Raw genomic sequence first — 142794 nt, 5'->3', positions numbered from 1 at the left:
ACCTTAATTCCGATTAGCTGATAGAATACTATCAGCCAATCGGAATTCGAGGGACGCCATCTTGGATGACGTCCCTTAAAGGAACCTTCATTCGTCGGGAGTCGCCGGAAGAAGAGGATGGATCCGCGTCGGCTGCTTCAAGATGGTCCCGCTCCGTGCCGGATGGAAGAAGATAGAAGATGCCGCTTGGATGAAGATGTTTGCCGGTCCGGATGTCCTCTTCTTACCGGATAGGAGGAAGACTTTGGACCCTCTTCTGGACCTCTTCTTGCCAGATAGGAGGAAGACTTCGGAGCCTCTTCTGGATCCATCCTCTTCTTCCGGCGACTCCCGACGAATGAAGGTTCCTTTAAGGGACGTCATCCAAGATGGCGTCCCTCGAATTCCGATTGGCTGATAGTATTCTATCAGCTAATCGGAATTAAGGTAGGAAAAATCTGATTGGCTGATTGAATCAGCCAATCAGATTCAAGTTCAATCGGATTGTCTGATCCAATCAGCCAATCAGATTGAGCTTGCATTCTATTGGCTGATCGGAACAGCCAATAGAATGTGAGCTCAATCTGATTGGCTGATTGGATCAGCCAATCGGATTGAACTTGAATCTGATTGGCTGATTCAATCAGCCAATCAGATTTTTCCTACCTTAATTCCGATCCTATCAGCCAATCGGAATTCGAGGGACGCCATCTTGGATGACGTCCCTTAAAGGAACCTTCATTCGTCGGGAGTCGCCGGAAGAAGAGGATGGATCCGCGTCGGCTGCTTCAAGATGGTCCCGCTCCGTGCCGGATGGAAGAAGATAGAAGATGCCGCTTGGATGAAGATGTTTGCCGGTCCGGATGTCCTCTTCTTACCTGATAGGAGGAAGACTTTGGACCCTCTTCTGGACCTCTTCTTGCCAGATAGGAGGAAGACTTCGGAGCCTCTTCTGGATCCATCCTCTTCTTCCGGCGACTCCCGACGAATGAAGGTTCCTTTAAGGGACGTCATCCAAGATGGCGTCCCTCGAATTCCGATTGGCTGATAGTATTCTATCAGCTAATCGGAATTAAGGTAGGAAAAATCTGATTGGCTGATTGAATCAGCCAATCAGATTCAAGTTCAATCGGATTGTCTGATCCAATCAGCCAATCAGATTGAGCTTGCATTCTATTGGCTGATCGGAACAGCCAATAGAATGTGAGCTCAATCTGATTGGCTGATTGGATCAGCCAATCGGATTGAACTTGAATCTGATTGGCTGATTGAATCAGCCAATCAGATTTTTCCTACCTTAATTCCGATCCTATCAGCCAATCGGAATTCGAGGGATGCCATCTTGGATGACGTCCCTTAAAGGAACCTTCATTCGTCGGGAGTCGCCGGAAGAAGAGGATGGATCCGCGTCGGCTGCTTCAAGATGGTCCCGCTCCGCGCCGGATGGAAGAAGATAGAAGATGCCACTTGGATGAAGATGTTTGCCGGTCCGCATGTCCTCTTCTTGCCAGATAGGAGGAAGACTTTGGACCCTTTTCTGGACCTCTTCTTGTCAGATAGGAGGAAGACTTCGGAGCCTCTTCTGGACGGATCGGTGATACCCGGCGTGGTAAAGATAAGGTAGGAAGATCTTCAGGGGCTTAGTGTTAGGTTTTTTAAGGGGTGTTTGGGTTAGATTAGGGGTATGTGGGTGGTGGGTTGTAATGTTGGGGGGGGGTATTGTATGTTTATTTAAATGCAAAAGAGCTGTTTTCTTTGGGGCATGCCCCGCAAAAGGCCCTGTTAAGGGCTGGTAAGGTAAAAGAGCTTTACAATTTTTATTTTAGAATAGGGTAGGGCATTTTTTTTATTTTGGGGGGCTTTGTAATTTTTTTAGGGGGCTTAGAGTAGGTTTAATTAGTTTAAAATTCTTGTAATATTTTTTTTATTTTTTGTAATTTAGTGGGGTTTTTTTTGTAATTTAGTGTTTTGTTTTTTTTGTAATTTAGTGTTTTGTTTTGTTTTGTAATTTAGTTTAGTTGATTTAATTGTAGATAATTGTAGATAGTTTATTTAATTAATTTATTGATAGTGTAGTGTTAGGTTTAATTGTAACTTAGGTTAGGATTTATTTTACAGGTAATTTTGAAATTATTTTAACTAGGTAACTATTAAATAGTTATTAACTATTTAATAGCTATTGTACCTGGTTAAAATAAATACAAAGTTGCCTGTAAAATAAATATTAATACTAAAATAGCTACAATATAATTATTATTTATATTGTAGCTATATTAGGGTTTATTTTACAGGTAAGTCTTTAGATTTAAATAGGCATAATTTATTTAATAAGATTTATTTTATTTCGTTAGATTTAAATTATATTTAACTTAGGGGGGTGTTAGGGTTAGACTTAGCTTTAGGGGTTAATACATTTATTAGAGTAGCGGCGAGGTCCGGTCGGCAGATTAGGGGTTAATACTTGAAGTTAGGTGTCGGCTATGTTAGGGAGGGCAGATTAGGGGTTAATACTATTTATTATAGGTTTTGCGAGGTGGGAGTGAGGCGGATTAGGGGTTAATACATTTATTATAGTAGCGGTGAGGTCCGGTCGGCAGATTAGGGGTTAATAATTGTAGGTAGGTGGCGGCGACGTTGGGGGGGCAGATTAGGGGGTAATAAATATTATGTAGGGGTCGGCGATGTTAGGGGCAGCAGATTAGGGGTACATAGGGATAATGTAGGTAGCGGCGGTGTGCGGTCGGCAGATTAGGGGTTAAAAAAAATTGAGTGGCGGCAATGTGGGGGGGCATCGGTTTAGGGGTACATAGGTAGTTTATGGGTGTTAGTGTACTTTAGAGGACAGTAGTCAAGAGCTTTATGAACCGGCGTTAGCCCAGAAAGCTCTTAACTCCTGACTTTTTCCTGCGGCTGGAGTCTTGTCGTTAGATTTCTAACGCTCACTTCAGCCAAGACTCTAAATACCGGCGTTAGAAAGATCCCATTGAAAAGATAGGATACGCAATTGGCGTAGGGGGATCTGCGGTATTGAAAAGTCGCGGCTGGAAAGTGAGCGTTAGACCCTTTCCTGACTGACTCTAAATACCAGCGGGCGGTAAAAACCAGCGTTAGGACCCCCTAACGCTGGTTTGGACGGCTAACGCAGAACTCTAAATCTAGGCGTTAGTTTGAAGAAATATCTAATATGGCAAAAAAAATCATACAGGCAATGTTTTTTCCCTGCTTGTATTGTGTGTATGGCAAACAACAGTGTGAGAGTTTTTATTTCTTAAATCATTATAACACATAATGGTTCCACAATATATATAATCATAAAATAATAGATACATTTTTAAGACTACACAAAATAATGATTTTAGAAAAATAAAAAATGAATACTTACAATAACAACAACAACAATAATTATAATAAATAAATAAATCATAAATAAAATAAAAAATAAAACAAAATTGTTACACCAAAAGACATCATATATAGCTTTTCACAAACTATTACTTTTTTTTTTTACAATCACCCAGTTCTTTCATTTATTTATACACCTGAAAATGTATATTTCCTCAGGGAAACAGAGATATATGAGCGCTGGAACCAACAAGGAAACATAATGAGAAGATCTGTTGTGACCAGATGGCCACTATTCCTATGTGCATCAGATGACATTAAACTCCTAAGCTGAATTGTGGGACAGACATTAGCAGTTTTATGATATATCTCTATTGTGAAGTGGTGATAAGGGCTCCATTGGAGATGGTAGACTCCCACAATAGGGACAATTTTGTCAGGTAAGCTTTGTGGTTTTAAGCATCACACAGAATCTGGAGACACCAAGAACCACATTTTGAAAGAGAAATGCTTAATTCAATTCATAAGTCTTGGATCCCATATATGTATTGCGGGGGCAAGAGACGGAGCACCCATACGTACAAAGTCTGAAAGAATCTGCTGCCATACCTATCACAAATAGCCATCTAAATGTAGTACTGCTCATTTGCAAAAGAGCTATTTCTCTTTTAAAAGAGGGTCACTTGACCCATATTAGTGCTTATATGTGGGTGTTAAAATAAATACACAGCCCAGACCACTTTAAAAGACCCCTAGTAAACAGGTCATTGCAATTCCTATGATAATCACCAGTTACCTAGAGGGGCATGACCCCACATTTTAAAAAGGCTTTTGCAGGGGGGCGGAGCCAACTACAGAAGAGACAAGACGCACTCTTCATCAGCTCCTGAAAAATCTTTCTATTTAAGGGCTTAACTAACGGACTTTTAACCAAAGTTTATGATATCTACTTCTGAAGAGGGAAAGCAACTTGTCTAAAGATTTGGTGTTGCAGTCTTAAACGCTTCCAATAACGATCATTTGGATTTAGCCCGACTAAAATAACCCAGAGGCTGAAGTTACCGCTCATTTCATAGCCGTAAGCTAATGCAATCGGGATCCTCTACTACACCCTGATCCCATACTGTACTCTGATACCCATTATGGAGGACCTGCAATCTACTATATTTACATTTTACTTCCCTGGAGTCCAAAATGGATGACAGATTTGCAGATCTCTCTGCACTTTGTCGAGCGATGGGCCGTTGCAGCGTGCTGTCATCCAGAGAGAGGGATCACTCGGAAGCAGCAAGAAACCCGCCAGCCGTACTCGACATGGATGCTGAGACATCAGAGACTTATAGCCAGGTTCCAATACTGTCTCGGTGTGCCGTGGCTGAGAGTCATGTCGGACTCCTACAACCAACTCAGAGTGAGGCTGAAGGCCTGCAGATTACAGCTTCTGTTCTGAGCGATGTAGTGGAACACCTAGGAAATGCCCCGAGAGCAGTAATCCCAACTATGGCGCCCGAGACATTGACAGAGCCCTTGGCTCACTTCAGTAAGGTGGCAGACTACATGAGAGACACAATTTTTGGCTATGTCTGCACCCTTGACTCGGACGCAACAGACAGACCCATGTTTTCATGGGAGGCAGCCTACTGGTCCCTACATATTACCTTAACCGCTTCTCTTGCTACTTTTACAGATGGCCCAGACAAAAACACTGGACAATCCTTTACACAGCAGGCTACCCTGACTTGTCTATACTGCTCACCCAGGCTTGATCAGCTACACAGTAGAGATTCACAGTTGCTGACGGTCCCATTACCGAAGCGGTCTCTTATTAGCTCTATTCGGTTACCTAAGTCACGCAATCCAGATCGGCAGAATGCTTCTCTAGTGACTTGTACAGAGCTGGCTGGGCAGTCAGGGAGCCCTTTTGACCCAGGTGGTCGATTCTGCCTCTGCTTTTCCTGCTTGCCTGCGTGGAGTATATGAGAGACATTAGCGCGGTGGAACTTTGATGATATCTTATATGCTGGCGTAGCCTGCAATAATTTGTACCAACAAGAATAGATCTAAATAAGTCTAGGTTACTGTTGATCTAAGAATCCTGGACTACTGCAATTACTAAGTTTCACCTAACGATTTGTTAAAACATTGGACATATGGTCATACAGCTTCCTATGGGTCACTTAGATATATTTTCTATTGTCAACCTCTGACTTTATTTACTTTATAACCCAATTGTATCTGACTTTTGTAGAAGTTCTAGCACTGTTTAATTATTTGCTACCAGGTATTCTGTTATGTGTCACATTTCCTAATAACTCTATAGCCATATAGGTTCCCACCTTCAACTCTATTGTTAAATAAGGCCATATTAGTCTGATGCCAACCCTAAATGTTTATCTTATTGAGCAAACCTTTTCTGAGTTTATAGCCAAATTGCATAATCAACAAGAAACCTGTCATAATTGGCTTTAAAAGATTTATATATATTCATATATAGCTTGACCATCCCATCCTGTTAAGTAGATTCCCTATTGCTTTAAGAGTTTTAGTATAGTAACAAGTCTACTACAGTGTCTCTAGTATTAGGCACAGCTTATGTATAGTAACAAGTATAATACTGTCCCTCTAGTATATAGGTGCAGCGTGTGTATAGTAACAAATCAAATACAGTGCCATCTAGTATATAGATACAGTTTGCGTATAGTAACAAGTATAATACAGTGCCTTTAGTATGTAGGGGCAGCTTGTGTATGGTAAGGAATCTAGTACGGTGCCCTCTAGTATATAAGTACAGCTTACATATTGTAACAAGCCTAATATGGGGCCTCTAGTATATAGGTACCGCTTATGTATAATAACAAGTCTAATACAGTGCCTCTAGTATATAGGTATAGCTTGTGTATAGTACCAAGTATAATACTATGCCCTCCAGTATATGGGTACAGCTTGGGTATAGTAACTAGTCTCATACAGTGCCTCTAGTATATATATGTACAGCTTGGGTTTAATAAATCTCCTAAGCCACGTAACTATACCCCATAGATCTCTATCACGTCGGAATCAGTTAGCTAAGCTACCAATGGGGAATACATTGCAAACCGTATTATATTTGTATTCCTAGATAATTGTTCCCCCTATTCGGCAGTTATTACTGGGACAAGTAAAAACCTGTACCACAATAGCTTAGACTAACACTTCTAGTTTATATTATAGTTAGAGGAACTTTACCTATCAAAGACACCACTTAACACAGGGTCTTAAAGGCTTGGATAGGCATTACTATATAACTAGGAATAAGTATGGTTTTGATGTCTCCTAGAGCTATACATAAGATTTGGAAATATAGTCATACAACTATGGATAACTGAGAAAAGATGGCTCACATTTTGAATTATAAATCTGGTAGCACACCATATATTAAGTATATTAGAAGTCTTTTTAAATATGAAAGATTTAGAACACTCTGTTGCTATTACACTGCTGTGCCTTGGCGTATTTCTCTCTCTTATCATACTTTGTTAAAGTCCCTTCTAGTTACAGATCCCTATGTGCCCTCAGCTACTCAGTGATTCATCAACAGCCACGTCTTAGATTTGGAGTAGGCTAAATTTGGCCTTTTTTTATCAAATTCAGTTACAGAGGACTACGATAAGAGCCCTAGTCTGAAGCTAACTGGTCACCCTGCATAGAGGTCTGAGATTGATACACAGGTCAGCTATTTGGGGACCTGACTTAGTGGGTTGACTCTAGTGGAATGACTGCACTCACAAGATATAGCACACCAACTGCTAAGGTTCATAATATTAGAGCCCTGATTGACCCTAACAGCAGCTAGGAGTTAGTCGTTCATGAAGACGTTACAGTTTGACGATAGTCTGAGTATGAATATCTAGGTACTTATGGAGATTGTATGTAAGTTATGGCAACAAGTTTAATTCTGTGTCTCTAGTATATTTGTCCAGCTTGGGTATAGTAACAAGTCTGCTACAGTGTCTCTAGTATGTAGGCACAGCTTATGTATAGTAATAAGTATAATACGGTCCCGCTAGTATATAGGTATGGCGGGTGTATAGTAACAAGTTGCATACAGTATCATCTAGTATATAGATACAGCTTGCGTATAGTAACAAGCATAATACAGCGCCTTTAGTATGAAGAGACAGCTTGTACATAGTAGCAAATCTAGTACAGTGCCCTCTAGTATATAAGTGTAGCTTGCAGGTAGTAACAAGTCTAATATAGGATCTCTAATATATAGGTGCAGCTTAAGTATAGTAACAAGTCTAATACAGTGCCTCTAGTATATAGGTATAGCTTGTGTATAGTAATTGTGTCCTCTAGTGTGTACATAATGCTTCTAGAATATAGATAAAGCTTATGTATAGTAACAAGTCTAATACGATACCTCTAGTATAGAGATGCAGCTTGAGTATGCCTAATTCAAACCATTATCATTAGCCCAATTTATTCTATATATACTGCATTTACCAGAATTGACCATGCATTGGTCCATACCCGAGACTCTTTTGCTAGAAATATGGGTTCACATTTATGTTTTACCAGTGCGATCCTGGTCCCCACGGGGCTAGTGCAATGTTGTGAAAATGGTATCTCTTCTTGGTAGCTAGCCTAGAGGTTCATTTCCCAGCTTTCACATAGTTACTGACCGCAGCACTGTTGATATTCAATCTCCATATTAGAGCTCTTTACACTATTAAGTTTAATGGCCCTGTAGTATTTACCTCCCAGCATCCTAACTGGCTCTGCCCTCCCTTTCCCTTCCCCCCCCCATATCGAGCGGCTCTTGCCCGCTGCATTTCCCCCCCCATGCACTCAGGCCTATGTGAGGCCAGACAAATTCCAACTCCCTATCTCTCACCATTTTTAGTCTATAGATTACCTTTTATCTCGGGGTAGCGATCATTAGTTATTGGTAAAATGATATAAAAATCGAGGTTTCATTGTTATAAGTTCCAGTCACCCGTGTTTCCTACATATTGCTTTACATTTTAGGTTTGTGGTATCAGAGGTAGTGCTATAACTCATGTCAACTGTTATTCTCCTGCTATTGAACTTGCTATATTCCATGACACTGGCTCTTATTTATATATGTAAATAGCACTCAGTGGCGGCTGGTGAATTTTTAGGATGGGGGTGCACAAGACCCTCCCCCTATTAGAAAGACACACCCCTTTGAAAAACCACGCCTGTTTTAAAAACACGCCCATTTAACAAGCCACACCCATTTAAAACACCACACCCCTTTGTGAAAGTCACGCCCCTCAAATGGCCCCGCCCATTTGAACCAGCAGTGTTTTTGGTCATCGTCTTCTTGAAATATCCAGCCCTCGGCCTGGGGGTAACTTCAGCTGAAGTTTGTGACTGATTCCTCAACATTATTCTCAAGTATCTGCTGATATTGAGTGGAATCCATGAGACCCTCAACAATATTCCCAGTAGTACAGGTCTTTGGAGGTGGTCTGTGGGCTGTTTTTGACCGTTCTCACCATCCTTTGCCTTTGCCTCTGGCCCTCTCTGATATTTTACTTGCCCTGACACTTCTGGCCTTAACAAGAACTGTGCCTGTGGTCTTCCATATCCTCACCATGCATTGCTCACTGTGTTCCTCATAGTGGACACAGACATCTTAAATCTATGAATGCATACTCTTCAGTACAGCCATGTTCACGTGCGACAGTGCACAAATGGAGGAGCCTACACTACCTGCTCAGTTAAATTATATAATAACATATATATATTAACCAAATGATTAATTAAAGCTGCAAAATAATAAGAATGTTGAATGTACATTTATGAAAACATATATATTCCTGGATTTAAAGAACAACGGGTAAGGTGAACTACAGTCTAAAACTAGTAGGCAAGTAGATTTTTGGTTGTTCGAAAATATATAACTTGTAGGACTGTAGGTAAGTAGCTGTGAAGCTGTTATAAAATATATAATTGTTTTATAAACTCTGAGACTCTCAGCAATCTGCTAATAATTCTAAACTAAAATAGTGTTTTAACTTTAAGTAGTATAATTACAGCAGGCAGCAGCCGTGACAGCCGTCAACGGGCAAGGTGAACTACAGTCTAAAACTAGTAGGCAAGTAGATTTTTGGTTGTTCTAAAATATATAACTTTTAGGACTGTAGGTAAGTAGCTGTGAAGCTGTTATAAAATATATAATTGTTTTAAAAACTCTGAGACTCTCTGCAAACTGCTAATAATTCTAAACTAAAATAGTGTTTTAACTAGTATAATTACAGCAGGCAGCAGCCGTGACAGCCGTCAACGGGCAAGGTGAACTACAGTCTAAAACTAGTAGGCAAGTAGTTTTGCGGTTGTTCTAAAATATATAACTTGTAGGACTGTAGGTAAGTATCTGTGAAGCTGTTATAAAATATATAATTGTTTTATAAACTCTGAGACTCTCTGCAAACTGCTAATAATTCTAAACTAAAATAGTGTTTTAAGTTTTAACTAGTATAATTACAGCAGATAGCAGCCGTGACTACTTTTATAACTTGTAGGTAAGTAGCTGTGAAGCTGTTATAAAATATATTATTGTTTTAAAAACTCTGAGACTTTCTGCAAACTGCTAATAATTTTAAACTAAAATAGTGTTTTAAGTTTTAACTAGTATAATTACAGCAGATAGCAGCCGTGACTACTTTTATAACTTGTAGGTAAGTAGCTGTGAAGCTGTTATAAAATATATAATTGTTTATTTGTTTTAAAAACTCTGAGACTCTCTGCAAACTGCTAATAATTCTCAAATAAAATAGTGTTTTAACTAGTATAATTATAATAATTTATATTTTATAATAAATTATACAGTTAATATAGCAGCAGCAATCAATTAACTGCTTTTGTTGAAAAAAAAGAAAAAAAAAACTTTTAAATTTTTTCTCAAAACTTGCAATCTACTAATGCAAAACTTGCAATATAATTAATTATCTGCTAAATACTTAAAAGATAAGAATAAAGGCAAGTTGTTTTTAAGTAGCACTCCCCTAGTCCTATAATCAAATGATTGATCTAATCTATTTAAGTATCTGGCTGCTGCCTGCTGCTAATTAAAAAAATAAAGGTCTTTTTCTACTACACTGACACAGACTAACTGACTATCTAACTGTTCAGGGGACAGGGCCCCAAAAATTATGAGAATTATAAAGGTCCACAGACTCCACACCGTCTAGCTGGAGGGGAGGCTGGAGCTATTTTTTTAAAAAAAAAATTCTGCCCAAGTGAAGTCAGTGAAAGCTGCTCCACTAACTAAAAACTCTCCCTATCTAGGCTCTCTAGAGCCTCAAAATATATTAGTATATTACACAATAGTGCTGCTGTGTAACTAAGTTCAACTGAGTCTGTAATTCAAGACAGTTGACTGTTCAACAGGTCAGACAGACAAGTAATTTTTTGGTAGTATCGATCGAATCGATATAGATATAAAGACTTTAAAGTCAAGAAAGATATTAATCGTTCAGTTAAGTACAGTTCTGCTGCAGACTACTACTTCACTCCTCTCCGCTCAACAGCAAACTCAACACTGAATTTTTCGCGCCGTTGATGCGGGGAGGAGCCGGTGATGACGTATCTGTCATCTTCATTGCAGACCGTGCAGCCTATCAGAGAGGCTGAGAGCGAGAGGGGCGGGCACAGCCAGGCTGAACTTGTCTGTTGAATCGTTCTAGAACGCCTGGCCCTGTTGTTGTTGATTGATCGGGGGAGGAGCCGGTCACCGACCGGTGATGTCATCGGTGCAGCCTATCAGAGCACAGGCTGGAATTTGTCCCTCCCCACTCGCACAGTTCAGTGTGTGCGATCAAGCTATCAATTAGAATTGCTTGAGGCTGGCCCAAATCCTGCAGACTGACGTAGGCATCACTGACAGAGCCCTATATCATGCCTATCGCACGTGCGGTTTCGTATTAAAGAAACAGACACACACAATTTTTTTTTTTACTTTTTAAAAGAAAACAAGCAGAATGTTATTTTTGGGGGTTAAAAAAATAAAATATAATTTTTCCAATAGGGGGCCATTGAAAAAATTATATTTTATTCAGCATAATTTTATTCAGCATAATTTTTTTTTTTTTTTTTTTCTCAGCATCTGACAGTTTATTTTTTTTTCTCATCTGACATTTTTTCTTTTTGCTCAGCAATCTGACAGGGGGGCACGTGCGCTTGTGCACAAATGGAGGAGCCTCCACTGATAGCACTACTACTGGTTGGCTATTGTGATAACAACTGCTATACTAGCATACCATTGTTTTAGCCTACGTTTACTTCCTATTTGTGAAATGTATAAGTGTCTTTATTACTTCTGATCCGTGCCTGGACATATTTTCTGTTTTATTGTTATTACTCAATACCTCAATAAAAATTTATTTTTAAAAAAAAAAAAAAAGGCTTTTGCAGCTAGGTCATATAGAGGAAGAGAGAAAGATTTGTCAGAACTTCCCTCTCCTTTAGCCAAAACTCCCTGGTGACTTCTTTTGCAGGTGATCTCCATTTTAAGGTAATCACCTGAATCTTAGCAATGCTATCCCTTTTTCAAATATAGTGATCACATGCCCTTCTATGTAGTGTAGGGGCCAAGATACACGATTAGTAAAAGGGCCCTCTGCACCCATTGCACGTAACTGAGTATTACAAACTTTGCTACCTTTAATTTAATAATGAATTAGTCATGAATACAGCTATTGAATTTTGTAATATGCGTTGGTATGGAAATTACTACAAAGAATATGCACTAATTTAAATTTTAAATAAACTATTCTACATATTTAAGTCAACATTTCAATAGTTTTGTAAGCTGATTGCCTGTCCATCCACAGACTACTATATGGCCATTATGATGTGTATAACTGACCATCACACCGATATGAGCTTATTGGACATCCCATTCCAAAACCAATGGTACTCATATGGTATTCATATGGCTTTGGTTACCCCCCCCCCCCCCCCCACACACACACACACACACACTTTGTGGCTATAACAGCCACCACTCTCCTGGGTTTTCTACATGATTTTTGGAGGATTTGTGAATCATGTCTGCTCGCCTTTTAATAAATCTACTCCCATATCTTCAAAGACCTTGCTTTGTGCACAGGGGCACAGTCATTCTGGAACATGAGTGGGCCTTCCCTAAACTTTTTCTCAATGTTGGAAGCACCTAATTGTTTAAAATGTATTTTTAGCGTTAAGCACTAAGATGACCTTTCACTGGAACAAAGGAGCTAGCCCAAACCCCAAAAACAGCCCCAGACCATTATTACTTCTCCACCAAACTTTACAGTAGGCACTTTTCATTCCAGTAGGTAGCATTCTCCTGTAATCTGCCATACCCAGATTCTTCCATCAGACTGCCAGATAGTGAAGAATGATTCATCCAAAGAACACATTTACATTGCTCCAGAATCCAGTGGTGACATGCTTTACGCAACTCCAGCTGCATGTTGATGTGAGGCATGTGTACAGCTGCTTCTCCATGACGTTTACATGGTCTACCATGTTGTGGCTAGGCTATTACTGCTCCTAGATGCATACACTTCACAATAATAGGTCATATCTAGCAAGGCAGATATTTTGTTAATTGACTTGTGGCAAAGGGGACATCCTGTGACTTTAAAGTCACTGAAGTCTTCAGTTTGACCTATTTTACTGCCAACGTTTGTCTATAGAGATTTCATGGCAATGTGCTGGAATTTATGCAATGGGTGTAGTTGAAATACGCAAACTCATTAATTAGTAAGGGTGTCCACGTACTTCTAGCTATATAGTGTGTGTGTGCGTGTACGTGCATGTGTTTGTATATTTATATATGGTGTGATTAAATATACTTTATGCACAAGGACATGCAAGATGAAAGTGCGGCAAAAGTAAGATTCTGTGTTAGTCAATTTAAGAGCCTTTAGCTCAGCTCTGTGTAGCTTAGAGATGCATTTGACATCTTGTTAGAAGGAGCACAGTGTGAAAGTATCAGTTTTTGTAATATATTAGACACAAGACTTGAAGCAATAAATATGAGAAGGATCTGAAACTGACTTAAACTTATACATATACTTTATAACCACGAGACCACTTACTTTAAATAATATCACTATAATAATAATATCACTTTTGAATGAGGAGTCACTTGGTTCTCTTGTTATCACGTGGTTGATATAAAATATGCACAGCTTAATCCATAATTCATCAGGTTGTACACAAAAAGGGGGTTATTGATGCATTGGTCCTACAAAAAAAAATCAAGGTTTTGCTGGTCTAATAAAAGGTATCACCATCTACTAAAAGGAACAAGTTACAAACAAAACACATAATGGAAGGGGGAGGAAATTGTGTCTCAGTAAAATTAAAATCATATACCATGGAAACCACTAATGTGAAAAATAAGTCTTCTCTTACATGAGTCTAGGGGCCTGATGAACTAAAATTCATCAGCATGGGGATAAAAGTGATACTTACCCTATATGGGCATATATCACAATCTTAAAAGCCTATATTGGACAAAATGAAATTGTGATACCTACAGGTGTAATATGTTTAGATCATTCCAATATAAATTGTGAAGACATTTTATACACACCCATGGAACACCCTGTTCAGCTCACTCGTCCATGCTTCAAGACTTATTTCACAATAGAAATATATGGAATCCTTCTAATTTTATCTTCTTGTTAATGATATCAACGGTTTTTTCATAACTTTCTATGTACCTTAAATAGTCGTTTTATCATTTTAACATTGCTTGCGATTTTTTTTTTCAGCGTAATTTAAGGATGATTTTTTATAGAAAAGTGAAAATTTGCATCTATTCATATGTCTACTGTGTATACAAGTTTTTATGCATAATATGATTCTGATTTTTACAGCATACATTCAATACACGTTTTAAATACTTTTTTTATTGAGCACTATTCTGTATGTATATATCGTGCCATCTCATACAAAAATATAGATTGAGTCACAAAGCAAGATACACAGCCCACAGTGTAAAATGTGCCTTTAGATCCTCCCATCATCAGGCCAGATTACGAGTGGAGCACTAATGTTTGCGTTCAAGCGATAATGGGTTTATCGCGGGTGTTTGTGCGCGTCGGGTTTATGACTCGTATTACAAGTTGAAAGTAAAAGTGATTGTTTGAGTGCAATTAAAGTAAACTCTCGTGGGGTTTAGCGCATCCTCAAAGCTCTGGTTAACTCTTTCGCTAAATAAAAAAGTGTCACAAAACACATAAAAAATACAGTACTCTATAAAGTGCAATAGCATTTTTCTATTGTTTTATTGCTTATAGAAAATTATGGTTCAGATTACGAGTGAAGTGGTATTTAACGCTCCGGCTCATGCACTAACTCCGCTAGAAGTAAGATTTTTGTGCACATCAGGTACCGCTCGTTGGAAGTAGAAAGTTTACGCTTGCACGCTTATTTGATGTGTGCAAAAAGCCAAACTTTGAATATGTGTGTCTGTTAACTTTTTCCCCCATAGAAGTCAATAAAGCAAAAAAATGGGTGAAAAAATTACACCCTACTTGCGAGCAAACCTGATCACATATTCTCAAGTGCGCTAACCCGACATGTTTTTTTCTGCACCCAAGGCTTTAGTTGTGAGGCTCGGAGTGCACATTGCCCTTTATATATATATATATATATATATATATATATATATATATATATATATATATATATACACACACACATATATATATGATTGTATATAGGTACAGATATATACAAATATGTGAAGGAATGTCTATTTAACAAAACATTGAACATATTCTTCTGTGTGAACATTGGAATGTGAATTATTACAGTACATACACAGTTAAACACTTTATTAAATATAAATATTGCATAAATATGCTTTTTGTGCTCCAATGTACTCATATATATATATATATATATATATTGCTCGCGACTCCTCCTCTCCATTGCCTCTGTCGTTGGGAGTACCTCAAGGCTCTGTTCTGGGTCCTCTACTCTTCTCTATTTATACTTCCTCACTGGGTAAACTTACCAGTAGCTATGGCTTCAACTATCACCTCTATGCTGATGATATATACACATATATATATTTATGTGTTTATATGTGTATGTGTCTGTAAATATATATAAACACATATAAATACATATGAACACACATAAAAACATATATATATATATATATATATATATATATATATATACACACACACCTGAGACATCATATTTTTGAGCCCTTATAACATTTTTTGTGCAATATTTTTTTAATAATTTTTAAAAGAAAGTTTTATTATGAGTGTAGCTGTACTTTTTTTTTATATATAAACTGTTTTTACTGAGGTTTATAGTACAACAAATAAACATTTAACGCAAATTATGCATGGTACAAAAAGCATTGTTACATTATTAACAATTTTGACTTTGCCAAGCACTAAATCCTGAAGAATCTAAAAATCCAACAAATCTGAGATTCAATGATATTATTAACTAAAAGGCAATGAAACCTCTTTTTATAGGCTATATAGATTCCTCCTAAACTATCTAAAGCCACTCATGGGCCCATGGGAATGAGAATGACACAGGAGAGCTAATGATAACAATGGTCACTTTTGGACCTCTGAAATTTAAGTGCAGAATTAGTAGGAATAGCATACAATAAAACTGTGTGTACATGAGGAAATCTGTGTTACAATTTATACATATAGTTACATAGATATCTTAGATATAACCTTGGTTTTGAGCAAAGCATAATGTGTTCTTCAGAACAAGCTTATGTAGGTGAGCCTGCTGATAATATAGTTATCTCAGGGCTATGCGCTGACGAGATTGTTAATAGCAGAAATGGACAAAAGTATGGTAGGTAACAACTGCATAGGATAATCTATTTAGTGAGGGAAACACTTGTAATATGTATGTCATGGATGTTGACTTCCTAATTTGCTCACTAGGGTCAATTTGCGCATCTGCATCTTGTGAGGCTAAAATATGAGTAAAAGGGGCTCTTTTATAGGGGGGTCCCATTTGGATTTCTGATTGGGATTCTCCTTTTGACATCTAGAATAGAGGGTACATATATATTGGGAACTAATGTCTAATGAATCTATGTCTTTTTGTGTAAATTTGTTATGAAGTTAACAGCTATGATGATCAGTTTAGTATGCACAGTGAGCATAAACACTATACACCCATATATAGGTAAGCGTCTCAGCAATGTTATTGTCCCAGTGTCTTGTATATTATCAAAATTATTAAAATGAGTGAGCAGGGTTATTGTAAGAGGTAGCTGAATATCTAGAACACTACATACTGCAACAATGAATCCTAAATATGGCTTGTGAAAGACAGATACAAATCTCTGGAGTCATGACTATAATAAAGCTTGCCAGAGATTCCTTATGGGTAAGACTGCCAACTAATTTCAGTAGCAGTGAAACCCTATGAATATAAGTGATTCGCTAATGGGATTGCATTGTAAACCAGTAAAAATGGTGTATAATAGTGCTGCAAGTATAGAAATGATTCTATACTACATTCTGATAACTGATACATATATAACCTCATATATTTAAATTTTTTAGATACCTCTACAGTTATGAACTAGACATAATATATCCATCAATCCTTACTTATTTAACATATGTCAGTATATTGGGAGACCAGCAGATAACATAATTATCTCAGGACAATGCGTTGCATAAAGAGGTAATAGCAAAAATAGTAAAGAGTATAGTAGGTAACAACTGCATAGCACATAATAGTATGAGAGGTAAACACTTATAAAATATATGTCATAAACTGTGACTTTCTAAGATGCTCAATGAGCTAGATTTGTGCCACTGCTCCTTATATTGGGCATAGAAAATGCTATGTTATAAGGGAAGTCTAGTTGAGATCTCAAATTTAAAGTCACCTTGTAAGATTAATGATAGGCGAGAACGTATGGTGGGATACTCTTGTGATCGTAAATTTTATGATGAGCACTTTACAGTATATACAGTTGTAAACACTAGTCACTAATATATAGATAGACTTGACATTGAGTCCTAAAAGTGTGTTACCAAATTATGTAGAGCAGCTGGGAACCAGGCATCAAGACAAGTAGCTCTCATTAGGGTGTCCAACTGCTTAATTAAAAAAGAAGCTTAGTACCAGGGTGAAGATGCTGACTGGACCTAAGCTGCTTCTACAAACCATATGTTGTCACCGACTCAAACTTTTGTAGCAATACTGGGACCTGTGGGCTTCGTAAGCTGCGGTGTAGTCCTACATGATGTGAACATCAGTTCTGAGTTATGTTCACGTAGTGATCGAGAGTTCCACTCAATACATGCAGTTGTCATGAGTTCTCTTAAGACTTTAATTGAGGGCTTGTGCGGGACCCCATGGCTATTAGCGTAAGTCGACATGAAGTCCTTTACATGTCCTGCATTTACAGGGCAGGTAACAGTGTTGACAGTCTCAACTTTTGTGTCCTCTAGTGGGTTTACCTGTCTGGAAAGTTTTGAAGTGCGCACCACTAGAGACTTTGTCTCTTTTGTTAGAGTCACCCTTTTCTGACCGCCCACTGGCCGACCATCAGTTGGGTATGATACCCATACTCAAGTGGTTCCGCGCTGTCCCCTTTAGGTAGCTGCTGTGTAAGATAAGGGATCTTGTTGTATACCTCTTCCCGTAGCTCCAGTAAATCTGTTCCAGATTGACTCAGCAAATCTTGTATGCTGTTTCTTCCATTAGTAGACCTATTCTCTCTGGTCAGTACAGTATTATAGCTGGATATATTGCGGCAAGTTGTGATGAGATCAGCTACCTCACTGCCCATCTTAGCTGCAAGGCTCTCTAGTAGGGTCTGAAGGGTTAGAAAGGATTCCTCCATGCTTGTTGTTGATGAGCAATGTATAGGCAGATCAGGGGGGGGGGGGTTGTTGAGAACGGAAGAGTAGGTCACCACCTTAGTTCACAACTGGCTTAATCAGGCCCCAAATAGCGTGAGTAGGGACTCTTGGTATCAATGATCTGTTTAATGATCTGGGAGCTTCATAAAGTGCAGCTGATTATGGCCATCTCCTAGCCACGCCCCCTTCATAACTGTACTTTTAAATGTATTTTTCTGTGTTTTGTGACACTTTTTTGTTTTGCAAAACAGTTAACCAGAACTCTGAGAAAGCGATATCCCGACGCTCACTTAACTGCAATTGAGCTCAAGCAATTACGTTTACTTTTAACTTGTAATACGAGCGATATATCCGACTCATGCAAACAGTTGTGATAAACCCCTTTTCGCTTGTGTGTAACTGTTAGCATGCCACTCATAATATGGCCCTATATGTTTAACTCTTGCAGATAAACCCCTTTTGCTCATGCTTAAATGTTAGCGAGCCACTCGTAATATGGCCCTATATGTTTAACTCTTCCAGAGGGTTAACCATATAATAATAATAATAACTAGTATTTATATAGCGCCTTTCTCCCAGTGGGACTCAAAGTGCTTTTTCAGCGCTCGCTCTCGGAATTAACCAAATTGGCAGCTGAATAGTAATAGTTGTTATTATTACCCAATTTAATGGTACTCATTTTATCGACCTAAGAAGGATGAAGGGCTGAGTGGGCCATGCCAGGACCTGTGAACCTTTGACCTTGAATCTTTTTTAAACAGGCTTTTTTGTAATCAGGGCATTTACCAACTGAGCTACCTCAAAATCAGTTCTGGAGTGGCAATACACTGCTGATCCCGAGCTAAAAATGGCTGGTAGTTGACAGCTATGAAAATATGATGCCCCTGATCGGCTAATCTCTAGACCAGTAGTGCATTGCTGCCCTAGAGCTGACTTTAACTATGCTTTTAACATGTTTTCCGGGGCTAAAATCATATGTATATGCAAGTAATAGTGCAAAAGAAAATGTACTAGCACATTACAGCATTTTATTACAGCCTTTTATAACCCTTTATGGTAGTATGTTGAATTGGTCCTGATGATGCACCTGTATGTGAAGAGAAAACTCAACTTATAAATTAAAAACAAGGGAACAAAATCAAGCATTCTAAATCTTTAATTCTAAAGGAACATATATATTTCTTCTATATTATTCATATTCTTCAAAAATAGCATGTTTTGTAATATAATAAAAGTTTATATGGTATTTACAGTTTATAATAAATGTTTAACAGTCCATGTGATACACAGGATTACAAATGACTTAAGTAACACTCAGGTTTTCTTCCTACTGTCTTGATTGTCAAGGTCACAATAAATCTTTTGAATACTTGTAAAATTTGATCAAAGTTAATTATTACATTAGATAGTGGTATAAAGAATTTGCAAGATTATATGAGATGCTTAAAAGGTAAAGACTGTCCTGCATTTTGACTCTTTCTTGGTTTTGATAGAGGACAGCAGCTGAGTTTTCAAACAAACAGGTATGAAGTATTGTATATATGACGCAAAAAGATAGATTGATAGATGATAGATAGATAGATGATGGATAGATAGATGATCAATAGATAGAGATGTGTCACCCTGTGCATTATTGGACCCTTCATACTGCATACTTTTCCTAGTTTTTATTTCCCAGTAAAATCCTTCTACATCATTTAGTGGACATGTGATATTTTTTGTGCACTTGGTTTGTCTGCTTAATTAAAATATATGGTACCAAGAATGATCTATTTACCCTGCTATTATTATGATCAACAAATTAACTCATTTTTTTTATATTATTCAAATTGTTGCATGTTAAGAATTAATAGAACTTTTTCCAGTCCGTTAGAGCATAGGGGTTTGGAATATTTTTCACAGCTTTTCACAGGGATTTCAAATTTGAGGCAAATTCAATCCTTAAGAAAACTCAGTTATTGAGCAGTTTTAAGTGGATTTGTACTGTGTATATTCCACCAATAATGAGCATTGACAGAATTCAACATCAATTTTAACTCTATAAGAAAAGAAGAATAAAAGCATATTTTTGCTTTTGTACTTTTCTGTTTAAGTAGCCTTGACTTCATGATTTTGGCTTTATTTTAAAGTATATTTTGGCTGTTCAAAAGAAAAGAAAAGAAACGTTTTTATGTCTGTTTTGTTCAAATATTCTTTAACATGATCGTAATACAAATAGGGATCAAATCACAACATTGAAACTATGAAACTTGTACACAACTAAATTACAATAACTATGTAACCTTTTAAATTACACTAAAAATAATATTAAATTGGGAATTTCCCATTCAATACATTGATATCATTAGTAAAGTAAATAAAATGAATTCAAAGGCAGTGATCATCAATACTGAAACAGCTGTCAGGTTTTACTTTGCCAATGATCACATTTATTTTACTTCCATATAGAAGTGCTAATGTTCCCATGAAAATCCATCTTGATTTTCATATGTTTAAGTTCTTCACTTGTTCTACGTAAGATGAATAGATTTTACAATGTATATATAGACAAATCTTATGGGTTTACTAATTCATATGGCTAAAGGTCTAAACCTACAGAAAATGAAGCCAACATCAATGGATTGGAAAGAGGGACAGTATATTATGATACTGAGTAAAATAAACATATTGAAATAATTATTTTTCTTGTTCTACATAAGAAAAATAGATTTTCTATTTTCTGTTCACAATTTTTATGGATTTACAAATTCAGACATCTGCAGGTCTAAGTGATTGAAATCCTAAAGAAAAGGTCTGTCTGTCTATTTATCTACCTCTCTGTCAGTCTGTCTTTCTATCTCTCGCTCTATCTGCCTATGTTAAGTATTAACAGAACATGACCTACCCCCAAATTTCCTGTTTTTTCTCATCCATGAGCTTTTAATAGCTCATGATTTTTAGGTTTAATCAAACTGATGTAGCCAAGGAGAGAAATTGTCCTAAACAGATATCAAAATGTCAAATATGATGACTCCACTTCAAATTAAGCAAAATAGTTATAATTTAATGCTGTACACACTTTAATACAATTATAGCTTCATGCGTTTTAACAATTTTAAAACATTTATTAGGCAGCAACATGTACTATACATCAATTACAACGTATATGAAGTTAGGTTATTGCATTATTTTTAATTGTTACTGTATTATTGGTATTGTATATGCATTTTCATAACTACATTTTATTCTTCCTGTATTTATATAACTCATAGAATCTTTCATTTTTGCCATCTGATACCTTGAAATTAAATAATAAAGAAGTGAAATTCTTCACTACGACAAATATTTCGAAGCGATGAATAATCTACAAGAAAACCAGTATCTAGTGGCTAGGCCCATATATTCGGAAAACTCATTTTCTTCAAAACATGAAAAAATAAACAGGTATCACAAAACATTTTTGGATCACCTCAAGGGGTTCTTTGGGTAAGTGAAAAGTAACTTTTTTATTACATGTACTTTATATTGTTTGGGCATTTAAAATAAAGAAACAATGGTGAGATGGAAACGCAAAAGAGAAATAGAGAAGAGGGTAACGAAGAAACAAAGAGAAAGAGAGACGTTGAGGGAAATGGAGGAAATGGAGAGCGCTATGAAATTTGGCGGTGCTCTACAAATAAATGATGATAATAAAAGGAAAAAGAGTGAGAGAGAGAAGCAGATAGTGGAGAAAAATGCCTCTACAATGTTAAAATCTGATTATCTATTGATTGATTTAACCTCATGCATTTAATTGATATTTTTGCAGCAAAACTGCTGGTTAAACTTTTTTTTACAGTTTTTCTTTTCATCTAACATTTGTTTTACAGCTAAATAAAAAAATATATATATAAATGAACAGTACAGGAACACTGATATAATATTGAATTAATATTTTGTGACCTAAATAGGAGTTAAGAGAAAGTTAGCTGTTTAATCCCTTTGGTGATATTACAAATGAGCTTGCTCTACAATGAGTATGCAAAATACATATATTATTTTACATACATTTTAAAAATTGAATGTAGTATGAATAAAATCTTTCGGCAACTGCTTCTAAGTAGACACAATATAAAATTACAATACTCCATAGAAAGACAAAATATTGTAAGATCATATATATAGCATATCATCTCATGTTTAGAGGCTAAGCAAAATATTACCTCATTATTCCATTTGAACATTATGTAGTTTTTAAAACCTCTCATTTTCTTTTGTCAGAATGCATGAATAAAATCCCAGGGAAACTGAATTAAAGGGACAGTAAATCCATATTTACAAGTTTATGATTCAGATTGAGTAAGCAATGTTAAATAACTTTACTTTTCACTTTCATTATCTAATTTGTTCTCTTGGTATCCTTTGTTTAAATGCATACCTATGTAGGCTCAGTAGCAGGAAAGCACTACGGGGATATCTGCTGATTGGTGGTTGCACATATATGCCTCTAGCTATTTGCTCACCCGATGTCTTCAGCTACATCCCCATAGTACATTGCTGTTCCTTCAATAAAGGATACCAAGAAAATAGAGCAAATTTGGTAATTAAAGTAAATGTGGAAGTTGTTTAAAATTATATGCTCTATCTGAATCATGAAATCATTTTGGATCTTATGTCCCTTTAAATAGCAAAGCAGGCAAAAAAAATGATATTAGATTTTCTTTTTATCAAGACTGAAACAATAAAGCAATTGTTGGAAAAAAATCCCCATTGGGATATTGCATATATAAATTCATGCATTTGTGTTATATTAAGCAAGCATGCAATTAATTGTGTGTATTTAATTATATATTCAGGTATGTGTGTGTGTATGTATGTATATATAAAAAGTAAGTACAGGCGTACCTCAGAGATATTGCTTTTGGTTTCAGACCACCGCAATAAAGCGAATATAGCAATAAAGTGAGTCACACAAATTTCTTAGTTTCCCAATGCATATAAAAGTTATATTTAAAGTCTACTGTAGTCTATTAAGTGTGCAATAGCATTATGTCTTAAAAAAAACTATGTACATGCCTTATTTAAAAAATACTTTACTGCTAAAAAATGCCAACCATCATCTAAGTCTTCTGCAAATTATAATCTTTTTGCTGGTGGTGTGTATATAATGTAGGTGTTTATACATGTGTGTATATATATATATATATGTTTACATGGGTATTTATGTGTTTATATGTATATATATATATATATATATATATATATATATATATATATATATATATATATATATATATATATATTGGAAAAATGGCGCCTATAGATTTGCTTAACACAGTGTTGCCACAAACCTTCAATATGTAAAAAGAGCAATATCTGTGAAGAGCAATACAGAGAAGTGCAATAAAACGAGGTATGCCTGTATTAAAAAATTACTGTAGTCTAATATGAAGAGTATTATAATATAATGAGTAGGATGTAAAAATGTGTAAAATGCAAATATAATATATAATAATATAATAATGAGTAACATGTAATGAAAAGTAATATGTAAAGTGTATAGCATAAAGGTAATATGAAATTAAATTATTTTACAGGTGTTCTGCTGCAAAGGCCAAGCGAATAGCCTTTACTTTCCTACCTATAGCTTCATGGCTTCCTATGTATAATTTCAAGGAATGGTTACTCAGTGACATTATTTCTGGTATCAGCACTGGGACTGTGGCAATATTGCAAGGTATTTGGGCAATATTAATTAAAATGTATATGCTCATATATTAATCTTTATGCTAGTCATATATATACTGCATATATATATATATATATATATATATATATATATATATCCAATTTGAAGATTGCAGCACTCTCACTCCTGCAGACTCAGCTGTACTCAGACCAGGGTGCATCAAGGATACAATAAATGAAAGAAAAGAATGCACTCTCTGGATTTAAAAGTTTCAAAATAGTTTTACTGTGTGACGTTTCGAGGCTTTCACCCCTTCCTCAGACAAAGAAATAGTGAACAGTGAAACGTTATAAAGATATACATAAGACCCTCCCCCCAGTGCACCACCAATCAAATGTGAGTCTGTGCCCATAGCAACTAACTAGGCTGATTAGCCTTGAGTCATATGTACATTTCATAGTATAACAAAAAGATACAATGCAATACATAACCAAAAAGAAATATATGGCCAAATATACATTCAATCATGATAAAAAAATAGAAATAAAACCACATATGTACTGATCAAACGATGTATACTTGTGTGTACTTATTTACTTAATACCTAATCACAAATTGAGGCCCTGTCTAAGAGCTCTTAATAGGTGAACTGAGCTGCACAGACATGGGCAAGATTATGTCTTAAATGAACACCCATATGATATTGTCAAAAATTTTATTTCTGCTATCTATGTTCCCTTTTTGATAGCTGGCCATATATTTCTTTTTGGTTATGTATTGCATTGTATCTTTTTGTTATACTATGAAATGTACATATGACTCAAGGCTAATCAGCCTAGTTAGTTGCTATGGGCACAGACTCACATTTAATTGGTGGTGCACTAGGGGGAGGGTCTTATGTATATCTTTATAATGTTTCACTGTTCACTATTTCTTTGTCTGAGGAAGGGGGGAAAGCCTCGAAACGTCACACAGTAAAGCTATTTTGAAACTTTTAAATCCAGAGAGTGCATTCTTTCCTTATATATATAAATATATATATATATAATGTATATATAGATATATATTAAGAGTAAATTATGCAAATCATTTAAAATGTTAGAGGGACGTCTCAATAGGATATGTCTAAAGCATTGAAATTGAAAATGCATATATAAAGATACCACCACAATATGATTATGGGGCTGATTTATCAAGCTCCGTATGGAGCTTGATGCCCCTGTTTCTGCGCAAGCCTTCAGGCTAGCCGGAAACAGAAGTTATGAAGCAGCGGTCTAAAGACCACTGCTTCATAACTTGTCCGCCTGCTCTGAGGTTGCGGACAGAAATCAACCCGATCGAATACGATCAGGTTGATTGACACCCCCTGCTAGGGGCCGATTGGCCGCGAATCTGCAGGGGGCGGCATTGCACCAGTAGTTTACAAGAACTGCTGGTGCAATGATAAATGCTGACAGCGTGTCGATGTGCAGCGGACATGATACGCTACATTGTATCATGTCCGCTCGCACTATGATAAATCTACCCCTATGTGTTTATGCACACAACATCAAGTAATGTATATATATCTAACACCAAGGTAATGCTGAATTTATCAAATAAGTACCATTAGGGGATATTCTCTGAGTTGGAATAATTAATGATGAGAAATAAAGGCGAAAGCTCCCAAATTTAGATCACCATATTGTGTTTTTAAGGAGCACTGGCCGTTTCTTCAGGTCTTCAAAGGTTGTACTCAAACAATTATTAGCAACAATCTTAATGCTAAATACTGGTTGCGAGTCCCATAGACATCAATAGCTATTACTGTATATGTTACAGGTGAAGTCCGAAATCCGGGTAATCCTAGGATTACCCATGCAGCTCTGGGTAAAGTCTGAAGTAGTGTTATTCCCCATCTACACTATGTTTTTTTTGCTGGGGGGTTCAAGGAAGGCCCCCCAGCCGATCCTCTGGCATCCACCCCAAGTGAACCTTGGGGAATGAGGTTTCTCCCCCCTTGAGGCGGAGGCAAAATTAGATAGCGAAGATGTGGGAATTACAGTTCATTGTATATATGTTTCATAAATGTATTTGTTACTGAAATGTGCTAAAAAGCAGCATTTAAAAAAAAATAAAATATATATATATATATATATATATATAGAAGATGTGAATATGTTTGATGAAGTTGATGCACTCTGAGTAAATTTATAATGTTGCTTTACCCAGAGCTGCTTGGGTAATGCTAGGATTACCCAATTTCAGACTTTACACATATAACAGTCTTTCTGATGACAAATGTCAGGATGAACTGCTGCACTTTTCACTATTAGTGTCTGAGGTGCATTTTATAATGTAAGGACTGACACTACTTAACATATTGTAACCTATATTTAAGGTGGCAACTATAAATTTAATGATGTTTTGTTACATTATTAATTACATTCCTATTTTAATCTCTGCAATTTGTTTATGGTTTTCTAGCCTTGGCGTTTGCTCTACTTGTGAATGTGTCTCCTGCGTATGGACTTTATTCTGCATTTTATCCTGTCATCATTTATTTTTTTTTGGGAACTTCCAAGCATATATCAGTAGGTATGTATGCTAACTTAGTGCTCACAAGAATGAAAATGTTTTAAAGTTCCACAAAAAGAGGTTCATTTATCAAGCTCTGAATGGAGCTTGAGGGCCCGTGTTTCTGGCGAAATAGCAGTTATGAAGCAGCGATCTAAAGACTGGTGCTCCATAACCCTGTCCGCCTGCTCAGAGATCGCTACAATTCAATGCAATTGAGTATGATTGGGTTGATTGACACCCCCTGCTGGCGGTCAATTGGCCACGAATTTTCCTTTAAAGTTATTAAGGTTTAAGTTTGGCTAATGCTTATGACCTGCCTAAGACATAGATATAATTCTTAATAATTTGAGGCAGTCAATAATGCCTTAATTAGATCAGTAATAAGCTAATACTTAGTGTTTGTAAACCAAACGTAAAAATTGTGGAGAAACCCCAGAGCTAATATTAAAGCAGGCCTCTTATAATTTCCATCAAGTGTTATAAGATCTATCTTATAGTACGTTCTAATATCTGGAAACTGTGAAAGAGATACTTTTATTACTAGTAGACCTGTTATTGCAGCTCTCAGAGGAGAGATATCAACTAAAACCTGTATTGGCAATTCAGAGTAAAGATCAAATTTCCCCATTTCAAAGTTAAATACTTTTTTTCAAAAAGACCAGCTAATGCAGCTCAGGGATGAGCGATATCAACTCTATATTGTATAGAAAGTTAGGAGTAAAAATATAATCTCTCAGGATCAGTAATGTGGCACCAATGACATTCACACAGTCTCACTCAAACTCAGTTTAAATTTCTAAATAATAGTCGTCACTCGCGCATCCAAACAACTGCTAAAGCATTTAAAAACAGAGACCGGAGGTCTCAGCGCGCCCTGACATGTTTCGCTAGTTCGGCTTTGTCAAAGGTCATTAAAAGTTAAGTTTTAAAACCTGCCTCCATCCTGGGCCTTCCTTAACTAGTATATAGTGGCCCCACCGTCCAGTATTGGTGAGTGCTATCCCAGTACATTCTCTACAATTGCTTCGGCAATTGGTCTCCTTTTCTAGTATTCCTTTAATGTACAGCACCTCAGTCTTATCTCTAATACTTGTACAGTATCCTTCCCTGTGAGTATTACACCAGTGTAAGATTAGAGCTGGGATCTAGACCTCAGCTGCAGAATTGTTTTACAAAAGTGGTTGTTGTTTCACCTTCTTTAGGAGCGTAGCTATTGTTCAGGTACGCTCAAGTAATAAAGTGATTTTAATTAGTAGGTGGTAAATACTCAGGTCTGATATTTGTCAGATGGTATAGAGATCTGAGGTTGTGCTAAAAGTGTTGGTGACTTCACCTTTGGTCTGAGCATATTGGATGTCAGATAAGTACAGAGAAGTAATAGGTAGAAGTATAAATGCCAAGTTAGTACCAGTCCAGCACAGTAGGGGTTACTGGAGAGAGTGATGATACACAGCGCAGCTCCTACCTCTGAATACCCAGTGTGTATCTGCCTGTCAGCACTAGGTAGCGTGATGGCTGTGTGTGCAGCTCCTACCTCTGAATAGACTGTGTGAATCTGCCTGTCAGCACAGGATATGCTGATGGCTGTGTGCGCAGCTCCTACCTCTGAATAGACAGTGTGAATCTGCCTGTCAGCACAGGATATGCTGATGGCTGTGTGCGCAGCTCCTGTGTGAATCTGCCTGTCAGCACAGGATATGCTCGGTGCATGAATGTTAACCGAGGGTTCCCAGGAGTCGTCCTGACTGGTGTAGCCCTTCCAGCGAACCAGGTACTGTATGCCACCGTTATGATGTCTGGAATCTACGAGTTCTTCAACTTCGAATTCATCGGGTAAATCCTGAATTGGGTCAGAGGGAAGTACAACACTGGTGTCCCTCATAAGTCTAGCAGGTTTTATCAGTGAGACATGGAATGTGGAATGGATGTGCAAACTAGGAGGTAGACCCAGAGTGACTGCATTTTCGTTAACCAATTTAGTTATGGGAAACGGACCTATGAACTTCCTGGCAAGTTTCTTAGCAGGAATGTTCAAACGTAGATTTTTGGTTGAAAGCCAAACGAAATCACCAATAGAGTATACTGGAGATGGCCTTCTCCTCTGGTCATAATATTTCTTTTGAGAATCTTGAGCCTGTTTGATGTTATCTTGAAGAGTCCTAAAGACCTCCAGCATGGAGTTAGTCAACTGGTCTACCTGTGGAGAGTCTGAGACAACACCTGGGGCTAAAGAAAATGTAGGGTGAAACCCATGGTTGGCGAAGAAAGGTGACATCTTAGTACTGGCATTGCTTGCATCATATATATGGGCATATATATATATAGGCATATTCAGCGAGAGGTAAATATTCCTCCCAATCATGTTGATGTTGTGAACAGTAACACCGGAGGTACTGCTCAAGCCATTGGTTTGTTCTTTCCACCTGTCCGTTCGTCTGTGGATGATAGGAAGACGAGAAACGATGGTCGATCTGCAGGATTCTGCAAAGATGTCTCCAGAAGTTAGATGTGAACTGTGTCCCTCTGTCAGAATACAGTGTTGAAGGGATTCCATGTAATTTGATTATATGCTTGACAAATAGTGTTGCTGTCTCCGCTGCTGTAGGGAGTTTATGGAATGGCACAAAGTGTGCCATCTTGGTGAGATGATCAATGACTACAAGGATTGTTGTTTGTAAATTCGAGACTGGTAATTCTACAATAAAATCTAAACCAACATGTTGCCATGGTTTCTCTGGAATGGGTAGAGGTAACAGAAAACCAAATGGGCTTTTATTTTCGTTTTTGCAGGTTGTACAGATAAGGCAACTACTTATGTGTTCCTTTATTGAGTCCTTTAACCCAGGCCACCAGAATTCTCGTGTTATCCGTTCTGAAGTGCGTCTCACTCCCTGATGTCCGGATAGAGGGGTATCATGGAACAAGTGAATCAATTGTTGTCTAAGACTGACTGGGATATACAATTTTTCATTGTGGTAGTAGAGGCCATTGGAATGTAGAGTGACCTGATCCTTTGGTAAAGCGGAATCAGATTTTAGTGCCTCCACGATTTGTTTTGAGTAGGAAGATATAACACCTAAGAAGCGTTCTGGAGGTATCATAGATTTTTGTGTTGAGGTTTCTGGGGGTTTGTCCTCTTTTCGTGACAAGGCATCTGCCTTGCCATTCTTGTTTGCTGGTCGATAGATTATATTGAAGTTGAACCTGGCAAAATACAGGCTCCATCTCACCTGTCTTGCGGAAAGGGTCTTGTTGGTTTGTAAATACTCCAGGTTTATATGATCAGTGTAGATCACCAATGGATGGAGAGTGCCCTCGAGAAGATGCCTCCAATGTTCTAGTGATCTCTTTATTGCAAGGAGTTCTTTGTCACCAATGGGATAGTTTCTCTCAGCTGGTGACATGACTTTAGACAGGTAAGCTACTGGATGGAGTGGGGTGGCCGGTGTCTCTCGTTGTGACAGTACAGCTCTGATGGCATAATCAGAGGAATCCACCTCGAGAGTGTAAGGTAGCTCAGGATTGGGAAATTTCAAGATTGGAGCTGTAGTAAAGCGGGACTTCAATTCTAGGAAAGCATTATTTGCTTGAGGAGTCCAGCGGAATTGCGTAGATCCAGATAGTGTTGAGAGAGGTTTTGCGATTTTTGAGAAATTCGTAATAAATTTGCGATAATAATTCGCAAAACCTAGGAAGCGTTGGAGCTCCTTTTTTGTTGTGGGTGTTTTCCATTCAATGACTGTCTGTACTTTATTTTGTTCCATCTCAATTCCAGCTGGAGAGATATGGTACCCTAAGAATGATATTTGGTTAGTGTGGAACACACATTTCTCTGGCTTGGCGTACAGATGATGAGTACGTAAGCGGGAGAGGACCCAACGGACATGTTTAATATGTTCGGATATATTTTTTGAGTAGATTAAGATGTCGTCTAAATATATCACGATACATACGTCTAAGAGATCCCTAAAAATATCATTGATAAAAAATTGGAACGTTGCTGGGGCATTGCAAAGCCCAAATGGCATCACAAGATATTCGTAGAGGCCGTACCTGGTACGGAACGCAGTGAGCCATTCATCACCGTCTCTAATGCGGACTAAATTATAGGCTCCACGTAGGTCAAGCTTTGTAAAAACAGTAGCTTGATGCAATCTTTCTATATGTTCGGGAATTAACGGCAGGGGGTACCTATTTTTGATAGTCCTCTTATTAAGTTCCAGATAGTCTATTATGGGACGTAGAGTTGAATCTTTGTTTTTGACAAAAAAAATCCCCGCACCAGCTGGGGAGGTGGATGGTCGTATGAACCCCTTACGTATGTTTTCATCCAAATATGTTTTCAGATAATCCAATTCTGGCTTACTTAGAGGGTACAAATGTCCGTAAGGAACTACTGCTCCAGGCTGGAGATCTATCGGGCAGTCATAGACTCGATGCGGCGGTAGTGCCTCAGCCTCTTTTTTACTGAATACGTCAACGAAATCGGTGTATTCTTTGGGTAGTGTGAGTTCATTTTCCTGTAGATGTAAGAGTAAACCCTGATGCGGATAGCAGGTTGTCTTGCAAAATGTGGATGTGAAATCGACGGTCAAGTCCTTCCAATTAATTTGGGGCTGATGTAATTGCAGCCAACTTAGGCCTAAAATAATAGGGAACAATGGTGAGGGTAGGATATCGAATGTAAGATATTCGGTGTGCCCAGAAGGTGTTAGTACCTGTAAAGGTATCGGCTGCTGTGTAATGGGACCTGTGGAGATATTGGTACCATCAATAAGGCGAATAGACACAGGTTGTTGCTTGCAAACAAAAGGAATTTTATTGACAGCTACAACATCTTTATCTATATAGTTGCCGTAAGCTCCGCTGTCTACTAAGGCATTAGTCGTCAGTCTGTTTTGGTCCCACTGTAAATGGAGAGAGAGATAACAATAGGTGGAATTGCTCTGACAGGTATGTGCAGTGTGAATGTGATGGAACTTACTTTTCCTTGATTTTTGAAGTACTGGACACTCTTTTACGGTGTGGCTGGGATTTGCGCAGTACATACAGAGGTACTGTGTTCTCCTTCGGTTCCATTCTTCTGAGGTAAGGGGACCTCTAATCACACCTATGTCCATAGGTTCAACCGTATTCTTGCAGGAAGTTGCTGGTCTTGCATAATTTGAGAGTTTAGATGTGCTTTCTGGCGTACCCCTCTCACTTCTCCTCTCTCGCAGCCTACAATCTATTTGTATCGTCAGCTTCATTAATCCTTCCAAGGTATCAGGAAGCTCTACACGGGCTAGCTCATCCTTAATAGGATCTGACAGGCCTATCCTGTATTGATTTTTTAGCGCAATGGCGTTCCACTGCAAGTCGGTTGAATACAGTTTGAATTCCGTAATATAATCTTCAACCTGTCTTCGGCCTTGTTTGAGGCCTCTCATATTGGATTCTGCAGTTAACTGTAAGTTAGAATCAACATAAAGTTCATACATTGTAGCAAGAAATTGTGGGAAGGAGGTTAAGACTGGATCATTGGCCTCATACAGTGTATCCGCCCACACCCTTGGTTCGCCACGTAAGAAAGATATCATAGTTAGTACTTTGATTTTATCTGTACTTTAGGTTTTTGGCTTCAATTGAAATAACAGAGTGCAAGCATTTTTGAAATGTCTATAATTCTTGCGATTACCTGAGAAGGTATCAGGCAGCGAGACTTGAGGTTCTATGGTAGGCTCTGAAGAGGATGCTGTTGGAGTGAGGGAGTCCCTTATTATACCTCTTAAGGTCTGGTTCTCAACTTGAAGCTCCCTGAGTCCCTGTGAGAGCTGGTCCACTCTCTGAGAAAGATTATACACCACTTGTGGCAATTCTGCTGGGTCCATTTTGGGGGCTTGGTAATATGTAAGATTAGAGCTGGGATCTAGACCTCAGCTGCAGAATTGTTTTACAAAAGTGGTTGTTGTTTCACCTTCTTTAGGAGCGTAGCTATTGTTCAGGTACGCTCAAGTAATAAAGTGATTTTAATTAGTAGGTGGTAAATACTCAGGTCTGATATTTGTCAGATGGTATAGAGATCTGAGGTTGTGCTAAAAGTGTTGGTGACTTCACCTTTGGTCTGAGCATATTGGATGTCAGATAAGTACAGAGAAGTAATAGGTAGAAGTATAAATGCCAAGTTAGTACCAGTCCAGCACAGTAGGGGTTACTGGAGAGAGTGATGATACACAGCGCAGCTCCTACCTCTGAATACCCAGTGTGTATCTGCCTGTCAGCACTAGGTAGCGTGATGGCTGTGTGTGCAGCTCCTACCTCTGAATAGACAGTGTGAATCTGCCTGTCAGCACAGGATATGCTGACAGCAGAATTGTAGCAGCGTTCAGTTTATGCAAGGGAGAGGTGGAACAGCTGAATCCTTAGTTGGAAGCTGTTCAGAGGGTAATTATGAAAGTTCTCTTTGCAAAGGGAATTATAGAAGAGGATTCCTTAGAATCTGAGGCTCAGAGTAATTTGAGAAATAGGACGTCCTATACTTATAATCCAAGTTAGGAGAGAAGGCAAACAAAGTTAATCCATATGCACAGCGTGCAGTTCAGGAACAAAACAAATTACCAAGCACTTGTCTGCAGGTGTGCTGGTACTGATATAGGTAAAAAGGGTGGAGTTACTAGGTGAGCAGAAGTTTAACCCTTACAACCAGGGACAGTTAACTGGGAATATTGACACAATACCAGTAGTGCCATCGTATTTTCTCTTTTCTTTGCTACACTTAAATACATACAAACCCTTGAAAAATTCAGAAATAAGATGCAGTTAATAGTTTAGTTTAGCTTAGACTTTATATTAAAATATGTCATCAACACACTATTATAGTTACAGAATATTTGATTTGGCATTCTCCTTAAAGTGATGGTAAATCCAAGTGTATAACAAACACTAGAATTTACCATCACTAAAAATAAACTCTAGTCTCTGTCATCAATTAGTAAAAAAAGGGAGCTAAACTCACCCTTTCTGTGCTGTGTATATTGCTAAAATCAACGCCTCTGGCCGCCAATGGCACATTGCTCCTTTACCAATGAGGTGACGCTTCAACCTCTAGCCGTGCTAGGATGTCAGTTGACATGCAAGGCTGTAGGTTTAGAGGTGGAAACCTCACCTCATTGAAGAAGAGCTTATTTTTGGAATTCCGTGTAATTGTTGATTGCATAAACCCTACTTGTAAATATAGTTTAGTTACTGCAAACCTTAAAAAGTAAAAACCGAGTCAGAAAATGTTTTTCCTCCTTATTTTTGCTATTATGGATTTTAATAAACGTATAGTTAAAACTATTTTTGTTAATTGTGATCGGCATTAACAACATTAATGTGTTGGTTAGAAACTCTCGGCTGATTTGTTTTCAGTGGATTTACTACTATTTTTTTAAATTGTTATTGGCATTAACAATATTAATGTGTTGATTAGAAACTCTCGTCTAATTTTTATTTAGTGGATTTTTGGCAAATAAGGGCTCTATTGGTTTCAATGTGATCACAATATTAGGTTTTTGGCTGTGTTTCTGAGCCGATAACGCATTTTCAGCTTCCAAAAAAAGGTCTGTTTTTTAACATGAAGCCATAATGTTTTTAGCAATTACAATCCATTTTCTTTATATTTTTTAACAAGACAATGTGGAATAATTCTATAATGTTGCCCATGTGCAAAACACTCTGACATGGCTACAGACAACTTTGTATACATGGATTCATTAAAGCTCTATTCATCACTACTGTAGCATTTGCAGTGAGCAGGACACACATTTTCATATGTATATAATACTTGATATCTCATACAACAGAATCATCTGCAGGTAAAGCAAGAAAATAGAAATCCCAAAAATACTTTAAAATTTTTTAAAAGTGTCAATAAAATAATTAAGCAATAAGTCCTTAACAACTGAAAACATGTTTCTAGTTGACTTTTATTGGCTTGATCCGGGAAAAACACGCTTTCCATATTGGCCAAAACTGAAACCTTGTTATCAGGAGTCGATACCATGGATTAGAGTTAACCCTATTATTGCTGGTAGAGCTCGGTGGCTTGGTGTTCCTCATAGATTTCATACATGTTGGCATCAGACAGTGATGGTATAATTACATGATATAAGCACAAACAAATCAAGTTTAAAACAACTTGAGAATTTATCTTTTTTTTTTTTATTATTATTATTTTGCAGGTCCTTTTCCTGTTTTGAGTTTGATGGTAGGGACAGTCGTACTGCGATTAGTTCCAGATATTAGCAATGGAATGGTAAATGGAACTGACACAGTGCTCTTCAATATGACAAATGAAACAGAAGGCCTATCAATTGCTGAGAAAAGGGTTATTGTTGCAGGAACTGTGACGGTCCTTGCAGGGATTTTTCAGGTAACCAATTTGTTCACTATATTTTAGATTTAAGATGTTAAAATCTGACTACATTGTTTATTTAATTAAATGAATCCTAAAATTTAGCATGGTTAGGTATTATTTGGCAAAATATTTCAAAAACATTATTTCAAAGATACATTTACAGCAGTAGCCCTTACAAAATTCTGTTTAACCCTTGCTGTCCAGATGCCAAAATGCATTCTTTATTTTAAAATTTTGTTTTTATAAAACACAGACAAATTATGTTCATTGAAGAAACTATAATGAATATTTTTTTTTTGCATAGGAAAACTGTATAAATATTTGGTGGTTTATTTATTGAGAATAAAGAGTCAATAAGGGACAATTTGAACTTTTTTAAATTCTGTATTATAAGTACAAATTTTTACAAATTTCCACAGTTTTAATAAGATTTAACTATGCATTTTTTAATTATTTCAATATTCCATTTATTCATTTCATATGCATTTTAAATAAAAAAAAAAAATGTGAGCATGTCTGTTGTTAAATATAATTTTATTTGTTAAAGTATGATTCTTTCTGAATTAATTTATATAAATTATCACCTGGGATTATGGATACTTACTAAAAGGAAAATAGACAAACTTAATTTACGATCTTAAATTATTATAACTTCCAGAATAATTATTAAAATAAAATACAATTAATTAGCTTTCCCAGATTATTTTAACTTTCAGAATAGTCATAATTATGTATATTAATATAATATACAATGTATTACGCTCTAGCAGATTTTCAATTAATTTTTTGTGCATCTGTATACAAAATATTTACAGCTTCATTTGAAGTTTTCATATTCAAGCCCATTAAAATCCAAATTAATAGCTGCATTCAATTTTATCAGTAAACACCTTACAAACAGAATTTTGCATGAATTTTGCCTTTTTTGAGTGGAGCATGTTTGAAAATCATATGAAATTGTGATTTACACGCGTGTCATAAATTGATCTTAATGGTTAAAGAGACACTGAACCCAAATTTGTTTTCCCCGTGATTCAGATAGAGCATACAATTTTAAACAACTTTCTAATTTACTCATTTTATCAATTTTTCTTTGTTCTCTTGCTTTCTTTATTTGAAAAAGAAGGCATTTAAGCTATTTTTTGGTTCAGAACCATGGAAAGCACTTGTTTATTGGTAGGTGAATTTACCCACCAATCAGCAAGAACAACACAGTATGTTCACCAAAAATGGGCCGGCATCTAAACTTACATTCTTTCATTTCAAATAAAGATACCAAGAGAATGAAAAGAATTTGATAATAGGAGTAAATTAGAAAGTTGCTTAAAATTGCATGCTCTATCTGAATCACGATAGAAAAAATTTGGGTTCAGTGTCCCTTTAAATGAAAAAGAAAAACATTTTTTAAAACACATTTGGCAGTTGCTGTATTGTCAATACAGTCATCATTATTATTATCGGTTATTTGTAGAGCGCCAACAGATTCCGCAGCGCTGGTCATGCTTTATTTCTGCTTATTTGTGCTTCCATGACTGTCTGTTAAAATATCTGCAACCATACCCCTCCATATCTTATAGTTCTTCACATTTAACATTTTTAAAAGTTTTAATAATTAAAAAGGATGAGAAATACTTAGAAAATGAATAAAACAAAATCACCAGAGCTTCTTTATAATGTTTTTATATGGCTCTTTTGATGAACTTTTGAATTATTCCTACCTCCAAAAGGATTTCAACGTATAGGCTTTGAATAAATATATTTTGTAACTAAATAATTTTAAATAATTGTATTGGTTTTGAATATTACTAATGGATATTTATTGTCCTTTGTAGCTGGCTTTGGGGTTACTACAAATTGGTTTCATAGTAATCTATTTATCGGATCCCTTAATAAGCGGATTCACCACAGGTGCAGCTGTTCAGGTTTCTGTGTCTCAAATAAAATTCCTCCTCGGAATTAAAGTAGCGAACTTCAGTGGACCTCTGGCCTTCTTTTATGTAAGTAACATGTGTCTAGTTTTCTGACCAGTAGTAGATTAATAACAATAAAGCAGATAGAGGACTTTGATACTTTAATGATACTCTGTCTCATTATAACTACTATATTTTAAGCTTAATAATGTTATTATTCAAATTTGAAAGGTAGAAGAATGTGTATATATGCGCTGTAATTAAAGTAAGGTATCAAAATAAAAAAATATAAATTGCTCCAGACACTAGCGGTATTACTGAATTGTGTAAATGAGATGTGCAAATATACCACTTCATTAAGTTAACCACTCATTTAAAATGTTGAATAATAATTAATGTCTACTGGATTTATATATTTGGTATTTATTAAGTCAGATAAAAGCAATGTCTATATAAGAGTCCTCTGTGTCAAGGCTGTCTGTGATGCAGAATTAAATCCGTCTCAAACAGGCACTAGAAAAAAGTTGAGAGGAACTTTACTTAGGCACCATCTTAGTGTAAGCATATCCCCACCCACTCTTAAAGGGATAGTAAACACTTTGGGCAAGATTACAAGTCGCCCGTTATGAGTTTTCTGCACGAGATGTGAACATTTCGCAAACAATTTCCATTACTCAGCTATTACAAGTTTTGAAAAATTGCGATTGAGCACACGCATTAGCCTTATACGCAACAATCCTTTCATCGCTCGATTCAAGATAATGCACTCCTACCTCAGCCAATTACAGCCAATGTGCAAATTTAGCCCTCACAAGGGCATGCATTGTTCACTTAAAAAAAAAAAATCCAAAAGAACAGAGGGAAATATTAAAAAAATACATTATATTACAAAGGTCTGTGAGAAAACATCAGACACAGTTTGAGCTCACTCACCAAGGCTGCAAGACTTATTTTACAAGAAAAATAAAGTACGCTTTACATTTTGTAATTTTTAAAAAACTGTCACTTTATATTTTATAATTTCACTTTATATTTTTTACTGTGTACATTAAAAAATGATTATTTCTTTAAGAATTTTGCTGCGTAATTTAAATGAGCACTTTTTAATATAAATTGTAAAGCATACTATTAATATATTTTTTAATGTGTACTTTATGATTTTAATTTGATACTTTCATAAATTTTTTAGAGCACTGTATTGTAATGTATGTTTCCCTCCTTCACATACAGACATGTAAGGTGCTCACTTAAAGGGACAGTAAAGTCAAAATTAAACTTTTATGATTCGTATAGAGCACTTATGAGCCTACCTAGTTGTATTCTTCAATAAAAGATACCAAGAGAATGAAGCAAATTTGATAACAGTCCCTTTAAGCAAGATTCACACCTCTATTGCTAAATTTTGCCTTTCTATAAAGCTGTTCAGGACCTCACAGTACTAATAGATCTTTTTAGATAATCTCATCTGAACAGTGCTTAAAGTGTAATTATTTATTATTCATGAAATGTTTCTAGAACAAAATCTTTTGAAAAGATGAATTCTATTAAAATATACAGTAAAGCACAGCCCCTCTGCAATACTTCAGAATTCACTGTAGATGGTGATACTATGCATTTTAGTTCAGCAACAATAAATAAATCACTAGGGCAAAGTTTATGTCAGAATATCACTGAATGTGATATTAACTACAAAGTACTTGATACTGAAATTTTTGTTATCTGACTGTAAAATAACCACATATTAATGTGATAACTGATTTATTACAGACCTTAAAAGACATCATATTAAAGATTACAGGCACCAACATTGCAGATCTTGTCACATCGATTATCATTATGGTTGTGGTTTTCATTGTCAAAGAAGTGAACGAACGTTACAAATCAAAAATTCCTATACCAATCCCTATCGAGCTTATTATGGTAGGTAGAACACAAAATATATCTTATACAATATTTTTGCACATTTCTTAGATGAAGGATGACACGTTGCACTACCCTGACTGGGAAATTGTGAAAGAGCTATTGAAAGTTGGGGAAAACTGTGGTTTCTGTAGGAAAATGTACATATGAGCTGCACAATGATTTATTGGCCTCTAGTTATCATGGTCTGGCGGACCTGATCCGACACTGCGGATCAGGTCTGCCAGACCTCTCTGAATACGGCGAGCAATACGCTCGCCGTATTCAGCATTGCACCAGCAGCTCACAACACCGCCCCTGCAGACTCGCGGTCAATGGGCCGCCAGCAGGGGGGTGTCAATCAACCCGATCGTAATCGATCGGGTTGATTTCCGGCGATGTGTGTCCGCCTGCTCAGAGCAGGCGGACAGGGTTATGGAGCACCAGTCTTTGTGACCGCTGCTTCATACAGAGCTTGATACATATGCCCCATTGTTTGCTATTATACTCAAGGTGGAGAGCTTTTTCCTCATATTGAGACTGGTTTGGAATCCCTATACCAGATTTAGGGCCGATAAGGGGTTTATCACGGGTGTTTGCACCTATCGGATTTAACACTCATAGGGTTAACACAACAAAAGTAGATTACAAAGTACAGTTACACTCATAATAAAACCATCTAATAAATATTATTTAAAAAAGTTATAAGGGCTTAAAGATATGAGGTCTCATATGAGGTTAGAAGAAGAAAAAAAAGGCAGGCAAAGGGTTTTAAATTTGGGATACATACATATGCATGCATCTATATATATACATATATATATTTATATATATATATATATATGTGTATATATATATATATTTTTATATATATATATATATATATGTGTGTGGTGTACATACATATGTATTTATATGTGTATTTATGTATTTACAGACATATATACACATATAAGCACATAAACACATATGTACACACATATAGACATATACAGTATCTCACAAAAGTGAGTACACCCCTCACATTTTTGTAAATATTTTATTACATCTTTTCATCTGACAACACTGAAGAAATTACACTTTGCTACAATGTAAAGTAGTGAGTGTACAGCCTGTATAACAGGGTACATTTGCTGTCCCCTCAAAATAAGTCAGCACACAGCCATGTCACATGAAAAGATATAATAAAATATTTACAAAAATGTGTACTCACTTTTGTGAGATAATGTATATAAGTGTATTGGATCCCTTTGCAGTCAAGTAGATTAAAATGTGAAAAAGCATATTGATGCAATATTCATATTTATTAAAATGTTTAACATTGTATATAATGAAAATATTTTACATTTCACTGTTCTTCACATAGGGGAATATGTTCTAAATATTTATAAATAGATATTCCTATATATATATATATATATGTATATATATATATATATATATATATATATATTATATGTATATATCTATACCTATTTATAATCATATATATATATATATATATATAATATATATATATATATAGAGGTATAAACATATATTTGTGTAGAATACCATCAGATATATGTAGAAATGTGTATTTTTGAATAAATATAACATATTCTGCTATGTCAAGAACATTGAAATGTGAAATATTCATATTTTCATGTCGGTTTGGCCCCCTTTAGAATATGCAATCTGGTTTACGTGCGAGTAGGGTGTAAGGGTTTATTTCTACTTTTTTTGCTCCATTAACTTCTATGGGGGAATACGTTATCACCCACATGATATTGTAAGTTTGGGCTTTTTACGCTCATTGGGTTAGCGTGCAAGCAAAAACAGTTTACTTTTAACTTGTAATACAAGAACAACCCAACGCGCACAAAAAAAACATATTTTTAGCGGAGTTAATGCTTGAGTGGAAGCATTAAATAATGCTTCCCTTCTAATCTAGCCCTTAGTATATAGCAAGCAAGAATCCATCATATGCTGCTGAGCCCTTATAAGGTCAAAACAGCTGTCCACATGTGATGTTTCTTGTTGTGGCAAACCCCTCAATCGACCCACAGGGTTGGGTCACAGGTCAGGAGGTATGGCCACTTGTTGCCCAAAACCCCTCTGTGTCTTGGTTTCAAAAGACTGACTGGGCCATGCAGACAGGGCTCCTAGACATGCCCACATACTGCCTATAACCCCCACCTCTCCATACAACTCTACCTCCCAAGCACAGTCCTGCATACAAAATGCCACTGCCTACAAGCTCTTAACCTGTCATATCCCAGAAATCAGCCAGCAGATATTTGTAGGTATTATGTACTCTTCTGTCTCTTGTAATGCGTAAAAGCTCTCTTGAGCATCACTGCACTGGCAAGAGGGAATACATGTTAAAAACAACATTTAAAGCAAATTAATGAGGCATTTTGTAGCCCATTTCCATGGCCATATAGAATGCTGGTAATTCAGGTTTTATGTGGGAAAATGTATAGGTGGGCTATACAATGACCTCTTGTGTGATTTGAGTTTCAGAATAAGTTAAGACTTAGATTATGCTGATCTGTCTTTTACTTAGCATATTAGAGATTAGTGAACCTGTTAATTATAAAAGGGCAAGACTGTATGAGTTCAGTCCTGTAAATTAAACAAAGGTAGATGGAACAAGAGATACCGCAATGATGAAGCAATCTGGTAGCATAAACTAAGTCCATTAAATGGTAGACAAACTAGCTGGAAGAAAAGGGATTGCAAGATTGGAGCACACTGTGTCAGGTTGTTAAATCACAATTCAGCAAGCAAATCTGAGATTAAACTGCAGTTAATTTCCATAAACAAATTCTGGTAAAACAGGCAGGGTCATACCCAAGGATTAGAGCATAGATCTGAATTAAATGGAACTATTCTATGAACTTTAGGTAGGGTTAAACAGAACTATGGGCTAGATTTATCAAGCCCCTACGGCAGCCCTACGGCAGCAAGTTCTCGCAAGAACTTGCTCGCCGTGATTTATCAAGCAGCGGTCACCAGACCGCTGCTTCCCTAATCTATTTGCCACCTCTAAACTGGCGAAATTCAATCTCCTCGGTCGAGTACGACTGAGGAGATTGACAGCTCCTGCCCGCGCGTGATTGGCTGTGCGCGGGCAGGGGGCGGGATTGCACGCGAGCCCAAAATTGCTCTCGTGTGCAATACCAAATACCTGCGGGTAATTTCGCCCCACCACAGGTGAGCTGAGGCGTACAGGGGCACGTATACGCGACCCTGTACGCCTCAGCTATAATAAATCTAGCCCTATATGTGCAGACAGAAACACTGCATTAAAGCTTTATCATTCTGCATTATACAATACACTTTAATGTTTAAAAATGCATTATACTTCAAAGCATATTTAAAAAATAAATTGAAATATTTTGTTTTCTTATAGACAGTTCTCGCAACTGGGATCTCATATGCATTTGATTTTCGTAAAAGATTTAATGTACAGGTTATTGGAATCCTAGAAAGAGGGTTAGTAATCTCTTACTTCAATCTTGATAAAGATATATGTGTGTGTGAGTGTGTTTATTATTTAGTTCTACTTATCACTGTTAATGGGATTAAAGGGATATGAAACCCAAATTTCTTTTTACAGAAATTTGGTATATGTGATTTATTTGCAATCACTACAAAATTGAAACATTTAAATTGATGGTAAATCCTAGCATTTGTGAAACGCTAGGATTTCCCAGTGGAACAAATAAAGGGAACTTTCAGTTATGAAGTATAAAATACTTAATGCTGAAAGCTCCTTTATTTGTTTGCAGCGTTCGCCACACTGAGCTGCTAAGGCAGCTCACGGCAGAACACTATTTGGCTAAGAGGCGAAGTTTCCACCTCTTAGTCAATAGCCGTGCGGGAAATCCGGCTTGGCGCCGGTTAAGTAATTTTTGAGATATTGAAAGTCAATTTTAAGATGTGTACAAAAAACATTGTACAAGTTTTTGTAGGTTTTTTTTCCAATTCATGGTTATTTTTTATTTATCTATTTTAAGAGCACTAACAACCATGAAAAGCCTTAGAAACATTTTTCCTGCAGCGCAACAAGTTCAAATAGCCTCACTTTAAATTGATTGAGTTGCCACCAAAAAAAAAAAATTACTGATAAATGAAAGTGGATTGGAATGGCAAATAAAAATTAATTGGAATGGGGTGGAAAAATGCTTTCAAGAAACACAAAATTTTGAACTAGATAAAAGGTCAACTCCTGTAAAATAGAGTTGATAAGGGGTTTTAATATGAAGTATATTACAAGTAATAACAGTTTGCGGACTAATAAATATATAAATAAATAGAAATCAGATTAAAGCCCAGGTATCTAGAGGTTTAAGAAGTATATATATAACTAAAAATGTTACAATTATTCATAAACCTCTACTTATAACACTAATGGGTTTTATTTTTAATATATAACTCTTTAATGAAATTGGGCACAAACCATAATTAATGCCAGTTTATCTATTGTTTTTATTGAAATGTTCAAAACTTAAACACTTTACCCCCTGAGAGATTATTGTGACATCACTGATGACATAATTAATGACATGACAAATGCCATGCCAATGACATCATAACTGTAATAATGTTTGACATCACGTAATCTAACATCATCAATGACATTTCAAATGACATATGACATCATGGATGACATCAATACTGACACCTTACATTACCAGATTTATAAACCTATTATTTAAAATTTTGAAAAATGTTTAGAAACTTATAAAACAGTTTTATTGCTGACATTAATTCTCATTCTATCACTAAAATGTAGTAACTATTTTAGTCTGTATGTATGCATTAAATTATTGATAAGTTGTGATTTGATATCAATATCACTGAGCTACAGAATACTTTTGTTGTTCCTTACAAAATCTCTATTTTGTTTCTTCTTTAATATACAGATACCAGGCTCCAATAACACCAGATGTTTCAATTTTTCAAGAGTGCATTGCTGATGGATTTGCTATTGGGATTGTTGCTTTTGCTGTAGGATTTTCTGTTGCTAGAGTATATTCAATCAAACACGATTACCCTATAAATGGAAGCCAGGTAATAATGTTTATAAATATAAATAATTATAATATTACAGGTACTTCAAATTGCAGTGTTTTTTTTATATATTGGCAGCTATATAAATACTCTCTTTAGTCAGTTATACACTGAAAATATATATTAATAACGCGTTTGTTACAGTGTAGCCACACTATTAGTAGTAAAACACCTTCAGTACAGTGTGATCTTACAGTGGCTATAACAAAAGAATATTAAAAAAGCTGTCAAGTCCAAAAAACCTGCACTTTAGTAAAAGCATAATCTTCTGCCTAAAAAGAAAAGAATGCGCCAAAAATTAAAAACACATTTATTTAAATAACAAAAATGATATAAATATATTACAGTTTTTAACAGTATACTAAAGATACTGTATATATAATGAACAGTTTTAATAGAGAAACATCGCTGGGAGTTTCTAATTTTATAACAACTATCCTTCATCTTTTTACCCATACCAGCCTCAGGCAGCAAGTCCTATTGTTTCCTATTGAGGGTCATCCCACTTTTTTATAAAATATCGCCGGACGCACGGATTGCAAGACTGGCGAGACAAAAAAGACAATTTCTTGTGGGTCTAGTGATCCTTTTATGATCGGGCCCTATAGTCTTAATTAATATTTAGGATTACAAGTATTATTGCATTCCTTTACTGTATGTACATCAAATTCTATATATTATACCATGTGTTTTCAATTCACTTTAAAAGTTTATCCAAAAACTGATAGATTAATGCAGTTTTCATAACATTGTGATGCTATTTTTTTGCTATATAAAGAGCAAGGCCTGTATGAAATGTATGAGTTTTAAAACATATTTTTCTCAGAAATTATATTTATTTTGTGCATTTTATTTATACTATAAACTCAAAATAGTTCAAATCAATAAAAAAAAAAGTGATCTGACTATTTAGTACTTTTATGAGCACTGAGCTACATTGTTGTGACAAATCAAGGTTATATAAAAATGTTTAGAAAGAGGTAATATGTGTTGATTCATCATTTTCTCTTCTAGGAGTTAGTAGCATTTGGAATTGGCAATATATTCTGTGGTTGCTTTAGAGGGTTTGCAGTTAGCACATCTCTGTCAAGATCAGCAGTTCAGGAAAGCACTGGCGGCAAAAGCCAGGTAAGAAAATTCCTAAAGTTAGAGCTTTATGAGTTAAGCGTTTATTACAAGCTAAATAAAAAGTGTCTTGCATGTTTGTCCAGTAAACCTGTAAAGTAGGATTTGCCTTTACCTGCACAACACTGCTCATAAATGCTTTAGTAGTATTGTATCATTGTGATAAAATTAAATGTGAAAACTTTCCACAACATGATAGAGTGATTGCTTGACAAAACATTTTGAAAATAAAATATTAAAGGAACATGAAACCCATTTTTTTCTATTTTCTTGGTATCCTCTGTTGAAGGAACAGCAATGTACTACTGGAAGCTAGCTTAACACATCAGATGAGTCAATGAATAAAGGCATACATATGCAGCATTGAATCAGCAGCTAGCTCTCAGTAGTACATTCCATTTCAACAAAGGATACGAAGATAACAAAACAAATTACAATACAGAAGTAAATTGGAAAGTTGCTTAAATTTGTATGCTCTATCTGAATCATGAAATATTTTTGGGGGGGTTTATGTCCCTTTTTAACTCATTTTTATCCTGTATCTTAAAGAGGGTGTTTTCCAGTAGGCAATAAATATATTTACTTTTGTGTCCCTTGAAACTGTAACAAATCCTTTTTTCATTATTGCAGATTGCTGGTGTTCTTTCAGCTCTAATAGTTATGATTGTTACGTTGGCTATTGGGTTCCTCCTGGAAACCTTACCAAAGGTATTGTGTTTGTTTGTTTGTTTAATGTTACATTTCTGGCATAATCACTTTGTATAAGTAAGGCATTTAGCTAAAAAATAATGATGTTAATGCATGAATAAAACAAATATTTATATTTGCCATATTGTGACAGAGATGAATAGATAGACAGACAGACAGACAGACAGACATACAGACAGACAGATAGATGATTGATAGATAGATAGATAGATGGATAGATAGATTAGATTAGATAGGATAGATAGATAGATAGATAGATAGATCGATAGATAGATAGAAAATTGATAGATTAGATAGGATAGATTGATATATATATAGATAGATGATAGATAGATAGATAGATAGATAGATATATGATTGATTGATTGATTGATAGATAGATAGATTAGATAGATAGATAGATTGATGATAGATGATTGATAAATAGATGATTGATTGATAGATAGATAGATAGATAGAAATAGATAGATAGATAATTGATAGATAGATTAGATAGGATAGATAGATAGATGATTGATAGAAAGATAGATATATAGATAGATAGATAGATAGATAGATAGATTAGATAGGATAGATGATTGATAGATAGAAAGATAAATAGATAGATAGATAGATAGATAGATAGATAGGTAGATAGATAGATAGATAGATAGATAGATAGATAGATAGAGGCTACCTCAGCTTGTTCTAAAATTAAGAAGCTTTTTTCAACAACTAAAAATAAATAGAAAGAGCTAAATTTATAATAGTAGCAGTTTTCCTTTTTTTAACTGTATGAATCAGGAAAGTTTCATGCTTGTTCATATAAAGGCCCCCATTTAATAAACTTCAATGGATAAGGTTCACTCCTGCAAATCCTGTACACCAGCACTGTGGTCATTGTATAGCCCACCTATACATCTCTACACAGAAAATTTAAGCTACCAGTGTTTTCTATTGGAGGAAAGAATTCTGAGTAATGATATTGATTGTTCACACAATTCTTTAATCATCCAGAATTATTTTCTCTAGTGGAAAACACTTATGGTTCAAGTTTTCAGTGCACAGATGTAGAGATGGGCTATACAATGATCTACAGTGTGTCACCATACTCTATACAGGGGAGAAGGCTATTCCCCATCATGTTTACTCACCATAACTTATATTGAGACTAATTTTGACAAAAGAAACAGAATTGTTAAATAACATTATGATTATTTTTGTCTTTTTTGTTTTAGTCCGTGCTTGGAGCGCTAGTCTTAATTAATTTAAAGGGGATGCTGATGCAGTGTGAACAAATTCCCATATTGTGGAGAAAGGATAGATATGACTGTGTAAGTGTTTACCTTTATGTGTTAGTTTATTATATTGTGTGCTTCAGATCTGAGTGTTTATCCCTCAATAGCATTTTATAAAAGATCTTGTTTATCTATGCATTCCATAGGCACACACAGGGCTGTAACTGGGCGATGTCCAAGGCCACACAACTACAAAAAAAACCTTCACAGTACTAAAATCTGTGCAAATAATTTATGAAAAATAGTTTTATAACAATAAAATGTATTGTTTGGTTTATCTTCTTACCAAAAAGAATGAGCAAAAAATGTCAACACTTCCTGTTTTTTGCAAAGATTCTTTATGCTTATATTACAAGGTCAAAGTGTTATGTAAAATACATAATAAACAAACAGAACAATCTACTTTTATGGCCAGACACCTTACTATCTAATAAAGAAAGTATATAACCTGTAAGTTATGAAAGGGCAGATTTACTTATTATTGACAATGGATGTCATAATCTAATTCAACTTTAAATGGATGTGATCTACAATGCATTCAAATAAGTTCATTAAATAAGTTCCTTTTAAACATTGTAAATAACTTGTATTGAAAGAAGATGAATAATTGAAAGACTTGAAGATGTAAATGTATCTTGTAGATCAGACATAGCAAGGCATTGCAGCCAGAGCTGGGTTTACAAGGCTTGTGCTCTTAGACACACATATGGTTTCCAGATGCCTGTATAAAACCTGACTGCCCAGTATTTAACATATGTTACCAAACTGAGTCTGATCTGAGATCAGAACCTTTTTACTTGACAGGAGCTTCATATCATTGTTGTGATCTGATGGCTGTTGTGAGCATTAATAATAGTATACTTTATTTATAAAGCACTGTCCATGGGTACAATTGTTAAAAGTAAAGTAATGATACAATACTTGTAAGACAGAAGACAAAATTTGACAAACAAGTACAGGAGGAATTGAGGGCCCTACTCCTATGGGAAGTTACAGTCTAGAATGTTAGGAGGGTGATAAACCAGAGGTGAGGACTGCAAGGATGAGAATGATGTTAATGCAGAGATAGATGAGGGCAATTATTAGGTAAGTGGAATTAATTGGCTACTGAGTTGGGTGGTGGGCTTCCTTGAACAAAGATGTCTTTAGCAAGAGTTTAAAAGAAGACATGTTAGGGGAAAGTCTGACAGTGAGTGCTCCAGAGGGTAGGTCCTGCACAAGAGAAGTCCTGCAGTCTAGCATGGGAAGAGGTGATAATAGTAGATAGAAGGAGCAGGTCATTGTTGGATCTTAGGTAGCAGGCTGGATTATATTTGTTGATTAGTGAGAAAAGGCAGTGGGGCATAGCATTGGTAAGGGCTTTGTAGTTCAGGATGAGAATTTTGAATTTAATTCTGCTGTGAATGGGGAGCCAGTGAAGGAACTCACAGAGAGGTACAGCAGATGCAGAGAGGTGGAAGAGAGGAAGGCCAGTGAGTAAGTTATTGCAATAGTCAAGATGGGAAATTACAAGGGAGTGGATTAGTTGCTTAATGGTGTCAGAACTCAGAAATGGACAAATGTTCGAAATATTGCATAGGTGGTTGTGGCAGGATGAAGAGAGCGATTAGATGTGGGGGATGAAGGACAAATTAGAGTCAAGTGTCATGAGATTGATCTACTTTCAGATGTGGGCAGATACCTAACACTGAATATAAGCAAAGGGATCTGATACAAAGTCTGATGTTGACATATGACTGACAGAAGTGGTGGGGTCATGGTTATGATCTGAGGATGGATCAGAGGACCACCTGCTGCTTTCAATGGTCACCAGCCCAGTAGTTTTGTAAAGAGCAACTGCTAAATCTAGACACACATTTATTATATGGTCCCAGACCATGTAAGTGCTTCTCAGAGATTTTACCCTTAGGCAGCTGCCTTCATTGCTGAATGGTTAATCTTTTTTGATCGTTGCCATCTCTGGCAACAGAGGGATAGAGTAAAAAAAAAACATTATTTTGTGATATAGTTGTGTTATGAGTAGTGTTGAATAATTCCTTATTAATTTAACAATATGCAGTTAAAAACAAAATATGCACACAGATTTATGAAAGAAGAAATATGAATTTCTTGTCTGCACTGAATGTTGAGTAATGCCAAATAAAATACATTTCTCCAATAAAAGATAGTGTAATCTTCCATAAACAGAATTAAAAATTGCAAAATTGTTAGATGGTGCTGAACATTATGAACTAATTGCAGAAGTAAACCTTTGCTTCTTGTGGCAAAATAAGATAGCAACCTAAAAACACTGATCCTATATGGTAGTGTCACATATCTTCATTATGGATACAACTACCATACTTTTATATCCTAAACATAGCAGTTTATAAACATTGCACTGTCTCTTATGTATTTTACTCACAACTATACACTTGTATAAAATTAATACATCTGTATTTTTTATGTTAGACATAGCTGAATCTTTATTGAACATACTTGACATTCAATAACTAAAACGTTCTTTGTGTGTTCATTCAGTCTGTATGGGTGGTAACTTTTATAGCTGCTGTTGTGCTGGGACTTGACCTTGGATTGGCTGCAGGTGTTGGATACGAGCTGCTGACTGTTGTGTTCCGTACACAGTTGTAAGTATTGCTAAGCTTTTGTGATGTCACTGTTGCTTAATTACCCTTTAAACCTGCTATTTTCTTAATATCCTAAAAAGTGGAAAATAGATGGACTATATAAATAATTATGAAGTATTTAGCTTTCTTTCATGTAATTGGCAAGAGTCCATGAGCTACTGACGTATTGGATATACAATACTACCAGGAGGGGCAAAGTTTCCCAAACCTCAAAATGCCTATAAATACACCCCTCACCACACCCACAATTCAGTTTTACAAACTTTGCCTCCTATGGAGGTGGTGAAGTAAGTTTGTGCTAAGATTTCTACGTATGGCTGTTTTTATTTTATTCCCTCCTTCTCTAGTGACTCTTGAGTGGAGATCCACATCTTGGGTATTGCTATCCCATACGTCACTAGCTCATGGACTCTTGCCAATTACATGAAAGAAAACATAATTTATGTAAGAACTTACCTGATAAATTCATTTCTTTCATATTAGCAAGAGTCCATGAGGCACACCCTTTTTTATGGTGGTTATGATTTTTTGTATAAAGCACAATTATTTCCAAATTTATTTTGTTGATGCTTTTTACTCCTTTCTTTATCACCCCACTACTTGGCTATTCGTTAAACTGAATTGTGGGTGTGGTGAGGGGTGTATTTATAGGCATTTTGAGGTTTGGGAAACTTTGCCCCTCCTGGTAGGATTGTATATCCCATACGTCACTAGCTCATGGACTCTTGCCAATATGAAAGAAATGAATTTATCAGGTAAGTTCTTACATAAATTATGTTTTTTTGTGTATTGTGAAATTGCTTGGTCAACACAGAGATCTAAAAGTTGAGAATTAGACTATAGAAAAATTGCTTGTTTTCTAATATCTCAATGTACTTTGTTCCTCAATACATAATCCATTGCAGATTTTAAAAAGGCGACAAACAAATTCTCAATCAATATAAAAACGCCACTTACCATTAAAGGTTACAACAACCCTTAATGTGCCAGTATATCCTGAGCTTAGCAGTGTCAGTGCTCAGAGATGGGCGCATTTTGGAAATACCCTCAAATACCATTGCTACAAACCACTGGCCAAAAAATGTAATCTCAACCTTCAGGTCTACTCCACAATACCTAATCCCTAATTTTACTTAAATTAAAACATAAACCTTCGTGTATCATTCCTACACTCCCTTCAGACTCTACCTTTTTTTGTCCTGTTTCTTGCCATGATATGATTTTTTTAATTGTTCTGCCTCTATTTATATAAATTTAAACAAACCTGATTGGTTAATCACGTTAAACAATCAGGATCAGGAATGGGTAGGCTTTCAAACTTGAGCCATCTACTCTTTTGATAGGTTAAAATATTTTTGTTTACTTTAATCACAGTGTAGTGAAAAGTTTATAACTTCATTAAGGAGCATTATCTATGGGAGAGAGGTCAACAGCACCAATGCAGACTGATGTACATATTAAAGGGACAGCCTACACCAGAATTGTTATTGTTTTAAAAGATAGATAATACCTTTATTACCCATTTCCCAGTTTTGCATAACCAACACAGTTAAAATAATATACTTTTAACCTCTGTGATTATCTTGTATCTAAGCCTCTGCAAACTGCCCCTTTTTTCAGTTCTTTTGACAGACTTGCAGTCTAGCCAATCAGTGCCTGCTCCCAGATAACTTCTCGTGTACGAGCATAGTGTTATCTATATGAAATACGTGAACTAACACCCTCTAGTGGTGAAAAACTGTTAAAATGCAATCTGAAAGAGGTGGGCTTCAAGGTCTAAGAAATTAGCATATGAACCTCCTAGGTTAAGCTTTCAACTAAGAATACCAAGAGAACAAAGCAAAATTGGTGATAAAAGTAAATTGGAAAATTGTTTAAAATTACATGCTCTATCTGAATCATGAAAGTTTATTTTGGCCTAGACTGTCCCTTTAACAGTTGACATTGGATAATATCGACATTAAGTCACTAGAACAGCAATGACTTACAAACTCTTTCAAACCTCTGCTCTCTTCCATCACCTCCTTTCTCTGTCCTGACCAATATATCTGTCAATAAAACTCCACTTTAACATCAGTTTTTGACAATTTGGCCCCTCCTACCATAGCTCAGAAGTCACTAATTTACTTATGTTATCAAATGTGCTTCATTCTCTTGGTATCCTTTATTGAAGGAGCAGAAAGGCAGTACTGGGAGCTAGCTGAATACATCATTTCAATGACAGGAGGCATATATGTGCAGCCACCCAGTTGGTCACTGCTGATCCTGTGCCTACCTAGGTATACTTTTCAACAAAGGATACCAAAAGTACAAATAAATTGGATAATAGAATACATTGGAAAGTTGCTTAAAATCGCATACTCTATCTAAACCATTAAAGAAAAATGGGGGTTTCATGTTCCTTTAAGTATTAGATATGATAAATGTAAACGTTTTGCAGTCTGGTTGATTATGCAGCACAAAGTTTGCACAATTGTAGTTTTAATTTCATTATTGAATTTTATTGATCAATAATGTGACCTGGACCTCAAATTGTGGGAGTTGATCTAATTTTTTTTCTTCTTTTGCTACTGCAAGTAATTCCAACGTTGTATAATATTTCGTGACAACTGCTGTGTTATTGATAATTACTTTTTCACAGTAACATTTTATGGTCAGAACAAAACCTTCAGCTTTTCTCATAAATGTCATTTTCACACTTTACTTTGCATTTTGTGGGTATGGAAACACTCTATAAAATGTACACAAGGGCTGTATCTTTATAGTATGTGCTACACGCATGAAGATTGGTTCTACTTTGTAACAATGTGCATCTCATAAACATTTTACAGCCTTATTAGATTTGGAAACACTAAGTTAAAGAAGGTTATAGGAGAGGTCTGATACAAAACGGAGCAGTTATTCTTAAAGGACCACTCAATGCAGTAGAACTGAATAATTAAGAAATGCATAATAAAAAGACAATGATTTAACACATATACATTTCAAATAAGCAGTAGATTTTTTTCTGACAAATATATTTTTCTCCAATTTTTCCAGCCCCTTGTGTCATGTAACAGACATTAACCAATCACAGACTAGTATAAGTATACCCTGTGAGCTTGTGCACGTGCTCAATAGGATTTTGTTCCCCTAGAAAAACTGTGCAAAATTTGATAATGGAAGTAAATTGGAAAGCGTCTTAAAACTGCTTTCTCTTTCTGAATCATACAGATTTATTTTGACTTGAGTGTCCCTTTAAAGGATAATCCTATAATATAAAAGGCCAAGTGTGTTTGTCCGAAGCTGTCATGCACAGTAGAGACAGCGCGAGGACAAACACACCTGGCCTTAGAGTCTACCTGATCTGCTGTCCACGACGTGACAACGGTGGGCAGGAATGGGCATGGCCAGGCATGAGCAGGCGTGGTCGGGCGTAGCGGGGGCAGGACGTGGCAAGGCAGTGCCGGGTGTGGTCCCGCGCGTGCGAGAGAGACAGAGAAAGAGAGGGGGGAAGAGCAAAAGAGAGGGAAGAGAGAGCAAAAGAGAGGGGAAAGAGCAAAAGAGAGGGGAAATAGCAAAAGAGAGGGGAGAGAGAGCAAAATAGAGGGGAAAGAGAAAAATAGAAGGGAAAGAGCAAAAGATAGGGAAGAGAGAGCAAAAGAGAGGGGGAGAGCTAAAGAGAGGGGGAGAGAGAGAGCAAAAGAGACGGGGGAGAGAGAGAGCAAAAGAGGGGGGGAGAGCAAAAGAGAGGGGGGGAGAGAGAGAGAGGGGGGGATGGAGAGAGAAAGGGTGGAGAGCAAAAGAGAGGGGGGAGAGAGAGAACAAAAGAGAGGGGGGAGAGAGAGGAAAAAGAGAGGGGTAGAGAGAGAGCAAAAGAGAGGGGGAGATAGAAAAATAGAGGGGGGAAAGAAAGAGAGCAAAAGAGAGGGGGGGGAGAGAGAGAGCAAAAGAGAGGGGGAGAAAGAAAAAGAGAGGGGGAGAGAGAGCAAAAGAGAGGGGGAGAGAGCAAAAGAGAGGGGGGAGAGAGAGGGGGGGGGAGAGAGCAAAAGAGAGGGGGAGAGAGAAAGAGCAAAAGAGACGGGGGAGAGAGAGCAAAAGAGGGGGGCGAGCAAAAGAGAGGGGGAGAGAGAGAGGGGGGATGGAGAGAGAGAGGGGGGGAGCGAGCGAGGGGGGAGAGCAAAAGAGAGGGGGGAGAGAGGGGGAGAGAGAGAACAAAAGAGAGGGGGGAGAGAGAGAGAAAGAGAGGGGTAGAGAGAGAGCAAAAGACAGAGGTGAGAGAGAGCAAAAGAGAGGGGGAGAGAGAGCAAAAGAGAAGGGAGAAAGAGAGAGAGAGCAAAAGAGAGGGAGAGAGAGAGCGCGCAAAAGAGAGGGAGAGAGAGAGCGCAAAACAGAGGGGGAGAGGAGAAAACAAAAGAGAGGGGGGAGAGAGAGAGCAAAAGAGAAGGGGAGAAAAAGCAAAAGAGAGGGGGAGAGAGGGAGCAAAAGAGAGGGAAAAGAGCAAAAGAGAGGGGAGAGAGAGCAAAAGAGAGGGGGAGAGAGAGAGAGAACAAAAGAGCGGGGGGAGAGAGAGAGTAAAAGAGAGGAGGTAAAAGAGAGCAATAGAGAGGTGGGGAGAGAGGAAAAGAGAGGTGGAGTGAGAGAGCAAAAGAGAGAGGGAGAGAGAAAGCAAAAGAGAGGAGGGGAGAGAGCAAGGGGTGGGACCTCTGTACTGCAAAATATGGCCCGTGTGAATGGGCTTTAGGACTAGTCCTATACTATAAAAGGCTAGGTGTGTTTGTCCGATGCAGTAATGCGCAGTAGAGACTGCAGCGTGAGACAAACATACCTGTCCGTGAAGAAGGATCAGTCAAGGCAGTGAGGAGCAGACAGCAGAGAGGGTGGACTATAGTGGGTGTGATGGGGCGTGGCCGGATGGGAGAGGGAGGACCGGTGGGGTTTTGTTGGTGAGACCGCTGCACTGCAGAAAATGGCCCGTGCACACAGGCTTTAGGACTAGTTAAAGGGACACTAAACCCAATTTTTTTCTTTCATGATTCAGATAGAGCATGCAATTTTAAGCAACTTTCTTACTTACTCCTATTATCAATTTTTCTTTGTTCTCTTGCTATCTTTATTTAAAAAGCAGGAATGTGATGCATAGGAGCCGGCCCATTTTTTGTTGAGAACCTGAGTTATGCTTGCTTATTGGTAGGTAAATGTAAGCCTCAAATAAGCAAGTGCTATCCATGGTGCTGAACCTAAAATGGGCTGGCCGCTAAGATTTACATTCCTGCTTTTAAAATAAAGATAGCAAGAGAATGAAGAAAAATTGATAATAGGAGTAAATTAGAAAGTTGCTTAAAATTCCATACTCTATCTGAAATATAATAGAATTGCAAAATTAAGTGCATAATAACAATAAATTGCACATTTAAGTACATAGTAAAAAGGCAATGCAATAAAAGTTACTTAATTTTAAATAAGCAGTATATTTTTTCCTGACAATACCCCCCATTTGCTTGCTCCTTGTATCATGTGACAGCCATCAGCCAATCACAGACTACTATATGTATACACTGTATAATAATATATCTACGTAAGAAAATCCTATAATACCCCATTATCATTTTCAGTTGGCTTTACTGGGCATCCAAGTGTACAAAGTAAGATAACTAATTCCATACGCTAATTTATTTATTTTTTAAGTGAAAGTAATAAATAAATAATAAATGTCATTTGATATGAGCAAATCAATTTCACTTTTTACATACACATAACTTATAAGAACATTTGTCAAGTCTAAATTAAACTTTCATGAATCAAATAGAGCATGCAATTTTAAAATTGTTCCAATTGACTTCATTCTCTTGGTATCCTTGGTATCCTAGGAAGGATTAAGAGCAGCAATGCGCTACTGAGAACTAGCTCCTGATTGGTAGCTGCAGATATATGCCTCTTGTCATTGGCTCACCTGATCTGGTCAGCTAGCTCCCAATTGCAGAGTTGTTTAAAAGTATCTGTTCAATCTGTATCATGAAAGAAAAAAATGTGGGCTTCATGTCCCTTTAACTAAAGTTTCCTAGAGTGCAGATGTTATGTCACTATGGAATTGGCTAATGATCTATTCATTTACCTGTCTTTTTTTTGCAAGCATATAAACATATAAATATGTGTAAAATTAATATTTTCCCTATGGCATAATGGCCTATCAATTACATGTTTTTTTCTGTACAAATGAATAAACCATTGGTTACTTTGTCATTGAACATGTTACAATATGCTAACAATCCAGCTAGATTATAGGACTAGATTAAAAATAAACAACAAATTCACATTTACATTTAAAGAGACAGCAAACACGTTAAGATTTTAATGTAAACGACTTTGCAAAATACTTTCATTATTTATTCCCCCTCCTTGTATGTAATATAACACTGAACAATGTATGTGTAGTGATGTCGCGAATAGTTCGCCGGCAAATAGTTCCCGGCAAACATAGCATGTTCGCGTTCGCCGCAGACGGCGAACATATGCGATGTTCGATCCGCCCCCTATTCCTCATCATTGAGTAAACTTTGACCCTATACCTCACAGTCACAAGACACATTCCAGCCAATCAGCAGCAGACCCTCCCTCCCAGACCCTCCCACCTCCTCGACAGCATCCATTTTAGATTCATTCGGAAGCTGCATTCTTAGTGAGAGGAGGGACAGTGTAGCTGCTGCTGATTTAATAGGGAAATCGATAGCTAGGCTAGTGTATTCAGTGTCCACTACAGTCCTGAAGGACTCATCTGATCTCTGCTGTAAGAACAGCACCCCAAAAAGGGCTAGAACATCAGTCTGCTTTTTTTTTTTTTCCTGTGTAATCTAATTGCACTTGCCTGCCTGCCAGCGTGTGTGTCAGGCTCACAGCGTATACTGTGCCCACTTGCCCAGTGCCACCACTCATATCTGGTGTAACAGTAGTGTACATTTAAAAAAAACAACACTTTTTTGACTGTGAAATAATAGCAGACAGCTGCCAGTACCCAAGATGGCCGCCAATAAGGCAAAAAATTAAAAAAAAATTTAAAACCTTTTATTTTAGTACTGGCAGACTTTCTGCCAGTACTTAAGATGGCGGGGACAATTGTGGGGTGGGGTGGGGGAGGGAAGGGAGATGTTTGGGAGGGATCAGGGGGTCTGATGTGTCAGGTGGGAGGCTGATCTCTACACTAAAGCTAAAATTAACCCTGCAAGCTCCCTACAAACTGCCTAATTAACCCCTTCACTGCTAGCCATAATACACGTGTGATGCGCAGCAGCATTTAGCGGCCTTCTAATTACCAGAAAGCAACGCCAAAGTCATACATGTCTGCTATTTCTGAACAAAGGGGATCCCAGAGAAGCATTTACAACCATTTGTGCCATAATTTCACAAGCTGTTTGTAAATAATTTCAGTGAGAAACCTAAAATTGCGAAAAAAATAGTTTTTTTTAAATTTGATCGCATTTGGCGGTGAAATGGTGGCATGAAATATACCAAAATGGGCCTAGATCAATACTTTGGGTTGTCTACTACACTACACTTAAGCTAAAATTAATGCTACAAGCTGCCTACATGCCCCCTAATTAACCCCTTCACTGCTGGGCATAAAACACGTGTGGTGCACAGTGGCCTTTAGCAGCCTTCTAATTACCAAACAGCAACGCTAAAGCCATATAAGTCTGCTATTTCTGAACAAAGGGGATCCCAGAGAAGCATTTACAACCATTTATGCCATAATTGCATAAGTTGTTTGTAAATAATTTCTGTGAGAAACCTAAAGTTTGTGAAAAAGTGAACATTTTTTTTTTATTTGATCGCATTTGGCGGTGAAATGGTGGCATTAAATATACCAAAATGGGCCTAGATCAATACTTTGGGTTGTCTACTACACTACAATTAAGCTAAAATTAACTCTACAAGCTCCCTACATGCTCCCTAATTAACCCCTTCACTGCTGGGCATAAAACACGTGTGGTGCGCAGTGGCATTTAGCAGCCTTATAATTACCAAAAAGCAACGCCAAAGCCATATAAGTCTGCTATAATGGCATGTCTGGCACACAGTGTTGGGGCAAGGGTCCATCTGACCACTGATACCTGGTCTGCTTAGCATGGTCAGGGCAGGTATATCACCTACACTGCGCACTGTGAAGCGGGCGTAACCCTTACACTACCTGATCGATACAATAATTTAGGAATGTTAGGTGATTTATGCCCTTTATGGATTAAAACCAGACTCTGCATCAACTATGTAATTTTCCATGGGAGTTTTGCCATGGATCCCCCTCCGGCATGCCACAGTCCAGGTGTTAGTCCCCTTGAAACAACTTTTCCATCACTATTGTGGCCAAAAAGAGTCCCTGTGGGTTTTAAAATTCGCCTGCCTATTGAAGTCTATGGCGGTTTGCCCGGTTCGCCGGTTCGCAAACTTTTGCGGATTCGCCGTCCCAAATTTTTAGGTTCGCGACATCACTATGTAGGTGTTCTAATTCTCATAACTGAAAAAGCTCACTGCAAACATTGCAAAGCTAAAACTGCTACATATATTTCCCTATATGGCTTTAGCAGCTAAAAGGTGCAAAACAAAGCACTTTATACTAACATAATGACTGTGGCTAGATTTGTCAGATGCAGAATCGAGTCCAGATTGGCTCCTAAAATAAAGCTAGTGGTGGTTAGAGTCTGGTTATTCAAAAACAATTGCAGCAAACAAGATGTTTATTTTTGTTTTATTTTTTTTATTTTATTTTGCTGATATTCTATAGTAAGACAACAGAAATGTCTTTAAAGGGATATGAAGGCACATGAAATTGAGAACATACAATTTTAAATAACTCTCTAATATACTATTATCTATTGTGCTTTGTTCTCTTAGTATCCTTTGTTTTAAAGCATACCGACGTAGGCTCAGGAACTGGAAGATAGGTGCTGATTGGTGGCTGCACATATATGCCTCTTGTGTTTGGCTTACTGATGTGTTTAAAAGGATACAAAGAGATAAAATTGAGAATAGAAGTAAATTCAAATGTTGTTAACAATTGCATGCTCTATCTGAATCATAAAAGAAAGGGGGTTCCTGTCCTTTTAAAGGGATAGGAAAGTCTACATTAAACTTGCATTATTCAGATAGAAAATGTAATTTTAAGACTCTTTTAAATTCCTTTCTATTTTCAAATGTGCTTCGTTCTCTTTTATCCCTTGTTAAAAAAGAATACGCACATATCATACACTAGTGGGAGCTAGCTGCTGATTGGTGCCTGCACACATTTGTCTCTTGTGATTGGCTAACTAGATGTGTTCATCTAGCTGCCAGTAGAGCAATGCTGTTCCTTCAGCAAAGGATAACAAGAGAATGAAGCAAATTTGATAATAGAAGTAAATTGGAAAGTTGTTTAAAATTGTATGTTCTATCCAAATCATGAAATCATTTTTTGGGGTTGTCTGTCCCTTTAAGTGCAAGGTGTTTAAAGTCCCTTTAACAGACTGTAAAATGTCACATCACGTGGTAAGAGAATGTTAGAATTTCCTCTGTGTACAAAAACATAAAACATAGCAGGAATGACTAACAGTCATTAGATTCTTATGTATGTCACATCTTATGAGAGATGACGTAAAGTATTACACCGGAACCTTATGTTTCATTTATTTTATGGCTTTGTCCCTGTAATATTATACTATACTGATGTCAGTATGGACTCTACCTCTATCATCCAACAGGGTAAACTTCAGACTTGCAAGCGGAAACCTAATTGCAACATCTGCAGTATTTGTAGCTTGTTACAACACTGACATGTAAAAACATATGACATAACAATAAAAGTAAATGTTAGGGCGCTATTGCGTAAATGCAACAAAAAAAACAAAACAAAGGTGAGTGCCCTCAACTAAAGGGGCTTAAAATCTAATAAAATGGCAAATAGGAATAAAATGGAGTATAACAGTTGTATAAAATAACTAAGTATAACATTTTTTATTTTATATCAATTAACTTTTAAGCATACGTAGTGGATATTAAAAATATGCATATACAATGTATTAACCTATAAAAACATATAATTTATGGTATCACAAAACACATAAAAATTATAATATCGTTAGAATTCCTCTAAGTATATTAAAAAATAATAATGGTACCAAGATAAAAATCAGTGCATTCTTTGAAAAAGATAGTTCATTAAACATCAGCTGATAAAATACTGTTTAAAAATAAATTGATACAAAATAAAAAAATGTGTACTTGGTTATTTTATACGACTGTTTTACTCCATTTCATTCCTACTTGACAGTTTATTACATGGTAAGCCCCTTTAGTTGGGGGTGCTCACATTTGTTTGTTTTTTGTTGTACTTGTATCCTTCAGGTTTTAGGATTGCCTGTTTTAATGTGTAGCATAATCTAAAACTGTATCATAATATCGACTTTTTTAACTTCGCTATTGCATAAATACAACATTTACAAAAATATTTTTGAATATTGACATTTGCAATGTTGACATTCTAGTAGTTTATGTTAAAGGATTACTTTCTGTTATAATTTTTAAGCTAAACAACTAACATATTAAGTTAATAAACATTCATTAAAACCTACTGACCTATATTTTCTCCAAAACGAAGTTTCATAACGTTCTAAAAGTTATATCTTTTATTCGCTGATGATGTCACGTTATCCTGCCCACTATTTTCAGCACTGAGTGTTCAAAATACTTAAACCAATAACTTTGTGTTTAAAGCGCCATTTTGGAACCTAGGCATTGTAAACGGATTGGTACAGAGCAAAGGATACCCACGGTGTGGGTGTGGAAAACAATTAAATTTGCAGACAAGATTTCTGATATACGGTAGAGATATGTTAATGAAATGCTATTGAGAAAAAGCATATTTGGGGTAATTAGTTAGTAACAGGCATAGAAAATATTTACTTACAGTGGCCCTTTAAGGGTTAACGCTTCCCTAGATATTAAAAAATCTACCTCTTCCTTCACTCTCTGTACCCGCCAATTATATATCATATTTGTCTGTTTTAACTCTGTAGTTAATTATTAACCCCTACTGTCAGCCACATACAAAACACTGGTTAACCCTTTGTCCCTGTCATAAAAAAACTATTGTCAGCAACATCGACACACAAAATGTCATATTTGACTATTGTAGTTGATTATTAATCTTTTCTGTCAGCCGTTGCCAAACAAAAAAGATCCTAGAGCAATGCACAAGACCAATAATGATCAACACAACACTTTAGTTGAAAGCTATGGGTTGCACTTCAGCGCAAGCCAAAAAAGCACTAGAAGAATGAGCTTGACCTGGAGTAAAATATCAGGGTTAAAATACAAGTTTCACAAAACACATGGAAAATATATTAAAATAAAGTATTGCATTCATACATAAAAAATATAAGTTTTATAAAGAAACGTTTTAAATAAGAAGTTGTGAGTGCAACAAAAGACCTGAAGTAAAGAGTTAGGACTAGAATAAAAGTGTAAAACATATTAAATAAAGTATTACACACACATTTATATATATGGGTCAGATTACAAGTGGAAGGTTATGTTGTACTTTCACTTGCAGGGGTGGGCTGAGCATTTGGGCCATAGGCCCTGGACCGAGGGCCCTGCACATAAGGGGGCCCGCTCGTTTTATTGTCAAGGGGACCCCTGGGGGGACTCCTGGTGTACTGCTTAGGCTCACAGTCACAGTTGATTAAATAATGTGAAAGCCCTCCTGCTCAGTTCAAAGATTAGCTAGAGAAGCTGCATATTTGACAGCGGGTGGCAGATGATCAAAGGCTAGCACAACACTGATAGTAACTAAGCAGTTAAAGGTGGGCTAAATAGGGGCCCTGTCCTTGGTGTGAGTAGCTTGTGTTTGGCCCTGTAGTGGGTACCTGTTGCTCTGGGGGCCATGTAGTGTAGGGTCTAGTTCTGGAGGGTCTGTTGCTGTGAGGTCCCTGGAATTTGGGGTCCCTGACCCATGATGTTTGGGGCCTATCCCTGGAGGCCCTGGTGGAGGCGTGGTAGGCAGATGATGAGAAAGGGGCATAAGAGGCAGAGTGGGGGAGGAGAGGGCTCTTTCTTAATTTTTGCCCGGGGGCTCTGGTTGGTTTAAGTCCACCCCTGTTCACTTGAGTGTAAACTTCGCTAGAAGCAAGCTTTTGGCGTGTGTCAGGATCTGCACATATTACAAGTTGAGAGTAAAAAGTGTGTGCACAAGTTAAATCTGACCCGTGCTGATCAAATATCTCGACTGTGTTAACGTATTCTCCCAATAGAAGTCAATGGAGAGCACAGAAGAAAAACCTAACACTTATCGCTCGTATTCACATTAAAATGTTCACTTTAATGATAATGTAATTTATATTGTACATACATATTTTTATACATTTCTGTTTATACCTATACCTGTATATCTATTCCTATAGATATATAGGTATAGGTATGTATTTTACATTGACATTATCACAAATATAGAAATATACATTTAATAATAAAAAGTACTTATTTTTAGAACATAAGAATGTAAACTATACAAAACACAATTTGCGTTTCGCGATTTAGGTCTAACTCAGTGTTGGTTTAGTGCACATGAAGAACTACTAATCTTAATCGTGTTATTGAAATATTACATATTAAATATTTAAAAATATAATAATAATTATTAAAAATTATTATAATTACTGTAAAAAATGTTTTAAATAATCCATAGATTATATATATATATACAGTATATATACATATTTTTTTTTTACAGAATCTATCATTTTTTTTAATAATAATAATAATTTTTAAAATTTTTTCTATATGTAATTCTTAATCACCTAGACTCCGAGTTTTGCATTTCAGTTTTACCGCTGAAAAAAATGGCAATTTCAGCGTAAAAACAGTAACGCAGCCATTACGAGTCGTGTCGGTATAGCTATACCGCAAGCATTTTAGCCTATAATGCAACGTCAATCTCGCACTCAAAAAAATTACGTTTTTGCATGTGATTTTCATAGCGCCAGTATTACAGGTTGTGTGGTGAGGCTAAAATGCTTGCGTTACAGCCTATATCGACACGATCCATACCGCCATCTGAGACCAGTAGTTATGGATTTTGTGTAACAAAATGTTTCACAAAACTCATAACTAAAGTGTTACAAAGTACACTAACACCCATAAACTACCTATTAACCCCTAAATCGCCACCCTCCTGCATCACAAACACTATTTAAATTGTATTAACCCCTAATCTCCTACCGGGAATTTAAGTGAAAAACTTGCCCAAAGTACCAGAGAATTTTTAGCATTTTTGCTATCACTCTGATTAAACAGAAATAACAGTCCAAAATACAAACAGCACTATACCTGGTGCCATTGATATAGGGGCCAATGCAAACACCCCTCAAATCACAAAAGTCAAAGACCACAGCACCAAATCTTGTGAAGAATCTTATCTTTATTTAAGCATTTAGGCACACAACAGCAACCAGCAACGTTTCGGGCTATTCACCCTTAATCATGATAATCAATCAGTTAGCATGATTGAGGGTGAATAGCCCGAAACGTTGCTGGTTGCTGTTGTGTGCCTAAATGCTTAAATAAAGATAAGATTCTTCATTAAACTGAACAGAGCTTTTGATTTTTTGATTTACCTATGAAAACTATATATATATATATATATATATATATATATATATATATATATATATATATATATATATTTATATTTTTAAAGTAGACTCATTTTGGTATATTGCTCGCCACTATTGATTGCCAGATACAATCATAAAAAAAAATTTTTGTTAACTTTTCGCAAACTTTGGATTTCTTTTGTTTAGAAATAGCAGACATGCATGGCTTCGCCATTGTGTTTGGCAATTAGAATGCTGTTAATTGCAGCTGTGCACCTTACGTGAAATTATTGCCAGTGAAGGGGTTAATCAGATAGCGTGTAAGGTTCATTTTTGATGCATTTTTGAGTAGAAATTACCCTCCCACCAAACACTGCCCACTCCCTAATCCTTACTTGATCCCTCCCATATAGCTTTCTTCCCTCCCTAAACCCCCCCCCCCCCGCCCACACACTGGTCACCACCATCTAAGGTACTGGCAGAATGTCTGCCATCAGTGGCATATTTAGGTTTTGTGCTGCCCTAGGCACTCTAAATTCTGCTGCCCCTAATTCCTCCCTCCCCCTTTTTTTGGCCATAATATTTTTTGCTCATGGAGTAATGTGAATTCTTTTTTTAAAAAAATCATGCCATTTCCAAAGTAAATGTTCACCAGGGCTTGCAAAACACTTGCATACACACGCACACACACACACACACATAGTCACACGCACACACATAGTCACAAACAAATACACATGCAGAGTTATACACATGGTCACATACACACACACACACATAGTCACACGCACACACATAGTCACACACACACACACGCAGAGTTATACACATGGTCACACACACACACATAGTCACACACACACACATAGTCACAAACAAATATACATGCAGAGTTATACACATGGTCACACACACACACACATAGTCACACACACACACACATAGTCACACACACACACATAGTCACACACACACGCAGAGTTATACACATGGTCACACACACACACATAGTCACACACACACACACACACGCAGAGTTATACACATGGTCACACACACACACACACACATAGTCACAAACAAATACACACGCAGAGTTATACACATGGTCACACACACACACACATAGTCACAAACAAATACACACGCAGAGTTATACACATGGTCACACACACACACACACACATAGTCACACACACACACATAGTCACAAACAAATACACACGCAGAGTTATACACATGGTCACACACACACACACATAGTCACAAACACATACACACGCAGAGTTCATAGTTGCCAACAGTCCCTGATTTCCAGGGACAGTCCCTGGATTTTGTTGTATGTCCCTGGATTTTTTTTGTCCCTGGAAATGTCCCTTAAAATCTCTTTTGCACAACATTTGTGTGCAAATATATATATATACAGATAGATAGATGATAAATAGATATAGTGTATTATCTAAATATAATTCATTCCTAATGGAATAGTGTTATTATTATTGAATGGGTTCACATATTATTTGTCTTTCTACTTTTGATGTTGTGTTGTAAAAATAACCATATGCCCAGAATGTGTTCCAGAGACTGGGTAGGTATAAGAGCTTGGTGCTGTAATCTGTATAATAAACTATGGATAAGTCTAAATTATACTATTACTTTCAAATGGGTGTGTTTTGATTGCAGAACTGAGTGGGCGGAGCAGTTGAACAGTAGGTCCTCAATACTCCAGTAACCCGCTTGCTTGCTCTGCTGCAAAGTGTCCCTGGATTTTTTTTTTTAAATGTTGGCAACTATGAGAGTTATACACATGGTCTCACACACACACACACAGTCACACGCACACACATAGTCACAAACACATACACACGCAGAGTTATACACATGGTCACATACACACACACATAGTCACACGCACACACATAGTCACAAACACATACACACGCAGAGTTATACACATGGTCACATACACACACACACACACACAGTCACACGCACACACATAGTCACAAACACATACACACGCAGAGTTATACACATGGTCACATACACACACACACATAGTCACACGCACAAACATAGTCACAAACACATACACACGCAGAGTTATACACATGGTCACATAGACACACACACACATAGTCACACGCACACACATAGTCACAAACACATACACACGCAGAGTTATACACATGGTCACATACACACACACACATAGTCACACGCACACACATAGTCACAAACACATACACACGCAGAGTTATACACATGGTCACACACACACACACATAGTCACACGCACACACATAGTCACAAACACATACACACGCAGAGTTTTACACATGGTCACATACACACACACACATAGTCACACACACACACATAGTCACAAACACATACACACGCAGAGTTATACACATGGTCACACACACACACACACACACACATAGTCACACGCACACACGTAGTCACAAACACATACACACGCAGAGTTATACACATGGTCACACACACATAGTCACACGCACACACATAGTCACACGCACACACATAGTCACAAACACATACACACGCAGAGTTATACACATGGTCACATACACACACACACACAGTCACACGCACACACATAGTCACAAACACATACACACGCAGAGTTATACACATGGTCACATACACACACACACATAGTCACACGCACACACATAGTCACAAACACATACACACGCAGAGTTATACACATGGTCACATACACACACACACACAGTCACACGCACACACATAGTCACAAACACATACACACGCAGAGTTATACACATGGTCACATACACACACACACATAGTCACACGCACACACATAGTCACAAACACATACACACGCAGAGTTATACACATGGTCACATACACACACACACATAGTCACACACACACACATAGTCACAAACACACGCAGAGTTATACACATGGTCACACACACACACACATAGTCACACGCACACACATAGTCACAAACACATACACACGCAGAGTTATACACATGGTCACACACACACACAGATAAAAACAAACACATATTTCTTGAAAGAATACTTCCCCAAACACAATATTGAGTGCTGAAAGCCAAAAGAACTAAAGGCAATAGATAGCTAAATAAATTAAAGGTTCAGAGTAAACTCCAAAATAAAGGCTCCATGTACACTCTCTTATTATACCCTCCCTTGAATGTAAGCTCCATGGACAAAATTTCCCATTATATACCTGTATAATACATCTAAAATAACTGCAAGCTTCTTACAAATGTAATCACAATAAGTGCTACCCCCTCCCAATCTGCTGCCCTAGGCAAGTGCCTTGTTTTCCTAGGCCAAACTATGCCCCTGCCAGTAAACAGTTTTTTATTATTTGTATTATTATTAATATTATTGTCCTCACAGTGTAGTGATCACTCCTCAGACCTCCCACCTCTCTGATCCCCCCAAACAGCTCTTTAACCCTCCCTCTCTTACTACTAGTGGCCATCTTAGGTACTGGCAGCTGGTAATTTATTTTAAAAAAAAATTCTATAGTGTAGTGTGCCCCCCTATCTCCCTCTCCCCTTGATCATTAATTATGCCCCCTTCCCCTTTTATTCTATATTTTTCTGTAGCATAAGGCCCCTCCAACTCCCTCCCTCTGCCTCTGTGCAGCCCACCCGCCTCACCCCTTCCCTCCCACACCTCCCAGCAGCACAAGGAGCAGATCATTACAGACAGTGACACAAACTCTCTGTAACAATCAGGCATCTGCCTTCATATCGAACCGTAGCACCGATTGTGCTCCAGTTCCATATACAGGCAGATGCCTGGAGCTCAGGAACTCCAGCTGTCTGCTGTAACTTTACAGCCAAGACTGCTGGAGCTTCTGGAAGCTCAGAAGTATATATATATATGTTATGCAGTACGATAGGCAAAGTGCCGCATGACACACAGTATATATACGTCTTTTTGGGTTAAGGGGTTAATCCATAAGATTTTTTTCTCTCTCCTAAGCTAGTTAATTATACATGTGTGTACATGCCTATATATGTGTATTTATGTGTTTATATGTTTAAACATGTATGTTTACAAATACATACTGTACAAATAAACACATATATAAATACATATTTAGACATATGTATATACACTTATGCACCCTTCCTAGTCAAATACCTTGAAATATGCAATATCATTTTTAAACAATTTTAATTTTTTTTTTTTTTTTTTATAAAAATACTCCAAATAAAAATAAAAAGAACTTTATATTCTAAGTGAAGAACACAGGAATGTGAAGCATTTCTAACGTACCTTTGGCTTTAGCACAGTTGGTCTAGCACATCTGGTTAGCCTGCAAGCAATAAAAAGAAAAAGCATTTTTAGAGCGCCCCATAGAAGTCCATGGGGAAAGGTAGTGATATTTGACCTCCAAATGTTAGCACACTCACATTCACTCAAGTGCAGAATTTTCTTTCAACTTTTAATACCAACACTAACATAGCACTGTTGATTTACCTTGAGCTCAGTTAGCACTCATGAGCGATAAAAATGTATCGCTCCACTTGTAATCAAGGCATAGCCAGGAATTTGTACCTTAACCATGACTCAGCATGGGATCATTTAAACTGGTGTGATTGCTCCATTTAAAGTATTTTGTAGATATGGTCTAACAAAGCATCGGAAGAATTCGGAAGAAGGCCGCCCATCATGGCGTTTGGCTCTTTTTGGAGCTGGACTTCATCTTTTGCTATATTAAAGTAATCTTACTGAGAGAAGGGAATTGGTGTTGTCAAAAAGGGTTCTGGAAATGTGTGTAATTGTTAAATATTTGCATGTCTGTTTTGTTATGTTAAAGGCACAGTAAAGTGAAAATTAAACTTTCATAATTCAAATAGAGCATGTGATTTAAAACATCTTTCCAATTTACTTCTGTTATCACATTTGCAATGTTCTCTTGATATCCTTGGTTGAAGAGTAAAGCTAGGTAGGCGGATAGGATCTCAGGAGCGTACATGTGTGTTTAGCATGTTATAGCAGCAGTATATGTATCTATATATAACAACTGCTGCCAGATATCTAGACACCGTGCACGCTCATGAGTCCACCTAAGATTATTATAAGCAAAACTGACAACAGTAAATAATAATAAGTAAATTGGAAAGTGGTTAAAAACTACTTGCTCTATCCAATCCATTGACGTTTAATTTTTACTTTACTGTCCCATTAAATTAGTCTGGCTGGATTGATCGGAATTAATTTTAGTAGTCTCACAGATGTAAAGAAGGTGCTGAGCATGACATTCTAGGTGTTCTATATTCATTGTAGTCATTGCAAATTTGGTGCCATTAGGATCAGTGCATGAGACGCTAGTTATGTATAAATACTTGCTCAAGCTTTGGGACAAATTATATAATAAGAATAGGAGCAAGAGAACATTTGTCTAAAATCTTCTTTTTTCACATAATTAATTCTGTTGGATCCATTAAATGCATCTCCTTTCTTTGTTTACAGCCCAAAATGTACCTTGGTAGCTAGCATTGGAAGAACCAACATCTACAAAAACCGAAAGGACTACACAGATGTGAGAATTAATTATATAATTAATTATTTAGTTAATTAATAATCCTCTCTATAAGAAAACTATCAATAGCTGTGTTAAAAAAAGGCGTTTCATTTTTATTTATTTTTTATTTTTTACTTTTGTTGATTTATAGATTTATGAGCCAGAAGGAGTGAAGATTTTCAAATGTCCTTCTCCAATATTTTTTGCTAATGCTAATTTCATTAAGGACAAACTTACGGCAGCTGTAAGTATTGGAATGTTTAAATAAAGCACAGCAGTGAGACATAGTGCTTATTGCGATCTATCTATGATTAATGTCAAAAAGCAAAAAAAGAAATGTTTTCTTCTCTTTGTAGGTCGGGTTTAATCCACTGAGGGTGTTAAGGAAACGTAATAAGGCCCTGCGAAAAATAAAAACTATGTTGAAAAAAGGAGACTTGCACGTATCACCTGTAAGTAAAATCAGTGCAAACACATGAGTTTCAAAAGAGATCAAAATTATCTTTTAAAAGGCTAATTCTAAAATCCATGGGAAAAACTACTCAAAATGTTTGACTGGAATATCTCTGTTGAAATTTATTGAAATGTATTATCTTATTAATGGGGTTTACCTGGTACATTATAATAGCTCTCCTCGTTCTCGTATGTGTGTCTTTTTATTTTTGGAATAAAGCCCTTTTTTTCATCATGTTGCTTGGTAGCGGCTTTTCTTCTTTTTTGTATATGGATGTGCGGTCCGTCCTCCGCCTTTAAGCCTGCTCCACGCTACCTCTGTTTGGCTTAGACCTTTTTACCATTCACGCTCAAAGGACATCTGCAGCGTTATATACATTCCCTTTCTCTTAAAATAATTATTCTATTGGACTTGAAGACACATTAAAGATGGCACCATCACATAAAATATACTACATTTGCTTTCCATCCATCTTTGTTTATTAAATACTGCACATCCATTCAAATTCAGTTTTAAAAATCAGAAAATAACATTCACCTAGATTACGAGTTTTGCGTTGCGGCTTTTAACGCTAAAAAAACAGCAATTTCAGCGTAAAAGCAGGAACACACTATTGGGAGTCGTGTCGGTATAGCTGTACAAGCATTTTAGCCTGTAACGCAACGTCAATCCCACACTCAAAAAAATTACGTTTTTGTGTGGGATTTTGATAGTGCCGGTATTACAGGTTGTGCGGTCTGGCTAAAATGCTTGGGTTTCCAACACGATCCATACGGCCATCTGAGAGCAGTAGTTATGGATTTTGTGTAACAAAAATGTTTCACAAAACTCATAACTAAACTGTTACAAGGTACACTAACACCCATAAACTACCTATTAACCCCTAAACCGCCACCCTCCTGCACTGCAAACACTATATTAAACCTATTAACCCCTAATCTGCCGCCCCCCCCACATCGGGACTATGAAATAAAGTAATTAACCCCTATTCCACAGTACCCCGACATTGCCGCCACTATATATAATAAACTTATTAACCCCTATTCCACCGCTCCCCGACATTGCCGCCACAAAATAAAGTTATTAACCCCTAAACCTCCGGCCTCCAACATCTCCGCCACTAAATATCCATCTCCATCCAGGCGGCAAGGTCTTCATCCAGGCGACGAGGTCTTCATCCATCCCAGGGTTGTCTTCTATCTTCATCCCGCCAGAACGGAGCAGAGCCATCCTTGAAGCTGATCCCATCCTGCGCGGAGCTTCCTCTTCATACGTTCACCACTGTACACTGACGTTGAATGCAAGGTAGCCGTTTCAAAATGGCATCCCTTGCATTCCTATTTGCTGATTTGATTCTTCAAATTCAAATCAGCCAATAGGATGAGAGCTTCTGAAATCCTATTGGCTGTTCAAATCAGCCAATAGGATTTCAGTAGCTCTCATCCTATTGGCTGATTTGAATTTGAAGAATCAAATCAGCCAATAGGAATGCAAGGGACGCCATTTTGAAACGGCTACCTTGCATTCAACTTCAGTGTACGGCGGCGACCATATGAAGAGGATGCTGCACACAGGATGGGATCAGCTTCCAGGATGGCTCCACTCCGCGCCGCCGGGATGAGGATAGAAGATGCCCCCGGGATGGATGAAGACCTCGCCGCCTGGATGAAGACCTCGCCGCCTGGATGGAGATGGATGTCCGGAATCTTAGTGTTTTTTATTTTTCGTGATTTTAATGTTAATTATTTTTGGTAAACTTAGATTTTTTAAAATTTTTCGTAGGATTTGTTTTTTTTAGTTGTAATTTAGATTTTTAATTTTTTTTCGAAATGTTAGTTTTTTTTTAATTTGTCATTTAGATATTTTAATTGGTAGTATTTTTTATTTTATTAGAATAGTAAGGTTAGGTTAATTTATAGTTTAATGGTAGGGTTAATTTTATTTCATAATTTGTTTTTATTTAAATAGAGTTATATTGTTATTTAAGTTTAAAGTTAGGGGGTGGTAGGTTTAGGGGTTAATAGTTTAATTTAGTGTTTTGTGATGTGGGGGCTGGCAGTTTAGGGGTTAATAGGTTTATTTAGTGGAGGAGATGTGGGAGACAGGAGGTTTAGAGGTTAATAACTTTATTTAGTGGCGGCGATGTGGGAGGCAGGAGGTTTAGGGGTTAATAACTTTATTTTGTGGCGGCGATGTCAGGGAGCGGCGGAATATTGGTTAATAGCTTTATTATAGTGGTGGCGATGTCGGGGTGCAGGGGAATAGGGGTTAATAACTTTATTATAGTGGTGGCGATGTCGAGGTGCGAGGGAATAGGGGTTAATAACTTTATTATAATGGTGGCAATGTCGGGAGTGGCAGATTAATGGTTAATAACTTTATTTTGGTGTCAGCGATGTCTGGTAGCGGCGGAATATGGGTTAATAAATTTTATTAGTGGCGGCGATGTCGGGAGCTATCTTTAGTGTCGGCGATGTCGGGGGCGGCAGATTAGGGGTGTTTAGACTTGGGGTTTATATTAGGGTGTTAGATTTAAACGTAAGTTTTTTTTCCCCATAGACATCAATGGAGTTGCGTTACGGTGATCGCCATTCCGCCCTTCAGTTGCAGCACTATGGAGGGTGAAACAACGCAACTTTTGTTTGCGTTCGTTTCGCACCCTGTTTAGTGCAAAACTCGTAATATAGGTGACAATTAGTTATTTCAATTTTATTGTTAAACTGTATTTTGATCATTTTTCTACTCCAAAAGTTTTAATTAATATTTCACTCTAGTTACTACACAAGTTATTAAAGGCACATGGAAGTGAAAACATATGTTTCAGATTCAAATAGTGCGCACTGATATAGGCTCAGGAGTGTGCAAGTGTCTTGAGGATTAAATGGCAACAGTCTTTGTAACAATGTTGTAGTCAGCAATACCGTAGCTTCAGCCACTCTATGGTAAGCTGTATAGCTAGAAGCACTGTTTAATAAAGAAGATGGTTCAAACATAAATCTATGAGTGAATCTATGGATACAAGACATCTAAACAGTGTGTGAAAAAGTAGTAACTCAAAGGTAGAGCTGTATCTACTGTATATTCATTGCTGTCATTCAGCACTGCTTGCTCCCACTAACTTTTCTAGTATAATATTGCTACATAAAGTGCTCAAAGCGCATTCAAGTTTTAGCATTCCCTATTTAAAAGGAGATACATTTCGGCAAATACTAATTTTAAATTGTACACTGTATTTGACTCATGGAAGATTAGTTTTGCTTTCCTTCCTCTTTAAGTATTATTTATTATCATCTGGGATCAAAGATAAGCATTGAGCATGGTGAAAAAGACTTCTTAGACTTCAATAACAAATTTGACAATATGAATGGATGACTTCAGTCTACACATAAGATTCTAAAGGATAAAAGTTTCCAAGTTTGTTTATAATGTAGAATAAGGGTTGGACCTTGGAGACTGTAAGTAGAACAAGATTTATGAAGTATATACAGAATAGTTGAACCATATTTATTTGCTTGTGGCCAAGCAGAGAGATTATGGAACTCTGGACTTTTTCCGGATCATTTGGGATTGTCAAGTGAACAATAAGCCAGCCAAAGTGATAGAAAGGCTAATTATTCTTGTTTTTTTTTTAAATTTGTTTTACAGAAAGGTTTGGTTTGCACATCGTACGATAATTACATAGATATGGAGGAGGATGATATTGAATTTGATAATAACAGAGTGGAAGAGCTGCACAAGCCTATAAAAACCGATGATCTTCCTTTTAAAATTGACTGGAATTCAGATCTTCCAAATGGCATAATAGTTCCAAGTGTTGATATCCATAGCTTAATTCTTGATTTTGGAGCTGTTTCATTTATTGATATCTCTGGAATGAAAGCCCTCAAAGGGGTAAGTATATGCTGTATAAGGGTATGAGTGTGTGTTTATGAATGTGTGCGCAGATGTGTGTGCATATACATGTATATGTGTGTTTGTGCACGTGTGTATGAGTGTGCCTATGTATGTATGAGTGTTTATATGTGCATGTGTATGAGTGTGTGAGTATGGGTGTGATTGTGTGTGCACGTGTGTATGAGTGTGCCTGTGTATGTATGAGTGTATATGTACTATGTACGCGTGTATGAGTGTGTATGCACATGTGTGTATGAGTGTGCCTGTGTATGTATGAGTGTTTATATGTGCATGTGTATGAGTCTGTGAGTATGGGTGTGATTGTGTGTGCACGTGTGTATGAGTGTGCCTGTGTATGTATGAGTGTGTGTGCACATGTGTGTATGAGTGTGCCTGTGTATGTATGAGTGTTTATATGTGCATGCGTATGAGTCTGTGAGTATGGGTGTGAGCATGCCTGTGTATGTATGAGTGTTTATATGTGCATGTGTATGAGTCTGTGAGTATGGGTGTGATTGTGTGTGCACGTGTGTATGAGTGTGCCTGTGTATGTATGAGTGTATATGTACTATGTACACATGTATGAGTGTGTATGCACATGTGTGTATGAGTGTGCCTGTGTATGTATGAGTGTTTATATGTGCATGTGTATGAGTGTGTGAGTATGGGTGTGAGTGTGTGTGCACATGTATATGAGTGTGCCTGTGTATGTATGAGTGTGTATATGTACTATGTACATGTGTATGAGTGTGTGTGCACATGTGTGTATGAGTGTGCCTGTGTATGTATGAGTGTTTATATGTGCATGTGTATGAGTGTGTGAGTATGGGTGTGAGTGTGTGTGCACATGTGTATGAGTGTGCCTGTGTATGTATGAGTGTGTATATGTACTATGTACATGTGTATGAGTGTGTGTGCACATGTGTGTATGAGTTTTTATATGTGCATGTGTATGAGTGTGTGAGTATGGGTGTGATTGTGTGTGCACATGTGTGTATGAATGTGTCTGTGTATGTATGAGTGTGTATATGTACTATGTACATGTGTATGAGTGTGTGTGCACATGTGTGTATGAGTGTGCCTGTGTATGTATGTATTTGTGCATGTGCATAGTGTTTATATGTGCATGTGTATGAGTGTGTGAGTATGGGTGTGAGTGTGTGTGCACATGTGTATGAGTGTGCCTGTGTATGTATGAGTGTGTATATGTACTATGTACATGTGTATGAGTGTGTGTGCACGTGTGTATGAATGTGGCTGTGTATGTATGAGTGCGTATTTCTCCTGGTATCCTTTGCAACTATTTAGCTTTCATAAGAGTATATCTAGATAGGCTCAGGAGCATGCATGTGTCCTGAGAGCTATTAAATATACTGTACATTTGTTACAAAACTTGCTACCATATAACACTCCATCCAGCATCTACAGTACCTATCTAGATATGTGTTCATGGTGTGTTTAAACAAAGGATACAGAGAAAAATGGGTATATTTCATAATAGGAGTAAATTGACAAGTTTTGACGTCCATGGTACACTAAGTTTTTGTTGCAATGCACTGTAGCCAAGGGGTTCTCACTATTAAGGTTCAGTACTTTCTTTAAATAAGTAATGCGCATATAAAAACCTACTCAATCTACATGACTTGTAAGGTTTACTCATTTCTGTTTAAGCTCTAATATAGATACTTTTTTTTATAAACCGTACATAAAGATAGCTGTTAATGTCTTCATAAGGACAGGAAGTTTAAGCTCAGTTAAATGACCATTAAAATAATTAAAAACCTATAATGATAATTTAATCAACATGATGTTTTATCCACTGAGCTATTTGGCCATTCTGCAATCTTTTCTGCTTTGTATTTTTTGATGGCACCACAAAGAAAAGTTAAGTATTGCTTCATCATGCTCATGTATAAATTGTTAACAAACAAGCTATCTATGCAAAGTAACTTTAAAGATTTATTTGCTCTCACACCATGTGCAAAATAACCTTCTTCTGTCAAATTCTATAATATATATATATATATATATATACTGTATATATATATATATATATATATATATATATATATATATACTGTATATATATATATATATATATATATATATATATATATATATATAGTTGAAAAACCAAAATCCTAAGACAGGAGGGTGCACTCAGATATAATTAGAAATTTACACAACAGTGTCTGCGCTAGCAGTCCCAAAAAACAATTAGACCAAAGCAGGACAAGGCTGCACCAAATACTAAAATATTTGCTTTATTGAGAGATAAAAAAGACACACTGTATGCCTTTACCTAAAAAAACCTTTGTACCAATAAAATCATAAGCAGATGAAATATAGAACACACAGATGTACATTACATATACTCCACATGCTAGCATGTCCCAGAGCGGGCTAAATGACAGTCCTGAAAGACACCGGACACTTAAAGTGAAGGTAAAGTTTTTTCATTAAAAATGGATATGTATAATCCTTTTACAATCTCCAATGCAGTCGCTATGGTTTTTTTTAAATAAACTTATTTTTGACCGTATTTATCTACCTACATTTTTCTTATCGTAGCCATCAGAATCTCCTCCCATACAGCATTTCCGGGTTTCTGATACTTTGACGTATAGAGCGGTCCCACCCGCTCTATACGTGTAAACTAAGCTCGTGCACATCGAGCATCTAATAACCGCGCATGCGCATTCTAAATTCTCTGTCACCATTGCGCATGCGTTAATCGTTAATGGACGCGCTCGCATTGCAAGTAGACAATACAAATAGTTGAGCATGCGCATAATTAACCATCCCCTGATGACGTCAATTGACGGCCGCCTAACGGCCAAAGAATCAATTGGCTATCTAAACAACGTGATCGTTGTTTAGAAAAAAAAAAAAAAAAAACGGGTTGATTTTAGGATAGCAGAATCGGAGCAGATTATAAAAGATATGTAAGGTAATATTGAAAGATCGAAGTATTGATGAATGAACATGCTATTTATTTTGCATGATATATTCATTTATTTGTAGCAGACCCATTAACTTTACCTTCACTTTAAGTGTTAAGACACGCTCCGGTCAGACTGGAAAATAACACCGTCCCACAGGGTAGCCCAGGCTTGAATTTCAATGCCGTTAGTCTCTGTGAGACAATCTCGGCTCCTCTTTAGATCAAGATGCTTATAGCTGGGGATCGGATATACCTCTACTCATACTGTAAGTCTTATTTCCGCACGGCTTACCTTCACTTAGTAGTCCAATATCCGGTACCTGTTTCCTGGCCACCTATATTCTCTGGACTAACGTGCTGTGTGCCAATGCGGTTCTTCACTTGCAAATCATATGCATAGGGTGATCGGTAGCTCTGTAGGTTCCAATTCAGAGCTAGCAATAGGGTCTAGCTCCACGCTTCAAACTTTCACACTCCAAACATTACGCGTTTCACCCCTCCCCCTTCAGGGCTTGAATAGAGGCTTTGTCAGATGTATGTTGTTACTACTGCAATCAGTGTTTAAATGTATTCTTTGTTACAAACTTTACACGCCCCTTATTTGTTTCTTAAGGGGACTGGATATTGGACTACTAAGTGAAGGTAAGCGGTGCAGAATCATGTCTTGCAGTATGAGTAGCGGTATATCCGATCCCCAGCTATAAGCATCCGGATCTAAAGAGGAGACGAGATTGGCTCACAGAGACTAACGGCATTGAAATTCAAGCCTGGGCTACCCTGTGGGACAGTGTTATTTTCCAGTCTGATCGAAGCGTGTCTTAACACTTAAGTGCCAGGTGTCTTTCAAGACTGTCATTTAGCTGGCTCTGGGACATGCTGGCATGTGGGGTATATGCAATGTACATCTGTGTATTCTATATTTTATCTGCTGATGATTTTATTAGGTACAAAGGTTTTTTTTAGTTAAAGGCATACAGTGTGTCTTTTTTTATCTCTCAATAAAGCAAATATTTTGGTATTTGGTGCAGCGTTGTCCGGCTTTGGTTTAAGTGGTATTCATTTTTACTGAACTCTTCCTACATAATGTTGAAATATATATATATATATATATATATATCATAATTTATGTAAGAACTTACCTGATAAATTAATTTCTTTCATAGTGGCAACAGTCCATGAGCTAGTGACGTATGGGATATACATTCCTACCACCACACTCATACCTTAGTTTAACATGTAGCCAAGAAGTGAGGTATAAAAGAAGGATTAAAAACATTAAAAAGAGGAACTGGAAAAATAATGTGCTTTATACAAAAAATTCATAACGTGGGTCTCATGGACTCTTTCCACTATGAAAGAAATTAATTTATAAGATAAGTTCTTACATAAATTATGTTTTCTTTCATGTAAGTGGCAAGAGTCCATGAGCTAGTGACGTATGGGATATAATACCCAAGATGGGGAAATCTACGAGTCACTAGAAAGGGAGGGATAAAATAACAACATCTAAAACCACTGAGAAATTAAATCCAAAATAATTACGTTTTCCTTAAAAAATGTCAAAAGAAAAAAACTCATATCAAAGGCATTAGAATCAAACTGAGACAACTGCCTGAAGAACCTTTCTACCAAAGGCTGCTTCCGACTCGAGGAAGCAAACACATCAAAATGGTAACATTTAGTAAAAGTATGCAAACAAGACCAAGTTGCTGCTTTGCAAATTTGATCAACTGAAGCTTCATTCTTAAAAGCCCAAGAAGTGGCAACTGATCTAGTAGAATGAGCTGTAATTCTCTGAGGCGGAGACTGCCCCACCTCCAAATAAGCTTTGTGAATCAAAAGTTTCAACCAAGATGCCAAAGAAATGACAGAGGCTTTCTGACCTTTCCTGGAGCCAGAAAAAAATAGCAAGTAGACTAGAAGTCTTTCTGAAATATTTAGTAGCCTCAACATAATATTCCAAAGCTCTTACCACATCCAAAGAATGTAAAGACCTTTCAAGAGTATTCTTAGGATTAGGACACAAGGAAGGAACAATAATTTTCCTATTGATGTTGTTAGAATTCACAACTTTAGGCAAAAAACATAAATGAAGTCCGCAAAACAGCTTTATCTTGATGGAAAATCAGATAAGGAGATTTACAAGAGAGAGCTGACAATTCGGAAACTCTTCCAGCAGAAGAGATAGCCAAAAGAAATAACACTTTCCAAGAAAGTAATTTAATATCCAGAGAATGCATAGATTTAATAACAGGTTTGATATGAATCAAAGCCTGAACAAAACAGTGAATATCAGGAAGTTTATCAATCTTTCTATGAAATAAGACCAAAAGAGCAGAAATTTGACCTTTCAAAGTATTTACAGACAAACCCTTATCCAAACCATGCTAAAGAAACTGTAAAATCCTAGGAATTCTGAAAGAATGCCACGAATAATTATGAGTGGAACACCATGAAATATAGGTTTTCCAAACCCCATGATAAATTATCCTTGAAACAGACTTATGAGCCTGAATCATAGTGCTAATCACTGAGTCAGAGAAACCTCTATGACTAAGTAATAAGCGTTCAATTTCCATGCCTTCAAATTTAGAGATTTGAGATCCTGATGGAAAAATGGCTCTTGCGACAGAAGGGATGGCCTTAGAGGAAGTGGCCAAGGCTGGCAACTGGACATCCGGGCAAGATCCGCATACCAAAACCTATGAGGCCATGCTGGTGCTTTCAGAAACACATGGGATTGTTCCATTATGATCTTGGAGATCACCCTTGGAAGAAGAACCAGAGGCGAAAAAATATAAGCAGGTTGGTAAAACCAAGGAACTGCTAAGGCATCCACAATCTTTGCCTGAGGATCCCTGGACCTGGAAAGATATCTGGGAAGCTTCTTGTTTAGACGAGAGACCATCAGATCTATTTCTTGAAGACCCCACATTTGTACAAAATGAAAAAACACATCTGGATGGAGAGACCACTCCCCCAGATGTAAAGTATGACGGCTGAGATAATCCACTTCCCAATTGTCTACACCGGGGATATGAATCGCAAAAATTTGACAAGAGTTGGATTCCGCCCAAGAAAGTATCCGAGATACTTCCTTCATTGCTGAAGGACTGTGAGTCCCTCCTTGATGATTGACATATGCCACTGTTGTGATATTGTCTGTTTGAAAACAAATGTAAAGTTCTCTCTTCAATAGAGGCCACGCCAGAAGAGCTCTGAAAATAGCACAATAGTTCTAAAATATATATTGGTAACCTCGCCTCTTGAGGTTTCCAAACCCCTTGTGCTGTCAGAGACCCCCAGACAGCTCCCCAACCTGTAAGACTTGCAACTGTTGTGATCACAGTCAAGGTAGGACGAAGAAATGAGGCCCCTTGAACAATAAGGTATTGGTCTAACCACCAAGTCAGAGAGAGTTGAGTGTTGGGATTTAAGTATATCAATTGTGATATCTAAGTATAATCCCTGCCCCATTGGTGCAACATGCAAAGCTGTAGAGGCCTCATGTGAAAACAGGCAAAGGGGATTGCATCCGATTCTGCAGTCATGAGTGTCAGGGGTTTTTCCCTGTTGTGTTTGCCATGTGCTGCTGGCAGCCATTTTACTCACCTCTCTTCCTGACTTGGTGCATTGTGTGGGATGCTGCTCATTGCCTGCACTTCCTTTTATGGCCAGACTGTTGTGCATCATCCATGTGAGACAGGATGCAGTCTCAGAATTGTGATGTCATCACTTATTATTTAAAGGGCCTCTGTTCAGTATGCTTTGCCTTTGCGTTGTCTCAGACCTGTTTGTGAGAGCTCCTTTGTTTTACCTGGCTGCCTGACGTCCTTCCTGGTTTCTGATCCCTGGCTTGTTTGTGACTCTGCTGTTTTCCTTGTTCCTGATTCCGGCTCGTCTGACTATTCGCTTTGGCTCCTGACTTGGCTCGTCTGACTACCAGCTCTGGTTTTAACTCCTGGCTTGTTATTTGACTTGTGGACTTTTTATTATTTTTTGCTTTTAATAAAGGTGTGATTATTTTTGCACTTCTCGTCTCAGTCTGATTCCTGGCACCCTGACATTACGCAAAGGCCATGAATCCTGATGGTGCTAATAAGCCACCTTTACCTGCCATCATTTCCAGGATGGATGAACAGGATCACCGCTTGGATCAATTTGCACTAGCCCTGCAAACCCTGCTGACTTGCACTGCACATTTGGACCAAAGTGTCCCGCAAGTTATGGCTCCTGTTTCCACTGCTGCACCTATGCCTACCAGGAGGATGTCCGGTTCTGCACCTCTACCTCAGCGATATGGAGGCGATCCTATTCAGTGCAGAGGGTTTTTGAACCAGGTGGGCATTTACTTTAAGATGTTACCTCAGGCGTTTTCCTCTGACAGGGTTAAGGTGAGATTTCTCATCTCGTTACTCTCTGACACAGCTCTTGCATGGGCTAATCCCTTGTGGGAGACTAATAAACCTGTGATTTTAAATTACCCTGAATTTGTGGCCTCCTTTCGAAGGGTATTTGATGTTCCGGCTTGCTCCTCCTCTGCTGCTAAACGACTCATGTCCATTCAGCAAGGTACAAGATCTGTTGCTCAGTATGCTATTGAGTTCTGTATGCTTGCCACAGAGGTAGGTTGGAACAATGAAGCCCTTGTTGCCGCTTTCTTTCATGGGCTCTCTGATGCGATCAAAGACGAAGTTGCTGCCAGAGATTTACCAGAGGATCTCGAGGCATTGGTGTCTTTTTTGATCCTAATTGACATCAGACTCAGAGAGAGGCCCTCTTTCAAGGAGCGCTTGTGGAAGCCTCCTGTTCCATTGTCTCCTACTTGTTCGTTCCAACCCATGCCTCCCTCTCCTCCCATGCCTCCTGGTCCCGAGTCACCAGGTACTGCTGAGCCGATGCAGCTGGGATTCACGCGTCTCTCCGCGGCAGAGAGGGCCTTTAGGAGGAGGGAGGGGCTCTGCCTCTATTGTGGGTTACAGAGCCACCTTTTGAAGTCTTTTCCTACACGGCCGGGAAACGCTCACACCTAAGGTCCTGTCTGGGGCAGACCTTGGGTGGTTTATTCTTGTCCCCGGAACCACTTAAGGAGAAACCTTTGGTCACGGTTGTCCTTTCCTGGGTGGACTCCGCCATAGTCACTCAGGCTCTTGTTGACTCCGGTGCTGCGGGCTATTTCATTGACAGTGCTTTTGTATCAAAGCACTCCATTCCTGTTTTGCCTCGGTCCGTTGCACTTGCTATTGAGGCCATTGATTGCAGGCTCCTTCAGCCCGCACTCGTTACTCACGAAACTGCTCCGTTGTCCATGGCTGTTGGGCCTCTCCATTTTGAAACCCTCCAGTTCCAGGTGATAAACTCTCTGCATTTTCCGGTTGTTCTGGGTTATCCCTGGCTCCAAAAGCACAATCCCAGTCTCTACTGGCGCAGGTCCGAAATTTTGTCGTGGTCCCCGCAATGTATTTCCACTTGTCTTCGGAAACCAGTTAAAGTCTTGTGCACTTCTTCGGTATCTCAATTGCCAGAGGAGTACCGAGAGTTCCTAGACGTGTTTGACAAGGTGTGTGCCAGTACGTTGCCTCCTCACTGGTCTTACGATTGTGCCATAGACCTGCAACCCGGAGCCATTCCTCCTCGGGGGCCGGGTTTACCCTCTGTCTGTTGCAGAGAATTGTGCTATGGAGGAGTATGTTACCGATGCTCTGTCGCTGGGGATCATCCGCAAATCCTGCTCTCCTGCAGGGGCTGGCTTCTTCTTTGTGAAGAAAAAGGGTGGCGAGTTAAGACCATGTATCGATTATAGGGGTCTTAATCGTCTTACGATTAAGAATGCTTACCCTATTCCGCTTATTACGGAACTCTTTGACCGCCTCAAGGGAGCTACGGTCTTTACTAAACTTGATTTGAGAGGAGCGTACAATCTCGTTAGGATTAAGGAGGGCCACGAATGGAAAACAGCATTTAACACCAGGAGCGGGCATTATGAGTATCTTGTAATGCCCTTTGGCCTATGTAATGCTCCTGCTGTTTTCCAGGAATTTATTAATGATGTCCTACGAGATATGTTGCAACAGTGTGTTGTGGTGTACTTAGATGACATCCTCATACACTCACCCACACTTGAGGCTCATCGTCCTGATGTTACACGGGTTCTTCAGAGACTACGTGAGAATGGCCTGTTTTGTAAACTTGAGAAATGTGAGTTCCATCAGACTCAAGTAACCTTCCTAGGTTATGTTATCTCCGTTGCAGGGTTCTCCATGGACCCTGACAAGTTATCTGCAGTTCTGCAGTGGCCTCGCCCAGTTGGTCTTCGGTCTATTCAACGTTTTTTGGGGTTCGCCAATTACTATAGAAAGTTTATTAAAAACTTTTCTTCCTTAGTCAAACCTATCACAGACATGACCCGTAAAGAGAATGATCCACTCCATTGGTCACCTACTGCCATTAAGGCCTTTGATAGTCTTAAGACTGCCTTTGCTGCCGCTCCAGTTCTGGCTCATCCTAACCCTGTCCTGCCTTTCATTCTTGAGGTTGATGCATCTGAGACTGGAGTAGGTGTCCTCTTGTCTCAATGTCCTACGCCTGACAGTTCCTTGCATCTGTGTGGTTTCTTCTCTAGGAAATTGTCTCCAGCGGAGTGCAATTATGAAATTGGCGACAGGGAATTACTGGCCATAATTTTGACACTTAAGGAATGGAGGCATCTTCTCGAGGGTACTAGCGTGCCAATGCTCATTTTTACTGACCACAAGAATTTAACTTATCTATCTGAAGCAAAACGTTTGTCGCCCTGACAGGCCAGATGGGCACTTTTTTGTCTTGGTTTAATTATGTGGTCTCCTACCTGCCTGGTAGTAAGAATGTTAGGGCTGATGCCCTCTCTTGACAATTTTCGCCTCTGTCCAAGGAGGAGTCTGTACCTACTCCTGTTATACCTCCTGACCATATTTTGGCTACCATACATACTAATTTGACTTCTGCCTTGGGGGAGGAGATCCTGGCTGCACAAACCAATTCACCTCCTGAGAAACCTAGTGGTAAGTGTTTTGTTCCTGAGAATCTTCGAACTAAACTTTTGCACACTTACCACTATCCTAAAGCCGCAGGTCACCCAGGCAATAACCAAATGATTTGGTCTGTCACTCAACAATTCTGGTGGCCAGGTCTTCGTTGTGATGTTTCTGCATATGTTGCCGCCTGCTCAGTTTGTGCACAGAATAAGACTCCTCGACGTCTTCCTGTGGGTCTTCTTCAACCTATTGCTAATGGTGAGTGTCCTTGGACACATCTTTCCATGGACTTCATTGTCGAGCTCCCTGTTTCCAATGGCAATACTGTTATCCTTATGGTGGTTGACCGTTTTTCTAAAATGTAACATTGCATTCCCTTGGTGAAGCTGCCTACCGCTCAGGAGCTTGCTTCAATTTTTGCCCGGGAGGTCTTCCGTTTACATGGGTTACCCAAGGAGATAGTGTCAGACAGGGGTAGCCAGTTTGTCTCCAGATTTTGGGGTTCCTTTTGTGCTCAAATGGGGATCCAGCTTTCCTTTTCCTCGGCATATCACCCTCAATCCAATGGGGCTGCAGAACGGTCTAATCAAGCTCTGGAACAGTTCCTCCATTGCTATATCTCAGATCTCCACAATAATTGGTCTGAACTGTTACCTTGGGCAGAGTTTGCTTATAATAGTGCTATTAATGCTTCCTGCAAGTTATCCCCGTTCATGGCGAATTATGGGTTTCAACCATCCTTGTTGCCCGATTCATTCATGTCTCAGGGTATTCCGGCTTTGGAGGAGCATCTCCGGCAACTCAGTTCCACGTGGGTGAAGATTAAGGATTGCCTTCATCGTTCTATGCAGCGCCAAAAGTTCAAGGCTGATCATAGGCGTCTCGCCGCACCTTCCTACCAGGTTGGTGAGAGAGTTTGGCTGTTCTCCCGCAACTTGAACCTTTGTGTGCCTTCCAATAAATTGGCTCCCCGTTATGTTGGTCCTTTTCGAATACTTCGATGGGTTAATCCTGTGGCCTACGCTCTTGACCTTCCTCCTGCTATGCGCATCTCCAATGTTTTTCATGTCTCCCTCTTGAAACCACTGGTTTGTAATCGGTTTACCACTCTGTTGCCTCGTCCCCGTCCTATCCTTGTTGACAACCATGAGGAGTATGAGGTCAGCAGCGTTATTGACTCTCGTATGTCCAGGGGCCGTGTACAGTATTTGGTTCACTGGAGGGGCTACGGTCCGGAGGAGCGTTCTTGAGTTCCCTCCTCTGATGTTCATGCTCCTGCCCTCCTCCGTGCCTTCCATGCCCGTTTCCCCAATAAGCCTTTTGTCCTCCCACGGGGGAGGGGTCGTTGAGGGGAGGGTACTGTCAGGGTTTTTTCCCTGTTGTGTTTGCCATGTGCTGCTGGCAGCCATTTTACTCACCCCTCTTCCTGACTTGGTGCATTGTGGGGGATGCTGCTCATTGCCTGCACTTCCTTTTATGGCCAGACTGTTGTGCATCATCCATGTGAGACAGGATGCAGTCTCAGAATTGTGATGTCATCACTCATTATTTAAAGGGCCTCTGTTCAGTATGCTTTGCCTTTGCTTTGTCTCAGACCTCTTTGTGAGAGCTCCTGTGTTTTACCTGGCTGCCTGACGTCCTTCCTGGTTCCTGATCCCTGGCTTGTTCCTGACTCTGCTGTTTTCCTTGTTCCTGATTCCGGCTCGTCTGACTATTCGCTTTGGCTCCTGACTTGGCTCATCTGACTACCAGCTCTGGTTTTGACTCCTGGCTTGTTATTTGACTTGTGGACTTTTTATTATTTTTTGCTTTTAATAAAGGTGTGATTATTTTTGCACTTCTCGTCTCAGTCTGATTCCTGGCACCCTGACAATGAGACCTAAAACTTCCATGCACATAGCCACTGAAGGGAATGATAGAGACTGAAGGTTTAGACAAGCTAAAACTAACTTCATTCATCTCTAGTCTGTCAGGGAAAGAGTCATGAACACTAAATCTATCTGGAAACCTAAAAAAGGTGACCCTTGTCTGAGGAATCAAGAAACTCTTTTGTAAATTGATCCACCAACCATGTTTTTGAAGAAACCACACTAGTTGTTTTGTGTGAGATTCTGCTAAATTAAATGACTGAGCTAGTATCAATATATCATCCAAATAAGGAAACACCACAATATCCTGCTCTCTTATGACAGATAGAAGGGCACCGAGAACCTTTGAAAAGACTCTCAGAGCTGTCGCCAGGCCAAACGGAAGAGCGACAAATTGGTAATGCTTGTCTAGAAAAGAGAATTTCAGAAAACGATAGTGGTCTGGATGAATCAGAATGTGAAGATAAGCATCCTGTAAGTCTATTGTGGACATGAAATGACCTTTTTGAACCAAAGGCAGAATAGTCCTTATAGTAACCATCTTGAAAGTTGGGACTCTTACAAAACGATTTAAAAATTTCAGATCCAGAATTGGTCTGAATGTATCTTCTTTCTTTGGGACAATGAATAGATTTGAATTAAAACCCAAACCCCGTTCTTGCAGAGGAACTGAAACAATCACCCCTGAAAGCTCTAGGCCTGAAACACATTTCCAAAAAGCCTGAGCTTTCACAGGGTTTGTTGGAACATGAGAAAGAAAGAATCTTCCCATGGGAGGTCTTATTCTGAAACCTATCCGATACCCCTGAGACACAATATTCTGAATACAATGATTTTGAACAGAAACTGTCCAAATGTGTTGAAATAATTTCATCTGCCCCCCACCAGTTGAACTGGTTTGAAGGCCGCACCTTCATGCACTGGATTTGGATTTTTATAAGGCTTGGATTTTTTCCGATTCTCCAATTAGAGCCAGAGGCCTTAGGGGAAGGAGAGGTCTTTTGTTCTCTATTCTGACGCAAGGAACGAAAAAGATTGGGAGCTTTAAATTTACCCTTAGATTTCTTATCTTGGGGCAGAAAAACTCCCTTTCCCCCGGTGATAGTGCAAATAATAGAATCCAATTGAGAACCAAATAAATTACTACCATGAAATGATAAAGATAGTAATCTAGATTTAGACACCATATCAGATTTAAGTCATAAAGCTCTTCTAGTAAGATTTAATATCAATCTTAATGACATCAAATATAGCATCACAAATGAAATGATTAGCATGCTAGACAATTCAGGATCTGTTAACTGTTGAGCTAAACTGTCCAACCAAAAAGTTGAAGCAGCAGCAACATCAGCCATAGAAAGAGGTACTGATAGCTGGGTAACATCAGCCATATAAATGGCAGGTCTAAGAATATAGCCAGTATGTAAATATGCTTTTCTAAGATAGGATTAAATCTTCCTATCTAAAGGATCCTTAAAAGAAGTACTATCTTCCATAGAAATAGTAATATATTTGGCAAGAGTAGAAATAGCCCCATCAACCTTAAGGTCTTATTAGCCACAGGTAAAGGATATCGCTTTTTAAACCTAGAAGAAGGGTTAAAAGAAGCACCAAGTTTAGACCATTCTTTAGTAAACATATGAGAATTAGCAACTGGAATAGGAAAAACTTCAGGAGTAACCTCAGAAGTTTTAAAAACAGAATTCAAACGTTTGCTATTCTAGTTATCAAGAGGACTAGATTCCTCAATACCCAAAGTAAACAATATTTCCTTTAATAAAGAACGAATATATTCAATCTTAAAAAGAAAGGTTGATTTATCAATTTCAGTCTCTGAAGTAGGATCCTCTGAGCTAGAGAAATCCTCATCAGCAGAAGATACTTCAGTATGCTGTCGATCAATACAAACTTCATCAGATTTATGAGAAGTTAGGAGAGACCTTTTATGTTTATTTGAAGGCAGAATAGCAGTCATAGCCTTCTCTTTGGCTGCAGTAATATAATATTTTATATCTACAGGAATATCATGTACATTAGACTGTGACGGTTTAACAGAAAATGTATTTGTACTTATAGAAACATTATCAGCATGTAATAATTTTTCATAACAAGTGCCACATATTTGAGCTGAAGAAGTAAGATCAGCTAATTTACAACATACACACTTAGCTTTGGTAGAATTGTGTTCAGGCAGCTTGGTTCCTACAGTAACATCAGAGGCAGTATCAGTTTTAGACATCTTGCAAAATGTAACAAAAAAGAAAAAATAACATTTAAATAAAATATCCAATTTCCTCAAAATAGCAGTTTCAGGAATGGGAAAAAATGCTTATGATACATTTTTTTTTATACAAAAGTAAAATCAAAAGCAAGCAACATAGCCCTCTATGAATCAAATGAGAGCAGAGAGCAAAAGAGGGAGAGACTTAATATAACAAATTTTGGCGGCAAGAATGACGCAATAAAAGATGATGCAAATGCAGAGAAAAAAACTTTTGGCGCCAAAGCTAACAAAGAAAGACGCAAGAAATTACATGACTCACGACTTCGCGCCAAAAATTATTGCACCAAAAATGACGCAATAAAAAGTAGCATTCTGCATCATCGCGAGCCTAAGCCCCCGAAAATTAAAAAAAAACAGACTCCAAGATACAAGTAACTGGAACCCCAGGTAAGCTTAAAAACTCCCATAAACATAATTTCCATGCTGAAACTGTTAGACTGCTAAGTAAGGGAAATACACAGATCTGACTCATGGCAAAAATATACAATATACATTTAAAACTTTTAAAAAATAAAGTGCCAAACATAGCTGAGTGTCTTAAAACATGATATATACTTACCAGAAGACACCCATCCACATACAGCCAAATCAGTCCTGAAACATATCAGCAAAGGTAATAGTAGAGGAATATAATGTCGATCTGCGAAGGGAGGCAGAGATTAATCTCTGCGACCGATTACAGAGAGCCTTAGAATAGATTTCCCATAGGTGAAAAGATGGCATCAGGCAAAACTTCCTTCACATCCCTCAGACAAACACTGTACTTTGAGAGTAACTGGGCTTCAATATGCTTAGAAGCGCCTATCACAGAAGAAAGATCAAGCGCAACTTACTTCACAACCTTCATGAGAGGCAACGTTCGTAAAACTAAGGTATGTGTGTGGTGGGAGGTGTATTTACAGGCATTTTGAAGTTTGGGAAACCTTGCCCCCTCCTGGTAGGAATGTATATCCCATACATCACTAGCTCATGGACTCTTGCCACGTACATGAAAGAAATATATATATATGTGTATATATACAGTATATATATATATATATATATATATATATTTATATACTGTATATAATATATATATATATTTTTTTTTTTTTTAAAGAGTTGGTCAGTCTGTCTGTCAAGTAGCAGCCAAACAATACATTACAAACACTGAAAGCAGAAAAATACAAGTTTATTTTCTTATTTGAAAAGAAAAAAAAGAGCAAATACCATATGAGAGTCTTAATTCTTAATCAGAGAGAAATGCAAAAAAGGTAAAAATAGATCATTACTCTGTCTACAGTTATAAACAAAAAATAAAGAAAAGAATTAAGGAAGAGATCAGCCTTTTTCAGGAAAAAAAGTGGACTTTGGTGTAACGGTATAATCAGTGTCTGATAGATGTAATGAACTATGTAACAATGCAGTTTTAATGGGGGTTTTTTAAACAAGCGCAAATGCTTCATATTGTCAGTATTAAAAGTTGCTGCAAGCTGAAAATTTCTCACTTTCATTTTATTATTATGCATAAAGTCATTTGTTTTTCATGTGAGATACAACTACTAATTTAAAGTGACATTAAAGGCATTTGTTGTATTTAAAATATTTTCATTGCATTTTTCTTTCATAATAAAACAGATGCTCTTATTCTAAATAAATCCACAATTTTGTTTTCAGGCAGGTTTAGAAGTGTTACTATCAGCAAATAAATTAGTGGAAGTTGTGCTTATCAACCAGTGAACAATGAATTTCTAGTTGAATGTATTGTGCACAAAAATAAATTTCCTGTTAGTGTCAACAATTATTTAAACTACTTTAATAACCTTTTTCATACAAAACATAATTTTAACGTGTATAATGTCTGGTTCTTGGTGTGAATAATGCATTTTTTTAGTTTAATGGCCATTAATAAAGTAATTTAAGTTTGTTGTTAGATGTTGCATGAAGTAATCATTTCTATGTTATTTACAGATTATAAAAGAATTTTTGAAGATTGAAATTGAAGTGTACATTGCTAATATTGACAGTAAGTTTATTTACATTTTTTTTATATCAGTAATTGTAAAAAAGGCAATATTATTTTATCTATTTATTTAAGGATTCAAGGCAGTGAAGTGAATATGATATTCAACTATTTAACTCAAAAACTGAGGGCACGATGATCGAAGCATCGCCAGATTAAAACAATTTTTTTCGCCGACTCTCGCAGGGGCTGCACTGCTGGAATGATCGTAAAAATGGGGCAGTCCCTGCGAGTAGCAAGATGGCTTCTATTGAAAGTAATGGAGCTCGATAGATAGTGACACTTCGCTCCTTAGAGAGAAGTTAGCTGTGAGCAGGGGCGCACTTTAAAAATAAAAACCTGCAGCCAATACAAATCACATTGCACTGCCTTCTGCGTATATCATTTTACATTTGCCTATATTTTCATATGCATGTGTTTTTCTATTAGGGCTATAAAAATTTGTAGTGTTTTGAGAAAAGCTTGCCCCCTTTTAGTTAGAAAAAACGGTGAGATCTGCAGTGCGACAATCTTTACAGAAATACGCTGGGATTAGAGAGACATTTTCATATACGCCCATGTTCAGCCCATTTTACAAAAAAAAAACAACCATTACGCTTTACATTTTGTATAAATTATGTGTTTTCTGTGTGTTTTTTGCAGTGTAGTAAAATATTTACACTGTGCATATTTAATACGATTTATTCCTGTGTAAATTACATACGAATTTTACCTTTTTGGTAAAATACCGTTTTTGGTGAAGAATTTTGTTACGATTTTTGATGCACCTCAACAATACCATTTTTCCTGCATATTTTTGTGTTAATGGTTCAATTATTTGTTTTGTATGATGTTTAAAATATGAATTTTGTTGTGTGCTTTTCATATGAAAATGCAGTATACGCCCCTTAGCGAGACACCCTGGTTTCATGGTTAAAAGTGGCTTTCGATCATTCCACCGGGGAAATAGAAGGACTGGCGAGCATTCTGTATTAATCTTGACAGCCTAGAGAGCTTTAGATCATCGGACCCTGAGTGTCAAAATCAAGGGAATGTGGTTCCTAATGTCTGCAGCCCATATCAGGTTCTATCTCTTTTGATAGTAACAGGGTTGTGAGCACATTAAAACTTGTCTCTGCAATTGATTACTAAACAATTGTATTATGACAGTTTGAGAGCTGGTCTGACATAACATGTAGGGTACACTATGCTTGTCACTGTGCAGTCTACAACCCCTATACTGGCCTCAAGGCAGCCTAAAACTCAAAATATAAATTAATCTCCAACACAATAAGGTTTACATTTCACTCTGCCCCACTATAATTAACCCTGACCATGACCAACCCAATCTGCATTTACCTTAACCATTACCCACTGCTTCTGCAATTAACTTACCCATGACCCAGCCATACTGCAATCAACTTTAACCATGACCCAGATTCACTTTATTAACCTTAATCATGACCTAGCCCTGTTCAATTAATCTTAAAGGGACACTCAAGTCAAAATTAAACTTTCATGATTCAGATAGAGCACGCAATTTTAAACAACTTTCCAATTTACTTCCATTAGCAAAATCTATTATATTTACACTTTTGAGTCACCAGCTCCTACTGAGTATGTGCAAGAATTCGCAGAATATATGTATATGCATTTGTGATTGGCTGATGGCTGTCACATGATACAGGAGGAGTGGAAATAGATATAACTTTTTGCCAGAAAAAAAACTACTACTCAGTGGAAGTTTACACTAAGTGCTATTGCATTGTCTTGTTATCATAAATGTGTTGATTATGCAAATCTACTGTATTTACTGGTCCTTAATCTTGGTCTCATTTATTAACCCTCTCGGCATCCAAGTTGACTTGGGTCCTATGCACCCTTTAGTATTGTTGATCTTATCTCCATTGCTTTGGTCATTTAGGAACAGACATAAATGAGCTCATACACTGATTAAGCAACCACTGTGTAGATTAGCACTGCAGAATCTGTTGGTGCTTTACAAATAACTGATAATTATAATAATACTATGTAATATTGTTAAATCAGTTATCATTACAATAAAAATGTAACCTCCCAATATTGGGCTAGATTACAAGTAGAGCGATAATTTATCGTGGGCCCGTAAATGGGCAAATTCATCCGTTTGCAGGCGCGCGATAAATAACCAGCCATTAAAAGTGGCTGGTTATTGCTACTGCGAGCATGTGATAGCAATTAGCGCTCTGAAAATTAGCAATAGATCAGATCTCTGGTTAATTTTCTAAAAGTGCCCCAAATGCCCCCAAAATAAAGGGTCATTTAGTTTTATATGAAAAATGTTAAATATATATGTATATGCTTATATACATATATATTTATGTGTTAATATGTGTATATACACATATTAACACATTAATATACATATTCACACACATATATATTTAAAATTGCTGGCCATCGCTGCGCAACTTACCCCCTTCTCTGTGCTGGTTCTCATGCCGTGACTGATGGTTCCCATTGGAGCCTATGGAAGCGCGCTCTCGTGAGTGCAATTGTTTCGTGCAGTGTGCGCTGGTATTACTCAGTAGAGTGCAAATATCGCTTTTGCGGAGGCGATATTTAGCTCTCAACTTGTAGTCTAGCCCATTATGAGTTAAATTTTAGGAAATAGTATCAAAATAAATAATGAAAGTGCATTACGTGTTTTTTATATGCATAGGTAAATATTTGTTACTGTCTTTAGCCTCTATAGTCAGCAGCAACAGAATGCTTAATGGTCCTCTTTCTTATAGTAGTTTGGAACAGTTTCATGATCTCACCAATTTAGAGAATTTTTAAATCAATCCTGATTGGTGATAAGATTAACCAATCTGGATTGTGCTGGAAAGGCTGTCTATCAAAATTGAGCTCTTCTCATTAGCAGATATAGCTTACTCAGGCCTAGATTTGGAGTTTGGCGGTAGCCGTGAAAACCAGCGTTAGAGGCTCCTAATGCTGGTTTTAGGCTACCACCGGTATTTGGAGTCATTCAAAAAAGGGTCTAACGCTCACTTTTCAGCCGCGACTTTTCCATACCGCAGATCCCCTTACGTCAATTGCGTATCCTATCTTTTCAATGGGATCTTTCTAACTCCGGTATTTAGAGTCGTGTCTGAAGTGAGCGTTAGAAATCTAACGTCAAAACTCCAGCCGCAGAAAAAAGTCAGTAGTTAAGAGCTTTCTGGGCTAATGCTGGTTTATAAAGCTCTTAACTACTGTGCTCTAAAGTACACTAACACCCATAAACTACCTATGTACCCCTAAACCGAGGTCCCCCCACATCGCCGACACTCGATTAAATTTTTTTAACCCCTAATCTGCCGACCGCCACCTACGTTATACTTATGTACCCCTAATCTTCTGCCCCTAACACCGCCGACCCCTATATTATATTTATTAACCCCTAACCTGCCCCGCACAATGTCGCAGCCAGCTACCTACAATAATTAACCCCTAATCTGCCGACCGCAAAGAGCCGCCACCTACATTATAGCTATGTACCCCTAATCTGCTGCCCCTAACACCGCCAACCCCTATATTATATTTATTAACCCTTAATCTGCCCCCCTCAACGTCGCCTCCACCTGCCTACACTTATTAACCCCTAATCTGCCGAGCGGACCGTACCGCTACTATAATAAAGTTATTAACCCCTAATCCGCCTCACTAACCCTATAATAAATAGTATTAACCCCTAATCTGCCCTCCCTAACATCGCCGACACCTAACTTCAATTATTAACCCCTAATCTGCCGACTGGAGCTCACCGCTATTCTAATAAATGTATTAAACCCTAAAGCTAAGTCTAACCCTAACACTAACACCCCCCTAACTTAAATATAATTTTAATCTAACAAAATTAATTAACTCTTATTAAATAAATTATTCCTATTTAAAGCTAAATACTTACCTGTAAAATAAATCCTAATATAGCTACAATATAAATTATATTTATATTATAGCTATTTTAGGATTAATATTTATTTTACAGGTAACTTTGTATTTATTTTAACCAGGTACAATAGCTATTAAATAGTTAAGAACTATTTAATAGCTAAAATAGTTAAAATAATTACAAATTTACCTGTAAAATAAATCCTAACCTAAGTTACAATTAAACCTAACACTACACTATCAATAAATTAGTTAAATAAAATACCTATAATTATCTACAATTAAACCTAACACTACACTATCAATAAATAAATTAAATACAATTCCTACAAATAAATACAATGAAATAAACTAACTAAGTTACAAAAAATAAAAACATATTTACAAACATTAGAAATATATTACAACAATTTTAAACTAATTACACCTACTCTAAGCCCCCTAATAAAACAACAAAGCCCCCAAAATAAAAAAATGCCCTACCCTATTCTAAATTACTAAAGTTCAAAGCTCTTTTACCTTACCAGCCCTGAACAGGGCCCTTTGCGGGGCATGCCCCAAGAAGTTCAGCTCTTTTGCCTGTAAAAAAAAACATACAATACCCCCCCCAACATTACAACCCCCCTAATCTAACCCAAACCCCCCTTAAATAAACCTAACACTAAGCCCCTGAAGATCTCCCTACCTTGAGTCGTCTTCACCCAGCCGAGCCAAATTCTTCATCCAAGCGGAGCAAGAAGAGGTCCTCCATCCGGTAGAAGTCTTCATCCAAGCGGGGCAGAAGAGGTCTTCCATCCGATTGAAGTCTTCATCCAAGAGGCATCTTCTATCGTCATCCATCCGGAGCGGAGCGGCAGCATCCTGAAGACCTCCGACGCAGAACATCCATCCTGGCCGACGACTGAACGACGAATGACGGTTCCTTTAAATGACGTCATCCAAGATGGCGTCCCTCGAATTCCGATTGGCTGATAGGATTCTATCAGCCAATCGGAATTAAGGTAGGAATATTCTGATTGGCTGATGGAATCAGCCAATCAAAATCAAGTTCAATCTGATTGGCTGATCCAATCAGCCAATCAGATTGAGCTCGCATTCTATTGGCTGTTCCGATCAGCCAATAGAATGCAAGCTCAATCTGATTGGCTGATTGGATCAGCCAATCGGATTGAACTTGATTCTGATTGGCTGATTCCATCAGCCAATCAGAATATTCCTACCTTAATTCCGATTGGCTGATAGAATCCTATCAGCCAATCGGAATTCGAGGGACGCCATCTTGGATGACGTCATTTAAAGGAACCGTCATTCATCGGCCAGGATGGATGTTCCGCGTCGGAGGTCTTCAGGATGCTGCCGCTCCGCTCCGGATGGATGACGATAGAAGATGCCTCTTGGATGAAGATTTCAATCGGATGGAAGACCTCTTCTGCCCCGCTTGGATGAAGACTTCTACCGGATGGAGGACCTCTTCTTGCTCCACTTGGATGAAGAATTTGGCTCGGCTGGGTGAAGACGACTCAAGGTAGGGAGATCTTCAGGGGCTTAGTGTTAGGTTTATTTAAGGGGGGTTTGGGTTAGATTAGGGGTATGTGGGTGGTGGGTTGTAATGTTGGGGGGGGTATTGTATGTTTTTTTTTACAGGCAAAAGAGCTGAACTTCTTGGGGCATGCCCCGCAAAGGGCCCTGTTCAGGGCTGGTAAGGTAAAAGAGCTTTGAACTTTAGTAATTTAGAATAGGGTAGGGCATTTTTTTTATTTTGGGGGGCTTTGTTATTTTATTAGGGGGCTTAGAGTAGGTGTAATTAGTTTAAAATTGTTGTAATATATTTCTAATGTTTGTAAATATTTTTTTATTTTTTGTAACTTAGTTCTTTTTTATTTTTTGTACTTTAGTTAGTTTATTTCATTGTATTTATTTGTAGGAATTGTATTTAATTTATTTATTGATAGTGTAGTGTTAGGTTTAATTGTAGATAATTATAGGTATTTTATTTAATTAATTTATTGATAGTGTAGTGTTAGGTTTAATTGTAACTTAGGTTAGGATTTATTTTACAGGTAAATTTGTAATTATTTTAACTATTTTAGCTATTAAATAGTTCTTAACTATTTAATAGCTATTGTACCTGGTTAAAATAAATACAAAGTTACCTGTAAAATAAATATTAATCCTAAAATAGCTATAATATAAATATAATTTATATTGTAGCTATATTAGGATTTATTTTACAGGTAAGTATTTAGCTTTAAATAGGAATAATTTATTTAATAAGAGTTAATTAATTTCGTTAGATTAAAATTATATTTAATTTAGGGGGGTGTTAGTGTTAGGGTTAGACTTAGCTTTAGGGGTTAATACATTTATTAGAATAGCGGTGAGCTCCAGTCGGCAGATTAGGGGTTAATAATTGAAGTTAGGTGTCGGCGATGTTAGGGAGGGCAGATTAGGGGTTAATACTATTTATTATAGGGTTAGTGAGGCGGATTAGGGGTTAATAACTTTATAATAATAGCGGTGCGGTCCGCTCGGCAGATTAGGGGTTAATAAGTGTAGGCAGGTGGAGGCGACGTTGTGGGGGGCAGATTAGGGGTTAATAAATATAATATAGGGGTCGGCGGTGTTAGGGGCAGCAGATTAGGGGTACATAGGGATAATGTAAGTAGCGACGGGTTACGGAGCGGCAGATTAGGGGTTAATAATAATATGCAGGGGTCAGCGATAGCGGGGGCGGCAGAATAGGGGTTAATAAGTGTAAGGTTAGGGGTGTTTAGACTCGGGGTACATGTTAGAGTGTTAGGTGCAGACGTAGGAAGTGTTTCCCCATAGGAAACAATGGGGCTGCGTTAGGAGCTGAACGCGGCTTTTTTGCAGGTTTTTTTTCAGCTCAAACAACCCCATTGTTTCCTATGGGGGAATCGTGCAGAAGCACATTTTTGAGGCTGGCCGCGTCCGTAAGCAACTCTGGTATCGAGAGTTGAAGTTGCGTTAAATATGCTCTACGCTCCTTTTTTGGAGCCTAACGCAGCCATTCTGTGGACTCTCAATACCAGAGTTATTTTAAAGGTGCGGCCAGAAAAAAGCCAGCGTTAGATACGCGGGTCGTTACCGACAAAACTCTAAATCTAGCCGTCAGTAAATAATAGTCTACCACTAGAATTTTTTTTTTAATACTGGGTCCATTTTAGATACAAACAGAGGATATAGTCCTATATTTGTATACTGAGCCATATTAAAGGGACATGAAACCCCAATTTTATTCTTGTATGATTCAAACAGAGCATATAATTTAAAGAACTTTCCAATTTACGTCTATTATCTAATTGCCTAGGTAGGATCTGGAGCTGAAAGCTAGCTGCTGATTGGTGTCTGCACATATATGCCTCTTGTCATTGACTTACCAATGTGTTCAGTTAGCTCTTGGTAGTGTATTGCGGCTCTTTCAAAAAACATAATTTATGTAAGAACTTACATGATAAATTAATTTCTTTCATGGTGGTGAGAGTCCACGATCTTGTTATTGATGGGATATACATTACTACCAGGAGGGGGCAAAGTTTCCCAAACCTCAAATGCCTATAAATACACCTCCCACCTCACTCACACCTCAGTTTAACGTATAGCCAAGTTAGTGAGGTGTATAAGGAATAAAAGCATTAAAAAGAGAAATAGGATAAATAATGTGCTTTATACAAAAAAAAAAACATAACTCCAAAAAAATGGATGGGTCTCGGGACTCTCGCCTCCATGAAAGAAATTTATTTATCAGGTAAGTTCTTACATAAATTATGTTTTCTTTCATATAGGTGGCAAGAGTCCACAAGCTTCTTACTGATGGGACATAATACCCAAGATGTGGAAGTACATGAGTAACAAAAAAATAAAAACATCTATTTCCACTGAGAAATGAAATCCAAAAAAAATAATTAAGCTTTCTTAAAAATTAAAAAAACTTAAATAACAGGCACTAGAATCAAACTGAGACAGCTGCCTGAAAAACCTTTCTACGAAAAGCTGCTTCTGAAGAAGCAAAAACATCAAAATGGTAAAATTTAGTAAAGGTATGCAAAGAAGACCAAGTAGCTGCTTTGCAGATTTGATCAACTGAAGCTTCATTCTTGAAAGCCCAAGATGTGGCAACTGATATTGTAGAATGAGCTGTAATTTCCTGAGGTGGAGACTGGCCCACCTCCAATTAAGCTATGTGAATCAGAAGTTTCAGCTAAGATGCTAAAGAAATGGCAGAACCAGAAAAAATAACAAATAGACTAGAAGTCTATCTGAAATCCTTAGTCGCATCAATATAATATTTCAAAGCTCTTACCACATCCAAAGAATGCAAAGATCTTTCAAGAGTATTCTTATGATTAGGACACAATGAAGGACCAATAATTTCCCTATTAATGTTGTTAGAATTCACAACCTTAGGCAAACATTTTAACGAAGTCCGCAAAACAGCTTTATCTTGATGGAAAATCAGATAAGGAGACTCACAAGAGAGAGAAGACAAGTCAGAAACTTTTATAGAAGAAGAGATAGCCAAAAGAAATAACATTTTCCAAGAAAGTAGTTAAATGTCCAAAGAACGCATAGGCTCAAAGGGAGGAGCCTGCAAAGTGTTTAATACCAAATTTAGACTCCAAGGAGGAGAAATAGATTTAATAACAGGTTTGATATGAGTCAAAGCCTGGACAAAACAATAAATATCAGGAAGATTAGCAATCTTTCTGTGAAATAAAACAGAAAGAGCAGAGATGTGTCCTTTCAAAGTATTGGCAGATGAACCTTTATCCAAATCATCCTAAAGAAACTGAAGAATCCTAGGAATTCTAAATGAATGCCAGGAACAATCATGTGTGGAACACCATAAAATATAGGTTTTCCAAACCTTGTGATATATTTTCCTTGAAACAGGCTTATTATGAGCCTGTATTATAGTGTTAATCACTGACTCAGAGAAACCTCTATGACTAAGGACTAAGCGTTCAATTTCCATGCCTTCAAATTTAGAGATTTGAGATCTGGATGGAAAAACTGGCCTTGAGAAAGAATATCTGGTCTTAGAGGAAGTGGCCAAGGTTGGCAACTGGGCATTCAGGCAAGGTCCTCATACCAGAACCTGTGAGACCATGCTGGTGCTATCAGAAACACATAAGATTGTTCCATTATGATTTTTAAAATCCCTCTTGGAAGAAGAACTAGAGGTGGAAAAATGTAAGCAGGTTGGTAAAACCAGGGAACTGCTAGACTAGAGCATTACCGCCTGAGGTTCCCTGGACCTGGAAAGGTATCTAGGATGTTTCTTGTTCAGACGAGAAGCCATTTGATCTATTTCTGGAAGACCCTACATCTGCAAAATTCGATAGAACACATCTGGATGAGAGACCACTCCCCCGGATGTAGAGATTGACGGCTAAGATAATCCGTTTCCCAATTGTCTACACCTGCGATATGAATCACAGTGATCAGACAAGAGTTTGATTCCGCCCAAGAAAGTATCAGAGATACTTCCTCCATTGCTAGGGTACTGCTAGTCCCCCCTTGATGATTGAGATATGCAACTGTTGTTTGAAAACAAATGTATGGTTCTCTCTTTAATAGAGGCCAAGCTTAAAGAGCTCTGAAAAATAGCACAGAGTTCTAAGATATTTATTGGTAACCTCACCTCTCGAGGATTCCAAACCCATTGTGCTGTCAGAGACCCCCAGACAGCTCCCCAACCTGTGGGACTTGCATCTGTTGTGCTCACAGACCAGGTAGGACAAACAAAGGAGTCCCCTTGAACTATAAGGTGATGGTTTAACCACCAGGTCAGAGAGAGTTGAGTGTTCAGATTTAAGAATATCAGTTGTGATATCTGAGTGTAATCCCTGCACCATTGGTGCAACATGCAAAGCTGTAGAGATCTCATATGAAAATGAGCAAAGGGGATTGCATCCGATGCTGCATTCATGAGACCTAAAACTTCCATGCACAGCCACTGAAGGGAATAAAAGAGACTGAAGGTTTAGACAGGCTAAAAAAAATCTCAATCATCATTGATTGATACCTCCCTGCTGGCGGCCGATTGGCCGCAAGTCAGCAGGAACGGCGTTGCACAAGCAGCTCTTGTGAGCTGCTGGTGCAATGTTAAATGAGGAGAGCGTATTGCTCTCCGCATTTAGCGAGGTCTTGCGGACCTGATCCGCACTGTCGGATCAGGTCCGCAAGACCTTTGATAAATAGGGGCCATAGATTTGACATTGATCTTCATAACATCAAATACAGCATCAGAAATAAAATGATGTGCATGTTGAAGTAAAAGGATAATGTTAGATTTTTCAGGATCTGGAGACAACTGCTGTGCTAAACTGTCCAACCAAAAAGTAGAAGCAGCAGCAACAACAGCCCTAGATATAACTGGTCTAAGAATATAGTCAGTATGTAAATATGCCCATTCTTAGATACGATTCAAGCTTCCTATCTAAAGGATCCTTAAAAGAGGTACTTTCTTCCATAGGAATAGTAGTACGTTTGGCAAGAGTTGAAATAGCCCCATCAACCTTAGGGACTGTTTGCCAAAGTTCCAGATTAGCAACAGGCAAAAGGTAAAAAAAATAAACCTAGAAGAAGGGTTAAAAGACTTATCAGGTTTAGACCATTCTTTAGCAATCACATTAGAGAAAGCGTCTGGAATAGGAAAAACTTCAGGAGTAATAACAGTAGTCTTAAATACAGAATTTAAACGATTATTAGCTTTATCATCAGGAGGTTTAGACTCATCAATACTCAAAGTAAACAATACTTCATTTTAAAGAGAGTGAATACAGTGGGTATTGAAAATAATCACCTCCTTGAAAATAATCACATTTTGTTGCTTTGCAGCCTGAAATAGACAAAGTTTTTATTTATCCAGTTATAATTACTCAGTGTAACTTATCACATCCAAGTGAAAGATATACCACCAACATGTCAGGCAAAAATAAAGACAATTCAAAAACAGAATCACTGAGTTGACAACAGGATCACTCCATCCTAAAATTACTCAATCAGGTGCAGCTAATAACCTTCTCAACGGCACACACAAAGCCATTTGACCTTCAACTGTGATCAGCTGTGGGCATACTGATTAACTCAGATCTTTGGGATAATGTTGTGGAAAGGCACAAGTCAGGAGATGGATATGAGAAAATATAAAAGTCTGTATTAATGCCTAGAAGCACAGTGAAGTCTATTATTAAGAAGTGGAAGGTATTTGGTACAACACAGACCATCTCTGGATCAGGATGTCGCTCCAAACTGGATGAAAAAGCCAGGAGGAAACTGATCAGAGAGGCTACCAAGAGGCCCACAGCAACTCTGAAGCAGTTGCAGGAATTTATGACAAAGAGTGGTCATTATGTGTATATGACAACAAAATCACAAATTCTCCACAGATGTGGCATGTATGGGAGGGTTGCAAGAAAAAAGTCACTCAAGAAAGGTCACATTCATATTAGGTACAATACACTGACAGATATACCACAGTAATGGTGATAATAGAGAATCAAAGAAAAAGACGTTAATCTGATTCAAATGTGGACTTAAATAGGTGACCAGCCTGTATGTACCTTGGGGAGGTATATTAAAGTATCAGGAAGCCTCCTATGATGTTAAAAGTTATTATAAGTTATAATAGGGTTGAGGCCACATGGAAAAAAGGTGTTATAGTCAGACGAGACTAAAACTTAATTATTTGCCCTCAACACCAAATAATATGTCTGGAGGAAATCCAATACAGCTCACCATCCGAAATAACACCATACCTTCAGTAAAGCATGGAGGTGGTAATATCCTGTTATGGGGGGTTCTCTGCAGCAGGCACTGGAGCACTTGTCAGGATAGAAGGAATAATGGACAAAACAAAAAAGAGGGTCCAATGGCACTACATAAAAATAAATAAGAACTACAGCCCTATAAAAGGATACTCAGGTATTATTGACCTGAATTCCAGGGTTGGTGCTGTGTATATTAGAAACTGAGATTTGCTGAAATTGGGGAGAGTTGAGAGCCCTCCTCAATAAGTATACACAGATAGCACTCCTGAGTTCTGACACGTGGGTTAATCCCAAGGAATATTAGTAATCACAGAGAACTGATGTCAAATAAATTAAATGACACAAATGGGTCAAGATAGATGTGAAAAAATACACATTAAAATATAACTTTTATTCGTTCGTTAGGTTAAAAGTAAATAAACACGCACAACACACAATTTAAAACTACGGATAGGGGGGATGGATACGCGTGTCAACCAGACAATAGATGCTAATAGTATAGCATAGTGAGTGTCATTGTCATAATCATTAACAGTATATACAAGAAAAAGTAAGAGGTCAAATGTATACTGACTAGAATTCACTGAGAATATTTCTCATGCTATGTATTGTAATGACTGATAAGTAGTTGATACTCCTGGATAAGTAAAGGTGTGATACAGCAACGGTGGGTATATCTATAGAGTATATTACCAAGGAGGTATAATAGGTAGGGTACTGAATAGTACCTATAAAATATATGCAAAATATTAATGCTGTTAAACACTGTGATTCGAACCACTGAGTGTATTATATCAGTTGCAACTAAGTAAAAAGTTTTATTAGGTACAATACACTGACAGATATACCACAGTAATGGTGATAATAGAGAATCAAAGAAAAAGACGTTAATCTGATTCAAATGTGGACTTAAATAGGTGACCAGCCTGTATGTACCTTGGGGAGGTATATTAAAGTATCAGGAAGCCTCCTATGATGTTAAAAGTTATTATAAGTTATAATAGGGTTGATAATAGTATATTCCGGCACATCAATACTGAAATACTGTTCCTACCTGCAGTATCACTTAAATAGCAGTCAAAATTAGTCTTAGAGTAGAAAGTACTACAAGATTAGGGATATATTCAGTATATTTATAGATTGGTGTAAGTACTGTAATTGTATTGATTGATATCAGTATTGATGTGCCGGAATCTACTATTATCAACCCTATTATAACTTATAATAACTTTTAACATCATAGGATGCTTCCTGATACTTTAATATACCTCCCCAAGGTACATACAGACTGGTCACCAATTTAAATCCACATTTGAATCAGATTAACGTCTGTTTATTTGATTCTCTATTATCACCATTACTGTGGTATATCTGTCAGCGTATTGTACCTAATAAAACTTTTTACTTAGTTGCAACTGATATAAGACCACACACTCAGTGGTTCGAATCACAGTGTTTAACAGCATTAATATTTTGCATATATTTTATAGGTACTATTCAGTACCCTACCTATTATACCTCCTTGGTAATATACTCTATAGATATACCCACCGTTGCTGTATCACACCTTTACTTATCCAGGAGTATCAACTTGGATGTTATAAGTTGCACTGCATAATTACAACTGGATAAATAAAAACTGTGTTTGACTTTATTTCAGGCTGTAAAGCAACAAAATGTGATTCTTTTCAAGGGTGTGATTCTTTTCAATACCCACTGTATAATCTATCTTAAATAAAAAAGATTAGTCTATTTCTGTCTCTGACATGGCATCCTCTGAATCAGAGGAAACCTCATCAGTATTTAGGAAAATTTTGCAAAACCCTTTTACATTTATTTTAAAGCGAATAGCATTCATTGCCTAATCTAAACTGTAATAAAATATTTCCTTTCTGCAGGAATGCTTTGTACATTAGACTGAGATGGAATAACAGTGGATGCATTTGTACTCATAAAGATATTATCAGCATGTAATACATTGTCAAAACAAGAGCCACATAGTTGAGCTGAAGAATTTAGATAAGCTTTTTTACAACAAACACACTTAGCTTTGGTAGAAACATGTTCAGGCATTTCAAATTCTATGGTAACATCTGAGGCAGGTTTCGTTTGAGACACAGTTGCAAACAAACAAAAACATTTTAAAAATATATTATATCTGCAAATTTATATCCATGCTCTTATATATATATATATATACAGGGAGTGCAGAATTAGTAGGCAAATGAGTATTTTGACCACATCATCCTCTTTATGCATGTTGTCTTACTACAAGCTGTATAGGCTCGAAAGCCTACTACCAATTAAGCATATTAGGTGATGTGCATCTCTGTAATGAGAAAGGGTGTGGTCTAATGACATCAACACCCTATATCAGGTGTGCATAATTATTAGGCAACTTCCTTTCCTTTGGCAAAATGGGTCAAAAGAAGGACTTGACAGGCTCAGAAAAGTCAAAAATAGTGAGATATCTTGCAGAGGGATGCAGCACTCTTAAAATTGCAAAGCTTCTGAAGCGTGATCATCAAACAATCAAGCGTTTCATTCAAAATAGTCAACAGGGTCGCAAGAAGCGTGTGGAAAAACCAAGGCGCAAAATAACTGCCCATGAACTGAGAAAAGTCAAGCGTGCAGCTGCCAAGATGCCACTTGCCACCAGTTTGGCCATATTTCAGAGCTGCAACATCACTGGAGTGCCCAAAAGCACAAGGTGTGCAATACTCAGAGACATGGCCAAGGTAAGAAAGGCTGAAAGACGACCACCACTGAACAAGACACACAAGCTGAAACGTCAAGACTGGGCCAAGAAATATCTCAAGACTGATTTTTCTAAGGTTTTATGGACTGATGAAATGAGAGTGAGTCTTGATGGGCCAGATGGATGGGCCCGTGGCTGGATTGGTAAAGGGCAGAGAGCTCCAGTCCTACTCAGACGCCAGCAAGGTGGAGGTGGAGTACTAGTTTGGGCTGGTATCATCAAAGATGAGCTTGTGGGGTATTTTCGGGTTGAGGATGGAGTCAAGCTCAACTCCCAGTCCTACTTCCAGTTTCTGGAAGACACCTTCTTCAAGCAATGGTACAGGAAGAAGTCTGCATCCTTCAAGAAAAACATGATTTTCATGCAGGACAATGCTCCATCACACGCGTCCAAGTACTCCACAGATTGGCTGGCAAGAAAGGGTATAAAAGAAGAAAATCTAATGACATGGCCTCCTTGTTCACCTGATCTGAACCCCATTGAGAACCTGTGGTCCATCATCAAATGTGAGATTTACAAGGAGGGAAAACAGTACACCTCTCTGAACAGTGTCTGGGAGGCTGTGGTTGCTGCTGCACGCAATGTTGATGGTGAACAGATCAAAACACTGACAGAATCCATGGATGGCAGGCTTTTGAGTGTCCTTGCAAAGAAAGGTGGCTATATTGGTCACTGATTTGTTTTTGTTTTGTTTTTGAATGTCAGAAATGTATATTTGTGAATGTTGAGATGTTATATTGGTTTCACTGGTAAAAATAAATAATTGAAATGGGTATATATTTGTTTTTTGTTAAGTTGCCTAATAATTATGCACAGTAATAGTCACCTGCACACACAGATATCCCCCTAAAATAGCTAAAACTAAAAACAAACTAAAAACTACTTCCAAAAATATTCAGCTTTGAGATTAATGAGTTTTTTGGGTTCATTGAGAACATGGTTGTTGTTCAATAATAAAATTAATCCTCAAAAATACAACTTGCCTAATAATTCTGCACTCCCTGTATATATATATATATATATATATATATATATATATACAGGCTTGAGAGAATGGGAAACAGAGTGAATAGTTATAAAAATAAATATCTGATTATTAGAATTCTTAATATAAAACAATGCTGCACAAAAGCTCTCTTAGAATTTTATGAGTGCACTGCATGGCTGAGGGTGGAGCTTATAACGTTAGAAAGATTGCGCGAAAATTTGGCGCCAAAAAAACTGCACAAAATGATGACGCGTCACGCGTGACCTAAATAGCGTCATCAATTTGAAATAGTATTTTTTTTTAAAAAAAATAGTAAAAAAGTGGTTTATACACCAAAACTTGCCAAAATTGTTTTAAATTAATTGATAGCCCCCAAACACAATATGTATGTTTAACAAACTCCACCAACCTTTGAGACATATTTTTCGCCACTAATTAAAGTTCCTAAAAAGAGCACTGAATTACTGACTCAAGGCATATATACAAACAATATATAACAATCCATAGTTGAGAGTGTCTTTTATTGAGAAAAAATAAATGTATACTTACCGTGTAAGACAACCATTCACATATAGCAGACAGCCAAACCAGAACTGAAACATATCAGCAGAGGTAATGGTACAAGAGTATAATGTTGATCTGTAAAGGGAAGCATCAGATGAATCCCTGAGACCGATTGACAGAGAGCCTTATGAATAGATTTCCCATAGGTGAAAACATGGTATCATCAGGCAATACTCCCTTCACATTCCTCAGACAAACACTAGAGAGGAACTGGGCTTTAATATGCGTAGAAGTGCCTTTCTTTGAAGAATCAAGCACATAATGCTTCACCAGCTCCTAAGGAGGCATGAGTGAGGTGGGAGGAATGTATATCCCATCAGTTTTTGTTTTATGTCCCTTTAAGCAAATGACACTGAGGAAAAACAGGTTGTATTTTATTCTAAGAAATTTACCAAACTTTCAATGCAAATGGAATGCATTTTAGATTTGAAATTTTAGATAGGGAGATCATTTTTTTACATTCCATAATTAGACAAGATAAGATTAACATAATATAAGTGATTTCAGGTGGTTGTGGGTACCTATATTTATTTATCAAATATTTTACCAGGAAGGATACATTGAGATTTTTTTTGTTTTCAAGTATGTCTTGGGCCCACAAAACATTGCATTGATACAATAGGGTACAATAAAATACAAAAAAAAAAAATAATACACAATATATGCAAAAATTTAACATAGAACAGGTAGGAAATATATAATCAACCATGACAGGTGCATTCTGATTTGAGATATGTAGAGAGGGATCTCTTAAAGGATATTAGGCTTGGGGAAGGTTTGAAAGTGTGCGGGAGGTCGTTCCATAATTGTGGTGCTCTGTTGGAAAATGAGGATTGAGCTGCTTTCTTTTTGTATTGAGGCAGACTAAATAATGTACTGGTACTAGATCGGAGGTTATAGGAGGTGGGAACAGCCAGGGAGAGCATTCTGCACAGGTAGGGCGGGAGCTTCCCAGAAAGGCTCTTAAACACAAGGCAGGAAAGATGGAGGGTGCATCTGGATTCCAGCGACAGCCAGTTTAGTTCTTTTAGCATGTCACAATGGTGGGTCCTGTAGTTACATTGTAACACAAAGCGGCAAAACGAGTTATACAATGTATTAAGTTTATTAAGGTGAGTTTGCGGTGCAGGTGCATATACTACGTCCCTCTAATCCATGATAGGCATCAGCATTAGACATGTGCGATTCATTTCGGATTGATTCAGAAATTCGGCCGAATTTGTAAAATTCGGGATTCAGATCGATCCGAATTTCAGAATTAAAATAGTGCCGAATCTACCAAATAAATCCGAATTAGTTCGGATTTATTCGGCTTTATTCGGTAGATTCGGATGGCCATGAATTACACTAGTATTGTACAGTATATTAGGTTATATCACTCTGCTATGGGTTACACCTAATATACAGTACATAATACTAGTCTAATCACACCTAACACTTACCGAAATTCCGAATTTCCGAACCGAATCGAATCAAACCAAATCCAGACGAATTTATTTGAATACGAATTAATCTGAAATGAATCCGAACCGAATTAATTCGAATTTTTCCAAATTCGAATCGATCCAAATCGAAATTCGAAAAAATCCAAATCGATCCGAACCGAACCGAATTTTTTCGCCATGCACACATCTAATCAGCATTTGCTGTACAATCTTTTCCTTTACTGTAGGGCTGAGGCAGAATTTGTTTCTGTACAGGGCACCTAGTTTTGGATAAAGTTTAGATGCAAGTTTTTCTATGTGGAGGCCAAAAGATAGATTGGGGTCTAACAACATACCCAAGTATTTGAAAGAGTGGACTGCGGTCAGTGTACAATTGGATTTTCCGCACTTCAGGTGTTAGTTGTTTTTTTTAACACCTTCTCCCCATTGATGTCTATGGGGAAAGCGCGCCCGAGCACGTCAAAGCAGCCCTTGGATTTTGTGCAGTATGGAGCTCATCGCCACCATATCGCACGCACAAGGTGGCTTTTTAGTAACTTGTAAGGAGGGTGAAATAACGCAACGTTTTGTTACGTTCGTTTCGCACCCTCTATAGCGCAAAACTTTTAATCTAGGTGACCCAGAGAAAGAAGAAAAATGAATAATAGAAGTAAATTAGAAAGTTGGTTAAAATTGCATGAGCTATCTAAATCATGAAAGAAAAAATTTGGGTTTCATATCCCGTTAAATTAAAAAATACCATAAAACTTAGGACTATTTAGCAAGAGTTGTTTGTTTTAAAACAGCATGAGATTTTTAATCAGATTTATAAATTATTTAAATCTTTCAGGTGATGTCTTGGATAAACTGAAGAACTGTGAGTTTTTTGATGATGACATTTCAACATCAATGTTTTTCATCACTGTCCATGATGCTGTGCTTTTTGTGTTTGAAAAAAAATGCATGAAACAGCCTTATGAAATGAGCGCATTAAAGGTAATTTTATCATTTATATTTTACTTATGTTGTAACTACAAAGGCACAATGGTATTACACATGTGATATTTTTAAATGTTAGGTAATAATTGACTGATACTAAAATAATAGGTAAGAGATATTCCGCTTCAGTGTTAAATCAGCAGCTTGCAGAACAGCAGGTAAACAGCAAAAGTTAGTCAGGGAAGACATTCTGGTTGCCTGCTATAGAAAGCCTTTTTCATACAACAGTACTAACTACATGACAATGATACATAATTTACCACAAAATGTATTTTACTCATGATAAATGCTTAGCTATTTCACCTTTATCCATTCATCGTAGGAAGAATAAGAATAATGATTAAATAAATAATATTAATAGATGTGACAGTGGGGATATATACTGTATATATATATATATATATATGTATATATATATATACACACACAATCAGATCATAAAGGTTTACACTCACTGGACTTTTGAAATGTAAAATTGACAGAAATGTTGTCACATAATTAAGTCCCTTTTATATTCCAAAAGTCTAGTGAGTGTGAGCCTTTCCTATCATGTTGGCATCCATAGGTCAATCCTAAATACCCAGGGAATGGGTAGCAAACCTTTTTCTAAGAGGGAAAATAAATTCCTTATTTAGACAAGAAATATATACTGTTATACTGATTACCATACTATTATTTTAATAATGCTTTGAATATTGAAGACTCAAGTAGACATGCTTTTAATTTAATACTTGTTCTCTTACATAGCTGAGCGGATATAGCCCATATGTAAGTGGTTACACTAATGGAGATTTGCGTCACAGAGAACTTGCTGTAAGTACAATTTGTTTATTTATTTTTTATGTATTTATTAACTTATTTGACCATTAAATATTTTGGAGAATATTATAAAAGGCATTTACTGTTTGATAAAGAAGAGAACTTTTAGGACAATAAAGGCAACTGTCCGTAAAGCACGCCTGTTTTTTGTTTATGTATACATTTGCTGGGGCATTATGGATGGGCATTTTTTTCATCAGTTTTTCATTTTTGTTTAAATGAAACGAAAATCCGAATGAACGCACAAAGAAAATGAAAGAAAACAAACATTTTTTAAGGTATTAATACTTACCTCAACACACTGTGGAGAACACGCTGACTTGATCTTCTTGCAAGAGCCCGACTGTGCTAGCAGGAGACTTAAACTTAGTGCAGGTCCTTGGATACGAGAGCATGAAACCTGCTGTTATTGCAGCCTGGCTCTGGCAAGAAGAGGATTGGTGCATCAAAAAGAGGAAGGGCGCCTCCTAACAGCAGATAAAACCAAACAGTTTGCAATCAACCAGTCCACACAAAGGGGCATATTGATCAAGCTCCGAATGGAGCTTGATGCCCCGTGTTTCTGCCGAGCCTGCAGGCTCGCCAGAAACAGCAGTTATGAAGCAGCGGTCACAAAGACCGCTGCTCCATAACCTGTCCGCCTGCTCTGAGCAGGCGTACAGACATCGCCGGAAATCAACCCGATCGAGTACCATTGTGTTGATTGACACCCCCTGCTGGTGGCCTATTGGCCGCGAGTCTGCAGGGGGCGGCGTTGCACCAGCAGCTCTTGTGAGCTGCTGGTGCAATGCTGAATGTGGCGAGCGTATTGCTCTCCGTATTCAGCGAGGTCTGTCGGACCTGATCCGCACTGTCAGATCAGGTACGATAGACCTTGATAAATAGAGGCCAAAATGTTATCATAGAAAATCCGCACATACCAGTGCTAATCATCACATGCTGAGAATTTTGAGTGTCACAGCTCACTGAACCAAAGTGTGGTGATCACTTCTGCTAAAAAAATATACAAAAGCTAACAAAACTTTAATAAAACATTAAAATCAATAAAAATGCTCCATGAGCAGCTGTTATATAACACAAAGTGCTACGCATTTCTCAGCAATATTCTGTGGTTTCCTCAGGCATAGAAGAGGATTGGTTTAGCTCGCTCTCTACAGTGCATTGAGGATATATATTGTGGCTACAGGTAAACATTTCACCTGTAGCTTTAAAACATTTACATTAGTTTTAACGAAAACAAATGTAAATGTTTAACTAAAATCCAATTTTTGTTTAGTTTACCAGCCACTAATTATTAATGGAAATGAACATCCCTGACTATTCGGAACAAAAATTCCAAAACTAAAATCTTTGGCTGCACATTTCTATGGGGCATGTGCTTAGGTTTAAAATGAAACTCACCTCCAAAAAAGTTACTGTATTGCTAATAAAAATTATTCTGTCATGTAAATACCTGGGGCTGTAGTGGCAGCATATTACTGAAAGCACAGTATAGGATAGTGATACCCAAATATTATCAAAGCTTTTTAATGTTGTAATGTCAGTGCACTCTACTTTTGCACATGATAAATGTAGAGTGATTTCAACTTCTGCATACTATGGGCCGATTTATCAAGCTCCGTATGGAAACAGAAGTTATGACAGCTGACCACTGCGCCATAACTTGTCCGCCTGCTCTGAGGCCGTGGACAGAAATCAACCCGATCGAATATGACCGGGTTGATTGAAACCCCCTGCTAGCGGCCTAAATCAGCAGGGGTGGCATTGCATCAGCAGTTCACAAGAACTGCTGGTGCAATGATAAATGCCGACAGCCTATGCTGACGGCATTTATCGATGTGCAGCCGACATGATATGCTACATCGTATCATGTCCGCTTGCACTATGATAAATCTACCCCTATGTATAGTTTCCTAATATTGCTGACAAATACCTCTCTTTTTTTATTTGGGTAAATATACTCATTTAAACTTACAGAAAATTCTTGTAATCTGCTACCTCAAGATCTGCTGCAAGATCCTGATCTACCTTTGGGGCACACTTGTGTGCATGTGTCTGGCATAATATTCATATATGCTAATGCTAGAAATGCACATGCAAAGATCAGGATGCATGTCTTTCAATTCACAGCTAACTTTGGGATAGATTAAAAGTGGAGCACCCACTTGCGGGAACGTCCATTCACGGGAGCGCGACAATTAATCAGCCATTACAAGTGGCTGGTTATTGCAATTAACGCTTAGAGAATTAACCAGAGATCAGATCTCTGGTTCATTTTATAAACCTACCAAAATGCCATCAAAATACTGTCTAGTGTAGTTCATTAAAAATAAAGATGGCAGTATCTTTATTTTTTAACCCCTTAATGACCAGTGCCAATACCTGTACAGCGCTGGTCGTTAAGCCCTTAAGGACCAGAACTGTACCCTGTACAACGCTGCTGTCCTGGGCCTCTCTCTGTCGCAATCTTGCTAAAAGTAGCAAAATTGCACTATTTCTGCATGCTCCGCAAGTGTGGCAGTGCAGAAATAGACTTGCAGAGTTACCAATGCATAGAGGGACACTCTGTGTCCCTCTCTGCATCAGGTAGTGGTGGTGCTGATTGTTGGTGGTGTGGGATGGTTTGGAGGGAGGCGGGTGGGTGGTCCATCACTGGAGGGGGGAGAGAGGGGATGGAGGGGCGGGAACAAGTGGGACTGCTACACTATGGAAAAAATAAATGCTAAAAGCGGCATGGAGGGGAAAGGAGGGAGGGGGAATAGAGGTGGGGGGTCCTAGATTTGAGAGGAGGAATTGAGAGTAGGGGAAACAAAAGTGGAGGGAGAGGTGGGGTAAATGAGGGAGGGGTGCAGCTACACTACAGAATTTTTTTTAATATATTTTTTTAATTAAATACAAAAGAAAAAAATATAGAAAACTTGGTACCGCCAGTACCTAAGATGGCATAAATTAGTTAGAGGGGGAGGGTTAGAGAGCTTTTTGCGAGGGGTCAGGGAGATGGGACGGTAAGGGTGTAATCTTACACTAAAGCACTGGTTTTTAAACCGGTCCTCAGGCCTCCCTAACAGGCCACATTTTGAGGATATCGAACTTGGAGCACAGGTGAAATAATCAGCTGATTACTAAACATAGTTATTTTACCTGCTCTCATTCAAGGTAATCATAAAAACCTGGACTGTTGGGGAGGCCTGAGAACAGGTTTGTCAACCAGTGCACTAAAGAAAATAATTCTAATAAAAAAAACATAATTTATGTAAGAACTTACCTGATAAATTCATTTCTTTCATATTAACAAGAGTCCATGAGCTAGTGACGTATGGGATATACATTCCTACGAGGAGGGGCAAAGTTTCCCAAACCTTAAAATGCCTATAAATACACCCCTCACCACACCCACAAATCAGTTTAACGAATAGCCAAGAAGTGGGGTGACAAGAAAAAAAGTGCGAAGCATATAAAATAAGGAATTGGAATAATTGTGCTTTATACAAAAAATCATAACCACCACAAAAAAGGGTGGGCCTCATGGACTCTTGTTAATATGAAAGAAATGAATTTATCAGGTAAGTTCTTACATAAATTATGTTTTCTTTCATGTAATTAACAAGAGTCCATGAGCTAGTGACGTATGGGATAATGACTACCCAAGATGTGGATCTTTCCACACAAGAGTCACTAGAGAGGGAGGGATAAAATAAAGACAGCCAATTCCTGCTGAAAATAATCCACACCCAAAATAAAGTTTAACAAAAAACATAAGCAGAAGATTCAAACTGAAACCGCTGCCTGAAGAACTTTTCTACCAAAAACTGCTTCAGAAGAAGAAAATACATCAAAATGGTAGAATTTAGTAAAAGTATGCAAAGAGGACCAAGTTGCTGCTTTGCAGATCTGGTCAACCGAAGCTTCATTCCTAAACGCCCAGGAAGTAGATACTGACCTAGTAGAATGAGCTGTAATTCTCTGAGGCGGAATTTTACCCGACTCAACATAGGCAAGATGAATTAAAGATTTCAACCAAGATGCCAAAGAAATGGCAGAAGCTTTCTGGCCTTTCCTAGAACCGGAAAAGATAACAAATAGACTAGAAGTCTTACGGAAAGATTTCGTAGCTTCAACATAATATTTCAAAGCTCTAACAACATCCAAAGAATGCAACGATTTCTCCTTAGAATTCTTAGGATTAGGACATAATGAAGGAACCACAATTTCTCTACTAATGTTGATAGAATTCACAACTTTAGGTAAAAATTCAAAAGAAGTTCGCAACACCGCCTTATCCTGATGAAAAATCAGAAAAGGAGACTCACAAGAAAGAGCAGATAATTCAGAAACTCTTCTAGCAGAAGAGATGGCCAAAAGGAACAAAACTTTCCAAGAAAGTAATTTAATGTCCAATGAATGCATAGGTTCAAACGGAGGAGCTTGAAGAGCTCCCAGAACCAAATTCAAACTCCAAGGAGGAGAAATTGATTTAATGACAGGTTTTATACGAACCAAAGCTTGTACAAAACAATGAATATCAGGAAGAATAGCAATCTTTCTGTGAAAAAGAACAGAAAGAGCGGAGATTTGTCCTTTCAAAGAACTTGCGGACAAACCCTTATCTAAACCATCCTGAAGAAACTGTAAAATTCTCGGTATTCTAAAAGAATGCCAAGAAAAATTATGAGAAAGACACCAAGAAATATAAGTCTTCCAGACTCTATAATATATCTCTCGAGATACAGATTTACGAGCCTGTAACATAGTATTAATCACGGAGTCAGAGAAACCCCTTTGACCAAGAATCAAGCGTTCAATCTCCATACCTTTAAATTTAAGGATTTCAGATCCGGATGGAAAAAAGGACCTTGTGACAGAAGGTCTGGTCTTAACGGAAGAGTCCATGGTTGGCAAGATGCCATCCGGACAAGATCCGCATACCAAAACCTGTGAGGCCATGCCGGAGCTATTAGCAGAACAAACGAGCATTCCCTCCGAATCTTGGAGATTACTCTTGGAAGAAGAACTAGAGGCGGAAAGATATAGGCAGGATGATACTTCCAAGGAAGTGATAATGCATCCACTGCCTCCGCCTGAGGATCCCGGGATCTGGACAGATACCTGGGAAGTTTCTTGTTTAGATGAGAGGCCATCAGATCTATCTCTGGGAGCCCCCACATTTGAACAATCTGAAGAAATACCTCTGGGTGAAGAGACCATTCGCCCGGATGCAACGTTTGGCGACTGAGATAATCCGCTTCCCAATTGTCTACACCTGGGATATGAACCGCAGAGATTAGACAGGAGCTGGATTCCGCCCAAACCAAAATTCGAGATACTTCTTTCATAGCCAGAGGACTGTGAGTCCCTCCTTGATGATTGATGTATGCCACAGTTGTGACATTGTCTGTCTGAAAACAAATGAACGATTCTCTCTTCAGAAGAGGCCAAAACTGAAGAGCTCTGAAAACTGCACGGAGTTCCAAGATATTGATCGGTAATCTCACCTCCTGAGATTCCCAAACTCCTTGTGCCGTCAGAGATCCCCACACAGCTCCCCAACCTGTGAGACTTGCATCTGTTGAAATTACAGTCCAGGTCGGAAGAACAAAAGAAGCCCCCTGAATTAAACGAAGGTGATCTGTCCACCACGTTAGAGAGTGTCGAACAATCGGTTTTAAAGATATTAATTGATATATCTTCGTGTAATCCCTGCACCATTGGTTCAGCATACATAGCTGAAGAGGTCGCATGTGAAAACGAGCAAAGGGGATCGCGTCCGATGCAGCAGTCATAAGACCTAGAATTTCCATGCATAAGGCTACCGAAGGGAATGATTGAGACTGAAGGTTTCGACAAGCTGTAATCAATTTTAGACGTCTCTTGTCTGTTAAAGACAGAGTCATGGACACTGAATCTATCTGAAAACCCAGAAAGGTTACCCTTGTTTGAGGAATCAAAGAACTTTTTGGTAAATTGATCCTCCAACCATGATCTTGAAGAAACAACACAAGTCGATTCGTATGAGACTCTGCTAAATGTAAAGACTGAGCAAGTACCAAGATATCGTCCAAATAAGGAAATACCACAATACCCTGTTCTCTGATTACAGACAGAAGGGCACCGAGAATCTTTGTGAAAATTCTTGGAGCTGTAGCAAGGCCAAACGGTAGAGCCACAAATTGGTAATGCTTGTCTAGAAAAGAGAATCTCAGGAACTGATAATGATCTGGATGAATCGGAATATGCAGATATGCATCCTGTAAATCTATTGTGGACATATAATTCCCTTGCTGAACAAAAGGCAATATAGTCCTTACAGTTACCATCTTGAACGTTGGTATCCTTACATAACGATTCAATAATTTTAGATCCAGAACTGGTCTGAAGGAATTCTCCTTCTTTGGTACAATGAAGAGATTTGAATAAAACCCCATCCCCTGTTCCGGAACTGGAACTGGCATAATTACTCCAGCCAACTCTAGATCTGAAACACAATTCAGAAATGCTTGAGCTTTCACTGGATTTACTGGGACATGGGAAAGAAAAAATCTCTTTGCAGGAGGTCTCATCTTGAAACCAATTCTGTACCCTTCTGAAACAATGTTCTGAATCCAAAGATTGTGAACAGAATTGATCCAAATTTCTTTGAAAAAACGTAACCTGCCCCCTACCAGCTGAACTGGAATGAGGGCCGTACCTTCATGTGAACTTAGAAGCAGGCTTTGCCTTTCTAGCAGGCTTGGATTTATTCCAGACTGGAGATGGTTTCCAAACTGAAACTGCTCCTGAGGACGAAGGATCAGGCTTTTGTTCTTTGTTGAAACTAAAGGAACGAAAACGATTGTTAGCCCTGTTTTTACCTTTAGACTTTTTATCCTGTGGTAAAAAAGTTCCTTTCCCACCAGTAACAGTTGAAATAATAGAATCCAACTGAGAACCAAATAATTTGTTTCCCTGGAAAGAAATGGAAAGTAGAGTTGATTTAGAAGCCATATCAGCATTCCAGGTCTTAAGCCATAAAGCTCTTCTGGCTAAGATAGCCAGAGACATAAACCTAACATCAACTCTAATAATATCAAAAATGGCATCACAGATGAAATTATTAGCATGCTGGAGAAGAATAATAATATCATGAGAATCACGATTTGTTACTTGTTGCGCTAGAGTTTCCAACCAAAAAGTTGAAGCTGCAGCAACATCAGCCAATGATATAGCAGGTCTAAGAAGATTACCTGAACATAGATAAGCTTTTCTTAGAAAAGATTCAATTTTTCTATCTAAAGGATCCTTAAACGAGGTACCATCTGACGTAGGAATGGTAGTACGTTTAGCAAGGGTAGAAATAGCCCCATCAACTTTAGGGATTTTGTCCCAAAATTCTAACCTGTCAGGCGGAACAGGATATAATTGCTTAAAACGTTTAGAAGGAGTAAATGAATTACCCAATTTATCCCATTCCTTGGAAATTACAGCAGAAATAGCATTAGGAACAGGAAAGACTTCTGGAATAACCGCAGGAGCTTTAAAAACCTTATCCAAACGTATAGAATTAGTATCAAGAGGACTAGAATCCTCTATTTCTAAAGCAATTAGTACTTCTTTAAGTAAAGAGCGAATAAATTCCATCTTAAATAAATATGAAGATTTATCAGCATCAATCTCTGAGATAGAATCCTCTGAACCAGAAGAGTCCAAAGAATCAGAATGATGGTGTTCATTTAAAAATTCATCTGTAGAGAGAGAAGATTTAAAAGACTTTTTACGTTTACTAGAAGGAGAAATAACAGACAAAGCCTTCTTTATGGATTCAGAAACAAAATCTCTTATGTTATCAGGAACATTCTGCACCTTAGATGTTGAGGGAACTGCAACAGGCAATGGTACATCACTAAAGGAAATATTATCTGCTTTAACAAGTTTGTCATGACAATTATTACAAACAACAGCTGGAGGAATAGCTACCAAAAGTTTACAGCAGATACACTTAGCTTTGGTAGATCCAGCAGGCAGTGGTTTTCCTGTAGTATCTTCTGGCTCAGATGCAACGTGAGACATCTTGCAATATGTAAGAGAAAAAACAACATATAAAGCAAAATAGATCAAATTCCTTATAAGACAGTTTCAGGAATGGGAAAAAAATGCCAAACATCAAGCTTCTAGCAACCAGAAGCAAATGAAAAATGAGACTGAAATAATGTGGAGACAAAAGCGACGCCCATATTTTTTAGCGCCAAATAAGACGCCCACATTATTTGGCGCCTAAATGCTTTTGGCGCCAAAAATGACGCCACATCCGGAACGCCGACATTTTTGGCGCAAAATAACGTCAAAAAATAACGCAACTTCCGGCGACACGTATGACGCCGGAAACGGAAAAGAATTTTTGCGCCAAAAAAGTCCGCGCCAAAAATGACGCAATAAAATGAAGCATTTTCAGCCCCCGCGAGCCTAACAGCCCACAGGGAAAAAAGTCAAATTTTTGAGGTAAGAAAAAATATGATAATTCAATGCATAATCCCAAATATGAAACTGACTGTCTGAAAATAAGGAAAGTTGAACATTCTGAGACAAGGCAAATAAATGTTTGAATACATATATTTAGAACTTTATAAATAAAGTGCCCAACCATAGCTTAGAGTGTCACAGAAAATAAGACTTACTTACCCCAGGACACTCATCTACATGTTTGTAGAAAGCCAAACCAGTACTGAAACGAGAATCAGTAGAGGAAATGGTAAATATAAGAGTATATCGTCGATCTGAAAAGGGAGGTAAGAGATGAATCTCTACGACCGATAACAGAGAACCTTATGAAATAGACCCCGTAGAAGGAGATCACTGCATTCAATAGGCAATACTCTCTTCACATCCCTCTGACATTCACTGCACGCTGAGAGGAAAACCGGGCTCCAACTTGCTGCGGAGCGCATATCAACGTAGAATCTAGCACAAACTTACTTCACCACCTCCCTTGGAGGCAAAGTTTGTAAAACTGATTTGTGGGTGTGGTGAGGGGTGTATTTATAGGCATTTTAAGGTTTGGGAAACTTTGCCCCTCCTGGTAGGAATGTATATCCCATACGTCACTAGCTCATGGACTCTTGTTAATTACATGAAAGAAAATATATTTTTTAAAAAAGGTAAAAAACTGCATACTGTGCAGACTGTCTGCCAGTACTTAAGACAGGGGTGACCAGTGGGGGGGGGGGGGGGGTAGGGGAGGGAAGAGAGCGGTTTGGCCGGGACCAGGGGGTGCGAAGTGTCTGGTGGGACGGTAATGTACACTAAAGCTATAAGTAACCTTACGAGCTACCTGATTAAGCCCTTTACTGCTGTGAATAATAAAAGTGTGGTGCGCAGCTGCAAATAGTGGCCTTCTAATTACCAAAAAGCAATAGTAAAGCCATGCATGTCTGCTATTTCTGAACAAAGGGGATCCCAGAGAAGCGTTTACAACCATTTGTGCCATGATTGCACAAGCGGTATGTAAATAATTTCAGTGAGAAACCTAAAGTTTGTGAAAAAGTTAATGATTTTGTTTTATTTAATCACATTTGGCAGTGAAATGGTGTCATGAAATATACCAAAATGGGCCTAGATCAATACTTTGGGTTGTCTTATAAAAACAAATGTATAGTATTGTGATAGGTAAATAAAAAAACAAACAAAGATATTTCTGTTTAAATTGAGTGATGGCAAAAATCCTAAAAATGCTCTGGTCTTTTGGGGAAGTTTTAGTCTGAAATACCTGATCCTTAAGGGGTTAATAAACTTACTGCACTAGGCAGTATTTTGTGGTTAAAATTGGTGGGAGTGGGGTGAAAAGTGCCTTTACATTGTGGTCTATGGGAACTGTGTGTTCCCTGTAAATATATGTACAGTATATGCTTATATACATATTTATTTATGTGTTAATAAGTGTATATACACATATTAACACATAAATATATATGTATATCAGTATATAAATATATATTTGGTTGCTGCCCATCGCTGTGCAACTTACCTCACAACATCAGAACGAGGCTCCCACAGGAGCCTATGGAAGCGTGTTCTTGTGAGTGCAATGCTTCCTAGCAGGTCATGTTCGCATTCGGGCTAATATCGTGAAAGCAGTATATAGCACTCCACTTGTAATCTAGCTCTTTGTATTTACTAAAGAAAAAAGTATCAATGTTAACCGGAACATCAGGCAATGCAGAACATCAGGAATAAGCAGTATCGCTGGACCATGATAATATTAGCACACAACTTGATATTACAAGACCATGGTAAATCAGATTTACCAGAGAAGGGTTAGCGCAACCTACATTGCTCTAGTGCACCCATTAATTTCAATGGATATTGCGACCTCGCTAAATAGCACAGATATAGTAACATAGTAACATAATAGATGAGATTGAAAAAAGACCGAAGTCCATCGAGTTCAACCTATACAAATCTAAAATACTTATCTTAAATAATCCTACTAAAAGGTGACCCATTTAATACAAGCAATCATATCCATTAATTTTGTTTCTAGACAGAAATGTACCCAAACAATTTTTAAATGTGTCTAGGGTATTGGCATTCACTACCTCCTTTGGTAATGAGCTCCACAATTTTATTGCTCTTACAGTGAAAAAACGTTGCAGGAGATTAAATCTCCTTTCCTCCAACCTTAAATTGTGACCTCATGTCACAAAAAAATTTCTAGGAATAAACAGAGCTTCTGCCATCTCTGTATATGGGCCTTGAATATATTTATATAAAGTAATCATGTCACGCGCATTTTTTCTAAAGAAAACAGACCCAGTTTGGCTAGCCTCTCTTCATAACTTACATTCTCCATTCCCCTTATTAGCTTTGTGGCCCTTCTCTCATATACAGTATGTGTATACATGTGTATTTATGTGTTTATATGTCTAAATATGTATGTGCACACATACATACATATATACACATATATATATTCACATGTATACACATATATAGACATATATATACACTTTTGAGCCATCCACAGTAAAATATAAGTTTTAATCAAGTTTAATGTGTTTTAATGTGTAATGTTTAGGCATTCTCATGTTTATTTCTGTTGTGTGTCTCTGTGTGCCACACTGAGCATGGAAAAGAGAAAGAGCAGCAAAGAATTGTCTGAGGATTTGAGAAAATAAATTGTGGAAAAGCATGGGCAATCTCAAGGTTACAAGTCCATCTCCAGAGATCTTAATGTTCCTGTGTCCACTGTGCTCAACATTGTCAAGAAGGTTACAGCCCATGGCACTGTAGCTAATCTCCCTGGACATGGACGAAAGAGAAAAATTTATCAAAGATTGCAACAAAGGATTGTTTGAATGGTTTATAAAGAACCTCGATCAACTTCCAGACAAATTTAAGCTGACCTTCAGACACAGAGTACAAATGTGTCAACTTGCACTATACTTTGCCATCTAAATGAAAAGGGATGCTGGTAGGAGACCCAGGAGGACCCCACTGCTGACACAGAAACATAAAAAACCAGACTGGAGTTTGCCAAAACTTACCTGAGGAAGCCAAAATCCTTTTGGGAGAATGTGCCGTAGACAGACTAAACAAAATTACGGCTTTTTGGTAAAGCCCATCATTCTACTGTTTTCAGGAAAAGAAATTAGGCTTTTAAAGAAAATAAGTCCCTACAGTCAAACATTGTAAAGGTTCACTGATGTTTTGTTGGTTGCTTTGCTGCTCCAGGCACTAGATGTGTTGACTGTGTGCACGGCATTATGAAATCTGAAGACTACCAAATAATTCTGTGGTGCAATGTAGGGCCCAGTGTCAGAAAGTTAGGTCTCCGTCAGAGGTCATGGGTCGTACAGCAGGACAATGACCCAAAGGATACTTCAAAAAGCACCCAGAAATGGTTTAAGACAAAGCGTTGGAGAGTACTGAACTGGCAAGCAATGAGTCCAGATCTCAATCTCATAGAGCACCTGTGGAGAGATCTCAAAACAGCAGTTGGGAGATCTCTAATATCGCAGTTGGCGAAAGAATAATGGTCCGAAATTCCAGTAGAGAAGTGTACGGTGTAAGAAACTCATTGATGGTTACAGGAAGCGATTGATTTCAGTTATTTTTTCCAAGGGGTGTGCTATCAAATATTAAATTGAGGGTGCCAATAATTTTGTCCAGTCCATTTTTTGAGTTTTGCGTGGAAAATTTCAGATTTGAGGGTTTTTTCTCCACTTTTTTTTGTCATACCAATACAAAAAAAAAAGAAACATTTGTAATTGCAACAATTTTCTGGGTGAAGTGGTGCATTATCTGACAGAAATGCAGGGGTGGATATATACATTTCTGTATATACATTATCTATCTATCGATTATCTATATATATCTGTATATATTCATATAGATATGTTTATATACAGGGAGTGCAGAATTATTAGGCAAGTTGTATTTTTGAGGATTAATTTTATTATTGAACAACAACCATGTTCTCAATGAACCCAAAAAACTCATTAATATCAAAGCTGAATATTTTTGGAAGTAGTTTTTAGTTTGTTTTTAGTTTTAGCTATTTTAGGGGGATATCTGTGTGTGCAGGTGACTATTACTGTGCATAATTATTAGGCAACTTAACAAAAAACAAATATATACCCATTTCAATTATTTATTTTTACCAGTGAAACCAATATAACATCTCAACATTCACAAATATACATTTCTGACATTCAAAAACAAAACAAAAACAAATCAGTGACCAATATAGCCACCTTTCTTTGCAAGGACACTCAAAGCCTGCCATCCATGGATTCTGTCAGTGTTTTGATCTGTTCACCATCAACATTGCGTGCAGCAGCAACCACAGCCTCCCAGACACTGTTCAGAGAGGTGTACTGTTTTCCCTCCTTGTAAATCTCACATTTGATGATGGACCACAGGTTCTCAATGGGGTTCAGATCAGGTGAACAAGGAGGCCATGTCATTAGATTTTCTTCTTTTATACCCTTTCTTGCCAGCCACACTGTGGAGTACTTGGACGCGTGTGATGGAGCATTGTCCTGCATGAAAATCATGTTTTTCTTGAAGGATGCAGACTTCTTCCTGTACCACTGCTTGAAGAAGGTGTCTTCCAGAAACTGGCAGTAGGACTGGGAGTTGAGCTTGACTCCATCCTCAACCCGAAAAGGCCCCACAAGCTCATCTTTGATGATACCAGCCCAAACCAGTACTCCACCTCCACCTTGCTGGCGTCTGAGTCGGACTGGAGCTCTCTGCCCTTTACCAATCCAGCCACGGGCCCATCCATCTGGCCCATCAAGACTCACTCTCATTTCATCAGTCCATAAAACCTTAGAAAAATCAGTCTTGAGATATTTCTTGGCCCAGTCTTGACGTTTCAGCTTGTGTGTCTTGTTCAGTGGTGGTCGTCTTTCAGCCTTTCTTACCTTGGCCATGTCTCTGAGTATTGCACACCTTGTGCTTTTGGGCACTCCAGTGATGTTGCAGCTCTGAAATATGGCCAAACTGGTGGCAAGTGGCATCTTGGCAGCTGCACGCTTGACTTTTCTCAGTTCATGGGCAGTTATTTTGCGCCTTGGTTTTTCCACACGCTTCTTGCGAACCTGTTGACTATTTTGAATGAAACGCTTGATTGTTCGATGATCACGCTTCAGAAGCTTTGCAATTTTAAGAGTGCTGTATCCCTCTGCAAGATATCTCACTATTTTTGACTTTTCTGAGCCTGTCAAGTCCTTCTTTTGACCCATTTTGCCAAAGGAAAGGAAGTTGCCTAATAATTATGCACACCTGATATAGGGTGTTGATGTCATTAGACCACACCCCTTCTCATTACAGAGATGCACATCACCTAATATGCTTAATTGGTAGTAGGCTTTCGAGCCTATACAGCTTAGAGTAAGACAACATGCATAAAGAGGATGATGTGGTCAAAATACTAATTTGCCTAATAATTCTGCACTCCCTGTATATATATATATATATATATATATATATATATATATATATATATATATATATATATATATATAAAATAATTAAAAATAATACGGCTAGATTACGAGTTTTTGTCGGTAATGGTGTGCGGGGTTAACGAGCAGTTTATGCTCATCGCTCTCACCTACAGACAACGCTGGTATTACAGGTTTTTTCAAACCCGGCGTTAGCCGCAGAAAAGTGAGCAGAGAGCAAAATTTAGCTCCACATCTCACTGTAATACCAGCGCTGCTTACGGTAGCGGTGAGCTGGCTAAACGTGCTCGTGCATGATTTCCCCATAGGAATCAATGGGGCAGAGCTGGCTGAAAAAAACCTAACACCTGCAAAAAAGCAGCGTTCAGCTCCTAACACAGCCCCATTGATTCCTATGGGGAAATACATTTATGTCTACACCTAACACCCTAACATGAACCCCTAGTCTAAACACCCCTAATCTGCCGCCCTTGACATCGCCGACACCTGCATTATATTATTAACCCCTAATCTGCCGCTACGGACACCGCCGCCACCTACATTATATGTATGAACCCCTAATCTGCTGCCCCCAACTTCGCTAACACCTACATTATATTTATTAACCCCTAATCTGCCGCCCCCAATGTGGTCGCCACCTAACTACACTTATTAACCCCTAATCTGCCGCTCCCAACGTCGCTGCCACTATATTAAAGTTATTAACCCCTAAAACTAAGTCTAACCCTAAATCTAACACCCCTAACTTAAATATAATTTAAATAAATCTAAATAAAATAACTAGCATTAAATACATTATTCCTATTTAAAACTAAATACTTACCTATAAAATAAACCCTAAAATAGCTACAATTTAACTAATAGTTACATTGTATCTATCTAAGGTTTTATTTTTATTTTACAGGCAACTTTGTATTTATTTTAACTAGGTAGAATAGTTATTAAATAGTTATTAACTATTTAATAGCTACCTAGTTAAAATAAATACAAATTTACCTGTAAAATAAAACATAACCTGAGTTACAATTACACCTAACACTACACTATAATTAAATGAATTCCCTAAATTAACTACAATTAAATAAAATTATCTAAATTACGGAAAAAAAAACTAAATTACAGAAAATAATAAAATCATTACAAGTTTTTTAAACTAATTACACCTAATCTAATCCCCCTAATAAAATAAAAAAGCTCCCCAAAATAATAAAAAGCCCTACCCTATACTAAATTACAAATAGCCCTTAAAAGGGCTTTTTGCGGGGCATTTCCCTAAAGTAATCAGCTCTTTTACCTGTAAAAAAAAAAAGTACAATACCCCCCAACATTAAAACCCACCATCCACACACCCAACCCTACTCTAAAACCCACCCAATCCCCCCTTAATAAAACCTAACACTAACCCCTTGAAGATCACCCTACTTTGAGAAGTCTTCACCCAACCGGGCCGAAGTCCTCAACGAAGCCAGGCAGAAGTAGTCCTCCATTCGGCAGAAGTCTTTATCCAAGCCGGGAAGAAGAGGTCCTCCAGACGGGCAGAAGTCTTCATCCAGACGGCATCTTCTATCTTCATCCATCCGGAGCGGAGCGGGTCCATCTTCAAGCCATCCGACGTGGAGCATCCTCTTCATCCGTAGTCTTCTTACTAAATGACGGTACCTTTAAGTGACGTCATCCAAGATGGCGTCCCTTCAATTCCGATTGGCTGATAGAATTCTATCAGCCAATCGGAATTAAGATAGATTAGAACAGCCAATAGAATGCGAGCTCAATCCTATTGGCTGATTGGATCAGCCAATAGGATTTTTTCTACCTTAATTCCGATTGGCTGATAGAATTCTATCAGCCAATCGGAATTGAAGGGACGCCATCTTGGATGACGTCACTTAAAGGTACCGTCATTTAGTAAGAAGACTCCGGATGAAGAGGATGCTCCGCGTCGGATGGCTTGAAGATGGACCCGCTCCACTCCGGATAGATGAAGATAGAAGATGCCGTCTGGATGAAGACTTCTGCCCGTCTGGAGGACCTCTTCTTCCTGGCTTGGATGAAGACTTCTGCCCGTCTGGAGGACCACTTCTCCCTGGCTTCATTGAGGACTTCGGCCCGGCTGGGTGAAGACTTCTCAAGGTAGGGTGATCTTCAAGGGGTTAGTGTAAGGTTTTATTAAGGGGGGATTGGGTGGGTTTTAGAGTGGGGTTTGGTGTATGGGTGGTGGGTTTTAATGTTGGGGGGGTGGTATTATACATTATATATATTTTGCCCTGCAAAAAGACCTTTTAATGGCTATTTGTAATTTAGTATAGCGTAGGGATTTTTATTATTTTGGGGGGCTTTTTTATTTTATTAGGGGGATTAGATTAGGTGTAATTAGTTTAACAAACTTGTAATTATTTTATTATTTTCTGTAATTTAGCGGGGGGGTTTTCGGACTTTAGATAATTTAATTTAATTGTATTTAATTGTAGTTAATTTAGGGAATTAATTTAATTATAGTGTAGTGTTAGGTGTAATTGTAACTTAGGTTAGGTTTTATTTTACAGGTAAATTTGTATTTATTTTTACTAGGTAGTTATTAAATAGTTAATAACTATTTAATAACTATTGTACCTAGTTAAAATAAATGCAAAGTTGCCTGTAAAATAAAAATAAACAAAATATTGTAGCTATCTTAGGGTTTATTTTATAGGTAAGTATTTAGTTTTAAATAGGAATAATTTAGTTAATTGTAGTAATTTTATTTCAATTTATTTAAATTATATTTAACTTAGGGGGGTGTTATGGTTAGAGATAGACTTAGGTTTAGGGGTTAATACATTTAATATAGTGGCGGTGACGTTGGGGGCGGCAGATTAGGGGTTAATAAATGTAGGTAGGTGGTGGCAATGTTAGGGACAGCAGATTAGGGGTTAATAATATTTAACTAGTGTTTGCGATGTGGGAATGCGGCGGTTACAGCGTTAGCCCATAAAACTCTTAACTACTGACTTTCAAATGCGTTAGGGATCTTGGAGGTAGAGGGTATACCGCTCACTTTGAGGGCGACTCGTAATACGGGCGTTAGGAAAATCCCATTAAAAATATAGGTTACGCAATTGACGTAAGTGGATTTGCTGTATTTTTGAGTTGCGAAAAAAAAGTGAGTGGTACACCTGTACCTGCAAGACTCGTAATACCAGCGGGCGTTAAAAAGCAGCGTTGGGACTTCTCAACGCTGCTTTTTAACCCTAACGCAAAACTCGTAATCTAGCAGATAATTTCTTCTAAGTAAAGAACATAGGAATTTGAAGAATTCCTATCACACCTTTGGCTTTAGCACAGTTAATCTAGCACAGTATTGCATCAGTGATAAATACAAAAACCTTTCTTTAGCGCACCCAATAGAAGTCTGTGGGGAGGGGTAGTTAGCGTGGTCGACATCCAAATTCCTGGAGATAGCGTGTCTGACTCTTTTTACTTTTAACTTGTAATACTAGTGCTAATCCAACCATGCTAGTTTTTTACTTTTAGCACAGTTAGTGCTCAAATGTGGAAAAAAATGAGTGCGTCACTTGTAATCTAGCCCTAAGAGTGTGCAAACAATGCCACTGTAGAAATCATGTTAGTTAAATTCCACACAGCCTTGTTTGCACACTCTCTTTTATTGCCTGTTTTATATGTGTCTCTAATTGTCCTTGGCAGAATAGATAGATATTCTAGGTTCCAAAATGGTGGCATCCATTACTTTAAATAAACTAAACCTTTAATTTTATATGTTCAATACTTACACAAATAACATAATTTAAAAAATACTTATACATATTATTCTGAGGATAATATTTGCTTTGAATACATCATAATATGTATAATTTACAGCAGGTCATGTTAAATATCCGTTTAAGCATAAATTACAAAATAAAAAGAGCACGCTATTTTATGAAACTTTGATTCTCTATGAGTATTCCTTGCATATTTTAATGCCTCAGGATTTCATTTTTACGTTAACTAATTTTTTTTAAGTTTTCATTAATATTGTTGATTCTAACCAGTTTAATTGATTCTAAACAAAAGTATTAATTCACACCAAATTTAGTAACATTAGAAATGTATGTTAAAATAATCAAACTGTAGAACATAAAGGAAAATTATATATTTATTGGTGCATGTGTTACATTTCTGTTATAGATTTTATTTGAATTTAGTACAAAAATACTAATAATAAAAATGTTTTTTTTTTCAGATACCAAGTGAAACAAAATTTTGATGCATTTATAAGAACTAATTTTCTGACTTGAAGTACTACTACAAGCTGTTTCTTTCTCACTTACCATTTTAATAACTGAATGGGGCCAAATTAATATGTTTTGTTCAACAATTCAATAGCATGTGTTCAAAAGCATATTGTATTATCAGACCTCATCAATAGGGACATTAAACGCAAACAAAAATTGTCATGCATAAGGAAGATTTTTTTTTAAAATATATTGAAATATTATTTGATTGAAAAAGGATGCTAAAAAAGTTTTTTTAGCCGACAAATATTGGAAAAAAAAGAAAAAGAAATTTGGATTTCAATTGTGAATAGAAAAAAATGTTGCCACAAGTTTTTAACAAGAGTTATCACAGTTCCTTTTGAAGTACATATGCTCCATGCACCGCACTGAAATGCCGCGCCTGTTTAGAGAGTGGCGCAAACTGAGTCACCTCTGATGCGATAGATGCTACTGCTGTCTCTTTAGGTTCAGTTTCATACCGGCTCATCTGATCATAATATTTTTTAAAAGAATAGTAGTAAAGTCCTGCAATCTGTTTATTCAACACTAGGTGACAGCACTGGGTGTATTTTCTACATGTACTGTATCTGGTTCACTATGTATGTACAGGAGTAACAGAAGTTAAAAAATTCTATAGCAGTTTAACCAGGATATATCCACACAAAACAATTAAATCATTATCATTAAAGGGACAGTCAACCACAGCATTTTTGTTGTTTACAAAGAAAGATAATCCCTTTATTACCCATTCCCCAGTTTTGCATAACCAACACTGTTATATTAATATACATTTTACCTCTGTAATTACCTTGTATCTAAGCCTCTGCAGACTGCCCCCTTATTTCATTGCATTTTAGCCAATCAGTGGTCACTCCAGGGTAACTTCACGTGCATGAGCTCAATGTTATCTATATGAAACACATGAACTAATGCCCTCTAGTGGTCAAAATCATTCAGATTAGAGGCAGTCTTCAAGGTCTAAGAAATTAGCATATGAACCTCCTAGAATTAGCTTTCAGCTAAGAATACCAAGAGAACAAAGCAAAATTGGTGATAAAAGTAAATTGGAAAGTTGTTTAAAATTACATTCCCTATTTGAATCAAGACAGTTTTTTTTTAGACTTGACTGTCCCTGTAAGTGAGACACATATATTGCTCTATCACTAAATAATATTAATGTGAGTTTGATCAAAGGGAAATTAAACCCCAAAATGTTATTTCATGATTCAGATAGAGCATACAGTTTTAAAGAACTTTCCAATTTACTTCTATTATATAATTTGCTTAATTATCTTAGTATCTTTTGTTGAAGAAGCAGCAGTGCACTACTGGGAGCTATGTAAACACATTGGTCATCCATTTACAAAAGGCATATATGTGCAACTACCAATCAGCACCTCCTGAGTATACCTAGGTATCCTTTTCAAAAAAGAATATCAACAGAAAAAAATAATCAGATAATAGAATTAAATTGGAAAGTTGTTTAAAAACCATTGCTTTATCTGAATCATGAAAGAAAAAAATTGGGTTTCATATCCCTTTAAGTTGCTCATATTGAGCCACTATGAGAAACATGCCTTTAAACACCTTGTTTTTTCTTATGAAGAATATGTTCTATGCAAATAGTTAATATTTAGATAGATAGGTATAAAAAATTATAGATAAGCACTGAAAAAGATCTAAATGAGAAATAGTGCGAAAAAGGTCAAGCCTACCCTTGGAACAACTAACAGAAAACTTAAATGTATGTCTGGCTCCATATCAAAAAGTTTAACATAACTATTATGATACAATATCATTTCATTTTTCTTATGTCCTCTCACTGTTTGATTGCTATTACATTTTTGTCTGGTGATTTTCACTACAACATCTATGTAGAAGGATTATTACACAGGTCCTGCTCTCTAAAAAAATAGTTATTACATCTTTACAGTTAAATGGATAAAGCTTCCTTATGAGAAGTTATACAATAAATACATTATTTAATATGATGAATTCATATGTTTTGTTTTTGTTGCTGCTGTTGAGGAGAGTCGTATAGAGCGAGGCAGAGAGTTCCACAAAACAGGGGCCAGCCTAAGGAAGTCTTGTAGATGGTAATGTGAGGAGGTAACAAGAGAGGAGCAGAGAAGGAAGTAATGATCAGAGCGAAGGGGACAGGAGGGAGTGTATCTGGAGACTAAGTTGGAGATATAGGCCCATATTTATCAAGCTCTGTACGGAGCTTGAAGGGCCGTGTTTCTGGCGAGTCTTCAGACTCGCCAGAAACACAAGTTATGAAGCAGCGGTCTAAAGACCGCTGCTCCATAACCCTGTCTGCCTGCTCTGAGCAGGCGGACAGGAATCGCCGGAAATCAACCAGATCGAGTAAGATCGGGTTGATTGACACCCCCCTGCTGGCGAGTCAGCAGGGGGCGGCGTTGCACCAGCAGTTCTTGTGAGCTGCTGGTGCAATGTTAAATGCAGAGAGCGTATTGCTCTCCGCATTTAGCGAGGTCTTGCAGACCTGATCGGCACTGTCGGAGGGTGGAGCAGTATTATTGAGAGCTTTAAAAGTTAGAGTCTGGATTTTATGTCTCATTCTGGAGGTTAGAGGAAGCCAGTGAAGGGACTGGCAGAAAGGTGCAGCCGATGAGGAGCGACCTGTTAGGAAGATTAGCCTGGCAGAAGCATTTATTATGGACATAGATGGCAGCTATGTAGGCCGGAGAGTATGTAGGCCGGAGAGGATGGAGTTGCAATAGTCAAAGCGGGTAATGATGAGAGAGTAAATTAAAGTCTTAGTTGTGTCTAGTGTGAGGGAAGTCGTGAATTATGGAGCTGTTTTAAAGGTGGAGGCAGCAGGAATTAGCCAAAGACTGGATGTGGAGAGTGAAAGAGAGATCTGTGTCAAGTGTGACCCCAAAACATTGTGCATGTGGGGTTGGGGTAATGATGTTATTATCAACAGTTAGAGAAAGTTGGTGGATTTTATTAGAAGTGGGGGGAAATAAGGAGCTCAGTTTTGGAGAGATTTAGCTTAAGGTAGTGAGAGGACATCCATGATGAAATATTAGAAAGACAGTTAGTGACACGAGTTAGTAAGGAAGGGGATAGGTCTGGTGCAGAGATGTGGATTTGGGTATCATGAGAATTGCCGGGGACCAAGGACAGAGCCTTGTGGTACCCCAACAGAAAGTGATAAAGGGTCAGAGTATGTGCCAGAGAAGGTTACACTAAAGGTCTTGTTAGACAGGTAAGAGGAGGGCCAAAAGAGAGCAGTGTCACAGATGCTGAAGGATTGGAGGGTTTAGAGCAGAGAGTGTGGTCAACAGTGTCAAAGGCTGCAGACAGATAAAGAAGGATTAACAAAGAATAGAGGCCTTTTAATTTTGTTGTAATTAGATCATTAGTAACCTTAGGATTGCAGTTTTTGTGGATTGTTGGGGGCAAAATCCAGATTGCAATGGTTCAAGGAGGGAGTTTAATGTGAGGAAACATGATAAACGTGTATATAAGAGACTTTACAGAATTTTTGAGGCGAGGGGGAGTAGGGAAATAGGGCAGTAGTTGGATGGGGATAATGGATCAAGAGAAGATTTTTTGAGGATTGGTGTCATTAGTGCATGTTTAAGGGATGAGGGAAATATACCAGTGCTGAGGGAGAGATGTGAGGATAGAAGTAGAAGAGAGGGAGGGCAGTAATTGTGAGGGGATGGGACAGGTAGGGGACAGATAGTGAGGTGAGAGGAGGCTATAAGGGCAGATACTTCTTCCTCATTAGCAGGAGCAAAAAAGCGGAGTCTGTGGCTTTGTGGGTTTTGGATATTGGTGATCGGTTGAGGGGGTTGGAGACTGATAGTGTGTTGAGAGATTATTTTGTTTCTGATAGAATCTATTTTGTTGGTGAAGTGGTTGGAAAAATCTTGAGCTGAGTGAAAAGTGGAAATAGGAGATGGGGGTGGGCGGAGAAGGGTGTAAAAAGTGGAGAACAGGCGCTTTGGGTTTCAAGAAAGAGTAGAGATCAGAGTAGAGAAGTAATCCTGCTTGGAGAGATTACAGGCAGAATAGTTGGAGTTTAAGATGAACTTGTAAGGAAGGAAGTCAGCTGAACAATGGGATTTTCTCCAATGTCACTCAGCAATGCCGTAACATCTGCATAGGTAGCATGTCAGATGAGTATGCCAGGGCTGAGGATGAGTGTGTAACTTTTGGGTTATGGTATGAGGTGCCAAACTGTCAAGGACTGCTGTAAGAGTAGAATTATAGTGACAGATAGATTGGCCAGGGCAGGAAAAAGAGCAAATAGAAGAGAGCAGAGGTTTGAGAGAGTTTGAAAGATGTTACCGATCAAGTGACTTAATGCTCCTGCAGAATTTGGTGTGAGGGCAGTAGGAAGTGCTGTGATATTACAAGTGAGGAGATGATGGTCAGAAAAAGGAAAGCAGTAATTTGTGAACTTTGAGAGAGTGCTTCGATAGCTGAAAATCAGATCAAGGGAGAGTCAGACCATAGTGACATACCGTACAAGGAAGTTTTTTTGCAGCAGGGGTAGTTGGATTGTCGACAAGGAGCTGGAAATCTTCAAGAATGAGGGAAGGGATGGCTGAGGAGAGGCAATAAAGTAGCCATAATGGGCAATATATAATCGCAACACGTAGAGATAGAGGAGAGAATAAGCTAATCATGTGGGTTTCGAAGGAAGAAAATGTGAGGGAAGAGATGGGTTGTATTTGTTGAAAGGGTAAAGTAGGTACACAGAGCAAGAGTTCCAGATATGACCAAATGTCTATTTAATATTAACATTCATTACAATTAATTTGCAAATATTGTACAAGTAACACATTAAATGGACATTGCAGTCAAAAATTTAACTACACATTAGTTCATTTCAAATTTGATTAAACATTATTGCAATATACTTTATTAAGCAAAACTGCAGCTAGCGAAACTAACAGTTTTATTGATAATGTGTTCTGTGCACATGACTTGTGGAGTATACTTATCTATGTCTTGTACACTAGAATTCATTTTTCAGATTGCAGTTGGTGTCCCATATTATGTAGTCATGTATCGATATAAAACTGAAATAAATTAAATTAGTGTGCAGGTCAATTTTGACTAAAATGTTTTAATTGTTTTACTTTATTATGAAAGCTATTCAAAGTACAATGTATATATTTCCTATATGGTTCTTCCATTTATATTGTATTACTTACTTTGTTCTTATCAAACATCATCTATATACCTTCAAATGTTTGCTGCTATAACCTATTATGAAATTGTTACATTCTGTGTACTAATAATTTGATTGTTGTTAAATAAAAATGATAAATTGAATACAGGTCACTTTTTTAAACAAACAAAAAATGTAACCAAATTTAATTGTATATAATTAAATTCATGTGTGTTAAAGTGTTTTACTTCCGCATGTCTCTGTGCCTTTTTCTAACACTTCTGCCAAGCATGTGTGGTAATCATTTTAAGCATGTTAACATTTTTTATTCTTTGGAAAAAATAGTAGATGTTTCAAACATTATTCAATATTTCTGCTTACATTTTTATATTAAGAAGTATGCAAAATATACACCCATTGAAATGTTTTTCTTTTCAGTAGTAATGGATAGAAAACAAATTAAAAAAAACATAAAAATCAAAATGTATTAATTAAAAACATTCAGTGAACACACAGAAAAAAAGGAAAATCAGGTGCTAACAGTCACAATACATAACTATAAAGAATACAACAAGACAAGAAAAAAATTGCAAGCTAAAGTATTTATAAATAGATATTTATATATATATATATATATATATATATATATATATATATATATATATACTTATATATAATCATCTATATATAGGTATATATATATATTATACCAAAAAAAAATATTTATTTATATATATATATATTTATATATATATATATATATATATATATTTATAAAAATATATATATATATTTTTATGAATAAATAAAACATATTCTTCTATGTAAAAAAACATTGGAACGTGAAATTAATATTTTCATATCGGATTACAGCATTTGAGAATATGAGATCGTGTTTGCGTTCAAATAAGGTGTTGTTTTTTTATCTCCATTTTTATTGCTCCATTGGCTTCTATGGGGGAGTACATTATCACTTGAAGGATATTCTAAGCCTGGCTTTTGACACGTATCGGGTTAGCTCGAGAGCGAAAACATGCGCAAAAAAGCTTACTTCTAGCCCAGTTAACGATCGAGCAAGAGCATTGAATAGCGCTCCACTTGTAATCTGGCATATTATGTTCCTACAGTTTTTAATGTGGATCCTTTACAGATTTTGAGCTCTATTTTTTCCCTTCATCCTTTTGTTTATATCCTCTTTTCTTTTAAAGAAATGTAGGATCAACTAAATCCCAACCCGGAAGATCCTAACTTATAGGCCTCCAGAGCCAACACTGGACCTTTTAGTTCTCTCCCTATACCACCTAGACTCCTTACCATGATATATTCCCCAAAATGCTGTGTAGACAATACCTCAGGATATCCAGACTTTCCTCTGGCAGAGTACTCAGTATGGGGGTGATATGAATATCATAGAGAACCCTGCTTCAAACTTTGCCTTTGAATTGTACGGTTTACTAACTACTTTTCTTTATCTAGCCTACTACAGGTCATGTTTCAAGATTCCTTTTCACTGCATGTTCATTCTCCAGCAGATCATTGGAAATACATTTGTAGACTGCACATGCAATGAGGAAGAAGGAGAAGCAACTTCTCTGCAATTAACTCATATAACTACCACAAAAAAACACCCTCATTATGTAAATACATGTGAAAAATCTTGATCCATAATAACTGCCTCACAAAATACCATACTCTTTACCAAACCTATACAGGGACCCTACACACCTTTGCTTTTTAAAAAACTTTCCCATAAGTACCCCAAATAAGGCACTTTTCACCCTAATGAAAATAGAAGACCACTGCTGCTGGGATGAAGATAGAAGACCACAGCCACCAAGATAGAAGAAGAGCACCACTGTTGGTCGATCACGTAGGAGCCGTATTCAAGTGTGGTGATTACCATCTTTGGGGTTTAGTGATAGTTTTTGTTTTGGTGTTTTATTTTAATAGGTTGTTTTTTTTGGAGGGGAGCAAAAGATCTTTAGGACACTGTCCTACCAAATGTCCTTCTAAGGGCAATGCCCAGCCAAATTCTCTTTCCAGGGCAATTTTAAGAGTAGGGTTTTTAAAAAAAAAAATTGGGGGCGTTACTTGTAGAATGGTTAGTATTATTTTCTGCTAAATCACTTCTAAGGGTTATTGCTATAGTTTATTTTAGTGTTATAGGATTTTTTTTATTTTGGGGTGTTTTTTTAAGTGGGGCTTTAGTTTTAGAAAAGGCATAACTTTGGTTTTTTTATTTTTGTAATTTTTTCCTGTAATGGTAGTTATTTTTATTTTCTATGGAATTTGTTTTATGTAATGTTAGGATTTTTGGCAACTTAGGGGGAGTTAGGTTGGGGATGTTAGCTGGTTAGAAGCTTTAGAGGCTAGTGGGTACTTTGCGATGGGGGTTGTGGCAGTTTAGGAGTTAATAGTGTAGAGGGATACTTTGCTATGTGGGGGTGTGGGGGTTTAAGGGTTAATATTGTAGCGGTTACTTTGCGATGTGGCGTTTTGGTGGTTTAGAAGTTAATAGTGCAAAGTAGCGTTTTGTGGTGGGCTATGTGGTGGTTTAGGGGCTAATTGTGTAGTTTAGTGCAACTTTGTCCTTTGGCCAAACTCTTTAAACAAACTTTCAAGTCAATTAAAAAGTTTGAGTGTTAAATAGCGCCCACTCATAATCTGCCCCCCAGTGCACAAAGGGAATTGGTTTTTGGGTATACTTTCACACTGTTATGCCTGTTCTTTGTTTCCTAACATCTCCTTTTGTGAGCTGTAAGTTTTGGTCAATGTTCATCAGGGGGGAAATGTAAACGCATTGTTAATTATCATTTAGCGCTTCCTATTTATTTTAATGGGAGATGCAAATGGTAAACTGCAGGCAAGCAGAAATTGGGAGAATTGGGTCAAAGTAAACTGCTGAGGGCATTAAATGGAAAAAAATTATTAAAATTGACGTTAATGAATAATCTTCCACCAAAAAAAAAGCCATAGAGTTTTAGTGTGAGTTTTACTAAACATTGTGTGCTGTAAAGAATTAGAGCATGTCGTTTTTGTCTTACATTGATCCTTTGATTGCTGAACATAGAAACTTGTGTTCACCCTTATCCAGTACAACAAGCTGATTGGACTATTAGTGCAGAGGGGTATGTTAGGGCCAAAAACTGCCATAATACAGAAGACTTCAATGTGTTTAAGTTAATAAATGTGCCATTTAATACATACAGATGTGTTCACATATGTATTAGTTATGAATGATTTCTTCTTGATTATGAAAAAGTACTCTAGATGGCAGATTTATGCAAGTCATTTAGATAAACACTATAGTTCTTTTAGAGCACTAAAATAAATGTCTGAACTTAGTTCCATCATCATGTTAACATATATTTGGACTCCTTCAGCTCTTGTTAGTGAGTCAAAGTTGTTAAAATGTTAAAGGGACAGGAAACCCCAACATTTTCTTTCATGATTTGGATAGAACAATATAAACAACTTTCCAATTTACTTCTATTATCAAATTTGCTTCATTATGTTGTTATCATTTGCTGAAGGAACAGCATTGCACTACTGGCAGCTAGGCAATCGCAAGTGACAAATGTGTGCAGACACCAACCAGCAGCTAGCTTCCACTAATGTAGGATATGTACGTATTATTTTTCAACAAGGGATACCAAAAGAACGAAGCACATTTAAAAAAAAAAGTGAATTTAAAAATGTCTTAAAATTACATGCTCTATCTAAATCATAACAGTTTAATTTTGCCTTTCCTATCCCTATAAGTGCTAGAGAAGGTTGCAATACATTGTCAAACAAGTGTTGTAAGTGACAATATCATAACATGTATTGGTCAAGAGTTTTTACTGTATTCATACAATGGTTGTATGATTTAAAAAAAAAGCTAAATCCCAAAATCCGTAAATACGTAGGTTAGTGTTCTGTTCTTCTTCCAGTCTTCTGACTGTTTATTTAAGTTGCACAATATACAAAGGTTAAGAAGCAGTTTATCAATACTTATGTAAACATCATTGTTAAACAATAAAATTATTGTGCTTTTCTTAATAAATAATTAGGTTAAAAAGGGACTTAAATCAATGTCATGGCAGGTGTACTGCTCCAGCAAACTATTGCAACACATTTTGGAATATAAACTGTGTTTTTAAAAAAGATGATTTTTTTACACTAAAAGTGCCAATCCCAGACTGCACCTAGCTATAGACTGATATGTATGCTCTTGTATGTGTACCCACCAATCAGCTCATCTCTAATCTCTCAGGTTAGAAATGGGTGGGAGCTCAAAGTGTCAATCTCAAAATTAAAAAAGAAATGCTAAGGAAGCCTTTTTCTTTCCAATGGCATGGACAGTCCACGAATCCATTCAATAAGTAGTGGGAATTCAACTCCTGGCCACCAGGTGGAGGCAAAGAACACCCCAGCAAAGCTTCACGTATCCTCCCATTACCCACAATCCCCAGTCATTCTTTGCCTGTGTAACATTGTAGGTGATGTGCGTAGAAGGTGTCTGAAGAAATCAAGTTGTTAATCCTTTAATCTGTACTTTTCCATGCAAGCAAGGACTGGGGTTATGCTGTGTCCATGTAATTATCTTTAGTAAGATTTTAGCAGTTGGAAGACAGCGAGGTGGTCTTTGCTTACCTTCCAATATTTTTGCTACCCCTATATAGAAAACCAGGGTTGGTTACTCTGTTTTTTCTTTATCTACAGGTCTATGTCAGTTAGGATTATGTCACACCTGTTTGCTGTGCGTGCCCTACAGCAGATCCACAGGTAAGTGCTTTCACCTTCTAGGTGAGAAGGAGTTGCTTGTTTTGAAAAAAAGGCATGTAGTTTCCCAGGGATACAGGATAGGATTCAAGTTTTTTCCCCCCAGGGATAGATCCCTATTATCAAGATTATCTGTAAACCAGGTAAGATGAGAGACCTTCTTAAACGGCGCAAGGGATTTGTCTTCTCTGGGGGTGATTATCCCAGTTCCTCTAGCAGAATAGGGTCAGGGATTTTATTCAAATCTTTTTGTAGTTCCCGTCCTTCAAAATGAAGACTATTTGTTCTATTCTCCCTCTAGTTCAGGAGGGTCAGTTTATGACCACTATAGACCTAAAGGATGCGTATCTTCATGTGCCTGTCCACAGAGAACATTTAAAGTTCCTGAGGTTTGCTTTTTTGGATCATCGTTTCCAATTTGTAGCCCTTCCTTTTGGCCTTGCCACTGCTCCTCAAATCTTTACAAAGGTTCTAGGGCCTCTTTTGGCTGTGGCCAGATCTCTAGGGATTGCGGTGGCTCCTTACCTGGACGATATCTTGGTCCAGGTGCCATCTTTTCAGTTAGCAAGATCCCATACAGATTCTCTGTTAGCTATTCTCCGCTCTCACGGGTGGAAGGGGAATCTAGGGAAAAGTTCCTTGGTGCCAAGTACCAGAGTATATTTTCTGGGGGACAATCATAGACTCAGAGTCAGTATCTATGAAGAATTTTTTGACGGAGGACAGAAAATTCAAGCTTCTGGAGGCCTGTTGTTCTCCTCTGTTTCTCCATCAGTGGCTGTATGCATGGAAGTAATTGGTCTCATGGTGGCATCCATGGACATTATTCAGTTTGCTCGCTTCCATCTGAGACCTCTACAGTTATATATGCTCAATCAGTGGAACTGAGACCACTCGGATCTCTCTCAGAGGATAGTTTTAGACTCTCAGACAAGGATGTCTCTGTCTTGGTGGATCTCCCAGGACAATTTGTCTCAGGGCACTTGTTTCCTAAAACCTTTTTGGGAGATTGTGACCACAGATGCCAGCCTGTTAGGCTGGGGAGCAGTTTGGGGGTCCCTAAGAGCTCAGGGACTTTGGACTCAGGAGGAGTCTGCCCTCCCTATAAATATCCGAGAATTGAGAGCAATTCTCAATACTCTATCAGCTTGGCCTCAACTGAGTTTAGTCCGGTTTATCAGATTTCAATCGGACAACAACACTTCAGTGGTGTATATCAACCACCAAGGAGGAACTCAGAGCTTTTTAGCTATGAAGGAGGTGACTCGCATTCTTCAGTGGGCAGAATCTCACAATTGTCATCTCTCTTCCATTCATATCCCAGGGGTGGACAACTAGGAAGCGGATTATCTGAGCAGACAGAGGTTTCATCCAGGGGAATGGGCTCTCTATCCGGAAGTTTTTTCTATGTTAACCCTCAAGTGGGGAGTTCCGGAGCTGGATCTGATGGCATCTCGTCTAAACACCAAGCTTCCAAGATACGGCACAAGGTCAAGAGATCCTCAAGCAGCTCTGGTAGACGCCCTGGCAGTGCCATGGGGTTTCGATCTAATTTATCTATTTCCTCCGGTTTCCCTTCTTCCTCGGGTGATAGCCCATATCAAACAGGAGCAGGCTTCGGTGATTCTAATAGCTCTAGCATGGCCTTGCAGAACTTGGTTTGCGAACCTAGTGAAGATATTATCATTTCCCCCATGGAAACTGCCTCTGAGGAAGGATCTTCTACATCAGGCTCCCTTCCTCCATCCGAACTTAGTCTTTCTGAAGCTGACTGCTTGGAGATTTAATGCTTAGTCTTGTCCAGACAAGGTTTTTCTGTGAAGGTTATTGAGACTATAATTCAGGCTCGTAAGCCTGTTACTCGTAAGATTTATTATAAGGTATGGCGTAAATACCTTCATTGTATAAAAGAAGGGAGCGCCAAACAAAGGCTAAAGTATCTATATATACTAAAAAATGTGATTAAAAGTCTCAAGTATATGGCTATTTGTAAAGTACCAAAGCAATGGAGAGGGGGGGATTATAGCAAAAGACTATTGCAGGCCGAGGCCAAATGGATCTTTTATATAGACTGTGTATAACCACAGGGCCTTAATGCTGATTTTGAAGTCTTTTTTAATTAAGTTAATTTTAAAGCTATTTTTTAGAAAGTACTATTTTTTTAAAAAAATATTATTTTAATTTAGCATATTCTATTGAACCGAGTATTTTTTGTTTGTATTAATCACTAAATATGTAGTTATTTTCTATATAAATTGGTCATATGAATGTTTTTATACTTGCCTTTTTAGCAATTATTGTTCCTATATCTTGAACTGTTGCCGTATACCAATTTGTTCTTTTTTGTATAATTGTATCAGATTGTACATAAAGATTGTTAATTCTTCCTATTAATTATTATACATAAATATTAGAACAAGCTTGATTTTAACTATTTAGAGATTTTTTTTTGCAAAATTTGTATCTGTACTATCTGTATTTTAAGACTTGAGCATATATATATATATATATATATATATATATATATATATATATATATATATTACCAGTCTACATAGCAATAAACTACATTTCCCATAATTCCAATATATAATCAGCTGTGATTACTTAGCCGATCCCGGAAGTGACACGGAAAACTGGAAGTGATGCATCACCCGGAAGTGATGTAACGTTCTTTACAATTGATAACGAATTAACGGTTTAGATCCTATGTTGCTATTATTAAAAATGAGCTCCATGGGCAATTTACAACTTACATTATGAAAGTATATAGCTCTATATCTGGGATTTTAATCCCAAAGGTAAATTGGTTTGTATGACCGTGTCTGATACCGGAAGTGATCTAATTATAAGTGAGGACGATCACCATTTTGTTTAAGGGCAACAAGTAGCTTTATATGAAACACAGAATGGCAATTTTGAGGCGGGAAAATGCCTTCATCCTGATTGACCATTATAGGCTATTTAAGACATGTTATTATGAGCAGTTGACATCTTGAGAAAGGCCCAGTTTGGGGCCGAAACGCATTGATATAAACAATATAAACAGTCACTGCTACAGGGTAAGCCCATTTCCAATTAAGTCTTTATTTGAATTTAACAGTATTGCATGTGATTTCTGTTTTTACAGGTACCACTTATACTGGACTCTACTGTTTTTTTCACTACTATTATTTTTATTATTAATTTTTATTCTTTAATATCTTTTATTTTTTATTTTTTAGACCTTGGACACATTTTTTTATTTTTTACATCAGGATCCTATTTGGACACCTAGGACATTGATAGAGGACACTTTACAAGGATATCACAAATCCACTTAAGAGTTTGACCTACTATTTATATTATAATCTTTCAGTCACATAATTTATTGGTTACTTCTTCTTAATTTGAGGACATTCTGAGGAATTGACTGTAATATTTATTGTTTTTACTGTGTATAGGATACCCTATTATATGTATTTGTTATAATAAATGGAGTTTTAATCACATTTTTTAGTATATATAGATACTTTAGCCTTTTTTTGGTGCTCCCTTCTTTTATACTTATTTATTATCTTTGAGATTTTAGGGATCTCATTTTGGGAGCTGGTATCTTCAAATGTTGGCGCTGTATATTATTTAAATTATTGTAAATACCTTCATTGGTGTGGATCTAGGGTTTTTTCTTGGATTCAGGTGAGAATTCCCCCTAATCTGTCCTTTCTTTAGGAGGGCCTGGAGAAGGGTTTATCAGTCAGTATCCTACAGGGTCAGATTTCGACTCTGTCGATTCATTTGCAGAAACGTCTGGCAATTTTGCCAGATGTTCATTCTTTTGCCCAGGCTTTGGTTAGAATCAGGCCTGTGCTTAGGTCAATTGCTCCTCATTGGAGTCTTAATCTGGTTCTTAAAGTTCTGCAGCAGGCGCCATTTGAGCCTATGCATTCTGTTGATATTAAGTTATTGTCCTGGAAGGTTTTGTTTCTGCTGATAATTTCTTCTGCCCATAGAGTTTTGGAGTTTTCGGCTCTACAGTGTGATTCTCCTTATCTTATTTTTCATGTGGATAAGGTGGTTTTCCGTATTAAATTAGGATTTTTACTTAAGGTGGTTTCGGAATGCAATATTAACCAAGAAATAGTTGTTCCTTCATTTTGTCCTAATACTTCCTCTAAGAAGGAGCGGTTGTTGCACAATCTGGATGTTGTACGTGCTTTGAAGCTCTATTTACAGGCTACAAAAGATTTTTGTCAATCGTGCTCTTTTTGTTGTCTTTTCTGGTAAGCGGAGAGGTCAGAAGGCTTCTTCTTCTACTCTCTCCTTCTGGTTGAGAAGTGTTATTCGGTTGGCTTATGAGACAGCTGGACAGCAGCCTCCAGAGAAAATTACATCTCACTCCACTAGGGCTGTCACTTCCTCTTGGGCCTTTAAAAATTATGCTTTTATAGAACAGATTTGCAAGGCGGCCACTTGGTCATCATTGCATACTTTTTCCAAATTTTCCAAATTTTATGTTTTTGCCTCAGCTGAGGCTTCTTTTGGGAGGAAAGTTCTTGAAACGGTGGTGCCTTCTGTTTAGGTTCGCCTATCTTGTGTATCCCTCCCTTCCATTCTGTGGACTCTAGCTTTGGTATTGATTCCCACTAGTAATTGAATGGATTTGTGGACTCTCCATGCCATTGGAAAGAAAACATAATTTATATTTACCTGATAAATTATTTTCTTTCCTGGCATAGAGAATCCACGACCCGTCCTTATTTTAAGACAGCTTTTTGTCATTTTTTGAAACCTCAGGCACCTCTATACCCTTTCTCTTTCCATAATTCCTCGGCTGAATGACTGGGGATTTTGAGTAATGGGAGGATACTTGAAGCTTTGCTGGGGTGCTCTTTGTCTCCACCTGGTGGTCAGGAGTTGACGTCCCACTAGTAATTTAATGGATTTGTGGACTCTCCATGCCAGGAAAGAACAGAATTTATCAGGTAAGTATACATTATGTTTTTTTTTATATAAAATGCACTTTATTTTGCAAAGTGCTTTAAAATATTTTGAAGAAACAAATAGTTGCTGGGACTGGCCAGCACCAAAAAAAACTTTTAACGTTTATGTTTTCATAAGGTTTAAACGAATACCTTTTTTATTTTAACAATTCCATTTCTAAATGCTCTTAAAACATCAGAATACACTTTAGGCTTCCAAAACAGCATAGTTATAACTCTTGGTTTTCTTTCAAAGTATGTTTTTTCCAATAAAACCCTTAGAAGCAAAAGAAGACTGTGATTCATTGCCCTGCAAGTTGCAGCTTTATCTGAAAGCCAAGAGGTTCAAGTAACAGAAAATGAACTAAAACATTTTTTTGAACATAACAGATAATGGATAAATGGGCGTGTCCTTAGTACTGGATAGCCTATACGGAGTGTGCATTTTCTGCACTGCTTTTATATATGCTTTGTAACAAAATAAGCCTTCATTATGAATCATGCTTTATTATTATTATTATTATTTTTATTATTATTATCATTATTTATTTATTATTTTTTACAGTAGTTTGTGGCTATTAATTTTCTAAAGTGGCCAATTGTACTTTTTACATTGTTTCAAAAAACAAACTATAGATAGAGAGGTATTTCTAATAAAGAAACAATTTAACTTTTATTAGCACTGTCAGTTAATCAACTGTAACTGTATAATAATTAGGACACCACAGTGTGATAAGGCTTATGGCTATCCTAGCTTGGAATGGCAAATTCATGATTTTATTAAAGACACAGAGAAAATTATTTTAAATTTTCTTTACTGCCTAAAGTGGCATTTCCTTAGAAGTGTAAATATGAATAAAGAATGTAAAAAAGTTATTCAAAGACAACAGTGACATGAAAACTCAGTAAGAAAAATAACATAAAATGAGAAGAGGAATTTGTTGGGGGAAGCAAACAGTGACATACCCATATCTATATAGTAATGGGTAGTCCACACAATGTCCACACCATTTATCAAGCTCCAGATGGACCTTGAGGGCCCATGTTTCTGGTGAGCCTGCAGGCTTGCCAGAAACACCAGTTATGAAGCAGCGGTCTAAAGACTACTGCTCCATAACCTGTCCGCCTGCTCTGAGCAGAAATCGATTACGATAGGGTTGATTGACACCCCCCCCCCCGGTGCAATGCTGAATACGGAGAGCATATTGCTCTCCGCATTCAGTGAGGTCTGTCGGACCATTGTTAAATATGCCCCTATGTATCAAAGGTCTAGCGGACCTGATCTGACAGTGCGGATCAGGTCCGCAAGACCTCGCTGAATGCGGAGAGCAATGTGCTCTCCGTATTCAGCATTGCACCAGCAGCTCACAAGAGATGCTGGTGCAACGCCGTCCCCTGCAGACAGGGGGTGTCAATAAACTCGATTGTATTTAGAGCAGACGGACAGGGTTATGG

At 37.5% G+C, this 142794-nt stretch overlaps 1 protein-coding gene across 1 annotated transcript; it reads left to right on the top strand.

Annotated features, from left to right (window-relative positions):
* The first annotated feature begins 21481 nt into the window (after nucleotides 1-21481).
* LOC128664339 (chloride anion exchanger-like) lies at nucleotides 21482-108737 on the top strand. Its single transcript, XM_053719179.1, has 20 exons — nucleotides 21482-21671; nucleotides 23762-23901; nucleotides 26320-26430; nucleotides 34614-34804; nucleotides 36622-36786; nucleotides 38467-38619; nucleotides 41996-42078; nucleotides 43512-43659; nucleotides 44674-44787; nucleotides 45415-45492; nucleotides 46710-46805; nucleotides 49290-49396; nucleotides 68514-68583; nucleotides 68717-68809; nucleotides 68922-69017; nucleotides 72665-72910; nucleotides 88973-89027; nucleotides 107299-107444; nucleotides 108195-108260; nucleotides 108603-108737. Exons 1-20 carry the CDS (start codon nucleotides 21541-21543, stop codon nucleotides 108735-108737), a joined length of 2424 nt encoding a protein of 807 aa, XP_053575154.1. The 5' UTR covers nucleotides 21482-21540.
* Nucleotides 108738-142794: the final 34057 nt, after the last annotated feature.

The sequence above is a fragment of the Bombina bombina genome, chromosome 6, assembly GCF_027579735.1.
Source record: "Bombina bombina isolate aBomBom1 chromosome 6, aBomBom1.pri, whole genome shotgun sequence".
In the NCBI taxonomy this organism is placed as follows: domain Eukaryota; kingdom Metazoa; phylum Chordata; class Amphibia; order Anura; family Bombinatoridae; genus Bombina; species Bombina bombina.
The sequence above is the reverse complement of the archived record's forward strand: the minus strand, read 5'-3'. Positions and strand labels throughout refer to the sequence as shown.

Excerpts from the sequence above, each read along its gene's own strand:
- LOC128664339 (XM_053719179.1), top strand. The coding sequence starts at position 21,541 with ATGAATAATCTACAAGAAAACCAGTATCTAGTGGCTAGGCCCATATAT. Across the intron at positions 46,806-49,289 it reads GAAAGGATAGATATGACTGT|TCTGTATGGGTGGTAACTTT; the intron begins GTAAGTGTTTAC and ends GTGTTCATTCAG. Across the intron at positions 107,445-108,194 it reads ATGAAATGAGCGCATTAAAG|CTGAGCGGATATAGCCCATA; the intron begins GTAATTTTATCA and ends TCTCTTACATAG.